The 123,263-nt window shown below is 33.0% G+C and overlaps 13 protein-coding genes across 19 annotated transcripts; 5 read left to right on the plus strand and 8 right to left on the minus strand.

The window, feature by feature from the left end:
* Positions 1–1,989: 1,989 nt before the first annotated feature.
* On the plus strand, positions 1,990–6,861 carry LOC126682680 (cyclin-dependent kinase C-2-like). The gene is made up of 12 exons (XM_050378429.1): positions 1,990–2,216; positions 2,643–2,724; positions 2,961–3,051; positions 3,175–3,204; positions 3,396–3,505; positions 3,599–3,671; positions 3,762–3,882; positions 4,045–4,166; positions 4,561–4,696; positions 4,833–4,890; positions 5,984–6,054; positions 6,130–6,861. Exons 1-12 carry the CDS (start codon positions 2,116–2,118, stop codon positions 6,632–6,634), a joined length of 1,500 nt encoding a protein of 499 aa, XP_050234386.1. The 5' UTR covers positions 1,990–2,115; the 3' UTR covers positions 6,635–6,861.
* Positions 6,862–7,478: 617 nt separating this feature from the next.
* LOC126680734 (zinc finger CCCH domain-containing protein 38) lies at positions 7,479–16,305 on the minus strand. 2 transcript variants are annotated; one of them, XM_050375916.2, is made up of 6 exons: positions 15,997–16,305; positions 15,343–15,479; positions 15,088–15,239; positions 10,429–10,854; positions 8,003–10,238; positions 7,479–7,773 (listed from the first exon to the last, which is right to left on the minus strand). In XM_050375916.2, the coding sequence occupies exons 4-6, from the start codon at positions 10,836–10,838 to the stop codon at positions 7,741–7,743; spliced, it is 2,679 nt and encodes an 892-aa protein (XP_050231873.1). In that variant the 5' UTR covers positions 10,839–10,854; positions 15,088–15,239; positions 15,343–15,479; positions 15,997–16,305; the 3' UTR covers positions 7,479–7,740. The 2 variants fall into 2 exon arrangements, with proteins under 2 accessions (XP_050231873.1, XP_050231872.1); XM_050375915.2 differs by having other exon boundaries at positions 15,343–15,484.
* A 4,217-nt stretch (positions 16,306–20,522) lies between these two features.
* Positions 20,523–25,304, minus strand: LOC126682529 (heat shock factor protein HSF8). The gene is made up of 2 exons (XM_050378250.2): positions 24,760–25,304; positions 20,523–21,968 (listed from the first exon to the last, which is right to left on the minus strand). Exons 1-2 carry the CDS (start codon positions 25,060–25,062, stop codon positions 20,784–20,786), a joined length of 1,488 nt encoding a protein of 495 aa, XP_050234207.1. The 5' UTR covers positions 25,063–25,304; the 3' UTR covers positions 20,523–20,783.
* Positions 25,305–26,571: 1,267 nt separating this feature from the next.
* On the minus strand, positions 26,572–32,194 carry LOC126680932 (zinc finger CCCH domain-containing protein 12). Of its 2 annotated transcripts, none has more exons than XM_050376234.2 (2): positions 30,841–32,194; positions 26,572–27,224 (listed from the first exon to the last, which is right to left on the minus strand). In XM_050376234.2, the coding sequence occupies exons 1-2, from the start codon at positions 31,643–31,645 to the stop codon at positions 26,944–26,946; spliced, it is 1,086 nt and encodes a 361-aa protein (XP_050232191.1). In that variant the 5' UTR covers positions 31,646–32,194; the 3' UTR covers positions 26,572–26,943. The 2 variants fall into 2 exon arrangements, with proteins under 2 accessions (XP_050232191.1, XP_050232192.1); XM_050376235.2 differs by having other exon boundaries at positions 26,638–27,158; positions 30,841–32,191.
* Positions 32,195–34,018: 1,824 nt separating this feature from the next.
* LOC126683265 (uncharacterized) lies at positions 34,019–38,589 on the plus strand. Its single transcript, XM_050379112.2, has 6 exons — positions 34,019–34,124; positions 34,504–34,586; positions 35,448–35,763; positions 36,109–36,247; positions 37,541–37,626; positions 38,169–38,589. Exons 3-6 carry the CDS (start codon positions 35,494–35,496, stop codon positions 38,292–38,294), a joined length of 621 nt encoding a protein of 206 aa, XP_050235069.1. The 5' UTR covers positions 34,019–34,124; positions 34,504–34,586; positions 35,448–35,493; the 3' UTR covers positions 38,295–38,589.
* Positions 38,590–46,078: 7,489 nt separating this feature from the next.
* Positions 46,079–47,998, plus strand: LOC126680165 (uncharacterized). The gene is made up of 3 exons (XM_050375221.2): positions 46,079–46,594; positions 47,359–47,531; positions 47,624–47,998. Exons 1-3 carry the CDS (start codon positions 46,109–46,111, stop codon positions 47,745–47,747), a joined length of 783 nt encoding a protein of 260 aa, XP_050231178.1. The 5' UTR covers positions 46,079–46,108; the 3' UTR covers positions 47,748–47,998.
* A 6,959-nt stretch (positions 47,999–54,957) lies between these two features.
* Positions 54,958–58,295, minus strand: LOC130014690 (ent-kaur-16-ene synthase, chloroplastic-like). 3 transcript variants are annotated; one of them, XM_056105676.1, is made up of 9 exons: positions 58,205–58,295; positions 57,573–57,670; positions 57,281–57,495; positions 57,018–57,127; positions 56,821–56,919; positions 56,098–56,313; positions 55,747–55,888; positions 55,420–55,665; positions 54,958–55,317 (listed from the first exon to the last, which is right to left on the minus strand). In XM_056105676.1, the coding sequence occupies exons 2-9, from the start codon at positions 57,661–57,663 to the stop codon at positions 55,012–55,014; spliced, it is 1,425 nt and encodes a 474-aa protein (XP_055961651.1). In that variant the 5' UTR covers positions 57,664–57,670; positions 58,205–58,295; the 3' UTR covers positions 54,958–55,011. The 3 variants fall into 3 exon arrangements, with proteins under 3 accessions (XP_055961651.1, XP_055961650.1, XP_055961652.1); XM_056105675.1 differs by lacking the exon at positions 58,205–58,295 and adding an exon at positions 57,749–57,939; XM_056105677.1 differs by lacking the exons at positions 57,281–57,495; positions 58,205–58,295.
* Positions 57,745–60,732, minus strand: LOC126680315 (cis-abienol synthase, chloroplastic-like). Its single transcript, XM_056105943.1, has 6 exons — positions 60,717–60,732; positions 60,528–60,580; positions 59,671–59,956; positions 58,992–59,172; positions 58,205–58,413; positions 57,745–57,872 (listed from the first exon to the last, which is right to left on the minus strand). The coding sequence occupies exons 1-6, from the start codon at positions 60,730–60,732 to the stop codon at positions 57,745–57,747; spliced, it is 873 nt and encodes a 290-aa protein (XP_055961918.1).
* An 11,170-nt stretch (positions 60,733–71,902) lies between these two features.
* On the plus strand, positions 71,903–75,028 carry LOC126682738 (nucleolar protein 12). Its single transcript, XM_050378488.2, has 6 exons — positions 71,903–72,781; positions 72,867–72,925; positions 73,092–73,161; positions 73,339–73,464; positions 73,584–73,712; positions 74,414–75,028. The coding sequence occupies exons 1-6, from the start codon at positions 72,224–72,226 to the stop codon at positions 74,882–74,884; spliced, it is 1,413 nt and encodes a 470-aa protein (XP_050234445.1). The 5' UTR covers positions 71,903–72,223; the 3' UTR covers positions 74,885–75,028.
* A 460-nt stretch (positions 75,029–75,488) lies between these two features.
* On the minus strand, positions 75,489–77,985 carry LOC126682984 (uncharacterized membrane protein At4g09580). The gene is made up of 4 exons (XM_050378792.2): positions 77,636–77,985; positions 76,622–76,892; positions 76,377–76,547; positions 75,489–76,008 (listed from the first exon to the last, which is right to left on the minus strand). The coding sequence occupies exons 1-4, from the start codon at positions 77,863–77,865 to the stop codon at positions 75,883–75,885; spliced, it is 798 nt and encodes a 265-aa protein (XP_050234749.1). The 5' UTR covers positions 77,866–77,985; the 3' UTR covers positions 75,489–75,882.
* A 6,692-nt stretch (positions 77,986–84,677) lies between these two features.
* On the plus strand, positions 84,678–86,088 carry LOC126681074 (putative F-box/FBD/LRR-repeat protein At5g22670). 2 transcript variants are annotated; one of them, XM_050376451.2, is made up of 3 exons: positions 84,678–85,043; positions 85,121–85,261; positions 85,724–86,088. In XM_050376451.2, exons 1-3 carry the CDS (start codon positions 84,750–84,752, stop codon positions 86,003–86,005), a joined length of 717 nt encoding a protein of 238 aa, XP_050232408.1. In that variant the 5' UTR covers positions 84,678–84,749; the 3' UTR covers positions 86,006–86,088. The 2 variants fall into 2 exon arrangements, with proteins under 2 accessions (XP_050232408.1, XP_050232409.1); XM_050376452.2 differs by having other exon boundaries at positions 85,727–86,088.
* Positions 86,089–86,183: 95 nt separating this feature from the next.
* On the minus strand, positions 86,184–93,759 carry LOC126681073 (ABC transporter B family member 2). Its single transcript, XM_050376450.2, has 12 exons — positions 93,402–93,759; positions 93,006–93,060; positions 92,721–92,896; positions 91,061–91,261; positions 90,467–90,726; positions 89,829–90,369; positions 89,046–89,425; positions 88,508–88,923; positions 88,043–88,284; positions 87,703–87,950; positions 87,180–87,592; positions 86,184–86,897 (listed from the first exon to the last, which is right to left on the minus strand). The coding sequence occupies exons 1-12, from the start codon at positions 93,675–93,677 to the stop codon at positions 86,350–86,352; spliced, it is 3,756 nt and encodes a 1,251-aa protein (XP_050232407.1). The 5' UTR covers positions 93,678–93,759; the 3' UTR covers positions 86,184–86,349.
* Positions 93,760–114,039: 20,280 nt separating this feature from the next.
* On the minus strand, positions 114,040–119,363 carry LOC126680221 (alpha,alpha-trehalose-phosphate synthase [UDP-forming] 5). Of its 2 annotated transcripts, none has more exons than XM_050375289.1 (4): positions 119,051–119,363; positions 116,248–118,316; positions 115,286–115,559; positions 114,040–114,595 (listed from the first exon to the last, which is right to left on the minus strand). In XM_050375289.1, exons 2-4 carry the CDS (start codon positions 118,236–118,238, stop codon positions 114,269–114,271), a joined length of 2,592 nt encoding a protein of 863 aa, XP_050231246.1. In that variant the 5' UTR covers positions 118,239–118,316; positions 119,051–119,363; the 3' UTR covers positions 114,040–114,268. The 2 variants fall into 2 exon arrangements, with proteins under 2 accessions (XP_050231246.1, XP_050231247.1); XM_050375290.2 differs by lacking the exon at positions 119,051–119,363 and adding an exon at positions 118,810–118,924.
* Positions 119,364–123,263: the final 3,900 nt, after the last annotated feature.

The following is a 123,263-nucleotide window of genomic DNA, read 5'->3' on the forward strand; positions in this document are numbered from 1 at the left end:
CAAGTATAGACTTTTGGTCATACCCGATGGTGTCAATAGCCCGTCGTCAAGTATAGATCTTTTGTCATACCCGACGGTGCCAATGGCCCATTGTCAAGTATAGACGTTTGTCATACCCAATGGTGCAAACTATCTTTAATTCATACAACGCAGCAAAGCAGACAGGAATCGGAATAAATAAAGGTGAAACGCCGAAAAACCAGAGTATAGATTTACTCTAAAATAAAGGCGAAACGCCCAAAAATCAGAGTATAGATTTACTCTAAAAATAAAAGGAAAACGCCAAAAACAGAGTTTAGATTAACTCTAAAAGCGAAATATCAAAGATGAAAATCAACTCGAAGCAAAATAAAGCGAAAGACGAAAATGTCAAGAAATAGAGGAATGCGAAAGAAAGAAAAACGCCGAAAAATAAGAGAAATGCGAAAGAAAGGCAAAATACCAATCAAAATGAATGCGAAAGATCTCAAAACAAAAGACCGAGTCTAAAATGATTCGGGTAAAAATAAGGCCAAGTGCCAAAATAAGGAGACTCACTCAAATCAAAAGAAATAAGGCTAAATGCCCAAATCAACGAATCACAAACAACTCGCCCAAATCAGAGGAACAAATCTTAGTAAGGAAGGCAGTCCACCCGAAAAGAATTAAAATCAAAGAAAGTCGACGAAATAGATTGAATGACCTGATCTCAAAACGGGCATAAATACCCTATGAGATCAGTGTATTTGTGGAGGAGATTGAAGGACTCATATCTGTCTAATGAAGAAAACAAAAGGAACAAAATGAAAAAGAATTGCAAACAAGAAAAGTTATCTCGAAGAAACAATTACTCATTAAAAGAGTAAACATCAGCTGGAATAAAAGACTTCGAGTAATGAAGATAAAGACAAGCACAAAGAACACAGAAATGTTGAAATCCGAAAACCAAAAGTAAAAGATGAAATACAACAGTTTAAAGATAAAGGAAGATAGAATGAATGGACACATGTCCTACCTTCAAAAAATAACGAATAGATGAACGACACATGGCGAAAAAGGAGAAAAACTGGAATCTTGCTCGAGAAGTAAAAAGGAACGCCAAAATACAAAACGACTCGCCTCAAATAGAGCTGAAATACTCCGAGGTATAAAATACCATGACTTCAGCTCACTTGCGGGGGGCTAATGATGGATACCGAATCCTATTCTACTTATAATGGAGCCGAGTCGCAGGAGATCTATTCTCAGACGACACCAGACTCCCGCCCAAAGGGCCGAATCCACCGGATCCGCCTTGACTGGAATACATCATTCGACATCATAAAGACCGAATCCCTGAGGACTCGGACAAAGCACGTCGACCCCGGGATTCGGATAAGACCAAGATCTACGCATATTCGGAGTATCCGTCCTATTTGGATACAAATTCCAACTTAGGAAGATAACCTCCAATTTAGGAAGACGAGACTGTTTAGGAATATCTTCCTAAATAGGACTCCTGTCTGAATAAGGAAGGACACTCCTAAACAGGGTCAAACCTTACTAAATAGGAATCACTTTCCTACTACAACTCTGCAAGGTATACATTCGACTACTATAAAAAGAGCTTGAGGTATGCCTAAACACACAACTTATAACAAATACAAATATTCTCTCTTAAACCTAAACTGACTTAAGCATCGGAGAGCTAATCGGACAAACCGTCCGATTAGCCATTTACACTGTTTTGCAGGATTAATGCCGTCGAGATGCCGGAATCCATCAGTAACAATACGAAATAGAGTTCCATTGGGAATTTTACAAGTTGAGGGTGTTATTGAAAAAATTTTGAAAGGTTGGTAGTTTTACAGGTGATTAGCCTATAATATATTAAATATTTTTAATTTATCTTATTCATTAAACTAAAATAATTATATAATTTACATTATTTTTTAGAAAAGTGATTAAAATTACTAAAGTAATTTAAAAAGTAAAAATAAGAAAAGTTTGTATATTAGATTGCAATTGCTTGGAACTAATAAACCCTGATTATGTAAAGCTGCAAACCCCGCCCTTCCCTTCTTCTGCTCCCCTTCGCTTGATCAGAAGCACCAATAAAAAAATTGGGGCTGATTTTTACACTTAATTTAAGCAAAAATGGCTACTCCGCAACTAAACGTTAACGAGTCCCCCTCCTGGGGATCAAGAAGTGTCGACTGTTTCGAGAAATTAGAGCAGATTGGTGAAGGCACTTATGGGTACCTTTCTAATTTTATTGTCAGCTTTTCTTTTCATTTGAATCCTACTGCATTATGTTCTGCATGATTCGCGTGTTATTGTTTTGTATAGTCAGGAGCGGAGCTAGGAAGAGCTTATGGTGGGCAGTTGAAAAAATACGAATATATAATCTAATGCTATAGTTTTTCTGCTGTATAATAATAAGCACTGCCCACCTTAAAATTTACGTTTTGTCAATTTTGCCTATCTTACGGAACTTTCATTACAATCTTGCCTGCCTTATCTGGGTCCGCCACTGTGTGTGTATAGTGATATGATAATAATTTGAGAGAGTTTCTTGAGCTTGTTATTATGGTCCGATTTTTGTTTTGGGAAGTCTTATGTGTGGAGTTGTTTTCTTTGATTGATATATTTTGATATGTGGTTTGCTTTTGTTTATCTTGCAGTCAAGTTTATATGGCTAGAGAAAAACTTACGGGCGAAATTGTTGCGTTGAAGAAAATTAGAATGGACAATGAAAGAGAGGGGGTAGTTACTTGTTGCTTTCATGCACTCTCTAATCGGTTTTTGCTATATGAATGACTATGTCGTTAGTAATCTTGTTTTTGAACTTCACGTCCTTCGTATTCTGCTTTTGTAATTATCTATTCTCTGGACTCTATTGTTTGGTTGCTCAAGTTAATAATGATTGTCGGGTTCTCTATTGATTTTGGAAGCAGGTTATATGTTTCAATATTGAAATAAGTTCGATTTTTTCTTTGCAGTTTCCTATAACAGCAATCCGTGAAATCAAAATTCTTAAAAAGCTACATCATGAGAATGTGATTAAGTTGAAAGAGATTGTGACGTCTTCGGGTAAGGCTCAAAACTTTCTCATTGTGTATGAGCGGTGCTGCACTTATGATGCATTTCTTGTTCGCACTGTCACTGTAGGTGCTCTTTCCTTCTGATATCTGAGTTTCTTGGGATTGTTTTTAGGATCTGAGAAGGATGAACAGGGGAAGCCAGGCAAGTGCTCTATGTTGCATGTTTGATATATTTGTTTTTAAATGTGTACATTGGTCCGTGCATATGCAGTTGCATTTGATCGTAATCTGCATATACCTGTGTGATGGTTTATTATGTGTTTGAGGTGTTTTTAGACTTGGTTGGCCTGTTTGACCGCAGTTGATTTCTGACAGCTACATGTGGGATTGCAGATGATAACAAGTATAATGGTGGAATATACATGGTTTTTGAGTACATGGACCATGATTTGACTGGCCTTGCAGACCGTCCTGGGATGAGATTTTCAGTTCCTCAGATTAAGGTACTAGAGTTGATGAATTGTATGATGCTTGACATTGGTGTTGTCCTTTTAGTTTATTATTTGTCAATGACTCTTTCCTTCCTTTCTTTGAAGTGCTATATGAGGCAGCTTTTAACTGGACTTCACTATTGTCATGTAAACCAAGTCCTTCATCGTGATATTAAAGGTTATTAGCAAGCTTTTTGCTATTGAATCATTTCTTACCCTTCTTTTAGATTGGGGCATTCAGCAGCTGATGTGTTTTTTTTTACTTCAGGCTCTAATCTTCTTATAGACAATGAGGGCAATCTAAAGCTGGCAGATTTTGGGCTTGCCCGATCATTTTCAAGTGAGCACAATGCAAATCTTACAAATCGTGTTATAACTTTATGGTACAGGTAACTTTTATACCTTGAATGGACGTTTTGAATTTCGATATGTAAAATTTCCATTATCCTTTAAGAGAGTTTCCCAATCATATTTCTCCTATGAAGTATTCAGGGTTAAAAAAAAAAGAATGTTAACATGAATTAACCTTTAAATTATTTTATTTTGAGCAGACCGCCTGAGTTGCTGCTTGGGGCGACAAAATATGGTCCAGCTGTTGACATGTGGTCTGTTGGCTGTATTTTTGCTGAACTTTTGTATGGCAAACCAATTTTTCCTGCAAAAGATGAGGCAAGTGTATTTGCTGGTTGATTGTTTTATTGCCAATTTCGGAAACAACATTGCTGCATGACATAAGTACAAAAAACACCTTTGACTCTGGCGTATTTGTGTCAGAATTTGATGATGCAATACTGATTGATGTGCGTTTTAGAGCATGGGGATTTAGGACATGTTCTTTTATATGGATTTGATTACCACCCCATATGGGAGGTATCCCATGGACAAATCACATGCGATAGAATGTGCTAAATTTTTTGAGATGTGTTTGATAAACTTGTATTCCTATTTCCTTATGATATAAGAGAAGCATACCCTTAGAAAACTATGTAATACAATTTTAAGAAAGTCCTTTTCTGCATCACTAGTTTTCACAACTGATATCATTTTAATGCTCTTACTGTAGCCAGAACAATTAAATAAGATTTTTGAGTTGTGTGGAGCACCAGATGAGGTTATCTGGCCAGGGGTTACTAAAATTCCCTGGTATAACAATTTTAAGCCAACTAGGCCAATGAAGAGACGTATCAGAGAGGTTTTCAGACAGTAAGCTATAAACTTATGCTTATCTATGCTTTAAATCTAATCTATCAAATGTTTGAATTTACATGAGGTATAATGAATTCTGTGTCCTTTCCTCACTGTTTCCTTCCCTACTTTGTTTTCTTTTATTTTTATATAGTTTTGACCGTCATGCTTTGGAGTTATTGGAGAAAATGCTAACTCTTGATCCAGCTCAGGTATTTTCTTCATTACATTATTTCTTCATTTTGTTTAATTTCATGCTTCAAGCACAATTTTGTGTATCTTTTGACACTGATAAGGTATCTGAATTCTTCTTAAAATAGTGAGATTATTTGTTGAATATAGTTGCAGGTTATATCATTTTGAAATGTTTTTTTGTTTTGAAAGCTATACCTTAAATATGTACTATGGTTGCATATTCTCAGTCTATTAAAATGTCTCACCAGGTGTAGGAAGTGAAATTATTTGCACTACTTTAACATAAATACATTTTCTTTATTATAATATTAAGGTTTATTAGGAGCATGCATTCAATTGACTTGTGTTCTCCTTAAGTACAATGCTGAAGGAAATATTGCTTGAATAAGTTTTTATTAAATAAACTGCTATTTCTATTTTGGGATGAATGACCTTGCTAGTGTCGTTCTAGATATTAATATTTTGAATTTTGACTGGAATCTTAATTTCACTTGCCCACACTAGGGCACACTTAAAAGAATTTGGACATTAAGAATTAAGCAAAATAACTTATACATGATACATTAGCTAAGATTAACCCTCCCGATCGCATTAAAAAAGAAAGATACTATTTCAGAACTTCTACTCTCTATAGGAGAAAATCACAATAATCATTAACTACAATTTCCGGCTCTATTTAGTCTCATTTTCCTCGTTCTGGCAAAATTGTAACACTATAATATTTGAATTGACTGCAAGAAGCAGTACATAGAGGCATTGAGGAAGGCACACCCTATGAATTCTTTTTAATCTTTCTTCCTCTTTTCTCTCTCTTTTGCTTTATCCTCTGATTAGGCGCTCTTAAACTTGCATGTGTTTGTTACAAATTGATTTCAGTTTTTGGATGTTAAAAATTGGCCTGATAAATAGGTTGCTTCTTGTGTTGTGAGGATTCTATTTGTAACTTCTGAATCAAATATACAAGTGATTAATGATGTTAGCTGTGTAAAATCCAGGGCTTCAAATGTAGGATTAGATTACTGCTGTATGATATATTACCATTTTTAAAAACTCTGCTGGAGAAATACATGCTGACATTTGATATCATGGATTTAAATCGCGTAAACACAGAGAATAGCTGCCAAGGATGCACTTGATGCTGAGTACTTCTGGACTGATCCATTGCCCTGTGACCCCAAGAGGTGTGGATTCCTGCTTTCTTCGCTGTATAATCATTGCGACCTAGTTTTCTAACCTGGTGTTCTTTTTTTATTCAGTATACCCAAATATGAATCATCGCATGAATTTCAAACAAAGAAAAAGAGGCAGCAGCAACGGCAGCTTGAAGAAAATGCAAAACGTCAGAAGTTGCAACATCCACAGCAGCATGGCCGTCTTCCACCGATTCAGCAGTCCGGACAGCCACATTTGCAAATGAGGTCTGGCCCTAATCAGCCCAATCATAATTCTCAGCCTCCAGTTGCTGTAGGGCCTAGTACTCACCATTATGGGAAACCTCGTGGACCTGCTGGTAGATACCCCGCAAGTGGAGGATACAACCAGCCGAATCGTGGAGGCCAAGGTGGAGGCTTTGGAAGTGGGCCTTATCCACCGCAGGGGCGAGTACCACCTTATGGTTCAACTGGCATGCCTGGTGCTCCTCGTGGTGGAGTTGGTGCTCCAATTCATCCTCAAGGTGCTCCGTATGGCAGTGCAGGCGCTGGTCGTGGCTCGAACATGATGGGTGGAAACCGCAACCAGCAGTACAGTTGGCAACAGTAGTGCCATTTCTTTACTAAAATGTAGTATAAGCAGTTCACAGTTGAAGGCCTTCAATGAGATTCTGAGATATGTAAACAAATTGGCTACATTTTTTCTGAATTGCTGTGCGCAATTGCTAGAGATGCACTGTTTCAATCAGAGCTGTGCATTGGTTCTGTTGTCAGTTTGGTTGATGAATGGTTGAAATTAAATTAATCAAAATTAGAACCAAATTCGTTTATTTTTAATCATTGAAGGGCTATTAATCTGGTTTCGAACATCTTCCAGATGTACATAATCTGATCCCATTCAGCTAATATCAGATTTGGTTAGTATGTATTGTAGAAACTTTTCTGCTTCTTTGTTGTTATTTTTTTCGTGTAAATTTTTATTTCAGTCAAGTTTAGAGTTGTTTTTGGACTTGCATTTTAGAAGTTCTTGGTCGATCATGAATTTTCTAATAATTAATTAAAGACCATGAATGCTAGTGTCGTTTATTTCAAACGATATTTGTAATTTCTAATGCTTTAAAAGCTTGAATAAGTTGATTTAAAAAGAAAAAATCAAACCGAATACGGTTCAGATTTGGAACATTATATATATATATATATATATATATATATATATATATATATATATATATATAGAGAGAGAGAGAGAGAGAGAGATATTGTGTTGATTTGAGTTGTTAATCAAGCAAATCTTGATTCTTTCCAACTTGTAGCCATTGATCTGTCTTCAAAGATACCCACAGTGCACATGTGGAACAGGAATGATACCTAAAATATGAATATGGAAAAAGCAAAGACCACAAGAAGACCATACCAGCAAAGAGAACACTGATGAATGAATCTAACCCGAAAAAGAAGAGTAAAAATAGTGCACAGCAGTAAAATATCAAAAAAAAATAAAGAAGTTTCGGTACATAAACTTTCAAACAAAAAGCTAAGGTTAATCTACAGGTTGGAGTCGAAAGGTTACCAAATCTTGATTCTAACTCAAACACGAACAAGAAAAACTGTTGCTCTAGAGTCTAGGTGATGCATCATCATAATAAATTCACAAGAAATAGTATGAGCTTTACTATTTAACATGGAAATATTACGAAAGACTAGAGGTTCCTTGTTTCATTTATCCTTCTGAAGTTTCTCCACATAAGCCTGCAACCCAACCAAAGGGAAAACATAAATACATGTAATATGAAAAAGTACAGAGACTGTAAGCACATGGTTTACCAGCATCTATCCTACAATAGGTTTCAGGGTGAAACAATATTATAGATCAGAAACAACATCAGAAATTGCATCAATATAATTAATTATTATTTATTAACGAAACTAGCACTACTTGGAAAAAAAAATAACATAAATCAAGTAAATTGCAGCCCACCTGTACAAGTTTGGTCAGCTTTGGCTTTGAAAATGAAAGATACTGCTGAATTTTCTCTTGCGTTTGAGGAATACTAGCTCCCTGCATTGTGCTCGTAACTTTGTCTACTACTTTCTTCACTATGTTTTTGTATACATCCTTGCCCATTTGACCTTCCTTCCATGCGGGTTTCAAAAGATCCTTCACAAACTCCACAAGTGCAAATTTAAACGTTCGAATCCCCTTAGCATCTTTGCCTTTTTTGCCCTCATCATTTTTTTCATCTCCATCAGTGTTCTCTGGATTATCATTCTCTTGTCCAGTCCTGTCCTCTACTTTCCCGCTCTCCTCAGTCACCACTCTATTGTTTTCCTTGGTTTCTTTGGATATTGCACCTGATTCCACCTCATTTAATTTGTTAGCAGTCTCGCTAGGTTCCTTCAAACTGCATAATAAATTGTGGTTTGGCGCAGCCGCAACAAATGGAGGCGATAAGCTTTTAGATGAAATTTTCAACTTCCCATCTGCAACATTGTTCTCTACAGTGAGGTTAGGCAACAGACCTGTGGGATTGTTATTGTTGACACCATGCTTCTCAAGTTCAACGCTGTCACATATAGGATCATACTGCTTCTGCTTCCCCACAGTTTCATTTGGTTGCATGTCAAATACAGAATCTGATTTCACCAGACCCTCAGAGTTTGCAAATGATGGCATTTCTGTACCATTATGGGGATGAGAAGTATGAGCAGCGTAAAGTTGTGGAAGCTGCTGTCCGGTTGCAAGTAACTGAGCTAAAGAGGCTGAGATGTTTGTAAGCTGTGTGAGTTGCTCATTGCTTACCATGGTCTGCGAAATCGGAACTCCAGAATTCACTTGGAATGCATTTGCTTCCCCAACATCCAGCTTATTGATCGTCTTTCCTTCCGGAAGCAGTGTTTGACATTGAGGATTTATAATACCTCTTTCTCCTGATGTCAGGATTGATACTTGAGTGTGTCCACCCATATTTACACCTGAATGAGGTAAAACACTTAAATTCAAGCTGCTCTGATTGAAGCTAGGTGCTGACATGGTATTGGAAAAGATACCACCATTAGAATTGACAGTTTTCCCAGTTGGACTCTTGTCATCATGTCGTGGAGCAACGGTATTGAAATCTCTTAAACTGTAGTCGGGTGGTTTGGCAAATATTTCATTTATCAGTGATGGTATAACTGCACTATTATTATGCACCTGACCTGAAGCTTCTCGAATTAAATCGGGATCAGAACTGATTAAAGAAGCACTCTCTTTTTTATCAATATGGTTGGCAGGTCGGACTTTGTAATTCCAATCAGGGGACATGTCCATATCAACGAGCAAATTCTCATCAGCTCTTTGCTGTGAACCAAGCATGCTATCAGTGGCATTCTCCGTCTTGCACCGTGAAGTCTCCTTTTTCTCAGACACAGCCATTTTATGATCAATTAATGATTCACCAAGTGTCTTATTTTCCACCAAACGATCCCATCTATCATCAGCAGACCATGACGTGCCCCTTTGATCAGGAGCACCCATAGTTCCAATTTTATCATTATCCAACTTCCCAGCATCTGAAGTACTTGTAGCATTCCATTTTGGAGCATTCCACTCTTTTCCCATCTCATCATTATGTGGAAATCTACTATCCCGAAATCTCTCAGGACTTGCATGAGCTTGAGACTGAGCCTGATGAGAAAACCTGCAAAATTTTCCATTCCTACAATTACCTGCAGCAAAAAATCTGCAGGGAATCTCAGCTGGTCGGCGAATTTCACGGTCACCATGTCTCTCTGGAGATGCATCTCTATGCCTTCTGTCATTATTTCTTTCTCTAGTTAACTCAATGGAAGACCCCCTACCGGTTGGCGTATGGGAGGCACTGTCATGGGGAAACCTGCAAGATGCACCTCTCCTACAGCTTCCTTTAAGAAAGTCACTGCAACAATCAGTAGGCCTTCCACTCCCGGCTGGGTACTCTCTAGAATCATGGGCGGCGGGATATTTTGAAGTTGCAGGTTTTCTATGTCTTTCCCATTCATCCTCATAAGCCTGTGTACCTTGGTGAAGAAATTGACAGTGATTACCCCTCCTACATCTCCCAGAAGCAAAATCTTTACATATTTGAGATGGTACACCTGATCTGCTTCTGCTTCTTTCATAAAGTCCTGGTTCTCGCCCAAACCCACGGTCTGGACTTCTACTCCTGCTCCGACTTTGGCTCGGGCTTCTGCTTCTGAAAATAAGTCAATGGCAGCATGAATATTTAATACCAACCAACCATATAGAGCAACATTCATTGTATTCAACTAAGAATTAAAAAAAGCAGCAAGTACATGATCAGTTGAGTTATAGGATTAAATGCGGTTATGCGACGAAGTATCTACTAGGTATAAACAGGACAGCTAAGATGCTAAGAGCTATACCTTCTAGATCTTTTCCATTCATTTCTAGGAGAGTTGTGATGTGTCTGCTGTCTCCAATCATCAAGACCAGGAGACATTCTTGTCCCATAACTTTCTTCTTCCTCCCACGAGGTCATTGCTTTTGAACTTCTTCTGTGGTCTTCATTAATGTAATCATCCCTATGAGAGCCTCTTCTTCCAGGTAAAGGTTCCAGGTCAGACCATTTGGCACGATTGCCGCCAGCTCCTTCGGGAGAGATCCAGTCACGTTGCAAATCTTTGTCACGGAAAGGTAGACCTGCTTTTCCAGACCGTCCCTTTTCATGCACACTATCAGGCGGACTACGAGATTCTTCTTGCAAATCCCACTTAGAACTGCGTCTTCGGCCACTTCCACTCATTGTGCCATAAGCAGGATCCCCCTTTCTCATTCAAGAGGAGTACAATCTGGAACAAGCAGAAGAAGTAAATAAAAGAGCTGAACATATATATAACATATGACTTTTTTATTTCTAAATTCTTAGAAAAATGCAACATTCTTTAACTGTATAAGTTCTTATCCTACTGAAGGCAATCATGACAATTAGCAGAAAAATTATAACCAAATATGGTCCAGTTAATAATTTTCAAAATTGTAGCATAATATAGAGTTAACGACACAGAATACAGACTATAAACATCCAAAGAATTGCCTTACTACTAGATAAAGCACAGTTTACATGCTAATGTGAAATTGATCTTCTCTTCCATGTTACGAATAGCCACAAACTAACCAAAAGAAGAAGAGGATGTCATTCCCATGCATTAAAGAAACAGAAGAAGAAGAAGAGAAAGAAATCTAATGCTCAGTAACTTCATAATCCAAAAGGTAAAGTTAAGCCAGATACCACTTAACAATTCAGTTTAAAACATGGTACAACGGATCTAAACTTTATATACCAGAATTATCCACTCTCAGTTTCTCATTTTGTTTCAGATTACAACCACCACTTAAACCAATATTTTTGTTATTGTCCAAGACCAAATTTTATTCATATTATATGAAAGCCTGATCATGTTTCAAATTGCATTCTATATGCAGCTGAATAACAGAACTAGTGCTTTGTCCACGCATTTAATCAAAGCTATATTGTTGAAACGTTATATATCTGACATTGCGGACGCACAAATGCAGAGGTTCTTTCAATTAAAATACAGAGTTTCTAAGAGTTTTGCTTATAGATAGATTTTACTCAATCGTTAACTTGGCAAGCTTCAAACTTTGAACCGAAAATAATGGTGACACCTAGCACTCTTAAGAGTCATGAAAGGTTCCTCAACATTATAATTGAAACACTATAACAATTTAGTGATGAAGAATGCAATGTACTCACAACTAAAATAGTTTAATTTTCACCAGAAATCAAATATGAAAGTTGAGGAATGATATGAAATTTAATAGTAAGATTTTACAAATACAAGTATGCTATCAACTTGAGTTTCCTACTAATACAATCCTTGAATGAAGAATAACAATTGTGACTCACAACTAAAATAGTTTAATTTTTACCAGAAATCAAATATGAAAGTTGAGGACCATAGAATGATATGAAATTTAATAGTAAGATTTTACAAATACAAGTATGCTATCAACTTGAGTTTCCTACTAATACAATCCTTGAATGAAGAATAACAATTGTGAATGAGTTCTCCTATAAACAAGATTGTCCCGGTCACTGCAGCCAAGGTTAGGCTCATAAAGGAAAAGAAACTGCATCATTCGTTCTCTCTTAAAGAGTTCACCCTCGGATACTAAAGTGCACACTTTCAAGAGGCTCACAAATCAACATGTAAAATATTATAGATCACATGCTTCTATCCATCATCTTCAACAAGCAGAATAATCAGCAAGCTTAACAATTTCCACATTATCACTGGCAACTTTCATGTCCATTTTCAGTTATTACGATGATAGTTTACTTATAGCACATTGCCAATAAGCATGCCCATGCTCTGATATTTTTAAGAAGCAAACATATGATCTTTCACTTCTCATATTGAGAATGTTTGAGAGTGCAACAGTTCATTGGAATATTATATTTCTCAGTGAAAGCTTGCAACTTCCTGGTCCATAGAAGACCGTTTTTATTTTTCAATACAATCCTTATGCCATAGCTAAGTTCACCAAGATATCTTGTGATGCGCTGTATTTCCTCATCAAATTTACACCCAGAAAACTAGCTTATGAAACTCTGTCATAAAAATAACATCCTTGTCGCCCTGGGAAAGAGCACACAACTTAGTACAACTCGCTTTCATATCACTAAGAGCACATTTTCCAATCATTAAATGTCTTAACAAAAACCAGATAGTGCTAGCGAATGTCAACAAAGTTATGCCACTGACCCATGACTTCTTCAAACAAGCAAGTGCCATTCTATAGTCTATACATTAAAATAGCCAAAAGATGTTACCAGGTTAAGCTAATCATCGAAGCTTTTAAGTTCAATCTCCCTATTAAATTCAGGCAAATCAATCTCTATACGACAGACAAGCAAGCTTAGGTTATGGAAGTGAAGCCTAAAGCAGCAGGCTCATATTATCAAAATCAGCTTACTGCAGATGGGCCATGAAACCTGTTCAATCTAATGTCCACGAAAATTTTGTAAGAAAACTACTCAACTACATTCATTTTTTTCACTGCAATATATTAGAAAGTTGACCTCCTTTTTTTATAGCTAGTTAGTAAAGTTGATTATTAATGATACAGACAAATCATCAATCGAATGTCGACCAATCTATTTTTTCTCATAATCAATTCTGTTTCGTAACTCTAGTCAACTCCTTGAATATCTCTTCATAGTGCATATTGCATTGTCTAAAAAACATATGTAGCAAGGGACTGTATTGGCCCAATCTTTATTTTAAGTGGCCATGGCTTTTATGGTTAAATTTGCAAATCACAAGTCCAAAATTTGAGGCTCTAGAAATCATAAGTTTCACCAAAATGCAATTATATTTGTTGATGTGAATGCCTCCAGTTTTTGTATCTTCTTTCCATTTTTAATCTTTCAATTTCAAAATTACATAATGAAATGGTATTTGCAAAAAAATCCTCAAGGGAGAACTAAAAAGGGATTATCAGAGTTATCAGCCTGACATTGTAACTTTGAAGATCTTTGAATGCATGGACATTAGAAAGGAAAATATATCAATGGAAAGATACCTAATGGATGTCCAATTAGCGCATGAAAGGGCATTACATATAACAAGAGGAAAAGAATTTCAAAAAAGAAAATTCCCATGCTAGAGACAAACTATGCGAGCATTTCTGAGCTAAAATCAATGTACTCCACAACTTTCTAGCATTCAAAAATCAAATTGGTCATTCAGATTTTATACAAGGACAAAACGGTTTAGCTTTTCATTAAACGATCTCAGTTTTTCCTAATATCGATAAAGATTAGCAAACTGTAGAACCTTTGAAAGCAGTAACAAAACATGGTGAACAGCTATTCTTCAACTTGTAGAAGCTAAAGACACTGATGAAATACGAATGCCCTTCTAACCTTTTAGAAAACTGATTCCATCAAAATTCTCTAACAATAGCTGCTAGATCACTCTATAGATTCTCTTATTTTCATGTAGGAAAGACAAATCATAGAATCGATACTTAAGCATAAAAAGAAGAGAAAATGATAAACTTAAAACCATAAATTGGACAAAGCTTGCGTGCCAAAAAAAATGAGAGAAGGGAAGAGAAGAATAAAAAGTTGAAAAGGGGAAAAAAGTTTATTGAGATGCAAGTTGGAAGAGTTTATGGCTTTGAAAATTTAGGCTTATCACCTTAACAGACATTCTGGCTGCAAGATCCTGATATTATATTTGACTACTTGGCAAGTACATTATGCATATGTAGACCTCTTTAACCAACAATTGACACAACCTAATCAACAGAATTTCAAAAAGTCAAATTGTTTTATTTCCTTTTACCCCCTTGGAAACTGATTTACACATAAATTCTAAGTTTGAGCAACATTTAATGTTATCAATTTCAGGTTTCAGTCACTGAGTTGAAAAAAATAACATTTTGCATCAACCTTCATGTAACATGTTTACCCTGTCGAAGCATATGACTACATAAGTTAGGTGCATTTCACCAGGAACCTACAAATGTACAATCAGTGTACATTTACCACGTTTCTCATATATACAGAATCTCAAACTAATATTTTCCGTCATCATCGCAACAAAAACTGATTTACATGTATAATTTTGCCTTCTTGAAGCAAGAAAACCAAGTTTGCTATGACTTTCAAATTTCAACTGCTCCTAACTCTATTAGAAATTTGCACCAACTTCACAGAACATCCTTTTATTCAGACAACTCTGTTAAGAATATAAAACTACAACCTTTCCGCAAAGCAGCACCAAGCTCATCTATTAAAATTGTAGTAATTGAGTACAATTTAGCCAAAGATCATATATCAGCATCGATTAAGGTCCTATTGGATTCATTTGTTTGAAGAAAGTATACAACTTCTATTAGCCAAAGACAAAAGTGTCACTTTGTTGATCTACAGATAATATCAAAAAAAAAATATCAGACAAATAAAGGCTCTAATGCAAAGGTCTCCAGTTCCAATTAAGTACCAAAGAAACAAACATTGGTATAAAGTTTAAGTTAATTATGAAACTAACCCTCTTTCTTTCTCCAAATTTCTTGAAAATGGATATCAGCTGCTTCAGTCGGATTCTGACAAAAGGAAAAGCAGAATACCAACTCCTCTTCGGCAAAGTTACAACTCAACAGTCCGTCTCTATTAAGTCCGTCGGGCAAGTTGAGAATCAATCTGCAGAAAACAGTTGTGCAAGAAAGTAAAATAAATGGTACAAATATCAAAGTGTTCATTGTGTATAATATAAACAAAACTAATTACAAAGGAAGGTAGTCACCTGCAAAGGGAGCTGTCCGATAACACCCTTATAAAGGTTACAAGATCCAAATGTAGTAGCAAATAGCAACAAATCTTCCGGGACAAGAAAAGATGCTGTCTGATTCTCCTAATTATAACTGGAAATCCACTTCAATTCTGCTCTGCAAGGAGCTCAAACAATTAGGACTACTCGATTATCTCAACCAACAAAATGAAAAATACCAATGACATACTATTATAAGTAGCGAAAACTCTTCGAGTTCTACATTTCATCATTCTGTAAAAAATATTGTTTCTCCATTTCATTTCAGCCTTTTCCATATCCATGTTACGCAACATAGCTCGTACGAATTCAAATTAAGCAAAAACTAATGCAAAAAATCCCATTTTTAAAAATGAGAATACTCTTACAGAAATCAAATGATAAAACAGCCAAAAAACAAACAATACCAACAACAAAAAAGACATTAACCCTCTAAACCTAACAGACATGCCAAATTCAATTAAACCCTAAAACCAAGCAAATATGAAAATTAACACACAAACCCCCAATGCCAAATTTGTCCCCTTTAAAACTGAATTAACTATAAAATCCACTAATTAGACGACCAATCAAACCAAAAGACTCCAAATTTTCCACTCAATAAAAACAGAAAACTAATAAAAATCTCACCTTGAATTCAGATTCTTGAACTTTCAAGAGCTCATAAACCCTAAAAATGGAGAATCATGAAAGCGAACCCAAAAAAGAAAATTAAAAAGTAATCTGATTTCAGTTGCAGACAGATAAATTAAAACAAAACAAAAAGGTGAAATCTTTGAGTTGAGTAAGTGGTAGTGAGAGTGGTCGGTTTTTGAGAGAGAAAAAAGTGAGAGCGGGAGATAAAAGAAAAGAAAAACAAAATTAATGTTAGGGCAAAAGACTTAAGCTTTCATCTTTATTTTGTTCAAAATCAAAAACATTTTGTGTCTAATTGGGGGAGTGAGGTTATTTCATATAGGCTTAATCATTAAAAAAAATCCCTTTGCCCCTTTTTCAAATACACTCTAACGTTGTAATTTTATTAGTTGCACCATAATTCGCACCTTTGATTTTCAATTGCATCCTCAAATACTAAATTGATCTCTTCTCCATTTAAAAAAAGTTAAAATAAGTCATCTTTTTTAACTTTTTGTGTGGAAAAGAGTTCAAACGAGTACTTTATAAGAATTTTTATGAATTTTCTCGAATGAAAAAGAGTCCAATTTGATTTTGAGGATGGAATTGAAACCTAAAGATGCGAATTAGAATGCAGCTGACAAAATTGTAACGTCAAAATGCAACTGAAAAGGGGCTAAAAGGTGGGACGTTTTTTTTGGTGATTAAGCCTTTCATATAGTAATAAAATAAATAGCTAAAATTTTCTTCATTTTTTTGTTTTAGTTGATTTAAAATTCATTGAAGAAGCACGTATCAATTTTAATTCATATGCAAATTAAGACTAAGAGTTAAAGTAAACCTGTTTTAAAATTAAAGATGAAATCACTTAGAAGGTATATCAATTTTATTTTTTTATATGTTGATTGTATGTTTATATAAAAAAATTTGTGTATTTTCTTTCGGAAAGATTTATTTGTTAGCTTTTAAATAAAAAAAATAGTTGATCTTCTATTAAAGAGAAAATAATTTAATTCTTACTATAATTGAGTAGTTATATAATTTTAATATTTTTTACTAGGCGCTATGTGAATAATATGTATGTTATTGTATATCATATTACTAAGAATGATTTATTTTCTAAATTTTTACACTTATAACTGCGTGAAGTTAATGGAAAATTATTTTTTTGCGAAGAAAAGTACAAATTAAAATGACTATTACATCATATTATATAACTATTTCAATTAAATTATAATGTCGAATATATATATATATATATACTACAATTGAATATTAAAAGAGTGGAAAATGTGATTGGCGAATCAGATGTTTTGGATGTTACATTGGAGTTGCGGAATCTGAATTTGGTGAACTCGGATTTCTTGATTGAAGACTATTTAGTTTTAGTGAAATAATGTATTAATTTAATTATTTTCATAAGATGATTTGCAAATCAGGTGCGTATGTTAGCACTATATATTCATTTTATATCGGGTTATCAGGAGTGATTTTCAAACTTTTCTGAATTCAAATATCATTGCTTTAGATACTTGATCAATAAAATCCTTCTATTCTCAGAGAAAATAAGTAAAGGATTAAACTAGAAATAGAAAATATGCTTATAAAAGGGTACAATATAAAGAACTTCATAATTATTATTTACAATTACATAATATGAGGATATACGTAATCATATTCAAAGATATTTTTAAATAATTTTGCAATAAACTTTAAAAGAATCAGGTTACTTTTCTGTTAAGTTCTTAATATATAAAATATTAGCTATATTTGAATAGTAATTCATAACTTGTAATTTCACCATGCACTAACATTATTATTAATATATAATACATTTAATTTTAGTATTTTTTTTTAACAAAGGCTAAAACTTTCATTGATGAAAATGAAAATTACATAGATGAATGGTTCTTCAACAAATTAAAAGAACTATTCTAAAATAATGATGAGAGCTGTTAATACGGTTATCGATTAGGGCTTTTTCAACCATCAAAAGGTTACCAAAAACATACATGGTTCAAATTGAAAATACGATCTTGAAACGCTTGATTCTTGAAACTTCAAACTTTCCAAATTCTATCTTCAATATAGATCCATTAGTGATCTTCCAATTTTTAGATCTATAAAAACATAGATCTAAAGCTCGAACGGATCAAGAGAAGTTAAAGACTTTATTCAATCAAAATAACATTCAAATAAACACTTTAGAAAAAAATTTATTGCAACAAAAAAAGTATATCTGCGATTAATAATACTATGGGCGGAGAGAAAATGATTTTCCGGTTAACCGGAAAAATCATCATCTCCCACCCTTTTTTTTTTGAAAAAGATTAATTTTTTTTTTGAAATTAAGAGAAAGATTAATGTACTTAGTAGTATATATTTGCAATTTCAATGCAAACCCCATAAGGTTTCTGTACATTGTCGTTTTTATTTGAGAAATTTTTGTGCTATTTTTTTTGTTTTTAATCTATTTAGGGAAAAGGATCAAGTTAGTCCATAACGTTTAGTCTATAGATCAAATAGACCCTCATCGTTCCAAAAGATGCAATGAGAACCCTAACATTTTTAAATTGTATCATTTAAGCCCTCTTTAGGGGTCCTCGTTGATACGATTTAACAAACGTTAGAGTCCTCGTTGACCCCTAAGGAGGGTTTAGATGATACAATTTAAAAATATTAGGAGTTTATTTGATCCTTTTAAAACTTTGAGAGCTTACTTGATCCATAAGTTAAATGTTAGGTTCTATTTTTTCTGATCCTTCTGCATATAATTTTTTTTCCTCCAATCACATAAAAATAAAAAATTAAATAATTAGAAAAACTATAAAAACAAAAAAATAATACAAAAACTTCCGCGATAAAAATGGTGTAGCACATGAACCTCCGCAAGCGTTTAGCGCAATTTCAAACTCAAAACGTTTGGTAAGCCTACATAATTATTAGCTTTTACTTATATTTCTTAGAGTCTCCGAGTTCGACCCTTTGCTCAAAGGAGTTAGCCTTGATATATTTTTACTACTATATAACCAAAAATACAAATACTACAAAATTACAGAGGAAAAAAAGAGACGCCAACAGATTCTTAAAGTTGGCCTTCAATATTATAATCTTGTGCTTCATTTCTTACCTTTAAAATCTTGCCAATTTGGTAATTAACTCTTAATTCATTTCCTCATAAATATATTTATCTATTGTTTCTCGAAAAATTCTTAGATAGACTCAGTCCATCACATCATCCGTAGACTAAATCTATCATATTATGACATGTCATTAAAATGATAGCAATCTTGTAATATTCATATCCAAAAAAAGTAAATAAGTAACAAACAAATTTATAAGATTGCCATCATTTTAATGACGTATCCTAATGTGGAGAAATTTTTAGGTATACTCAGTCCACCACGTCATCCGTGGACTAAGCCTATCACATAATGACATGTCATTAAAATGATGACAATTTTATAAATTCGTTTATTACTTATTTACACATTTAAATAGTATTTATTACAAGATTACCATCATTTTAATGATATATCATTATATGATAGGCTTAGTTCACGGATGACATTGTGAACTGAGTCTATCTAAAAATTTCTTCCTAATGTGATAGACTTAGTCCATGATGATGACTATTGTTTCTCCTTTTCAAAACACTATTATACTTTCTCATTCTATAACATCTAGAATCCCATTTCTGAAGAGTTAGAAAGCTTTTAATGTCATTTGGTGAATCACCATGCCTCTAAACAAGTAGTCATTTCAAGAACAATTTCTTCATTACCAACTAAAAAACATACTTCAATGTCTTTATCAACATTATAGCCGTTTAAGTTAGCTTTTCAAGTCGTTTGAACCATCTAAATTTGATGTGTATAGAGAAAATTATTCTAAAAATATATGCGACGGTTTGTAGGGGGCTGTGTCCATCAGAGTCGTTACGAGTCAACACCAAGTAACCAGGCGTGCCGACTCGTGATGGGCATTAGGAGTGCCTAGTGAAGGGACAAAAATCTCCATTTCAATCCTTACATTTTTAGAATGCAATCTATAACCCTTCAACGTCACAATACTCGAAATAACATCAAATATTATTGCAAAACATAAAAATACAAATATAATTTTGAAATACATATCAAAGAACTGCAAATTAAATTAATCTTAAGATAAAAATAACACTAAAATCTTAGATATACAAATTAAACTTAGATTAAAAAAAAGAAAAGAAAAACTAAAATCTTAAACATGTGTATTTTATTTAAACTAAATCACTATGCTAATAGTGTCAAATCAAAGTTCTAAATACAAAAATAAAAATAATAAGCCGCCGTCGCCACATAGTGGCTTGGTCATGTGTCGAGTTCGAGCGAATTCAAATTGCATCTAATCGGATCTGAGTTTGTTTATATATAAGAATAAATCTGGTCTCAATCAGTTTCGGACCTAATATATAACATTCAAATATGGACTTTTGAAATGAATTTATACGGAATCATACAACAAACATATCACATGGCAACCACATAAATAAAAAATACATATATCATCTCAATTTATGCAATTAAAATAAAAAATTTCAAATTAGATTTAAATTGACAAAATTAACACTTTGAAACCGCGCAAATAGAAAGATTGATTTGAGTCTACATATTTGCTAAAAACACAAAACCATAAGTACACAAGTAGAGAATGCATTTACTGTTTTTCTGAATAGCCAAAAGAAAATAACTATATGATTTCAAAGGGTTAATTAATTTACCTGAGCCACAGTGTAACAAATGTACATTCTGAGTAAACCAATATCAAAGCTTTTTAGTTTCTGAGGTTAGAAGTTCCATCTGTTCTGTAAGCTCATCCATGTGTTCTTTGTCCCATCCATTATTGTCCATTGGCTGCGCATCATTTTCATTTGCTTTACCGTCAATAGAGCTCGATTCAATATCCTCAGGGGCGGGACTTTGCACAAGTGTGTCCCAGAAGCTTGGATTTTCCAGCAATAAATCAATATCAGGATCGGAATTATCAATTCCTAGCGAACTCAGGTCCATAAATTCATCATTGCCAGTCTCGGGTTGCATAAAACCTTCACCGACAATACTTTCTGGTATAATGTCTGGTATTTGAGAGAGTGGAGGCATGACTACATCTGACTGAGGAATAGAGATGGAGGGTGCCTCATTCGACCCAACCAGTGCACTGAAATCTGGGAACTGAGAAGCTGTTAAGTTGTCAGATTTCATTTCTGATGACGATAAATAAGTTGACTGCCCTGAAGTTGGTGGCACCTCTAGAAGGGTGACTCCTGACACCTGGCTTGAAGAAGAGCTCCCGTTCTCCATTCCACTGGATATGGGTGAACCATCGCCAATCAGGAAACCTTCAAGACCATTGTTGTAAGATTCCGACGTCGAAGGTGCATCCATCTTCATGATCTGCCTCAACATTGCTTTTGCTGCATCATTCATCTGAGGTTGGTACTTCACAATCTGGCCATCCGGAGGAGCACTAGAACTCTCATTCTCAGAAACACCGTCTCGCTTGAGCCTCCTTTTTTTATTAGCTTCTGTTATACGTCTATTGCTTTCATTTTGCTGCTGTACAAACTGTGTCAAGAAGCCAGGGCTCTGCATAGCCTTTGCGAGGAAAGACATCATCTGTTGCTGCCGCTGCTCCATCCCTTGAAGCCGCTGCACCATTCCTTGCAATTGACCATCAGTAGCCTGTTGCTGCTGCCTCAGCCTAACAAGTTCTTGCATAAGCACATTTTTGTCCCTCTTAAGTCTCTCAACCTCTTCCTCCAGTCCAAATTTCCCAACCTCAACACATGCACCCACTGATGAACTCTGTCCAGGTGGTTGTTGGGTCTGTTGATGAGCATGTCCGTGCACAGGTTTTCGCCGGCTTATACTCTTAAGAAGGTGTTTTTGACCCCTTAAGAAACCTTCATTTGCAAATTCCCAGCGGTCTGGATCAACCTTCCGGAAACCCTGTTTGACAAATACAAACAGCAAACAAAGTTGAACAAATAGAAAATTGATAAAAGCAGAACCAAGTAACTTTGCAATGCTTAAATCACCCACTTCCCTAGACTGGAAATCTTAAAACATAGATAGAACAGCGCACAGCTGTTAAAACTCTATTCCTACAATATCAGCAATTCATGCAAAATGACCAAGTAAATAGGCCCTAATATCCAGGAAACAGAAAAGGCGTCTTTTACTATTTTTAAGGTTGAAAAATATGAGGAGATAGAAGCATTGCACTTTTTTGGAGTCGTGCAATATATTAATGATACACAGAGAGAGAATCTCTCTTCTTTAATTTTCAACTTCAATATTTTCTTATACTAATATCTTCCATTTTCAGTTTCAGTAGCTGCTCTTCTTTCCTTCATCCGCCACACTCGCACAATGCACAGAAAAAGATATAGTAATAAGAAAAAACAAAAACAAAATTCAGCACTAAACTGTGGGCTCAGCTTGAAATGCTAAACACATTTCTTCTCTCCAGATCAAGTGTTATCACATATTCTCTGAAATCAGTTGCTTCACACTAGAAGTAATCTAAACCCTAAAGTGTATATAATCATGCGATCTGAAGTTGTTAATTCCAAGCACGACACAATCACATAAGAAAATTTATGGCTACACTTTTTCCTGCTTCTGGAATCCGAACCAACAGATATGAAGAAAATGCATAAGGTCACACCACCCCTAGATCCCAACTTTAGTCCATTAAATCCACCACTATTCTACCAGATAATTGAATATACTGAGACAAAAACTAATCAAGAAATGAGCTGATGTTGGTTCCCCTTTCCATGAGAATAAGGTTCAAAGAAGCAAATATAAAGGTGAAACTAAACCTTACATGAAACTACAGCACCCTCTGTCAACCTCATACTATGCAATCAATCACCGTGTCTTGATCGTGATAAACCCACCCAATGTGGCTTACACATATTGTACAGTTACATAACTAAGGGTATTTATTCATTTGAGCATATTACAAAATGGAGAAGTGAATATATAGCAGCATTAGAAGAAAAATAAACTTGGAGTAAATACACTGCATACTCGGGCCTTTATTTTTAACATCTTATAAGTCATAGGGAAATAATACATGTCAATGTCACATCACAAGTAAATGAAATGTTCCTATTACAGCCAGAATTCACGTTAATCATTCTCATAGAAGGTACTATGGAGTATGATCCATATAAAATAACTGCCACCGTACATTAGAAAAAAAAATTCTTTCATGAAAAATTCTTTTAGTCATGTGCATGAACTCAAAATGCTTAAAATAGAAGATAGAAACACAAGATAATGTTTCCCTATTTTCTACATAATGCTTATGTCTCCTTTCATGAAAAATTCTTTTAGTCTATTGCCGGCATGAACTCAAAAAGCCAAAACTCATGCCAAGTAGACCTCATTCAATAACTTCTAATTCAGTTGCAGGTTGAAGCTTATGTCACCACAAACAGAGACTATACCATATGTGTCATGAACAAAACCACCATTAAAAGACCAAGATAACTTCTTTAACAGCATTTGGAAGATGAAACTAGAGCGTCTTACGTGTACACCACAGAGTGAACGATAAAGGTCAACCTATACTCTTTAAATAGCAGTCGTCAAACTTATTTAGCCTTCATCTAATGTAGGTTATAGGACCCATTAATTATAATAGGATTTAGGAACCAAAGGTATTAATAACCTTGGAATCAGGTCATGATCAACCTGAGATATGCTTTCTTTTCCTTTTTTCCATTTATGCTCCATTCGATTGCTGAGAAAAGGCAGGAAGAAGACAAATTAAAACTTTAAACTTCCAAAGCATCCATTGTTTTCAGGGGGTATAAACAATTAGATATCACTTCAGACATCTAATGTAGGTGAAGCAAGCTTCAAATTCCCAAAATTTTGGGGAAAAAAACATTCAATTAAAATAGGAAATCAAAACAACATCTATAATTGCCACCAGTTTCACATACATAAATAGCAAGTTATCATAAGTGCTCAAAATAACATCATCGCACAAGTGTGACCATCCCAAAACCCTAAAACCAAGCTATTCAGAATCTTTCCTCAAGAATGACAGCAACTATATTTGCATCTGTCAAGACTTGAACAGATCAAATATAAAAGACGGAAAATTGCTTCACATCCTTCCCCCAATTCTAACAACAAGAAGATGCTATTTTGACAGCAATTCATCCTCCTTTCCAACCATAAAACTGTATATCTAAAGTTTACAGCTAGAATCTTCACATAACCATGTCATTAAACAGTAGACATATAAATCGCAATAGTCTCATAATTTTTCCAAGGAATGCGAACCAACTTGAGCGCCTCAGTGAAAAATTCTAGCTCCTCTTCCTCTCCATAAATTTTCTAATAACCAAAACAATTGAATTTCTTTGATTCCTCCCTCTACATTTCAACGACCAAGTAAAATAATACCAAATTTTACCACAAATAACAAAGAAACCCACTAATCAAAGACCAAGCTTACCACAAACGAAAACTTAATCCACTAATCAAACCGTACTCTACACACTACAGAGGATTCTACAACTTTAAAAGTTCATACACACATTGTAATATCGGCAACTAAGCTACGAAAACCCTAAATTCTAAAGCAAGCATAACTCAAACCAAACCCTAACATCTACCAATACAAAAACTAGCCATAATTAAACCAAACTCATTCACACACTTATTTTAAACTGAAAACACAAGCACACATTAGCAAAAATAAAGATAAACATACATAGGTATTGAGCTGTCTAACAAAGCTGGAGAAGTTATTATGCTTGAAATACTTGGGTAACAGGTCACGAGCAAATTCCGGCGGGTTCCACACAACAAAGCTGTTATTCGTCGAGCTCCACGACACAATCGCATCAGATGAAGGATCATCCACCATGTCGTACGTTTTGCTAAGAAACGGCGGCGGTGCATTTCCTTGCATCGTCGATATCGGCATCGGAGTAGCAGGAACAGCAAGTTGTCCACCGCCGCTGCCGCCACTACTAGTAGAAGCATCTCCACCGTCGCTGATTGCACTATCCATTTCAATTACTACTAATAATAATATTATAATATTATAATATAATAAGCAATTAAAAAATTAGGGTTTTGTAAGAGACAATGGCATCATAAAAACCCTAGAAAAAAGGTGTAGAGAGAGAGTGAAAAGGAGATTTGAAAATATGATGAAATGAAAAGGAGAGGGAAATAAGTATGGCCGGAGATGTACTGTAATTGTATTGTCGGCTCCCTTCTTTTCCGGTATGGGAGAGAGATATGGGTTGGGCAAAATATACTGATACATCCTTCAACTTTTCATAAATGGATATTTCTGCTGGTAAATTCTAACTAGATTCAACTTGGTCCATAAAATTTATAAATGAAAATTTATTTTTTATTTTTAAAATATTTTAATGTGGCTGAAATAATATGCTATTCATAAGATAAGTAGATTTAAATGAAATACTAAAGTCAATGGTGTTATAATTTTGCTATTACCGGTGAGCTATAACTTAAATAGTATAAGCGTTACACAATAAACTTCTAGGTTGTGTATTCAAATCTTCCCACAAATGTCATTCCTTCTCCAATTATCAAAAAAAAAAAATTGTCATCAATTTCATAAAACTAAATTAATTATAATCAGTTAATGAATTATAAAAACTTTTTTTTTGGAAAATATATACTTTTGGATTATTATTGCCATATATCACCACATTTTGCGTTTTTTTTATTTAAAAACAATCTTCAAAATGTGTCACCATATATGCCAAGTTGCCAACCTTTTATTATGTGGCGCGTATAGTCTAAATGTCTTATATGACATCGTTTGTTCATACACGACCAAAAACGATATCTTTTTCACAAAGACCGGGCTATAAGATGAAAAGTTTGGAGAAGTTGGGATGTGAGCTGAGACGTTCTATAAGTTGTGTTTAAATGGATAAAAACGCTAAAAGTGTCAATATATGATAACAATAACCCTTTTGACATGAAAGTTTTTCATAATTTTAAGCATATCATCATCCACAGATCGTCTTGTAGAAAGGTGAAAAGGATACGAAATGGTATATTTGTAGATTTTTTGACGAATTTCTTGAAAATGCCATGCCACCGTGCCAAGTTAAGAGGGTGAAGTGAACCTTTCTTCAGATAAATATTAAAATTACATAACTGCTTTCGTATAATAAAATTAAAACTTTAACTTTATCATAAAAAAAGGACAAACAAGTTTTTAATAAAGAATAGATAGAGAGAGAAAAACAACCGATTATCTAAAAAAATATATATAAAATCAATATAACCTGTAAACGATTTTAATTCTTTACCTATATGTGATTCTTAATTTGCATAAAAATTGAAGTATCAGCTTTGCTGCTTAATAAATTTCAACTAATCAAAACAAAATAAAAATACAAATTGATTATTTATCTTATTTTATGATAATAAACTAAGTTAAAAAAATAGTGACTGTCAACTGCAAAAATAAATCATAAACGACAGTCGGAAAAATATACAAAAAAAAAATCTAGACAGCTACTCAGACAAAGGCTTCAATAAATATACCTTGTCTCAAATGCACAACAGAGTGCTGGATTTTTGTGGAACATAGGAGATCTAAATTAATGAAAATTCATTAAAGTGATACAACTACAATGATAACAGTTTCTCTTTGGATGAGACATCCTCACTGCCATCCATTACAAAGATCAACATTACAAAATGTACTGCAACACACTGGACACTACAACTCTACAACTTCACATCCACAAGATCACGTCGCCCAGACTCCTACCGCCTTTCCAAACTTGAAGCCGCCGACTCAGCAACCCAACAGCATATATAATCTTCTTGAATGATCCCCTCGACGCTTATAAGTTGATACTTGTTTCCTTGATCAATGGAAACTAATTCTGCCGTCTTTTCATTCAACGTCGTCGATCCAATCACCGTATATTCTACTGATTTTGTCTGGACCTTTCCATTTTTGATGAGTTCTTAGCCCGGGTCTCTGAATAAGGATTGAAGGCGGCCTTTGTGATGGAACTCCAAGGTGATATACATCGGAATGGGGAACTGATGTCGCTGATGCAACCACAACGTCCGCTGCGGTTTTTGATGGCACTCCTTGCTTTGTATCTGCAAGGACAGAAGAAGAATCTTTAGCGTCCGACTCCATGAGCCCTCCACCATATCGATGTAACTCTGCAGCAAACAGAGTTACGATATCTATTAGTATGACAACTTAAGTTTCACGCCAAGTCCTATTCGTTTGACATTAATCTGATACAGAGGAGACACTAAAGTCGAGTTATTTAGCTACACATGCCTAGTGCATCAAGAGATTGTGGGTTCGAACCACGCCTCGGTAACTAACAAACTAACAATTGAGACTCTAAAGAGTCGATTATCATCTTTGACAAAAAAAAATCACAAGATTAATTTATTTTAAGTTAAACCACGAAGAGAAGATGATGGCAAAATTGTTGCTAGCCTGAATACAAAATAGATCGAGAAACCACATCTAAAAATGAAATAGCCGCTACATAGTCATTTACAAATTAGTCGGGGTTTTATTTTCTCTTTTAGATGTTGCCAGCAAATGCACCTTCCACATATGAAGTGCATTCCTTCCGTAGCCCTCGATGCACATGCCAAAACTCCCATGAGAAACACGATAATTCCTTCAAATCAAGAATAGTAACACCTCTAGCTTACGGTTAATTTCCATATTCTGTGTTACTAAAGGTGTAAACAAGTCGAGCTACTTCATCAACATGCGTAAATCATGCACTTGTTAGCAGCTCAATTCAATTTGCAAAATATATGAATCAACAAAATGCAAGAAACCAAGTTAAAAAATGAGTTAGATTCGAATACTATAATACAATCACAAGCTTAATTGAGTTCTTAAATTTTTTGTACAATTATTACTCTCCTATTTATCATATGCATCAATCTTAACCTACACACTAAAATCGGCTTTGAGTTTGAGCTAAAGTTTATTCAAGATTTAGTTCAACACATCTTAAAAAACTTGAACTATTTATGATGATCAAGGCAAGTCAGTCTAAAGTTATATATGCTAAGCCAATGAAGCCTCAAAAAACTTGGTAGATATTTCCATTTGTGCGGCGCAGATGACGGCATCACAAATGATTGCTTTCTAATTGCACATTAGGTCATTCTGTGCATACATATTTGCACAACACTCATCCAAAGAAAGATTCCAACCTCTTTTTCCAACAAACATCGGTGAGGTTTATTGTGCTGCTACTCAAAGTGAAATGAGAATGGACACATCAACAAAGGACCTCCTCCTCAACAGTAGTTGAACGGCAAAATAAGTTTAAAAAATTGTAATTCACAGTCTTAAAAGTAAGAGAAAGAAGGACAAAGCAAAAGAAAAAGTTTATAAATGAGTAATTTCAGTCATTAAAGAAAGGTAAACATAAATAACATGGGTGCATATCCAAGGATCAGATTCAGCTAATATAGAGAACCTTTGTAGATTTTGCCAATATGATCCAGCAAAGTGTCATATGACTCATAAGTCTCATATCCATGTTTAGGCTTACTTGCTGGACAGGGTGCTTATTTAAACTGAGTCAAAATCAAAATACCAACAACACTCTGACTGTGCACATAACTTCTCAAATTACTTTTTCAACAGTGGTTTATTTCTTTCTCATTTTCACATCATATCTAGTTTAGCCTTTTCTTTTCCAACTTTTATTAGTGTTTGTACATATCCTAATACAAGCTTTAAGCCCTTCTAATGCTATACTGCCAGAAACAGAAATGCTAAAATGATAAATGTGGAAACAGAAAACTGCAAAATGATATGTTCAACAAGAATAGGTTATAGATATAGAGTTTCAGAAGCATTTCCACAAATGTTAACGAAATGCCAAAACTTAGGACTCGGGAAATTTATATGCAATATAGTTCTAATGTTTCAGTGCTATAACCACCAAAAAGTTCAAATCCATATCCCCCAAGAAGCTTGGGCAGTATAGTCCCAGGACAAGACACTCGTCCCTTTGCAAATGACCCAATGATGAAGTGCATGGGTTAGTTTATCCACAAAACAAGTTTCTATGCATAATGCCATAACCTCAAAATCAGCCATCTAAAACAAATTATTACGTATATCTCAAAATAGATTGGCAACTGTTCAATTATATCTGAAATTCAAGGACATAAGAGACAGACATAAGATACAATGTTCATGCAGCCCAAGTGAGTTCAGGGAAACAATCATGTTGTAGTATTTCCTATGTACCTTTGCAATAAAAGTCCCAAGCACCTCTTGCAATGAGTAGAGCTAGTTAATTAACTTTTTATTGCTAAAAGAAAAAAGTGAGCGTACCTTTAAAATTCCATGAAGCTATCGTCCCAATCAGATAATTTAAGCCCTTTATGTAAATATTGCCTCAAAAAACACATACATGGCATAGAATTTACATCATCTTCTGCTTGGTATCATTTTAAACAAATAAAGGTAAATCAAATTTGTTATGGAAATATATTTCACATGTTTCGGTAATAAAAGCTATAGAAGGGCTGAATTGCCATTTCAAACTTCTTTCCACAATATGGAGAAGGATGGGTTTCTAGATAAACCTCAATGAAAAATGTGCAGAAAGCAATTCGATGATAAAACCAAATACGAATAGTACTAACTAACATCTCAATGTATTGAAGCAGGTTTCGACTTCAAATGAAGCTGTTATTTGTTTTATTCAAAATACTGCAACAATATTTATAGAGACCATGAACCCTACCTACTTCTACGTATTACGCCCTTCAAGCTAATAGCTAAAGTCTAGCTAACCTCGTTCAACTCAAGAAAGATCCCCAATTGGATATGCGCTAGAGGCACCCATAATTTAAACAAAGAATACAAGAATGACACTAATAAGTACCCTTGAGCAGTCTATATTTCAACTCACCTCCATGACTACATCCCTCATCCAAGACTCCCAATATACCAAAGTTAGTTAAAAGCTCCTAAAGTATCCCGATCAACCTTCTAAATGAACAACTACAGTAGCACAAAAATTTCCTTTATTCCTCACAATCCAACACCACCACCACCACTACCACAGCGACACCTATGCTCTCAGCAAACCCCCCTCATACATTACTTTTCATATGTTTGAAAGAACATTCACCAGTGAACACTTTTCAGAAATAATTTTCTTTGCTTGTAGATGATAAATCTATAAAACATTTAGCCAGGAACGATATAATACACAAGGAACAATCTAATAAGTAAAGACTCCTTTTCTATAATTCTTCCCTAAGTTCATTCAGCTATAATACACCTAGCCAAAATCCTAGCACAGCTAGAAAGAAAATCCTAGCTTTGCTAGACACTTTCGTCTCAAACGTCATCCTGATTAATAATAGCAAGCTGAATTATTACGAGATAAAAAGTCACCCAGAGATTAAGCATACTACACCATCAGCAAAACAACTAAAGTCCTCAGATAAGAAATTCAAGTTAGTTAATATCCTGGAAGCCACTCAGATCCATATAATCGTGAAAAATAGCAATTTCATCTACCTAGTTGACAATGTGATATATTTTTTAAACAAAAAGCTATTAACTTTTAAATGAAGGCACATTTCTAAAATCAATACATGCAACCACGCATCTCTCTCTGTACCAGAGAATTCACAACTTTCAAACTGAGTCAGTACAATTTTTTCTCTGACGAAAAACCAGAAAAAATAAATGACTCGCAAGCACTGCAAAAATGTAAGTACGAAACAATAATTCCAACTCAACTTATCAAAAAATGGAAAGACATACCTGCAGCTCCATGAGCAAAATGACACTTATTTCCAAATGGGCAGTATCCAGTGAGTTCCCACTTATTACAGATCCTCGTTTTCCAATTCGACGGCTTCAGATTTCCAGCACTTGAACTCACACTCCCAACACCACCACCTCCACCTCCATTTCCACTTCCTCCTCCACCACCACCTCCTCCTCCTGCTGCAGCCCCTCCATACCCTCCTGGCCCCAAACTTATAGCCACACTCTCCCGATTCTTCGACTGCTCATCGTGCAAAAACGTGCAATTATCTCCATAGGGACAACCCTCCTCTGTATAAAATTTCTTGCAATGCCTCCCTTTATAAGATCGCTGACTCTCCCCTGAAAAGCCTCCAATTGATGGAATTTGAAACTCCTCTCTTATCTCCATCACACTCTCTTTATCCCCCTCATGTGCAGCCACAATTTCCTGCCAGTTCGGAGGCGGCCTACGGAGCTCCTCTATGCTATGTGCAAAGTTACAGTTTGTGATATAAGGACAAGTCCCTGCCCTAAACTTGCAACACAATTTGGTCTTGAAGAACATTTTACCTATAGTTTTCTTAGAAGTAGTTTCTTGAGAGTTACCTTTCGATTTCTTACTTGGCGGTTCGCTCCCGGAACGCGACTGGTAGCCGGAATTCGAGGGGGTTGTGTCATTAGCCCCATCAGAATTGTTCCACATTTGATAGTCATCTTCTGTGGCCCAAACAGCACTGGAATCAGCAAAATTTGGAAGCCAATTCTCAGGACCAGTTCCAGGTATTACATGGACAACATTGTCTCTACTGTAATCCATTATAGTTCAACAAAAAGATATGAACTTTAATGAAAAATTCAAGATAATACAAGTTCATAACACACCACCATGCCTAAAGTATGCATTTTTCAACACCCATCAACAGAATTCTGAAAACCCTAACAGAAAACACAGAGAAACAAACAGAAAAACCTAAATTACCAGAATTTAGACAAGAAATACAAAGAAAAAAATGGGCTTTAAGTTTTTTTCTTTTTACTTAATGAACAAATCTAGAGTAATAAATAAGAAATTAAACTACAATGATTGAACTAGAAGAAGAACAAACCAAACCCAGATAGGAAATGGTATTAATTACAAGTAAAGGATAAGGGTTAGATTAGATCCAGTAAGCAAATTATGTAAAATTTGGAAACTTTTTAGAGATGAAAAGGAAAGAGAAAATCAGAAAGGAAATGGGGATGATGGGATATGAAATCTAGAGAAAGATTTGGTTAGGACAAGAAATTATGGATATTGGAGAATTACAACTTAAAACATTTACACACATGCACATAGTTTTTTCTTTGTTCAAAATGGAAAGTAAAAAAAATGGAAAAACTATTAAATTTAAGGGGTATTTTATGGCTATATCTTAAATATATAACTGAAATGATTATTTTGATAAATAGAATAAAAATAATAGTATTCATTTCTTTCTGTAAGGGAAAATAGCACTTGATTCTCTATATTTATTTTTAAAAATTTGTAAATTGTTTTTAAAAATAGGCTGTTTAAGTTTTAAGTTGAACTACATTGGTATGTATTGTATGTTTATTGATGATGTAAAAATTAAGTGCAAATCACAATAAAATATCAAATACGACAAGATTAATTTATTTTAGCATATTCATTATTCTTTTAGCCATTTTTCGAACCAAATTTTTGCCTACTTGTCATTCACGTCACTGCCAAATCAACAAATTACTAATAAGACAACGCCTCCCCACCCACCAAACCCATGATAACCCCTCAACTAGCGCTAATATTTTTGACTAATGATCACCACGTCTGGAGAGAGGGCAGCAGTACATGACAACCACATGTCTATTTTGGTACATTTTCAAGATAATTCTAAAAATATTTGATTATTTATTTTAAAAATATATAAATTTAAATTTTTAAAATAGTTCAATATTAAATTAGAAAATTAATAAAATATTGTTTGTTTTAAATATCAAATTTTAAAAGTAAGTTCATCCATTTATTAAAAATTAATTTAATTGATAATCTTTCAATAAATTTGTTAATTTTAATTTTAATATTAATTTATATAATTTATATAATTTTTAGTTTATTGAATTATTAAAGAATTATAATTCACTAGTATAATTTTTATTTTAAATTAGACTAATGTTTACATAAAAATAATTAATTTTAATGCTATTAGTTAGTAGTTGATGGAGCATGCCTTCTCAACGGTGACAGACCTGCAAAACAAGTTAAATTGCTGACTGGATGGCGGTTGTCCGATGAGCACTCCGATACTTAAGTTATTATTGAGCTTAATGGAGTATTATTGCGTAATGTAATTATTCGTGCGTAAGCATACCTCAAGTTATCTTATAGTGAGTATGGAGGAATATCGTGTAGGGTTGGAATAAGAAAGAGATTCATATTCAGTGTATATTCAGTGTATGAATTCAAATAGAAAAAAGATTCATATTTAGCAAAATTCTATTTAGAAATAACTCCTAAATAAATTTGAATTCTTAAATAGAAATATGTTTTCAAATAGGAAAGTATTTCTGAGACTCATGAGATTCAGGTCTTTTAGAATCTTTATGTTAATTGAATCGTATACGTAATTAAATTTTTTGACAAGGCGCGTTAGCTGGTTGCTGAGATTTACCGAATCTTACTGAATTCCATCATTTTGTGAGATTGGGCGAGTCCTTTTAAATCGCCTTTGTCAGGCGAGTCCCCTGTAACTCGACTATAATTTGTTTGGTCGAGTCATTAGATTCACTCTGATGTGCGAATTCTATTTGAATACTCACAATTACCGTCCAATCAATCTATTTTTTTTTTGCAGATCTATTATCGTTGATAAAGTAGACTCCATTAATAAATATTTATAATTAAATGATAACTGAATTTTGTTATTGAGTATGCTATTACTAAAAAAAATTAATAAATAATTAAAAATGAATATTTTTTAGAATATTGTACTAATTTTAATAATTATTTATATACCAGAATTCTAAAAATAATTATTTTAAATAAATATCCTAATTTTTTTTTATCGTAAGTTGAATTTATCTTTTCTGATTGTTGATAAATTTAAAAATCTAAATATCCAATATTTATATCTTCTTTTAAAAGAAAATAAAGTAAAAAGTAAAAAATAAAAATTAAAATAAAAATTTCTATGGTTCATCATCACTACCATAAAATAATCAAACACTCCCACAAAATCGTGAATACAACACAAGATTCGGCTGTTCTCTATCTCCGAATTATATACATTCATCTACAGGTATAACCTTAATTCTTCTAATATTCCATCACCTATTACTCAAAAGTTTGGTTCTTTTCTTAACCCAGATGTTCAATTTTCCAAAATTATGATAATTTCTTGCTTATTTAGTGCAAAATAACAATTGGGTATTCATCATAGCTTGATTTACCAATGGCTGATTTTGAGTTTCCAGACCGTATTAGGTTTATTGTTAGAGCCTTTTATAGCACGGACACGGCAAAACGGTGTTATTTTAAGGTAAAAAAGAAAAAAAGTTTTGTGTCCAAAACGGAAAATATTGAATATAATTGTCTTGCATATGTTGAAGCAATTCTAAATATTTGTGAATAACATACGACAATCAGATTCCCCCTTTTCACATCCTATTATTTGGCAGTTTTCAACTGAGAGTGGATTTACAAGAAAACTCCAAATTATCAAACTTTATCCGTCGATCGGTTTCATTCTGCAGTTCTTCAGGTACCGCCGTTCTATCTATTACTTTTTCTCCACTATTCATACGTTTTTTCCTTGATATTGAACCTTGAATTTGGGGATCGTCTTAAATTGTTTATGACAGTCTTCCAAGTCTCTCTGGTGCATGAGGGTTTTAATTAGTCTATGTCATGGACATAATTCTAATGTCTATGCCATCTCTATTTTTTGAACTTCTGTGAATTTTATGAGCGGAAATTTCTTTGCTTGAACTGCATTTCTTTTTAGGGATTTTATGTTTTTAATATCGTTGTTGTTTAATTGATTAATTGCAAAAGTCTTTGGGATTGACTAGCATGCGAATTGCGACTTTTCATTACTAATAATTAGCTTTTGATACAAATAGGGTTTCAAATTGATAGTTTATATAATGAGCTATTGCTCAAATGGTATAAGCGCTATGTCGTGGGTTCTTCCCTTCCCCAATTATCAGAATAAACAAATTGATAGTTTAGATATCAGGATTTCTATGCATTTGTTGTGTTTGCAATTTGTTGAAGTGAACCATATATGTTACCATGAAGTATCTTCTGTTGTTTCATCTGTCATTAACATAAATTCTGCGTGGCTAGTCATGCTTGGTGTTATCACAAATATTGAATGTAATTGTCTTGGAAAATAGGTTGTTTTGCATATGTTTTCTGCTTAAGTATGGATTTTTCATGAGCATTACTTTCAACATTACAGCTTATAGGAGTATGACATTGCTTTTTCTCTGCTGCAATTCTTTGTGGGTAGAGATAATCAAGTAGTTCTAATTGTTTGAGCTTCTTCCATTTAATGGTGTGTTTTTGGTTGGCTTGAGAATATGTTGAGACCTAACTAATCGAGACTGGTTCTCTGCAGGTTTCTGTATCCTTGATTAATTCGAAGGAAACGGGATAGATGCAAAATGAGCAGTGCTACTGAGCTGCCAAACTCACCTGGATTAACTATATTAGTTACAGAACCGATTCGTTCTTTTCTGCTATCAGCTTCCAGAGAACCAAACCTGTCTCTGCAACTACGAGATCTTGCTTTGTTTCTTGTCACTCAAAATAATGTATCATACAAGTCTCTCCGCAGTATTTGGATTGCATCTCCGCAGTCGACCAGACTGGACTTGATGAGCCTCTTCTCAGGGTCTGAATTCGTCTTCGCTAGTCCTAAACCTAGAGTAAAGGTAATGCCAGTGATTAGTGTTACCTCAGCTTCTCTAATATATTCGTCATTGACCTGCTGATCTAACGTAAATAAAAGAAGAGGAAATCTATTTATTGAAATAAGTTATACTTGTCAAAGTTCAGGGGTTCTCTTTTTATGGCTAAATTATTGTTGTTACTATAGTTGCACCTCGGAATGTATATATAATCAATAAAGAATAGCACATAGATGCATGCTGAAAAGTTAGGAGTAATTTGTAGATAGAAAAACTTGATGTATTTTATTGAAAACTGATCAAGCAAAATGCCATTTTGTGTAGAACTTATTGAATATTAATTTTGAGTAATTTTTGCTTGTTTAACAGAGTGAAGAGCTAAAGGCGAGACTGAGGAAACTCGAGGAACTGGCTGAGAGAAAGGCATATCAAGAGCTTGTTAAGGATATTACACCGAGGAAGAATGAGAATGAGCCTTTCTCTACTTACAAGGATCAGCTTGGTTTTGGTAACAACACTTGGCTTTTAACTCTACATAGTAAAAATAAAATATCATTGTTCATTTCTTGGATTACTGCATTAGAGGTGAACTGCAGGGTGGATATTTGTAGGGAATGGGAGCATGGGTAATTATAGATTGAAAACAGTACTACTTTTAGACTTTTAGTTTGTCCCTAGAAAAACGACTTGATGAAAGAGTTTGTTGTTGAAAAATATGCTATAATTGTAGCATGACTGTTAGTAAGTTTAATGTTCAAGCTATTACTAGCTAATAGAGATGACATTTGACATGCGGTGTGCATACTGCATAGTATCATATATTGAAACTGAAAGTCGATAATTAAGATTGTTCTAATATTTTTCTGGAGGTTGAGTTGTTCCATTGCGAAATAAAATAGTCCGTGATATCTCTCTGTCATCATTGATGGAAAGCGCTAGCAAATGGTGGCTTCCACTGCATATTTGTCTCCTTTCGGATTATGGAGAATGGCTCTCATAGTGATTAACCTGTTTGACACCGGCCAATTCATGAGAGAAATGTCAATTTGTTTTTCCTTCTTTTACAATATTTTCTGTGATCAACATGCTTAGATTTAAACTAGGAGGAAATGTGAGCACTTCCAATGAATCATTTGAACTTTTTTTCATTTGCTATATTAAATATTATTCAGGTTTTTTGTTTGTTTGTTTGTTTCTTCAGTTCATTTTCCATATTTTCCATATTTTTATATTTGTTTTATTGTTTCTTGGTTCTTACTCTGCTTTTTTTTTTAGCATTATTTATTTTTTATTTCTGTTAAAACTAAAGATGCATGTGTGAAACGGGAAACACAAGTTACAAAATTAATGCAATAGTAGATTTGGCATTTTCAATGCTTAGCTTGAGATAGGTTCTGTAAGTTTCATCATCCTTAGATTAATTCAGTACCTTAATGCTGCGAGTTATTAGGATTCCTGGCATAGACTCTATTGCATGCTAATAGCCTTTACCTATATTTTATTGATGAATTTTTTGTTTATTTGAACGTTAATGTCATGTTATTTACATGTCACTCCGCCCCTCCCTCGGAAGAAACTTCATTCCATCGTAATCTTCTATTATTTTATACTCACTCTGCAATTTCGGTTTTCCATAGATTCGCAATTTATAGTTCTCGTTTCCATTTCCCCTTTTTATTTTATGGTCTTGCGCAGTTTTCTTAATACCCTTATGAACAATCAACTATTTCTTCGACCCCAATTAAGTTTATTATATCCTTATTTGTCTTTTCTGAAGATACTGGCTTGTGAATGTCTGCAGGTTTACATGTTGCCCTTATCATGTTTACCGGCTACTTAGTGGGATATGCAGCATTCAGGGCATTATTTGGCCACAGCCCTGCAATGGTTAGATATTACTTTATAATTATTTCTTGCACTTCTTTCTCATTGCAAACTGTTTCTCCATTTTCTTACGAAAGTTTTCGCTTGTCGTCCATTTGCGTGTTTGGGAGTGTATACGGTTTGGTAATCTAAAATCGAATTATTCTAAAAGGGATAAAAAATAAACCAAATCACACCAAACAATTGTATAAAATATGGTTAGGTTATGTAAAGTTATAATTATTTCGGTTTGATTTGGTTGATATATTCTTAGGCCAAAACTGCGTATGATGACTAAATCATTGCACACACACACCTATATATTCAAAACGTCATTTGGAATTTTGTTTTTAGGTAGGTTTGGTTAGTCAATGATAGAAAACCAAATCTAAACCGAAAATCAAACTTCCCTCATTGACATCAAAATTAATCTTTTAATCATTTCAACCGAATTGTTATACATTTTGATTGGTTTGATACTGAAAAATGGCATAGTTGGATTTTTGTGCAGCCCTAAGCATGTCAATGCACATATTTAAAATTGGACCATTTCTATTGTAATACAGAGTGCTGCCGGAGGCATTCTTGGGTTAGTTTGCGGAATGCTAGTCGAAACACTCCTTTTCATTATTACAACTTCACGTTCAGAATCATCAACTTCTACTTCCACTTCAAAGAAGAAGAACCAGTAAGGAGAGACTGTTTTAACCTGTTGGTTTTTCGAATCAGCTTGCTGTGGTGCACTCGACTTGAAAGACGGTTGACGTTTTTATGCAACGATTTCATCAGAATACATGCGGTCAGTGGGTGCAGAACATTCCAGCAAATGAGTTTTTGTTTCTTGTAATATTTAAGAACAATTTTCATATCTTATTTATAGGCATTTTATTGACAATGTATAGCTTTCATTTGAAAATGATACATATATATATGTACAAGTAGACGTGTGCGCTTGAATTCGAGTCTGCCCAAATGAGATTGAACCCATTTGAAGCTGGTGTCGGTTTTGGTTTTCTTAATAAAAAAATAATTTGAATAAATTAAAACTAGATATTTTTAAAATTAATTATTTCATATATATTATATTTAACATCAATAGAGAAATTAATAATTTGATAAGTTATAAAATACTTACTTAGTAATTTATCAAAATAATAAGATTTTGCAGTGAATATAATCGTCAATTTTTGAGAAATTAACAATTTGTAAGATGCAAAATAATAATTTATGAAAATAATAAATATATTTAACTAATTATGTTAAGTATAATTTTGCAGTGAATGTAATCGTTAATTTTTGAGATTGTTATTATTATCATTGGAGGTTTCCTTTTTGACAAAACAATAAGATTGTTAAAATAATGGCAATCTTGTAAATTTGTTTATTACTTATTTACACATTTGAATAGTAATATTACAAGATTGCCAATATTTTAATGACGTGTCGTTACGTGATAGCTTAGTCCATGGATGACGTGGTGGACTGAGTCTATCTAAAAATTTCTCTTCTTTATTAATATCAAACTATTACAAATGTAAAAATTTAAGAATGGTATAATTGTCTTTAATAACCAAACATTTGACAAAATGTAAGTCTTATTCATAGATTATCTTAAAAAAATAAAAATACAAAATACAAAACTGCTCTATAATTATAAAATTTAAATTCTCAAATTTTAAATAGAAAACTTACCAATTCTTCATACAAAAGGGACATACAAACCTTTAAAAAGACAAATAATTTTTATAAAGAAAAACGACAGCTGTAATAAATAAATTAAAAGTAATTTTTCTTTTTGATATTTAGGGGCTGGGGAGCGCTTGTAGGAGAAATCGATCCCACGATCTAGCAAATTGCTACCTAACGCTCATACCGTTCAAAAGAATATTCTCATTTTTAAAAGGTTTTAATTTATCTCTGACTCTTGATTCACATATATATATATATATATATATATATATATATATATATGAATTAAAATTGATCGATAAACTTTTAACCTGTAACAGATTATCACATTCATTTGGGAGTAAAGCATGGTGAATGCCAAGCACAAATATGGGTCGCACGTGATATAATATTAAAAAATAGAATGGATTTGTAGGTGTCCAAAATCTAAATGCAGTCACGTTGAATCACATGAAGTTAGTCTTCGAAGAAGTTAATGTAGTCTAAATACAGTTTCATGCATTTATTTAAGGCCAAACCCATCCTCAAGTCCCTCTATTCTTCACTTTTTTTTCAATAGATCCTTCTACTTCAATTTAACGTTTACAAGTCCTTTAAACTTCGATTTTGTTGTTATTGCACCCTTTTATGGATGGAATTTGGAGAGTGTGTCACACTCTCCGTTATTGAGAGTGTGGAAACAAATATATAACATTTTAATTTTAAAATAAAGTAAAAAAAATACATTAAAATTCTTATATTTGATATATACTACAATTAAACCCTTTGAATTAATTTACAAACAAAATCAAATCCAATTTTTATATTTACAAATAATTAATATTTTTTAGTCCGTAATTTTAATCTCGATGCCGTTTTTATCCTTCCCGCTCCAACCGCCCCCACATAAAAAGAATTAAATTTGAATTTAAATCGGAACTTAATTTTAATTTAAAAATAAAAATTACTTTTAAAATTTTAATTACCGCAGCCCACTCACACTCTGACCACCACCATAATTCTCGACCGCCGGCCATCACTGAAAAAGTGGTGGCCGTTCTTCTCCTCCATTAATGGAGGAGAGACCTTCTGGTTTCTCCTCCATTAATGGAGAAGACCTGGTTTATCTCCTCCATTAATGGAGGAGACCTGCTGTATGTCTCCTCCATTATGGAGGAGACATACCGTTTTCGTTTCCTCCATTAATGGAGGAAACGAGTTCGTCTCCTCAATTAATGGAGGAAACGAGTTCGTCTCCTCCATTAATGGAGGAAACGAGATCTCGTTTCCTCCAATAATGGAGGAGACGAACAGCTTCGTCTCCTCCATTAATGGAGGAGACGAAGCTCGTCTTCTCCATTAATGGAGGAGAGACCTGCTGGTCTCTCCTCTATTAATGGAGGAGAAGAATGCCACCACTTTTCAGTGGTGGCTAGCTGATTTTTTTTTTAACTCCGGCAATGGAGTGAAATGGAGGAAGACGAAGATTAATGGAAAAAAGTGCAAATTGATTCTTAAATTTTAGCCAAATTATTTTTTTTATTTTTTTTATATTGACAGGTCATCATTTAACGGAAGTTTATCATTTAACGGAGAGTTTGACACACTCTCCATATTCCATCCGTGTAAGGATACGATAACATCAAAATTAAAGTTTAAAGGACCTGTATACGTCAAATTAAAGTAGAAGGAGCTATTGAAAAAAAGGTGAAGAGTAGAGGGACCTGAGAATGGGTTTGGCCTTTATTTAATGAAACTAGTTTCGCATTACGTGCTACGCACGTGACTCGTAACGTAACTCGTCAATGAACATATTAGTAAATTTATTATAATTATATCAATTTTTTATTTGTAATTAATATTAAATTAGTTAAAAAATTTGTAAAAATAAATATAATATATTCGGTTATTAGTTTTTTTTCATACTGAATGTATTCTTCTTTTGATTTTATAATAACCATAATTAAATAATTAACTTAATTTTATTAATAATATTTTTAAAAAAAATAAAATAGAAATTTAAATAATGTTATATTGACCAAATATAATATTTTAATTTTATAGTTCAATCAAACTAAAAGATAGGTATTCCTACTAATTTGGAGACAATTTAGTTATTTTTTACATATTAAAAACTAAATTAGAGATAATTTAGCTACCTATTCTAATTAGGACTTTAATTACAATAGTGATTAATTACATAACTAATTAGTTAATGACTATAAAACCTTTATTTAATAGTAAACTGAAAAGGATTATTCAGTAAATTTGCTTGTCCCCCCCCATCCGTGCTTTTATATATACTAGTTTCGCATTACGTGCTATGTACGTGGCTCGTAACGTAACTCCTTAATGAATATATTAGTAAATTTATTATAGTTATATCAATTTTTTATTTATAATTAAATTAGTTAAGATTTTTTTTAAAAGTAAATACAAAATATTCGGTTTAAAATTTTTATTCCATACTGAATTTATTCTTTTTTTGGTTTTATAATAATCATAATTAAATAATATTATCTTTAAAAATAATAAGATAAAAATTTAAATAATAATATATTAACCAAATACAGTATTTTAATTTTGTAGTTCAATCAAACTAAAAGATAGGTATTCCTACTAATTTGGAGACAATTTAGTTTTGGAGATAATTTAGCTACCTATTTTAAGTAGGACTTTAATTACAATAGTGATTAATTAAATAACTAATTAGTTAATGACTATAAAACCTTTATTTAGTAGTAAACTGAAAAGGGTTATTCAGTAAATTTGCTTGTCCCCCCTCCATCCGTGCTTTTATATATAGTATAGATATAGATAGTATAGATAGATACACTGAATTTTGGTTTATAAGGAAGATGAGAGACATTAAAAATAAAACGATAGAATAGGAGCCAAAGGAGAAGAACCACTTAGCAAGGCAACATTCATATCTATCTATACTATATATAAAAGCACGGATGGGGGGGGGACAGACAAATTTACTGAATAATCCTTTACAGTTTACTAATAAATAAAAATTTTATAGTCATTAACTAATTAGTTATTTAATTAATTACTATTGTAATTAAAGTCCTAATTAGAATAGGTAGTTAAATTATCTCCAATTTAGCTTTTAGTATGTAAAAAATAACAAAATTGTCTCCAAATTAGTAGGAATATCTATCTTTTAGTTTAATTAAACTACAAAATTAAAATACTGTATTTGGTCAATATATTATTATCTAAATTTCTATCTTATTATTTTCAAAGATATTATTAATAAAATTAAGTTAATTATTTAATTATAGTTATTATAAAACCAAAAAAAGAATAAATTATGATGAAAAAAAATTAATAATCGAATATATTATATTTATTTTTACAAAAATTGTTAACTAATTTAATATTAATTAAAAATTAAAAATTGATATTATTATAATAAATTTACTAATATGTTTATTGACGAGTTATGTTACGAGCCACGTGCATAGCACGTAATGCGAAACTAGTTTATATAAACTACTACTTCCGATATATAATATTTGTCGCATCTAATTTTAATACAAAAATTATAAAAATAATTAATATGTTTTAATTTATAGACACTTTTATTAAATTATCCCGATCTTGAATATTAACATTTATTACTATTATTTTTATCTATGTTATTATATTCTTTCAATAAATTAATTAGGAATAAATTTTAAAAAATAACAATTAATATTCTCTTGATATGCTAAAGTGACATATATTATAGATCAAATCAATTAGGCTCGACGATCAGGAGAAGAAAAACAAAATCAGGGTTTAGCCGTAAAAGAAGCAACAATTTTTTTTTCAAATGTGACAAATATTATGGATCGAAAGGAGTAAATGTTTATGTGAGGTTCATATTTATTCGAGTTTTAAACGAAATATTTATATTGAATTTTTTACTCTAAAAAAAAGGCTCTAATAAACTAATTCGGATTTTTGAATCCAAAAACTATTGAACTATATTTTTTTAATTATTATTTAATTACTAGTCATTATCTTATTTATTTAAACAAAAAAATTGAATTTTATTATGTTAGAATTTTTATTAGAGTTTGTCTACTATATATAACTAGTTTTAATATTTTATTTTCTACAACTTAATCGATCAACAATACCTAATTTAAAATTAAGACTTTTCTATTCTCAGTCTCTGCGATTGATTAATTTAAGAGTAGTTTCATATTAATTTTATGTGTTTCTTAATTTTAAGATTAATTTATATAGTTTAGACATAGTTTAATTAATTTTATAATTTTCTCACTGAATTTTGATTTAAAGCATTTTTCTTACAATATCTATTACTGATTCAAAGATTCAAGCGTGTGAATATTTTCCATACAAATTATTTAGGTGAAATCTAACACGTATTTAAATTGTGGATCTAATATTGATTTAAGTGAACTTTTGTGGATATTATATTTTTGTAATCATGTGAATCAAGAATTTAAAATTTATATGGAATTGACGTGTACTTTATGTTAATCTTATTTTATTTTAATATATTGATATTTTATTTAAATAAATTTCACATTAACTTTAGATGAATGTTAATGAATCTTATATCGTTGTATTGACATTATTAAAAAATAAGGCGAATCTTATGGGAATTTATGACATTTTAGGTGGATTTTTAATGAAATTATGGTAAGTTGAAACAAGTTGATTTTTAAGTTGAATGTAATAATATAAAATAGGCTTAAATGCACTAAAAATCACAAACTTTCGCGTGTTTTGATATTTAACATAATTTTTTAATTTTGGAATATTTAACATGAACTTTCAATTTTTTGCAATTTAGACCACATGTGTTTTCCTTTGAAAAATATTGTTATTTTACATCCAAAACGGCGTCGTTTTAATATAAAACGGTGCCGTTTTACATTCAAAACGGTGTCGGTGTCTTTAATTGCAAAATTTTAAAAGTTCATATATTTTTTGTCAAAATTAAAAAATTATGCTAAATATTAAAAATAGGCGAAAGTTGGTGATTTTTGGTGCATTTAAGCCTATAAAATATATCAAAATTCATATAAAATCTACAAAAAAACTACATGTATTCAGTAAATGTTAAATATTAGGTCAACAAATTAATATTAAATAGATCAATAATCAACTGATCATCAGCCAAATAATCAACAGTTAACAAATACTACAATATTTACACGTGAAGGATTGACCCAGTTGGCCAAATTTTAATGATACAATTTTAATGATATATGTATGAGTTTGAGGGTTCGACCCTTAACACTCACGGGTAGTGTGCCTATTTAAAAAAATGTCTAACATTAACTCCTGCTAACCCCCACTAATAATTACAGTAGACTATCTTTGACAAAAAAAATATACAATATTACAGGTGTACCACCAGCAGACTGCTGCCAGACTTTCACATGCTGCCATCAGACCATCGTTCTTCTTATTTTCGATAAAAATATAAATAAAAAGTACATTAGAAATATTTAGAAGATACAATATTGAATATAAGAATATATAAAAAGTCACTATATTTTATAAATATTTTTTTTCATATTATTTTTAATAACATATAAGTAAATTATAAATAATGTTGAAAAGACATAAATTTATTAATTTAATGTAAAAAATCCAAGGACGACAATATAGTATGAAAATGAGGGATAAAACTATTTTAAATTTAGAATAGGCTCTAGTTACCATTTGAAAAAAAAATTAATAGGTTGATTTGAAATAAATTCAAAATTAGATAGAGATAAAATCGAGCTTTCAAAAATTTATAACTGAATAAAAAATAAATTCGGATTAAAAAATATCACAATTTTGCCACTAATAATAACCAGGTTACAATTGGGTTATATTTTTTCAATTGAAATAAAATTAATGGGATTGAGTATAGCAGTGGAAGAGGTGCACCCAGAGAGAGAAAGTCATTTTTTCGATTTCGAGCGCAGGGGACGGTGATCTTCGCTTTTAGTCGGATATCATCGTCTTTTAACTTGTTTACTGCTTTATTTTCCTTGATTTTGAATAAATTGCTCATTTCTTTGGAGTTTTATGTGATTTTTGTCTGTTTTGTTTGATATATTTTGTGCTATCAAGATTTTTAGATCGTTCAAAAAATTTTAGCGTTTGTTTAAATTTCAGATTCAAATTCTTGAAGATTCAAGCTTTTTCTATCGTTTGAAGTATATTAACAATGGAACAAGAAATGAATAGAAATTTTAAGGTGCAATTGGTGTCAGAAAATTCTTTCTGGACATTTCACACCTATAAATTTTGTAGTTTTCACTTTCTATTTTTGTTTCGTGGATCGATTATAGTGTTTCAGTTTGTTTTAACTTTTTGGAATTTGATCTACGATGTACTTTGACAATTTAGGTTGTAATTTTTTTACCTTAATATATTATTCTTGGATAAAAAAAAATATATACTATTTTATATAAAATAAAAAATGAAGACTAAAATAATTGAATTTTAACTAAAAATTTATTTTATAAGAAATTTGTTAATTAATATTACCTTTTTTTTGGGTACTATTAGTCTATTGTGCATTATGCTCCATCAGCGGTAATACTTTCCACGTGGCATTTCCATGTCATCACTAGTCACGCTATTCCTCTGACGAGTGTACTTCACTCATCTTAAAAAGGAAAGTTCCCGATCGCCGCCGACCCCCTCGCTCGTGCCTACACCTTAGCATCACCCTCACGTGCAAACTTTACACGTGTTATCATCTCCTCCCCTCCTTAAGTCAACTAAAGTCACCAAATCTAACGGCCATCGAACTCCTATATATATACCATCACAAATCAAAAACCAGTTGTAAAAAAATATTAGTGTTAGTATGAAATCTCTCCTCTTAAGAACCGGATCTGTTCAGCCCCACGCGCCGCTTACTCCCGGCGGTTCATCGAAACTCTCTCTCTCTCGATCCAGTTCAGTCACTAGTTTTCTCTCCGGCGAGAAAAACAGCTCGAGCTCCCCGAATATCTCGCTGCATTTGGACATCAACCGCCGCAGTAGCAGAGACGCGCCAATTCGGCGCGCTTTTTCAGAAGCGGACATCGTCAGATCGGAGACGGAGATTTTCGGTAGCTTTCCGGCTAGTATAGTGGAGGAGGAGTCCTTGGATTTGAATTTTGATGGATTGTTATGGAGTGAGAGTGGCGGTGATGGATTTGGGAAAGGAAAGAACTCAGGCGGTGGTGGCGGTGCTGGAAGCGGCGGCGCAGATGACTTAAGGAAAATCGGTGATAATTACAAAAAAATGTTGAAGTCTAATCCTAGTGACTCATTGCTGCTTAGAAACTACGGCAAATTTTTGCAGGAGGTAATTAAATTATTAATTATGAAATTTTAACTAATTAGTTAGTTTAGATATGGTAATTAATTTTAACTAATTAATTTTAGTCCCACACCACTATAATAGTACATGAGATCTTTTGGCTTTCTGATATTAATTTCGAAAATATTTTAGAATTAGGGTTAATTGTCAAAAGATCATGCATGAATTTTAAAATTTGGCAAAATCAATTGTTAACTTTTATTGCTTATTAAGTCGGAATACTCGTTTTTTTTTTCATTAAAAAAAATATTGATGTGACTATCGGAACAATGTATATTTTGATGTCCGAATCAACATATTTTTAATAAAATTAGGTTTGTTTTTCGATCTTGGTGAATGTTGGTGACTAATTTTATTATATTTGCAAATCACGGATAATTGATTCCGAAGGTATCTAGTCTATCGTTTTATTTTATTTCGGTGACCAAATTTTGATTCATTTTATTTTGATTGCTAAATTTTAATTTTATCTAACAGAGATCTTTCGGCCACAATGCTGACGTTGGAAAGAAATTAAAATTTGGTCACCAAAGTGTAAAAATGTGATAGTTTAGATATCTCTAGAATCAATTATCATGCAAACTACGTTAAAATTCGTAATTTAATTTATTTTTAACTCTCAAAATTGTGAAACTTCATATGTATATATAATATTAATCTGTTTCAACATTTCATTTTTTTCTATTTCCGTGCAATATAATTGAGGTTTATTAATTAATTTAAATACGTTTAATTACGTGTCGATGAAGGTGGAGGGAGACATGGAAAAAGCAGAAGAATATTATGGGAGAGCAATATTAGCAAATCCTGGAGACGGGGAAGTGTTATGTTTGTATGGGAAATTGATTTGGGATCATCAGAAAGATGGTGAGAGAGCTAAATCTTATTTTGATCAAGCTCTTTCTGCCTCTCCTCACGATAGGTACTATTTTATTATTTGATTAGTTAATTAATTATTTTTAAAATTCAAACTTTTACGTCGTTTAAAAAAATCTTATACGATTTGTTGTTCAGCATGGTGATGGGATCATATGCACATTTTATGTGGGAAGCCGAGGAAGACGAAGAAGACGATGACGTGAATAGCAAGGTTCTAGGAGGACCCTTTGCCAAGAAACATAAAGTTGAATGGCTTTAGCCCTTTTAAAGAGGCAAAATATTGTTAACTTCAATAACAAAAATAAATAATCAAAATGCACTTTACTTGAAATAGGCTCTACTAATAGAAATTACTAAGACATGGAGAGAAATATTGATATTAATATAAATATAAATATATATAATGTATCTGTTTGGATCTAAGGTTACAACTGTGTACTCAATAATGTTGTTGACAATGTTATCATAAGTTGAGAAATATAAAATTTTATAAAATGAGTTGTTTCCTCTCGTCGAGTCTTGGTCGCTTGATTCGGTTTGTACACATAACGTTTAGCTAGTCATCTATTTTTAATGTGGTAATTAGAGTGTATACTTTGTAACTCTAATTACAATCCTATTAAAGCCAGCTTGTTCTGACTCTTTATAATTTTAAGTTTAAGAATGCAGGACTTCGTGAAATTGGGTGCACCAAAATTGTTAACAGAGTTGGAACCTTTTAAGAAAGAGTTAGCTTGTAAAATTTTAAATAAACAGAGTGTGATAAAACTTAAGGCATGATATGGATGTCACTATCCTAAAAATTATTTTAGGATACAGTAGCTCTTCTACTTAATTCGAGAGTAGGAGTAGGAATAGCAGTATTTGAATATATGATACGATTTTCATATCACATTTAATCCAGCAAATTTGATTTTTAAATTTTAAATAAATTTAATAATCAAGTTAATGAATGTGGACATTACTAAGGAAAAATACAAGGTAACAGAAAATAATAGTAGTTCAGATAGTGGAGGAGCAAAACGTGTTAAGTAAAATAGGTTTAGTTAAGGTTGTTCCGAATGTTAAGGGTTCAACCAAAACTATAATTTACATGCTAAAATATGGGCTTCTCAGATAAGTTTTTAAAAATTAATTAAATAAATAAAAATTAATTACGGGCTCTAAAAAAATTAATCGAGCCTCGGACTAATTTCACTCGATTTCATCATCCACCCTACACCCAGACCCAAATCTGAGGGGATGGGGGATGGGTGGGGCGAGTCCATTCTCTTCCCTTCAACACACTCATAAGCGCATAACACAAAATTATATATAAATTCAAGTGAAGTCTTTTAAACTTTCAATGTGGGACTTTTGCCTTTTGAAATAACTCTTTTAAAACAAAACACACAACAATCTCCCATTTATTTCAAAAACGCTTGCTGGACTAGATTCTCTATTTTAATATAAATGCATCAGTTTCGGTGTCTTTTGGAATATGAACCAAAACCTGAAAAGAAGAGTTATAACCCACGGTAAGCCTGGTGAAGTTTTGAACGTCTATGAACCAAAAATTCCATTTACAAGTTATAATTCTCAACAATCACATTATACTTTCACAAACTGCTACTCAACGCGGTTATGCGCTAATAGGCCGTGCACGTGCCTGGATATTCATGAGTGCTCTAATGACTTAGCCACAAATCATATAAGAGCGGCCCCACTCCACACTCATATAAGTGATTTCATCAAGTTTATATAGCAACTATATATAAACTATCTTTATGGAATATGAAATCATTAAGAGTTATAAACTCACTCTCACAATAATTGCTTCTAGTACAACCTACACCATAGGAATGAACTAAATTAAAATTCAGTACTAGTAGGATTAACACGTGACTTGTTATTACCCGTATGAACCAGATTCATGGGATCTCCAATCACAGAGGTCGGGGTACCACCACGGTTAATACTCAAATTGGCACAAGCCCCATTCCCCTTGATGTTTCAAGGATCATTTTCCTTCCCAAAGGTTTAGTTAGAGGATCGGTCAAATTCGCTTCTGACTTTCACATAGTTAATGGACATAATTCCATCCTTTTGCAATTGCTTTACCACATCATGTCGCAGACGTAAATGTCTATTCTTACCATTGTAAGTCTTATTCTTTGCAATGGCTATTGCTGCTTGGAAATCACTATGCATAGACACTGAAGGAGTTGGTTTTATTCCCAAAAGAATACTCACTAAGAAGTTTTTCAACCACTCAGCCTCATTGCCAGCTAATTCCAGAGCTATAAACTCGGACTCCATAGTAGACTTGGCAATTATCGTTTGCTTAGATGATCTTCAAGCAATCGCACCTCCTCCAAGTGTAAATACATAACCACTAGTGGATTTTGTCTCATCTGAATCAGAGATCCAGTTAGCATCACTGTACCCTTCTAGTACAACGGGAAATCCACTATATAGGATACCATAACTCATGGTTCCTCTCAAATATTTCATTAGTCTGACAATGTCATTCCAACGATCACAGTTGGGATTATGAGTTTATCTACTCAATCTGTACACAACATAAGCTATGTTAGCTCGAGAGAAATTCATCAGATGAATCAGACTCCCAATAACCTGAGCATACTCAGTTTGAGCCACATGATCTCCTCCATTCTTCATTAATTGAGTGTTAGCATCATAAGGAGTACTCACAGATGTGACATCAAAATGTCCAAACTTCTTACGAAGTTTCTCAATATAATGCTCTTGCAATAGCATAATACTATCACCATTCCTTATGATTTTAACACCTAAAATTACATTTGCTTCACCAATATCTTTCATATCAAATTGAGAAGCAAGGATAGACTTTTTCTCATGTATTATACCAAGGCATGTACCAAAGATAAGCATATCATCCATATACCAACAAATGATGACAGACTCGCTTTCAATCACTATAGTATAAACACATTTATCGACATCAGTAGAGGAAAACTCATCACTAATCAGAACTTGGTCAAATTTCTCATGTCATTGTTTAGGAGCTTGTTTCAAATCATATAGTGATTTCAAAAGTTTACAAACTTTATTCTTTTGTTTTGAAACAACACAACCCTCAGATTGAGTCATATAAATTTCTTCTTCTAACTCGCCATTTAAAATTGCAGTTTTAACATCCATTTGATGAATAAAAAGTTTATGAATTGAAGTTAAGGCAATTAAAACTCTAATTTAAGCAATTCTAGTTACAGGGAAAAAAGTGTCAAAATAGTCAATGTTTGGTTTTTGAGAAAAGCCTTTTGCAATCAATCTAGCTTTATATTTTTCAATCGAATCAGGATTCATTTTTCTTTTGAAAATTCATTAACAGCCAATGGGTTTTGCGCCATGAGGCAAATTAACTAAAATCCAAGTTTTATTTGAATCAATTTCAGTTTTAATTGCTTCTTTCCAAAAACAGACTCAGAAGAAGAAATAACGTCATTATAAGTTAAAGGTTCATTATCAAAAAAATATGTATAAAAATCATTATCAAAAGAATTTTCAATTCTTTGTCTCTTGCTCCGTCTCAACTCCTCAGTAGAGTTCACTGTTATATTTTCAGTTTCATTTTCATTACAGTGGACATATGAGAAATTGACTCAGTTTTTAGTGGATACGCATTTTCAAAAAATTCAGCATTCTTAGTTTCAACAATTGTATTGCAATCAAATACATCACTTTTCAATACAAGGAATCTATATGCAACACTATGTTCAGCATACCCAATAAACATAAAATCAGAGGTTTTAGAACCTAATTTTCTTTTCTTAGGGTCAGGCAACATTACTTTATCTAGACACCTCCACACTTTAAATATTTCAGGTTAGGTCTATAACCTTTTCATAGTTCATAAAGTGTTTTATCAGTTTTCTTATAGGGTATTCTATTTTGTATATGACTGCTAGATAATATTGCTTCACCCCACAAGTTATCACTAGTAGAAGAACTAACAAGTAGTGCGTTCATCATTTCTTTTAGGGTTCTATTTTTTCTTTCTGCTGCACCATTAGATTCAGGGGAATATAGAGGGGTTACTACATGTATTATTCCTTCTTTTTCACAGTATTCATTAAATGCTATGTATTCACCTCCTCTATCAGATCTAATTCTTTTTATCTTTTTATTAAATTGGTTTTCAACTTCAGCCTTATAAATTTAAAACATATTAAATGCTTCATCTTTATTTCTTAGCAAATAAACTCTAGCATACCTAGAACAATCATATATAAAGGCCACATAATATTTTTTACCACCTCTAGTCATGGTTTGTTTTTAGATCTCTTAAATCAGTATGAATCAAACTAAGTAATTCAGATTCTCTAACAACAGAAGACAGGTTTTCTAAGTTGATTTTGTTTCAACACATATTTGACATTTATCCAGATTAGTTTTATTTATTCCATTAATTATACCAATAGATTACATTTTCTTAATATAACTAGCATTCACATGTCCTAATCTAGCATGTCATAAATTAATAGATTCAATTAAGTAAGCAGAAGAAGATGCATTCACTTTTATTACTTCAGCAACATTTAGAACAAATAATCCCTGATTACAATAACCCTTTCCCACAAAACATTATTTTTAGTCATTGCAATCTGGTTAGACTCAAATGACATCTTAACTCCACCTTTCCCCATAATTTCAACAGACACTAAATTAGTTTGAATTTTTGGTACATGAAGCACTTCATTCAAGGCCAATGTCTTTTCTGATCAAGCACCCTTCCTTTTTCAAGAACAGGGGCTGTTCAAGCATATCTGTTTGCACATATATGCCTGGTAGCACTAGAGTCTACCACCCAGTTTTTTACATCAACAACCAGATTCACTTTCGAAATGCCAGTAGCAACAATATCATCTCCTTCGACCAAATTTGCATTTGGCTTAAGAGGATTTCCATTTTTGATTCTATTCCTGCATTGAGATGTAAAGTGACCTGGTATTCCACACACAAAACAACTACTCTTTTTCTTAAAATCAGTGGAGTTAGTTACTTTGGGCTTGTAATCAGAATTAGCTACAACAGTGGGTTTTTGGTCATACCTCTTAAAGTTTCCCTTGTTTTGCATCAGATTCGCCCTTGCTTCTAGTGCCTTGTTTTGGGCAGTTTTGATCTCCTTTCGGTTCGTCTCATTAATAATGATATGTATGATCAACTCCTTGAGTGTAAGCAATTTATGCTTATGTTTAAGATTCTGCTTGTAGTCATTCCATGATTGAGGCAGTTTCTCAATCAAAATTCCAGCAACAAATTCTTGTAGAGAGTTAAACACTTTATAGGTTTTTCTTCTAAGGGCATATTTACTATAAATGTTCTCTATTTGGTGATTCTCCACCAATTTTGTACTCCTTTTGATGATTAGTGGATGACTCTATTTTTTCGCCCGTGGATGTACGCTTAATGCCGAACCACGTAAATTTCTTGTGTTATTTATTTATTTTACTATATTATTATTTGTTAATTAAATCTATAATTAAATACATACCGAGTGGTTTTAATTTCGCTGCGCATACTAATCCGGTCATGAACCGGTCACGACAATTGGTACAAAAGATTCAACAATCGGTATCAATGTTACAACATGTCCCTACACTAAAAAAGTGTAAAATTCTTCCCTACACTATCGGCAACCTTCAATGTAAGTCCCTTTGTTATTATCCGTAAGAGCGTGAGATGCACACAATTGTCTCCGAGACTGGTTGTATTTAATTGCTTCATAAATTGTTAAATACTGACACCTCAGCAATAGTTAGGAAAAAATATAAACTAATTTTGAGGACCTTTTCATATAGTTTCCCATTAATTCTACCTTCCTCCCATAAATCCAACTTCTCGTCTTCCTTCTGCTACCCCTTCTGCAATTTAAAATTATGCGAAAGATTAAACTTTTAGTTGACAAATGTAATTATCTGAGATGAGCATCTTTATCTTTTTTCATGCATTTAATTTTATGGTGTTTAGCACTTTTAATGATTATTAATGAATCAATTTGGTGTGTTCAATTTAGTTTAAATCTAGATTTTTATTGATTACAATGACTAAAAAAAGTGCTTGTGATTTGTTATTATGTTTGATTTAGTTATAGGGTGCTTAATTTTGTTATTGTTTTACTGGAAAATCAATTGCAATATTTTAAAACTGGATTTTTGAGAAGCAGCGGTGGCGGAGTTAAGCTGGTTGGTGTGGTTTTTAGGGGGGGGGGGGGGGAATAATTTGGAGAGGAGATGATGTGTAATAAAATTGGGCCCGCTTAATTGAATTATTGTTCCATAATTATATATATTATTGTCACGTAAGCCATTATATGGTTGTATTTTGAATTGTTTTGACGGAGTTTGATGTTGCTGTGACAAAGGGTCTTATATTGATGGTTCCTGATAGTGTATGAAGAATTTTACACTTTTTAATGTAGGAACTTATTCTGCAAAAAAATTATAGTGCATGAACCTAAATATGTCTTTGGCCAATCTTTAGGTATGTTGTATATATATATGTACATATATAGGTATATGTATCTATGTATACACACACACATAAATATACATATATATACACACACAACATACATAGACATACACATATATACACATACATATACATATTATTTTTTACGAGGAATAAAAAGATATATTATTATTTGTTATTTAGTAAAACAAATTAAAAGTTGAATAAAAAATTTGAACAAAGGGTCAACACAACCCTCAATCTTGTATCTCGAGGTCAAATAAGTTCATTCTAATTTTTTTCGATCAATTATATCTTCAAATTTGTGTTTTTAGGTCAAACAAGTCATTTTCATTTTATCAATCAATTAGGTCCTCAAACTCTTTTAATTTAAGTTAAGTAATTCATGATGTGTGACTTACTTGACCCCGAGACGCAAGTTTGAGGATTTAATTGACTAAAAGAGTTTGAAGTAACTTATTTGACCCAAAACATAAGTTTGAATATTTAATTTACTAAATAAGTTAAAAGTGATTTATTTGACCTAATGACACAAATTCGACGGCCGCGTTGACTTTTTCTTTAAATATTTTAGAGTTAATTGCAAAAAAAAAACATGAATTTTGGCATGGTTTGTAGTTACAACACGAATTTTAAAACTTGACAAAATTAGTCACCAACATTTATATTTTGAAATATCAAAATACCAAGTATTTTTCAGTTGAAAAACGCTGATGTAACTACCGGAACAATGTATAATTCACACGCGCGTGCATGTCTGTTTGTGTTATCTACATGTTAACATATAATTGTTTCTAATTTTTGATAATGATATCAGAAATAACATTTTTTTCTCTATACACATAAAGCTTATACTTTAAATAAATATTTCAAAATCCAAAATAAATTTTTTTATTAGACCACTTTATTGGATTCATCATAATTGGTAGTATTTGAGTCTGAATAGATAAAAGATTCAAATAGATCTAATGTAACTCTTAAAAATGGAAAGACAATATTATTTAAAAAACCTAACCGTCAATAGATTAAGGAAGGGAAATTGGTTCCCATAATATAAGTTTTGCATCATTAGACATTTTAATTTTAGGATTTGAGTAGCCATCATTGTCCATGTAAAAATAATGTAATACATTGCTCTTGTTCCAAAAAAAATCCCTGACAGGTTTTGGAAGCAAGTTTTCTTCCTTTTGCGTAGAAAGCCGTAACAATTCTCTTCTATACCTCTCAATGTCTCCTTTTGTTCTTTCAATAGCTTCTTCTTCTGTTATGGTCTCTTGACTATGAAATACACGTAGTGATACACTATTGTATTTACCTTGTTCGCGTTCTCTCTACAAAATTTTAGCAGTGAATTGTATATGAATTAGACTATAAATGTAATATAAAGACCAAATGCATTCATAAGTAATTAAAATAAAGTGAACTCTTAGTACCTTGAAAGATTTGAGATCATTTAGAAGTCGTCCAACTAGGCTAACATGCTTAAATAAATCATTTATTTGTTGTCCTGTCATTATTTCTTCGGGTAAGGTTACCCCAAGAAAATAAGTTGTTATGTGACAAATTGGCCCTAAGGCTAAAGATATGTAAGCATTTTCCATGTACTCATCTAGCGACGGTGTTGCGTTCACTCTAGCCCATGCAGCTTCATTCATCATAGATTTGAGCAAGTCATGCCACTGTAACATCAACAATGTCAGCATTGTAATATATATACTGAAAGTTTTACAAATAAAAAATGTTGTATGTGTATCTCTTACTATTTTGACCAAGTGATGCTCAATACTTCTTCCGTGATGCTTGAACGCAATATCGTCAAGCTCTTTAATCATGCCTTCAAGTGCTAAAAAGATAATCTCAACTTGCTTCGAGCAGTATCCAATAGTTGAAGTTTCTCCCCATCTGTTAAGGGTCGATTAGAGAATGGTTAAGTATAATACTCTAAATCCATCTTTAATCATCCATACTTCTTAGCGAGTGAGCCATTTTAATCAGTGAATGAGTTTGTTTATTAGTTAGTCTCAAAGAAAAAATTTGGACAAGAATTTTTACATTTCATATATTGATTTCTGCAACCAGAAACTCAAGGGAAAAATAAATAAAAAGTGTACCTCTGGACTAATTGAACTAAATTTTCCAATTCTTCATTAGAGCCAACAACATCAAAAAAGTCGTCAACAACAGTAGCTAGAACACAATTTTTGGTAATGGAGAGTCGAGCATCTGCCAATTCAGGAGCACAAAGAATTGCAGAGTTGGTGTAGTAGCAATTAAGTAGCATAACCCTTGCAAAATTGAGTTCCTCGAATCTGCAAATCTTAACCCATCTGCACTTATATATGTAGGTGTATCAATAAAAAAAACAAATTACTATGTCTTTTTATAGAGTTAAATATTTTTGTAGTTACCAAACTATAATTTTTTTACACAATGGTAACAAAATTATTAAAAATTATAAATTAGTTACTGAACTATAATTTTTTTACAAAATAATTATTAAATTATAAAAAGTTACAAAAAATTATCAAAATTATAGCCTTTTTATAAAACGGTTACCGAATTACATATATGGACAAGGTAAATATGTACAATCACGCAATAAGTTGGTAACAGTTTGGTAAAAAAAATTATAATTCAGTAAATATTTTATAAAAAAGTTATAGTTCAATAACTATTTTATAACTTTTATAGTTTGATAACTGTTTTGTAAAAAAATAATTGTTGGATGACTGCTTTACAAATTTTTATAATTTCGTAATCATTTTACAAAAAGAAAATCTAATCCGGTGATCGTAAAAATATTTAATTCTATTTTTTAATGAATCTCACAGTACCTCTCAAGATCTTGGTATTCTTTTTGATATAATGATTGGCACATGTTATATTGTTGGATTGCGAGCGCCAATAACTCGATATTATGGTCATCAAGAATGCTGCAGATGTTAAAAGAAGTACTGATTTGTTAGATTAATTTTTTTTAATATGGCATATGTAAGTTTTAATTAATTAATAATTAGCCAATCTTACTTACCCATAACATGTTTTCAGAAGTTGAACACTACAAGTTTTCTGGTGCTCCATTTCCCACCTCATCTCAAGAAACTTTAAACTGTCATAACCATATCTCAAAGCATGACCAACCTGTGCAATTTTATATATTAATTAGGCAAACAAAAAAATTTAATTACAACATATTGTGTTAGTTGCTCTATTGTTTATTTTCATAACTTTAAAATTGAATCGCAGTAGAAGCATTATAACATAATTAAATTCTGTAACATTTATTTTACATACTTCAACACGTAGCGTAGAATCTTTAATGGCGCCCGTCAGTAGTTGTTTCTTTAAAAATGAACTTGTCCAAACTTCTAACTTCTCAAGAATTGGTTCATTTTCGTATATCATTATCTTTGAGGCCTTATATAATTCCAAAATTGTGTTTATATTTTTGAATTGTGGACTCACTGAATTGAAAAAATATTCTTCTTCAGAGAATTGTTTTAGTGCATCTACAAGAAAGAGAATATTTTTAATAATTAATCTTAAGTTTATATGAAAAATAAAATACAAAATATTAAGTACATACCAGAAGAGACATTGTATCCTTTCAATCGTAGTAGACGAAATCCCAAAGCACAACAATTCACATCTAAATATATCTCTTCATCTCTTTGCATCCATAATCTACGAAAATAAAAAAATAATGTTGAAAATACTTCATATTATTTATGTAAGAGCTTTAAGATGTTATCAGTTAATTACCCATATATATTATCCAAAATAGTATCTATTTCTGTTTTGAAATATCTATCATCAATTCCTAACTTTTGAAGATTGTCTACTGCACGGAGTTGGCTATATATTTCCAGTGGATAAATTGTGGGAGCTGAAAAATCACAATAAGAGAGTTAGTTATTAAAGATAAAAGAGTTACTATTTTTTTTAAAGATTTATATCTTTCTGACTTAATTACTTTAAATCACAATTTTAATTATTATTTTTGGCAATGTTCCGTTGAAAAACATGTTGATGTGGACGCTAGAATATACACTGTTTCGGCGTCTAGATCCAACATATTAGCGCAAATTTTTTCGATGTTTCAAATTGTAAAAATTTAAAAATTGATATCTCATGTTGGAAAAATTAAAAATTCATGTTAAATTTTGCAAAGACGGTAAAGTTTATAATTTTTTTAAAAATTATTTTTAAATTGTTTACCTGCACGATTGAAATTCTTGAAGAGGGATGTTAAATAATCATAACATTGTTGATTATGATTGTGAAACAAAGCAGCTGCTGTTGCTGACGGTGAATTAAAAAATGACCCGTTACTTCTTTGATGTATGCTTATCTCTTTCCACTTACATTTTTTTCCAAGTCCTTCTATTAAATATGCAAGATGTGACGTGTCTCCTTCTAATTCACACCTGTATAATTAAATACTATGATTATATACTATACTAAAATTTTAAATAAATTTGGATATAATATCCTTAAAATGTCAAGAAATTTCATGCATTTTTCAAAGACAATATGATTTCAGATATTCATATTTTTCACCAAAATTATAAATAAATTTTTAAAATAAATTGTGACAATTTGATCCGTTAATTTTATAATTTATAATAAATATATCCAACCCTCAATTAGATCATATTTTTAAGTACATAAACATTATCAAACTAAAATAAACAATGAATATTTAATCATGGTTCTAAGAAGTTGTAAGTATATTTAGTATGTGTCCAATAAATGATAAATTAAAATGACAGAATTTTAAAATTGTGATATATGTAACAAATTCGCGATACTTGTGATTATATAAGAACATTTTATCTATAAAAAAACCATTTTACTTTTTTTTGAAATGTAGTATCAACTGATATAATAATTACATTTTAAGAGATCAATTTGGTTTAAGCATTAGATCAATTTAGACTCTAATTCATATTCATGCTACATGATCAAAAGACAATTATGGTTCATGAATTTTGTTAAACAATACCTTGCGATTTCATTTTCTCTCTTCTCCAACAATACATTAAGTATTTCATGATGAAAAGGAAGCTCTAATCCATATTCTATTGCAAGTTCGATCATGGCAGGAAATATAATGTCAAATCCAATTGGTGTTAATTGTCTTTCATCAACGGCAGCCCAATAATTAGCCTCAATGAATTCTAAACCTACAAAATGGATAAAAAATTATAAAATTATAATTCATTGATACCATTCTTGTTAGGTTTAATATCACTTGATGGTAGCTAGTTTATAAAATTAAGGAAAAATAAATTAATTAACATATCTACGACTATAATTGAATTGATTAAAATATTTTTTATAGGGATAAAATTAACAGACAGGTCCATCAATTTAAAAATAATAGTATACATAGTGCATTGTGCAATTTTTAAGTGATACTTGAACTCATGACTACGGTTCAATATTTACATTTGAAGGTATACAAAAGTCGACCGAAATCAAAAATTAAATCGAACCACAAATTCAATTTGGTTTGATTTATATTGCAATAAAAAATGTCAGTTCGGTTTTTGATCATCAATGTTTTGAACCGCATAATTGAACCAACATAACTGAACCGACCAGTTCGGTACAGTCAATTTGAAAATTACATTTTATAAATATTTCAGTTCGGTTTGATTCGATTAATAATATTGTTTTACCTCTCTTGATGAGTGATGGGCCAAGTTTCCACTTGTGAAGAGCTAGAATAGAAGCCAAAGTAGAAGAAAGATAATCCTTAACAAGCAATGGATGGTATGGATGATGGCACCATGATCCATCACATTGCTGATTATCCATAATCCATTCCAAGCATTTTGGAAACATTGGCTTCTGTTTTGATTCCTTAGAAGGAACCATAGCCACCCATGTTGTATCATATGATGAAACTGATAATTTAGCTTTCTCAATTATTTTGCTTCTTCTTTTCCTCTTCTCTCCTTCATCCTGATTAATTAAACATCATGCCAATTAGATGCTAATACAAATTTTATTAATATTAATTATTTTAATATTTTGATGACATGTAACTATAACTGATTTAATCGATTTTGGGAGTTGATGTACTTTTTTATTTTTGCAGTTTGGTTACTGAATACTTTTAATGACTTCGGCAATGTGTTTAATAGATTCGACCATAAGGGTCATATATATACGCCTAATGTTTAGCTCAGAATAATCGATTATCTTAAGATTGGGAAAGGTGCGAATATGCCCCTTTCCCGTCAATTTATCCTACATAATAGTCGATTTGTGGTTCAATTTCCTTCCACCTCTTCATCAACCATGCAAATCGGAGATTCCTCACTCTTTTATCATCTCACTTTCTCAATTCTCTGAAATTTGAAATTTCAAAATAAAATATAGCTGCCTCATAGGCATAAATTTGCCAGATATTTCACTAAGAAATGATAGTCACGAAAACTATGTTGTTACATATTGAAGTTTGATAAATAGATTGCTAAAATGAGAAAATATGATAACCCCCAAAATCAATAATAATGATTTCAACACTTACCATAGAATTTTTTGAATTAACTATCCGTAATCGTGTAAGCTTATAAGATGTTTCTGCATATAATAAGAAAATTTTCATGAAAAAAGAGTTACTTACAATTAATAACTTATTCAGAAACAAAAAAGATTGCAATTGAAAAAATTGTAATGAACTATTAACTGTCCTTATTGAGTTGGATATATTACTTACGTGATGTTGAAGACATTTTTGGTTGACTTGCAAGTGTGAGAACATTTCTAGGGTAAAGAGACATGATAGCAAGTTTCTTTGGTTGCAAGGAAGAAAGATATAGTGAGAATTGTGTGAGTATAGTGTTTAGATGTTGAACTTATATACTTATAGAAATTAACAATGGCATTTTTATTATATGTTAGTGAGAAAAGACAAGAAATGGAACCTACGGGATTTGGTCTAAATGGTAAGCGGCTTGATATCGCGGGTTCGAATTTTGTCAATACAGAAAATTTCTGCTAGCAGACTTATCTACCATACCAGGTGAACGATGCAGATCGGATCTAAATTAGTCAGAGTGAAACTCTGTAAATTGGATGGGCAACAAAAAAAAAAAAACAGACAAAGTAAATATTAAATGGAATTGATGACTCAATTTGATGACTGCTGGAATAATTTTATTGGATTTAGAGAGGAAAATACAAAGATAACTAAGTAATAGAAATTATAAAATCCAAACAAAGTAGCCTACAAATAAAGACTAAAAGATAGCAACATAAAGAGACATTATAAATCGACTTAATTAGCAATTTGCCCCCCTCAACTTGTAAGTAATGGCAATTAATACGGAAATTAATTTTGTGGATAAATTAGTCATGAATTTGCATATTACGGGCAATTAGCCTCATTTTGACAATTTGCCCCTAAACTTGTAAGTTATTTGTTCCTCAATTGACAATTTGCCCCATCATATTTTAAGTTAATTTTTCAAAATGAAGCTAATTGCCCATAATCAGCAAGTTCATGACTAATTTGCCCACAAAATTAATTTATGTGTTAATTATCCATTGCTTACAAGTTGAGGGGGCAAATTGCTACTTAAGTCATTATAAATCTAAATAGACTTAGTCAATTTAATCTTGGCTAGACTTATTTTCTTTCACAAAGATAATAACATTTTGCATAATCATCTCAAACACCATACTTTTCAACTTTTTTTTTATATTTTGAAAATTTAAAATTGTCGATGTTATTCTATTTTTTAAATTATCAATTTTTCAAAAATATTTATAATTAAGACTATATCAAATGTGGAGGTTTTATTTAAACACTTTTTAAAATAAAAAAAATTCAAGTTAAAAAAATAAATACAATTGAAATTAAAATTAAAAAAATCATTGATTTTTAAATTATATTAGAAAATTAAAAAATGAAATATTTTTAATTTATCATAGTTATGAGCACACAATTTTTAATGGTATTTCAAAAATCAAAACCACGTCGTTGTTAAGACCAAGGCTGAATCAGCAATCAATTATAAAAATCATAGGGAAATAATATTAAACTAATTAAACTAGTCTTATATAAATTTTTTAGGTGAATTGAGTTTGCTGAATATTTAAAATAGGAAAGTAATTTATAATCCACTAATTTATATCACCTTTCATTTCTCCTTTTATATGTTAATTTTTTTTTGCTAATTTTTTTCAGAAAAATATACACCTCTACAAAAATTAATCTCTTTATTCATTTATTACTACGTCAGACGGTAATAAAATACGCTAAAAATGGGTTAAGTAATACTAGTTTTTAAAATATTAGATAACATTATAACACAAAAACAAGATAATCTAGACAAACGACATTGTCCTAACTCAAAGAATGCAAACATTGACTATAGTATTATGCTAGACCAAAAAGGATTCATTTTCAGAAATTCTAATCATGGTTAGAAATTTTTTAGGAAAAGAAAATTCAAGATGTTCTTTAGTTCAAAGTTTGACCATATAATTGTGTATTATTTTCCTGAAAGATATTTTAAATTAGACCTAGATTCAAAGTTTGACTAAATTTTTAGATTAAACTTCACTCGAAGTTTGATCAAATTTTTAGATTAGACTTAATTCAAAGTTTAGCCATATGATTGCGGAAAAATTCTGCCTCTAGTATACTACGTCCTATGTAAAATAGCCAATCACGTTATAACATCTCATTAAAATGATGACAAAATTTTAATAAATGTGTTTAAATTTTAATATTATTATATTACAATTAAACCATCATTTTAATGAGATGTTAATTATAATGTTATAAGGAAATCCTTCTCAAGTCGGTTGTGCAGGCTATACCGACTTATACAATGGGTGTCTTTAGACTCCCGAATTCTGTTTGCTGCAAAACTCAGAGTCTCATGTCCAATTTTTCGTGGCAAAATAAAAGTGAACCACTCAGTTACGGGTTTGAAATCCTTCAAATAAAAGTGAGTTATACAATGGGTATTTTAAGCCTACCCAAGTCTAAACGTGGTTCCGCCCCTGCGTGTATCCAAAAGACACATTTGTTGCAACGGAATTGAGAGTTAGAGATTTGGTTAGGGGTGATGGATTAGCGTGGAATGAGAAAATGTTAAGCAGTATATGTTCTGAACAAGACGCTATAGTAATTAAAGGAATGCCTTAGTGAAATTTTAAATTTAGACTAACTTTAATTATCGCAAAAAGTTAAGCATATAGATAGATTTTAAGTTACAATAACAAACTTTTGTTGATGTACTTCAATTGAATGTCTTGCTCGTTTCCATACTTCGATTATACTCCTTCCGTCTCAAATTGATAGGTAGTTTAGGACAAATACGGATATTAAAAAATTTAAGTTATTTAAATAAAGTGAGTTAATATATGAAGAAATAACATACTTATCCTCATTTAATACATTGGTTAAACACTCGGGAAAATTGAAAAACCAATCCCGATGACCTAACATAAAACAAACACTTTGTGGTTATACATAAGCTGTCTGATTTGCAGATCTCCTAATAAAAATAAATGATAAATTAATTACATGTTTCGATAAACCCAAGCAATCTTCGTTCAACACTTCGCCTTCGAACTCGGATTCCTCATCTCTATGACAACCTCCATAGCGTCTAATTCCAGAATAATGTTCGACCAGCCCTTAGTCAAGCTCAAGGCCTCTAACCAAGCTTTCTCCCAACCTGACGCATAAAAACATTCACTAAATATATGAATATTTGTTTATTTGTCTAGTTGAACACAAAGGGCATTCAAGGGAAACAAAGACATGCCTATAGGCCTGTGCATCGGTCAGTTTCGGTCGGTTCGGTGAACCGAACCGAAAAAACCAAAACCGAAAATAGGCCAAAATCCAACACCGAATCGGTTCCGAAATAGACCAAAAACTGAATAAAAACCGATTTCTTTAATTATTTTTTTCCAGTTTTTTAATATAAAAAATTAAAAAACGATTAATTAATAATAATTTTACATATGTTATTTGTATATTTTATCTATTATAATAAATTTTTTAACTTATATATTACATATTATTAAAGAATAAATACTAAAAAAGTATAAATAAATATATAAATTTTAATTTTTTCAAAAAAAAATAAAAAATAATTTGTTATTCGGTTTTTCGGTCGGTTCGGTTTACAAAAACTTAAAACTAAATTGAAAACCGAATATCAAATTTTTAGATTGACAAAAACCAAATTAAACTGTTTTAACCAAAAAACCGAACCAATATTAAAATTTTGGTTTGATTCGATTCGGTTTTTCGGTTCAATTCGGTTTTTACACACCCCTACATGCCTATGAGATAAAGCCACTGCCATAAGAATAAATCCACAACAAACCCTCCGTAAAATGTTCCTAATATTCACCTCCCTAATTAAAAGCTCTATAGGTACTCTTTGTTGAAAAAATTTGTAAGGACAGAGTGTATAAAAGCTCGAGGCGTGAGAAAAATGTCATCGCTCTATATTTTTGTATATCCCAAGATACAACTAGCTCTTCTACTTAATTGAAGTAGGAGCAGGAAAAGCAGTTTCTAATATCTGATATATATCGAGTATCTCCGCTAATCCAGCAAACCATATTTTAAAGTTTAAAATTAAACTTATATCACCAAATAAATGAACATAAACATAAAATAGGGATAGTTCAAAGTAACCGAAAATCAGATAGTGCAAGGTTAAAATAAAACGTGTTAAAATTGTGGATTAAAACCAAGTCAAAAGTTTGTTCCGAAAATAATGGCTCGAATTAAAATTCATTTACACTAGCTAAAATATGGGTTCTCAGATAAGCCTTTCAAATTAATTATATAAATAAAAAAATAATTACGGGCTACAAAAAAATTAATCTTATTTCGGAATAAATCCACTCAATATTCATCCACACCCAACACCCAAGCCCAACTCTTTAGGAGGGGGAAGCCCATTTTTCACCCTTCAATACATTTATAAACCTATAATACTTTTCTATTTATAAGCACTATTTTGTCTCTTTAAACCCTGCATGTAGGAATTTGGATTTTGAAAGAACCTTTACAAAATATAAAAAAACACAACACTCTTAACATAAAAAAAATTCACCATCGAAATCCACAACCAGCCATCTTGAAACTCCATCAAGCTTCAAGAAACTCTAGCAATTTTATCATGGTCGCCAGGCACGAAAAATGTCCCGTATCACATCCATATCCCACTGCCTGGCATTAGGAGAAAATACTTGGCACCTTGTTCTTTTTACAAATTTTATGGAGATTTTAGTAGCAACTAGCCCTGAATATGAATCGACAAGCCAAGGATCGTACCAAATATAAACACGTATTAACCCCGTTCATGATCTTCACTCTAGTAACTTTTCTTATAGTATCATGAGTCGTAAGTATATTCCGCCAAACCAAAACTAGAATTTGCTCCAAACTTAACATCCAAGAAAGAGAATTTAGCGAAATAACGAGCTTTTAAAATTTTGTATAAAAGTGAATTATGCTTAGTCACGAGTCTCCAAATTTATTTAGAAAGCATCGCCAAATTAAATTTGTAAAGTTTTCTAAAATCTAACCCATCAAATTTCTTATTGATGCAAATCTTTTTCCATCTAACCCAATTGATATCCCCTATATTCTTAGTTATTCCGACTCCACAAGAAAAAATTCATCATCCTCCTCAACTCAACATAAAAGACTATAGTTTGATATGGATTAGACAACAATTTTTAAACAAAATTTTCTTCCCCTCTCTAAATAAAAATTTGAAATCCTAACTTATGATTTTCTTCCAAATTCTTTCTTTAATAAACTTTAAAAATGTGTGTTTGATTCCTACCAATTAGAGAAGGTGACCTGATGTAATTACCCTGATCTAGGGTGTAAACGACCCGAGCTGAATTGGAGGACTAGTTCAAGCTCAAGCTCGAGTGTACTAAACAGTCTCGAGATTGAGCTCGACTGGGCTTAAAATTTTAATCACGAAGTCGAACAATATTCGAGCCACTATCTCTTGAGCTTGCTTGAATTTAATAAAAATAATATGAAAAAATAAATCTATTTTATGTATTTTAATTTTTTTCACTATATAATATATAATTTAATCAATTTATATGATGGCCACTCGAAAGTATAGATATAAAAAATTAATATAAATAAAAAAAATTATATAAAAAATTTATTTAGACTTGCGAGCTTCCCAAGTCTCAGTAATTGATATCGAACTCGGCTCGAGATGAAAATTGCATAGTTAATTTTTTCTAGCTGATCTTGAGTTTTTCTCGAGTCAATTAAGAAGAGAAAATGTCATCATAAAACTCAAAATCTGAAAACTTTACTTTAGTAACCCACAAAAATACTTTTTGCAAAAATCTCTCTTTTTTAAAAAGTCGTTTGCTAGCTGTACCTCATTTTAATTTTAGACCTATTTTACCCTTGACTTGGAAATTAGAGTTTATGGTACTGAAAGTGTCGGTTCAACAGGTGATGATATTTGCTCCGATCATGGTGGTTTGTGGTTCGATAAAAAATGGTCGGCGGTGGCTTGTCGGTCGGCCCGTGGTGGTTCCGCCATTGATTTCTACTTTGAATTTAATTTTGCTGTTTTCAATGTGATAACAGGTTTCAATTGATTTTAATTTTGCTTGTGATTTGCTGATGTTTTTTAATTATATTGGAGTTTTTGTTTATTGGTAGAGAGAGATTTGGAGTTCAAAAGATTTATAGAAACTGGCGGACTATTTTTTCCTTCCGGCTGCCGCTGCTCCATCCCTGCCGTCTCTACACCTAGGCAATTCATTAAAAAAATCTAAATTTTAGTGCCTTCTTTTAAAATAAAAAACCTAAATCTTGTGGGTTGCAACACTGGTTTATGAGTTTTTGATGATTTGGAAATTCTTTAGCCATCTTTTTATTTTGTTAAAAAATCTGTTTGAAACATGTTCTGTCTGTTCTAATGTGTTATTGTTCTGGTTTATATTTATAAGTGTTTGCGTGGAAAATTTCCAGACACGCGAATCTTTGAATTTATAATGGGTTCTTTATGGAAATATGCTTTAAACCGAAATTTAGTCAGAAAAGTGTGTTTTATGGTTAAAGACACTTAACCACGTGATCTAACAGTAATAATCTGGGAGCTATGAACTCAGGCGAGATTAATACTGAAAACTACTCCTAAATTAACCAACCGTGGAGGTTGGGGATAGAAAAGCACATGGCTTTGAAATTGTATTTGTTTGATTGATTTGAGTTGTAGTTAATACAAACCTAGAGCTAGCTATTTATAGGGGACAAACCCTAAAATAGAAAACCTAATCTAGTGAGACACAATCTCTTATTTAGATAATACTAAACTAAATAATTAAGATAATGGCTAAAAATAAGATAATGACTAAAAAAGATAACTATTAAGTTAAGATAGGAACAAAAGGATAGTTGATGGCTTTTGGGCTCAAAAAACCTGAATTAGCCCATATGAGCTCTTTTTGGGCCAGTGCAAACAATGCCCCCCACGTCTTTTTAGCTGAATGTCAAGTAAGGTGAGAAGACGTATTTTTATCGCGTGTCTTTGATCACCGAAGCAACCCTTACTTTTGAACTCTGAATCTCTTTTTAATCGCCATGTCACCATATTATCTTTTCCCATTCAACAAATAATTTACTTGGCCGATTCTCAATGTCACTGAACCACTTTCTTAACCCATTGAATCGACAATACTTGGACTCTTAAAATGCATTGATCGTCACTTGACCGATCAATTTAATTTTTAAAAATAACGTCATTGTTGATCGGCCACCTTCGCTTATTTAAAACGTTTTTAACTGATCACTTAACACAACATGAACCAATTTGTAATATTGTGATCGGCTTACTTTCAATTTTAAACGATCAACCTTTTCTTTTCCTTCGTGGTTGTTTTAAATAGATCGTCCAAAATTTAAAGCGAAACTTTTTATTATAAATCGGCTTAATCTGTTCTTTCATATATTGAATTTTTGACCGAAAATATAGTAAAAAATAAGTTGTACCTTGACTGAAAATTTCATTCCATTTTCCATGAATCATTGACCGCGACACATACCTTGGTAGATTCTTAACAATCAATTCGGCATGACTTATCAAGGCGAATGGTGATCGGCCTTGCCTCTCGGTGTTTTCATCATCAGCAATATCGGTTTGTACAAAATCCGATGGGATTTGACCCCTTAAAAGGAATGGAGATCGCCCATGCCCCCCAGTATCGTTGACTTGCCTAGAAATATCATCCTAGATATCATCAAGGTTAATACTAATATTAGGATCATCATTGATGCAAGCTTCTTCGGTCTCAGTATCACTAACGTCAAGATCGGCGTCGATGTCATCATCGGTGTGGATTTCATCAACAATATCAATCTCTTCAGTATAGATTAAAGAAAACTCGGTGATCTCGTAGTCATAGGCTGGCTCTTTGATCTGTTCGCCTCCTAACACCTTAGCAAGATTATTTATAGCCGAATTTAATTTATTAAAATCGGCCATGATCTCCCTTTGGATAGCAGCACGTTCGGCTCTCATATTCTCTATGATCGCCGATAGTTGACTCGAATAATAAGACATGATTTGATCAAAACTATGATCGCACCACAGCTTGCAAAGAGTCTGAATTTGACACATTCCTTCTTAAATGCAGTCCTTGTGTCGACCATAACACGTCCCCAGTGGAGTCGCCAAAAGATGTTTGCGTGGAAAATTTCCAGACACGCGAATCTTTGAATTTATAATGGGTTCTGTATGGAAGTATGCTTTAAACCGAAATTTAGTCAGAAAAGTGTGTTGTTTGGTTAAAGACACTTAACCACGTGATCTAACAGTAATAATCTGGGAGCTATGAACTCAGGCGAGATTAATACTGAAAACTACTCCTAAATTAACCAACCGTGGAGGTTGGGGATAGAAAAGCACAGGGCTTTAAAGTTGTATTTGTTTGATTGATTTGAGTTGTAGTTAATACAAACCTAAAGCTAGCTATTTATAGGGGACAAACCCTAACATAAAAAACATAATCTAGTGAGATACAATCTCTTATTTAGATAATACTAAACTAAATAATTAAGATAATGGCTAAAAATAAGATAATGACTAAAAAAGATAACTATTAAGCTAAGATAGGAACAAAAGGATAGTTGATGGCTTTTGTGCTCAAAAAACCTGAATTAGCCCATATGAGCTCTTTTTGGGCCAGTGCAAACAATAAGCATAGCATGTTTTCACATTATTTGTATTTGGACTAGGAATAAGGCATGGTAGAAGTCAGATGTTTGCTAAATTGATCTTCATTGATAGTTTGTGCTATTCTTTAGTCAAGCACTAATATACTGAATCTAGTTAAAGCTTCAGTTATAGCAATATATGTTTTTTATGTTCACAAGTCCTCCATTGTCTCATTGAAAAGAGTTGTGTTATTATTGTTTTTCTGAATGTTTAATGGTTATCAATTTCTTTTCAAATTCACCTTTTAGTTGCTTAATCAGCTATCATTAGTTAATTCCATATTTAGCTTTTAGTTTAAAAGACTTCTACTCAGGCTTGTTCTTTTATATTGAAATTGTTACTAGTTACACATAATCTGAATTAAATCTGTTGTTTTATTTGATTGAACTGACAAAGAATAAACTTGTATGCTTTTGTTAGCCGTGGGACTTGTTTTAAAAATCACAATCAAAAGTACCTCATCTATATTTGTCCATTTGGTTCAAATAATATTATCAAAAGGTTGCGTTGAAAAGAAGGCAATAATATTTAGATTTTTTCTGGGTATTATACTCTAGCAGACACAAGAAGAGACTGCTTGTATCTGGAAATCAAAAGGTGTTTATCTAATAAAATGAACTGAAAATTAGTGATTTATGTAAATAACATTTTATAGAAAGAGAATTTTGAGATTTGGTGTGATATACAAATTGAATATCTATTTTAAGTGAAATGTATTTGACAGTTTATAAAACAAAAAATCAACCAAATATGAACCTGATATAACCTTAATTTAAATTTAAATTAAATTTGTCTTACTGCTCTTTATAATCTTATCTGACATTTTATATAGAGATTTTTGAGATATACTATATTATAAGAATTGAATAACTCTTTTAATTGAAAGGTATTTGAGAGTTTATAAAATTAAAAATGAACATGATGTGAACCTAATATAAACCTATATCAAATGAACTATCTTAATTCAATTTTTAATAAAAACTTTCTTACTGCTCTTTACAATCTTAAATGACATTTTATATGAAGAGAATTTTGAGATTTAGTTATATACAAATTGAATATATTTTTTAAGTGAAATTTATTGGACAGTCTATATACCAAAAATCAACCTGATGTGAACCTATATTAACTGAACTATTTTGATTCGATTTTTAATCAAATTATCTTACTGCTCTTTATACTTTTAAAGAATTTTGAGATTTAGTATAATATACTAATTGAATATCTCTTTTAAATGAAATATATTTGACAAACTATAAAACCCAAAATCAACCTTATTTGAACCTATATCAATTGAACTAATTTAATCAAATTTTTCTTGGTGCTCTTTACAATTTTAAATGACATTTTATATATAGAGAATTTTGAGGTTTTATACGAATTGAATATCTTTTTTAAATAAAATGTATATGATAGTTTATAAAACCAAAAAGCAACCTGATATAAACTAGATATAAACCTATATCAACTAAACTACCTTAATCCATTTTTTTATAAAAAATTTCTTACTGCTCTTCACAATCTTATTTGATATTTTATATAGAGATAATTTTGAGATATAGTCTATTATCAGAATTGAATAAATGTTTTTAAGTGAAATGTATTGACAGTTTATAAAACTGAAAAACAACTTGATGTGAATCGTATGTGAACTTGAAATAATACTACATACTGAACTTTTTGGTCAACCTGACGTGAACCTGAAATAATATTACATATTAAATTTAAAGTAAAACAATTTAAACTAAATTTTAGTAAATTAATTATAAATTATAAATTAATTTTTTTCCGACAATTTTATTTTTGTATTATTAGAATATAATGTCTTTTAAAGATATGTGTAAATATAGATACAAACTTAAAGTAGCTCTTATATTGACAATTAGTATGTTATGATGAGATGTGAAAAAATTTGATTATTACAAATTTATAAAGGTGTCTACAAAACTTGAGAAAAAAAATACTTCTTTTATTTTCAGGAGAAATCATCGAGATAAATAGCTGATCAATAATATCAGTTTTAAACAAATAATAATCTTGTATTTTTTGACTTGTTTGCTTCCATTCACATTTTCAGGTAGGTGGATTTGACATCACTATCCTTGGATTGAAAGGTAAAACTAAATACAATCAAAAGATCAAAAAACAAATAAAAACACAACAAGTATCACATCTCTGCCATTAACTATTTTTCTCGTTTTCGGTTGATGCTACTCTTTGTTTTCAACAAAGTTACTCATCTTAACCCAATATTAATTGAAGAACAGTAGAGTCACTAAAATTCTTCACCGTCGCATTAGATTCTCAGTGATGCGAGATCTAAAACAACGGAACAGTATAGCCTCTTTACTCCCATTCAAAACCGGAAGATCAAAACGTCAGCAACTCGGAAAAGTGCAGATTATATTATATCAGTTTCACAGGCCGTCGTTGTGGATGATGCCGAAGTTGATTTTTCAAGAAGATGAGTATTGTCGTTGATGATGACAAAGAGTACAGTTAATTAGAAATTGAAGGTTAAAATTGTAATATTTAATTATAGAAACAGCAAAAATTGGGTTATGAGAGATTTGTGCAAACTTTTTTTTTTTTTTGGAGATTAGTGCTTATTAGTATTATTTTTTGAGATAAAAACAATAGAAGAGACATGTTTTAAGGAATTTATGTATAAAACCCAATTAAGAATAACTTACGAGTGACCCAACTCGTTTACACCCGTCCCCGGATTATCCATTTTACCAAAAATAGACAAAATAATTTGGGCCCTGTCCTTCTAAATCACCCGACCCGATCCATCTTTCCTTAATAGATCCGCGTCGTCTTCACCTGGAAATACAGATAAACTATTATTATTAGGGTTTGCAAACCTTATTACAGAACAAACTTATTCAGGCTATTCGAGATAAGCTATTATTATTAGGGTTTGCCAACATTATAATTATAGAATAAACTACTCAGGCAATTCAATTCGAGAGAGATGGCAAGCAATAACACCATCTTCAATACTCTATTCGGCGACGCCGATCAAAACTCAGCCGCCATTTCCTCAGCACTGTTCTCCGATAACAACCCTTTCAAAAGAAAATCTGAAGAACCCCATGATTCAATACCTCAAGAACCAGAAGTAAAAGTTACAAAATCCAATCAGAAACCCAAGAAATTAAAACCCCAGAAAGCTGACCCAATTGAGGAATTAAGCAATGGCAAGAAAAAGAAGAAGAAGAGGAAAAGAGACGATGTTGAGGGCGATTACGAGGCGAAAAAATACGGTTCTGTACCAGAATTAGCAGATGGGAATAATAATGTTGTTCACCCTCCTCCTGTTGTTGGGGAGAAGAGGAAAAAGGCGGAAAATGTCGAAGAAGATTTGTTGGTTTCGAAAGACGCGGAGGGTTTTGATGATGAAAGTAAGCTGTTGAGAACGGTGTTTGTTGGTAATTTGCCTCTGAAATTGAAGAAGAAGGCTTTAATGAAAGAGTTCACCCAATTTGGGGAGATTGAGTCTGTCAGGATTCGCTCCGTGCCCATTATGGATGTCGGTATTTTAGTTTGATTTTGTATTATTTGTTGATGTATGTGGGTTGTGATGTTTATCTTGACGTGTTTTTGTGCTTGTGCAGACTAAGATACCGCGAAAAGGGGCTGTTATACTGAAGAAAATCAATGATTCTGCTGATAGGTATTGACATTGTTGCGGTTTTTATGTACTTGACTTTCTGTATACTTTATGCTGTTTAGCCAATGGTATTTAGCTATAAGAGCTATAAATTTGTTATTTATGGTTGATGTTGTGTAGGATCTCTTCGTTTTTTTCCCGTTAATAATGCTACTTTCTTGTATTGCAGTGTACATGCTTACATCGTTTTCAATACAGAGCAATCCGCTGAAGCTGCTCTAGTCCATAATATGTCTGTGGTATGTTTTTGTTTTAAATTTGGCCAAGATTTTGAGTAAATTACAATTATTTATATTGTCCACACGTATTGACATGCAAACATTCACAAACAAACATTTGACTTAATTGTGCTTTAATGATTAGTGTAGAATTAATGAATGTGACCTATTATGCTTGTTTGCATCTATGAATATTAGGTCGGAGGAAATCACATTCGCGTTGACAGGGCCTGTCCACCTCGCAAGAAGTTGAAGGGTGATTCTATTCCACTCTACGACAGCAAAAGAACCATTTTTGTTGGTAACCTCCCATTCGATGTCAAGGTAATCACTAATCAGCATCCGTATATCTTTTCTTTGTCCATGTTACCTGTTTAAACGTCTTATTTTTCTATCCTCCTAGTTCTAATTTGGACTTGCCGCCTTTAATTTTATTTCTGCAGGATGAAGAAATTTATCAGCTTTTCTGTAGTATCAAAGATCTCAATGGTAGCATTGAAGCTGTTCGAGTTATTAGAGATACTCATCTAGGACTTGGAAAGGGTATTGCCTATGTATTACTTAAAACAAGGGTATGGTAACCTGTTCTCTAGCTCTTATTTATCACTTGCAATAAATTCTATGGGGATGCTCAGTTTTATCATATGTGATTATTGGAATGTTTCCTCTTTTCTACAATGTCATTTTTTTTCCTGTTGCAATTAGTTCAGCTGTTTCGATGCTTCACATTTTTGCATGTAAGCTTAGAACAAATTTGCCCTTTCAGAATATCGTTAAATTCAGTGCTTAGCAACTTTGGCAGATCTATTGATCTAACGACACTCTTTCCTTAATCGTCCTTTTTGTAGCTATTTACTAATACAAATTCTATTGAAGCTTGAAGCTGTAACCTTGAGCAATGAACAATTGCAATTTTTTGGTTGGAAAACAGTCTATTTGATGCATTTGATTGAAGAAGTCCTTGCTTCAGAACCATTTTATATGACCATCTTGGATCTAACAGTAGTGTATGAGGCAGCAGCAGAACAGCTTTTTCGAAATGACTGTTTTTTTTGTGTGGAGTCTATTCTGTTTTCTTGTATTATTTACTAAGTAATCCATGCAGGCAGAGCGAACTAGTTAATACAGTGTAGGCACAGGATTGAACTTGAGAATTCTTAGATGTATTTTTTTCGGCTGCAACTTCTCTAAAGTTGTATTATCTTCTTATACAGCATCGTTGTTTTATAATAACCCCTTCATTGTGTTGACTGTTGATTGTAATGATTTGCAGGAAGCTGCAAATTTGGTTTTGAGAAAGAAAAACTTGAAGATTAGAGAGCGAGAGCTGAGGTTATCTTATGCCAAGAAAGATTCTACTTCTACACCATTGAAAAGAAAACACGCTTTTTCTGCGGAGAAAGCTGGAATGCCAAACAAGAAATCGTCAATGGAATCTAGGACTCCTGACCGTAAAAATTGGTCAAATTCAAAGGCTTCTCTTTCCTACCAGGGTTTACGCGCTAGCAAATCTGGTTCAGAGAAGAAACTCTATCCAAAGAACAGCGGGGCTGGCAAGAGAAAATTGAACGGTCAGACAGGAGAAAAGCAGCGTCAGGAAAAGAGACCAGCTGTTGCTGCAAGAAATGCAAAAGCTAAAGCAAGAGATGGAAGTGCCGTAAAACATGGGCATAAGCGCAAGATGGATGGTCGGACTCCAGGGAGTTCCAACATGGAGAAGAAGACCAAAAGATTTAGAAAGTAAAACACCCAAATGAGACTTTGTACTATGTTATTTACGCAATTTTCAAGTCATCAGCTCATGAAATCTAGCTTTGATAAATCTTTGTACAACTATTATTTATTGGCTAATTTATTGATTTATAGAAGAGGGTAGTCTTAAAGGTAAGATCTCGACAATTTCATGCAATAACATTCAATCTTTGTTCAATTATACAGCTGTTGTTTGAGATGAAATTAAGTGCAGGCTTGAGACGATTTGTGCATGTTTTAACCATTGAAAAGAATTAAGGGAACTGATAAGGTTATATTTGGTTCATGAAATGAAATAAATACGTAATGGAATAGTTATTTTGAGTTATTAGAAGGAATGTTAATTTAACAATTATAGAATAAAAATGTCATAAAATAAGTATTCCACAAACTAAATTAAACATTTTATATAGAATAACTATTATATTCTTTACATACTTTATGAATTAAACATAACCTAAGTACCAAATTAAACATTTTATATGGGATGACTATCATCATCACAGTTGTTCAAAAACCGAATCAAATTGATATATCATATAACTCATTTGATAAATTTAGTTATAATATAAAGTAATAGAATAAAACTATTCTGGTTTCATTGCTAAAGTTGTTTTTCATTCATAAGATTAAAAACTGGTTATCATACACCATGTATGGTTAACAGAACACTGAAACCATAAGGTTTGCCATTACTACACTGATACAGAAAACTGAAGACGTAGCTACTCTAACTAGAAAATATACATTTTTCGACCACCCTCCATCCGAACAACTCCTAACAGCTCGCATAAGCCACGAAGAGAACTTGTCGATAGTTGAACCTTCTCGAGAAAAGCATCATTGACGTCTGCAGCATCAGCTATCAAGTCCGTAAACAGGAAGAGCTGCATATTGCATTTCTTTGAAGCTGATTTGCAAGAGATGAAGTTGCGCTTACACAGCTGCTCAAACACTGTGGATCATAAACAACTTCTTCTTTCTGTCCCATTATGGTTTACTCTTGGTCAACAATGTAGGGGTGATAGAGACAATTCCAATAAGGAATAGAGTGGCAACCGACTTGAAGTCGTATAAATCCCCCATCGTTTTCAATTCACCAAGAGCTATACCAGCCTGCACAACAATCAGCTTTGTCACACAAATTTTAATTAATACATATGAAAATCTACATCAGCATCTCCCTGAAACTAACTTTACAATTAGACTGACCAAAAGTTAGTCAATTATTCTTAATTTGATCAGAAATGTCTTCTGATTCACCGGTGGACCAGAGATGCGCGCACAGGATTTAGGGGGTCAATTGATAGTAATTAATATATTTCTAACTAATTTGATAATAAAGTTAATTTCCGTACTAATCGGACATCACGTACAAATTCAGGTGGAAAATTGATATTTAAGTCATTAGGTTAATAACAAAAACCTTGCTTATATTCAGCACTATAATAAGGTAAGCACTGCAGTAAGAATATTAAACTTACCTTGACAGTGACATAAGCTGCAGGAATGAGTCCGATAAAGGTTGCCAGGAAGAAAATATGATACGGAATATCAACTATTGGTGAAGCAACATTAATGAATGTATTTGGCAAAGTTGGTGTTAGTCTTAAGAAAAGCATGTAGTTTAACAAGCCATGTTTTCTTCTGGCTACCTGAAAAGAAAACGTATAAATTATCCCAATTAATTTGTCGATTCAACCTAGGAAAAAACAAAGCTGAGAATCACCTGCTCTTGGAAGAAATTCAGCTTGTCAGGCCACAAAGAGAATACAAGAGGCCGGCCTATAACTTTCGAAAGGAAATAGCAAGAAGAAGCACCAGCTGTAGCGGTGAACACAACCAAGGCCACACCTTTAAAAACCCCAAAAAGCGCACCAGCAAGCAATGACATAAAAACAGTCCCCGGAATCATAAAAGTTTGCATGAAGATGTAAACCACACAGTATCCCACAAGGACCTGTGCCGTGTAGTCACTTGTGTAGCTCTCAAGGTGATCTCTGCAAAAACAATAAAACATAAATATAAATAATGCATCACAGATTATAACTCAATCTATACATAACATAGAAAAAGAATCAGTTTTGTTTTTGTTTCTGAACGCTTCAAAAACTCCAAAAATAATATGTTTCGACTGTTAACAGTTGTGGCACTTAAAGAATCAGTTATGTCGCAATTTATGCCTACAAGTAATTATAATGGATTTACGGTTTATGCCATACAACGAGGCATTGCGTTCTACTGCAATAAGTAAGTATCTCTAAGCTAAAAGACTAATCTTCTGGCAAAGATAATAAAAATGAAAAAAATGGGTAACCAATTATCTGAAACCAATTTCACTTTAAGCTATTGATACCTGCATTGGAGGAATCCCAATGACAATCATACAATATATGGAGTACAGAAACTATATAAAACAATTATATCAAGCTTCAGCATGAACAATGTACAATCAAATACTCGAAATTCAACCACCACACACCACCAAAACCCAATTTTAAGCTATATAATAACAATACACAGATACAAATTTCTAATCCAAATCTAAACTTGCATGCAACCAAAAAATAAATTTTCTAATCCACATCTAAACTTGCATGTAACCCAAATCAATACCAATGAGCTACAGTTCAAATGGTATAAGCGTCGGACAACATTCTGCAAAAGTCGCGGGTTCAATTCCTCCCCGAAACGCTCGGTTTTTTCAATTATCAAAAGAAAAAGATTGGAAAAGCAACAAAACCTGAGGATTTGAAGATCTTGAAGGGTACGAGGGAGCTTAAGGAAGCTATAATCGGAAGGAGGCAGGGTTAAATAAACACCCAAGAGACCAAAAATGAAACCCAGAACGACAATTACAGCCACCGTCATCTCCCAAAAGCTCAAAGGAAACTTAGATGCTATTACATTAATCCGTTTGTTTTGACTGGTAATTGGGTCTGCTTGGGCGGTTCTAGGGTTTGCTGTCTCCATCTCCTTCTCTCAGATAATTTCTCTGGTTTTAATTTTGATGAGAGGAGATGAAAGAGAGGCCAAAGTTTTGAGCTTTCTTTGCTTTTTGGCAACTTCTCCTCCACTTCTCCTGCTCCTCTCTTCTTCTTATATTATTTTATTTATTTTTTTGTATATTTTAGAGAAATTAAAAAGAAAAAAAATAAAACAAGAGTATATTCTCTTGTGACTTGGGAGAGACTTTTTTATATCCATTAATTGATTAATCCATATAAAAAATTAAACTCCAAATTATTTTTAATTTTATATTATAATCAGAGACGGAACTAGAATAAGGTGTGGTGAGGCGATCGCTCCATCCCGGTTTTGAAATTTTAGAAATTCATAATTACCAAATAATTGTTTTAGAATCTAGTAATATTTTTTTAAAAGTTTGATCCAATTGACATGTCGTCTGAAAAAAAAAAAAAAAAAATAAATAAATAACGTATCGCTCGGTCTAAAAATTAACTGAAAAAAACAATCAATCATCATATTATTAGGTTTAAAAAATAGCCAAATGACATATCGAGTGATACTAACTTTTTTAATTCTGCCACTAATCATAATAAATTTATAGATCAATTATTATTAGTTTATAAAAATAATGGTTAATTGCAAATTAAATTAAAAATTTCAGCGTGATTTGCAATTAAACACGAATTTTAAGATTTGACAATGTCATTTATTAATTTTCATTTTTTAGCAAACCGAAACACTGACCAATCATATAATAGTAAAGATGTTGACGTGATTGTTTATTATAATGTCTATGTCAGCGTTTTTTTTAACTCAATGTTTTGACTTGTAAAATAAAAGTTGGTGACTAATATTGTCAAGTGTTAAAATTCACGTTATAATTGTAAATCTCGCTAGTTCGTAATTTAATTTGCAATTAACACTAAATATAATATTTGATTTTAACCATAATAATAAATAAAAACTAAAAAAACTATTTATGATCGTAACAAAATAAAGAGAATCAACTTTTATTATTATTATTATTATTAATTTATTTATTTATGTATTAATTAATGGACGAAAATGATCTCCGTCGAGAAATTTGGTGGTATGATTTGCTTAGAAGATGTGTTTGGTAGATTAACGTCACTAGTTGCCCCATTTGATACGCTTTTTCAGAAAGTAATAAGGGGATTAAAATCATCCTCTTCATTTATTTATTATTATAAATAGTTTAATTTTATAAGTCATTATAAATACATTTTATAAAGTTATACTTATAACCTTTTCATTTTTTTGTTATAATAAATAGTATAATTTATAAACTGGTCAAATGGATTTGTGAGTTAACTCATGATATAATTTATTTATTTTATGTTATAAATGGATTGACATATTTTCAGCATAAATCCATTAAAATTAAATTCGAATTTATTAATTTTATATTTGACACATCAAATTATGTGTCTATTTTAACAGTTCAAAATGCCTAGAGGTCAAAAATTGAATAAAAATTTAGTTTGACTTGAAATGAAATTCTGATTCTGCCAATGCCTATAAAATATTTACTACTAAATCCCAAATAATTAAGGTACGAAAAGCTATAGTATTACATAATTTATATTTAATTAAGATAATTTTTTATTTATATAAGAACAAAAAGAGACTTGAGTACATTTTATTTACTTTTCTCAATCAATCAACCTCTATGATTGCTATTTTTAAATGATTATTTGATAATTGCAATTTAGCTACTAATTAAATTAGTGTTACGAAAGCAATCAATCTCAATGATTAAGGATCTCATCTTTTGTAAATTATATTTAAATAGTAACTTAAAATGTTTAAAAATAATATTTAAATGAAATAATTAAAAAAAGTACTACTTAATTTTATTTTATTTCCAAAGAAGTAGTACTATTTAATTATAAGAATAAAAAAATGAAAAAAAGTGATGGAAATGTGTAAAAGGAACAAAAAGAGGATATGCTATATAAATGACACATAATAAAACCATGAGTAGCACGTGTGTGGTGCAAATATGTCACAGTTTTTCATGTTCTAAACAGAATAAACAATAACTCACTTGCCACGTTGAAGAATCGATATATTGCAAAAACTGAAGGCAAAACGTCAAAAACTACCCATACTTATTTTGGTTTTCAATTCAACTCCAACATTATAATTTTATCAATTTTATTCTAATTTTTTAATTTTTAATTTTAAATAGCACCTTAAATAAAATAAAAAATTAGATAATTTTATTACTATAGGATGAAAATACATAAAACAACTAAATTTAAGGATAATTTCATCTTTTTTTCTATTTGGACAAACTAAAACAAATTCTTTAAATTATTTTTTGATTTTATTGAGAAATAACTTTTTTTGTGTAATTTATAACATTAAATAATATATAGATTATTTTGATAAATATGAAGAATCTATTTTGAATATTATTCAAATGAAAAGAGTTCAATTTAATGCTTAAAGGTGGAATTGAAAATTTAAAATTCAAAATAAAATAAAATTAACAAAATTACAACCTCATGGTGGAATTGAAAACCAAAATAAAGATCAGTCAGCCTTTTAATCAAAACTAAAATAATAATAAACTCAGGTCAAATATTATTAAATTTTAAATTAATTATAACTATAAAAATTTAATTTTTAAAAAAAAATACAATTTTACTTAATTTCACTCCAATACTTATATAAATAATAAATTTAAGAGAAAACTATAAATTTGTGTGTTCAAATGGTGCATATAATTCTGTATGATTTAATACAAGTTCAAATTTTAAAATCCATATTAAAGAAGTGACATGAAATTGAATTGAAATTCTGTAATATCTTGTTCATGTTTTAAGTCGTGCGTAGACTCGAGTTATGGTGCTTTGTTCGTTTGTGGTTCGTTGGTAGGTTCAAGTGGTTTAACTATGGCTTAAAGCCTGTGTTCGTGAGGGTGCACGAACGTGCACTTGTGTGCACGATCGTGCACTTTCTCTGACAGAGATGTTTCAATCAGTTCACTATAAATACGTAAGTTACGTGTTTTATTTTGCTTTCACTTGTTTTTTAAAACCCTAGCCGACTTTCCTCACCCTCAAACACTCTGAAACATTCAACCTTCATCCCTCATCATTAGTTTTTGGATCCGGTAAGTTTTCACGTCTCTTTTCAACGTAATTCTTTTGATATCGTCACCATCGTTCTTGACTTATATCTCTATTGTTCTAGCATCGATTTGAGATATTCATCTCTTTTACATCAGTTCATATCGTCCTCGATAATCCGATGGAATCGATTTTGGTACGTTCAATCTTTCCGTTTAAGCGTTGTTACGGTTCATCGCTTTTGAATGAGGTTGCTGCCGATCTTTCCTTATTCTTGCTGCCATTGTTTTAAGTTCGGAGATCTCATGTGTTTATAGTTGTTAACTGAATCACCTATGGGTTGTGTTTGTTTCCGTTGTTCGTTTTTATTACGATTTGGATTCGCCGTTCTGAATTGAGATTTTATGCTGCCATTAATTCATGCTATTTCTGTTCTCTCTTTCATGTGTCTTTAGAATGATGATTACATGAGTTGTTGTGCTTGATTGTATGGTTAGGGTGTTGAGATTTGTTCGGTCAGTGGGAGTTTATAAGCTTTGTTCTTATTTGTTCGATAATGGGTTGATTTTTTTTAACAGTATTACTTGAGTTTCCTTATTGTTTTTGTTTGATTATTATCTAAGTGTTGGCTGCATGAACAATCTTGTGACTGCTCATATTCTTAACAACAATACAACCTTTATGTTACTACCAACGTTATCAATTTTAAATGATAGAATTATAGTGTTTAAACATATCAAATATAATTTCTTGAAATTAATTAAATTCCAATTTGAAACCAAACTTTCAATTACCGTTTTGATCTCTAATCTATTTATTGTTAATATTATTTTAAATCTGAAAATAATGTTTATTTGGATTATAATTTAAATTGATTTGTTAATTATAATCGGAAAGCGAATATTATTTTATGACCTAAATCCATATAATTACTTGGGCAATTATTGTTTATTTTAAATATTGGCTTGGCGTACCAATTTGGCTAAATGTACAAATTAGCTTTTAATTTATTTTCTTAACTTATTTTAGTTAAATATTTTGATTGTGACTTTTGGTTACTTGTATTTAAAGCTATTGAGTTCCGTTTTAAGTAATACTTATTATTTTATCAAAAATTGTTATTTTGAGATTCATAAATTATGGTTTATATTTTTGATAAAATGTTTGGGTCGGGTTAGATTTGGATCGCCGAACATGTGAGGTTAGCTTGATAGTTATCGGTAACTCAGCAAACCCACTATTTGGAAATTGATTTGATTTATTATTTAATGATTATTAAATAACATTTTCTGAAATGGATTTTAAAGCGGAAACTTAATAAGCTTGACTTGTTTATGATTTTATTATTATCTGAGTACCGTGATTACTCTGATTGTCTTACCTTGACCGTTGTTTGTGCTAGTCATATGTGGTGTCTAATACTCTCTATAGTTAGGGTCCGTTTTAATAATTATTTATATTTGTTTAAACTCGTTGACTGTTCGTGCTTCTGAGGCGAATCAGGATTAAATTGCTTGCCAGGTTATCACGTGGAATAGTAAGTGGTGAGTTTATATCTCTATTAACCGTTTTATTAAGTAAACTGTATATTTTGTACGTATATTGTATAAACAGGTTTCGAACTATTTTTTCGACATTATGGATCTGATTTAGAACGAACTAGTCGATGGGCATCATCAAAACTGCGTGCGCACCGGTATGATCATATATTGAGGTAGGTTAGAGATACGTCTTGCCTTAGTGAGGGCGCCAGTAGAAGATACGTCTTCTGGGACTCTCATGTTTATTAAGTGGAAGTCGGGGATTGGTAAAAAAAAAAAAAGATTATCCATAATGAATAAATATTTTATAAATGACTTTAAAGGTTTTCTAACTTAATAAATGTAAATGGTTATATGAACTCATCTCAGTATATCTGCTCCCGTTGTTTTTCCAATTTTCCAGGTTTATAATTTGAGCGTATGGTTAATCTCCGTTTTCTTCATTTTTCGGAGGTTCTTTTATTTTTGAAATAAATGGTCAAACTGTTTTAAACTCTTAAACCGCAGTAGTACTAGATGTCTTATGTTTTAAACTTATGTTATTGGCTTAGACTTAAACTTTGTTGGAATCGTCCAATTGTTTATTTATCGCTATTGGCATGTTTACATTGTTTATGGTTTTTATACATATTGCCATACTATTTAAGTTATAATTTGAGACGATTATATTTTAGATATATACTGCTTCTATATTCAGCTAGACTCGGTTACCCCCGAGCATGTGATTTTTTCCAGGTATATTGTTTATATAATTATTGTTTGTTATCCGCAAGACTTGCTATGGGTTTCGGTATAACCATGCCCATACTCTAGCGCCGGTAGCGATCTATAAAAATGGGTCGTGACAAATTGAATTGAAAATGACCAATCATATCCAATATTTTTACACTATTACTATAAAATAAATAGCGTAGATTAATTTATTTTTAATTTAAATTACATTCAATCTAATATTTTCTAAAAAAAAACAGTAAGGGATAAAGCACTTTAGACTTTCTTCTGTTCTAGCTTATTTGATTCCCTTTTCGAGTATTTGCTGACAGGGTCCTACCGGAAATGGGTATGTATTAAGAATGAAACTACATATCTTACATGAAGCCTCGCCATTTTTTTTAAAAGTAATATAGATTATTTAAACATGATAGTTCATGTTCAATTTGAAATAATACAATTCTAAAAAAATTTCATTACAAGCAATACCTCAATTTTTATGCGAGTCGAGATGAAGATAGAAACATCTTTCACGTTTCATTAAGGGCGTGTCGCGAGAAACGGGACACTTTAAAGCTACCACCGCCATGACCACGACTACCGATATACCAAAGACAACTCATAAATATTATGCAATATATAATGACATGTGAGAATGATTATTTTAAGGCTCAAAGACTCAAAAACCACCGGCTTTTTTCCAACAGCACTCCAACTTTATAAAATAGTCGGTATTACCTTATTTGTGTTTTTGAATTTCAAAAGCACACAGTAACATCAAATTAAACTCTTTTAACTTGGATATTATTTAAAAACATATCTTTCATATTTCTCAAATATTCTAAATATTTTTTGGTGTTATTTATATAAAAAATTATTGGGATCAGTTTTTGAACTATCCTAAATATCTTACGTCTATAGATGCTTTTAATTTGAGCTAATAATATTATTCTATCTTTTCATAAAAAAAATTAAGTTAAATTGATGGCAAAAGGTATAAAAAATCCTCGCGGTTTTTACAAATGTACAAATTAACCCTTTTACTTTTTTTTTGGATATAATTAAGCTTTCTTTATTTTCAAATAGAACAAATACCCTTTTGTCCAACACCATTAGAAACACTCGTTAATGGCCGACATATCTCTCATAATCATATTGGAAAAAATCAAAAATAATTTTAATGTTTAAAATATTTAACAAAAAAATTGAAGAGGTGACTGTTTCAAAAGTAAACTAAAAAAGTTTATTAAAACAACGAGGTTTAATTGTTCAATTATAAAGACACGAGAGCTTAATTGTGTCCAGAAAATAAAAGAGTTGGTCTCTACTTTTAAAAAAGAGTTCAGAATTTTTTCATACCTTCTGCCTTAATTAATCGAAGAGTTAAACAAAATAACACTACTACTATATTAAAAAAAAAGACAATTAAAGGATAAGAATATAGAACTAAAAAAAGAGTGTATTTATTAATAGTGGAATTTATGAACCATAAACCCTACTTTTGTAACGTGAAAACACTAACATATCAAAGGGAGTAATGGGAGACCATATTACATCAAACCGAAAGAAGACTGAAGATAATTACAGTAGTTTGCCGGATGATATCATCTCCCACATATTATCATTCACCAACGGCGACGCCTCCTTCGCCGTCAGAACCAGTATTTTGTCAAAACAATGGAGATATTTTTGGCTCACACTCGACATTTTCCAGATTTATTATTCTCACAGCGGAACCAAACCAGAAATATATATGAAATCGTTCGTAAATTTCGCGAACCGCGTTTCGATTAATGTTCGTGAGTTGACTGTGTCTTGTCATGTCGTCAAGGTAATTAATTCTCGCAATTTTCATTTTTGTGTGGTTATTTGAATTCATCAAATTGCTTTTACTTGTTCCGTTTGCAGGCTCTTTGTGACTCGTTATCCGTCCCGAGTTTTCCTAATTTGACTCGGTTGACGGTTCTCCATTACGGCGGTGCTGCAGCGTCGTATTTGCCTGCATTCCTGTCTCTGACACCGAATCTGAAATTTATCAAAATCAGCAAGGTTCGTTCTTTTACTATGTTTTTTTTTATAACTAAGGGGGCGGTTATGGGAGAAATTGAACACCACCTGGCATTGCTATGTAACGCTTATATTATTTAAGTTATATACTATTTTTTTTAGGGTCAATGTTATAAAAATTCATCAACTTTATACGTTTTCTCATTTTAATCACACAGTTTAAATTTTCTCATTTTCATACACGAACTACCATTTTTTCTCAAATTCATGCACGGTGCTGAGGTGTCACGACTCCATCGGTGTAATTAGATGAAGTGGAGTTCATTTTACATCAATGAATGAGTGTCACCTCAGCACCGTGGATGAATTTGAGAAAAAGTGGTAGTTCGTGCATGAAAATGAGAAAATTTAAACTACGTGATTAAAATGAGAAAACATGTAAAGTTCTTAATTTTTTTTTGACATTAACCCTTCTTTTTAATGTGGAATTTCTTTTTTCGACAGCAGGGAAGTAGGAAACGTATGATTTCTAAACTCGAGTTGAAGCATGGAAAAAACATTGCTCGTTGTTTAGAATCGTCGCTCGCAGTAGCGGAAATTGAAGGATTAGATGTTGCAGGAGGTATGATGGAGATGGTAGAGTATTTCCTCAAATATGGTAAGTTTTTGAATAGCGTTGCTGTAATTGGTTATGATTTTGGAGTTGCAAAAGAACTATTAAGGTTTTCAAGAGCTTCACCCACCTGTGAGGTTGTAGTGACGGGTCCTGAACGATTCTACCTATGAAACACCACCCTTAGTATAAAACAATTTTTTTAATGTAAAAGAACTTTTATTTTTTTAATATAAATAGCATCCGACTATTAGAGTTTCAGCCGTTAAATATTAGTTACGGAAATGAAATTTGAACCAACAGCCTCCAAATACATTTAAACACGCCTTAACCAACTAGGTTAGGCTAAACTGACATGTAAACGAAATTGATAATTATTATCTCAGAATCTTTACAGAGAATAATTTTCTTTTGTCACATATATCCAAATATGTATATGGTGAAATTTGACATAAATAAATAAATTAATAATTAGGTATATAGTTACAACAATGAAGAATAATGATTCTGATAAATGCTATTGCTGTCCTTGTTGCTGCTGAAGCCTTATTAACTTATAATATGACCCTTCTTTGTTCTCCACAAGACTAGAATGAGTCCCTTGCTCTATAATTTTCCCTCCTTGAATCACTGATATTTGATCCGCATTCTTTATAGTCGATAATCTATGCGCCACCATCACCGTTGTCCGGTTCTTCATCAATCTGTCGAGCGCTTGCTGCACCACACGCTCCGACTCTACGTCTAGAGCACTAGTAGCTTCATCTAGTAACAAAATTTCTGGGTTCTTTAGAATTGCTCGTGCAATAGCCACTCGTTGTTTCTGACCACCGGATAGTTGGACCCCTCGCTCGCCAACTTTGGTTGCGTAACCCTCTGGAAGAGAAGTAATGAAACTGTGAGCATTTGCTAGTTTAGCTGCTTCGGTCACTTCTGCTTCAGTCGCCCCTTCTTTGCCGTATAAAATGTTTTCGTAGATTGTTGTTGCGAAAAGTGCTGGCTCTTGTTGAACTAGTCCAATGTGCATTCTGAGAGATTTTAGCTTCAGCTTCTTGATGTCTACCCCTGTTGGAATTTTTATAATCAAGATTATAAGTAGTTAGTAACTAGCAATTACGCATAAGCTATACGGAAACGTAAATGCTGAAACGAAAAACATTAAAATGGAAACAGCGAAACAATCTTTTGTTAACAAGCATAAGTTATGAAATATGCAGCGGTTTAGGGAAACATGGAAGCATAGAACTCATACAAGTTTCCATGCAACCTAGCTCATAAGTTAACATAAAAGAAATTTAGTTACATAATCAATGCAATTTCACAACTTAAGTTGAAAAGAAAACTCACCATCAATCATCACTCTTCCTGCTGTTGGATCATAGAAACGAAGTATAAGAGAAATAACAGAGCTTTTACCGGAACCACTCTGTCCGACTAAAGCAATACTCTTCCCTGCACGTACTCTTAGATTAAAGTCTTTGAAAATTACTACATCTGGCCTCGATGGGTAGTTGAACTCTATGCCTCTTAGCTCAATATTACCCTCAACATTTTTCAACTCTTCTCCAGCATCTCCTACTATGTTTGTCTTGCGGTCTATCAACTCAAAGACAGAGGCCACCATTTGGTTACCTTTTAGAAGATCTGGAGCCATTGCCAGAGTTTCTCCCATGGCTAATGCAGTTACAATCAAAACCATAAATGACTTCATCACGGATTTAAAGCCCGAAATCTCTTTCCCCATTAAAACAGAACCATACCTACATGACACCAAACATGGAGATCATCTTGATAACTTCTTTACAACACAATATTCATTTAGAATGCAGTCATAAAGAGTCAGACAAGTTGAAGTCGAAAAGCTTCGTACCATAAAGCAAGGCCGTAAGATGAGAAGATGAAGAACTGGGAGATACCATAGAATATTCCAGCAATTTGACCGCGAGTAAATGAGCGCTTTGCCGGTTCTACAAGCTCACGGGAGTAGAGTTCAATGACCTTTTCTTCTGCACAAAAAGCTGCAATAGTGCGCATATTGCTCACCGCCTCACCAGCAAGCATGTTAGCCCTTAAATAAGCTTTGCTCAAGTTTCCACCATAGCCTTTCATGAAGAGTTTCTGAAATCGCAAAGTGGAATTATCATTACTACATTCCAAAACGGACGTTCTGCTACTAATTTTACAAGTTAGACTCAGGAAAGAATGGGAACCTCGCTGAAGTGACCGCTGATGATAAGCGGGTAAGTGGCAATAACAACAAGTGCGATCCTCCAATTCAACATGAAGGCAATGATAAATGAGGTCGCAACTAGGCCAACATTCTGTAGGAGAATTGTTGTACGATCAACAACTAAACTTCGTAAAAAGGTTGCATCACTCTCTAAACGTGATGCCAGCATAGAACTTGTATTGTTCAAGTCATCAAACCATCCGATCTCATTCCTCAAAATGGCTGTAATGAAATATAAAACAAAAACAAAATGGAGGAGATTGAGACAATAGAGTAAGAGATTAAAGCTGCCATTTAAGTCCCTGTAAATGAACATTTCCCTTGTTGCATTACAAGTCAGTTCTGAAGTCTTGTGCAATCTGAATAGCATTTCAAAACAAATGCATAAACTAGAATAACGTTAAATAAGTGCTCAAGAATATTAAGGACGGCTAGTGAGGCTTACCAGAAAATATATTTTCTCTCACACGAAAAGTGAGGCGCTCCCCCATGATTCCGAAGCAAAGATGCTCGACTGAAAATACTATAATGGATACTATTGCCCCACAGATGAACAAGATTGAAATCTTTTTTATTTCATGGCGAGTAGTGTCCCAGTCCATGTAATACGCAACGAGAGCATGTGAGACTCCAAGTGCAAAAAGTGGCATCTGTGATCCAGCCATGAATGCCGAGATGGTTCCCACAACCCCATAAATCCAATCTGGGCCAACCATTGAATATAGTCTTTTTGTTGAAACCTTCATCGCCCTAACACCCTCCATTCCATCAGCACCAGCACGGCTAACTGAATCCTTTTCAGAACGGAAACTGGCACCAAAGCTTGATCTTCTATGGGACAGCTCTCGAGAATATCTTAAACTGTGAATACAGAAGTTCAAAGTGAACATACAATATTGCATATCGCTGAATGTGAAAGTTAACAAACATTAACAAATTCATCATAATGTTCAATAACAACAAGAATTCCCAGAATGTAGTACCTCAATGGCCGTCCCATTGTAGGACCGATAGATGATTGGCGTTGCAATGATGCAGTCTCCTGCAGATGAACAAGTGATGAATAAGCACTATTTGGGTTTGATATGAGCTCATCATGGCTACCGATTTCCACTATTTTTCCTTCATGAACAACACCAATCATATCAGCATTCCTAATGGTGGAAAGCCGATGAGCAACAACTACAGTTGTTCTTCCCACCATGGCACGATCAAGTGCCTCTTGAACACTCTTCTCGGACTCGGCATCAAGTGCACTTGTAGCTTCATCTAGCAAAAGGATTGACGGATTCTTCACTATTGCTCGCGATATTGCAATTCTTTGCTTTTGTCCACCCGATAGTTGTATTCCTCTTTCACCAACCTGCACATTTACTTGCATTACATATAGTCCTTGACATGTGATCCTTCATCGAGAATCATTATATTATATTTTTCAATGATAAAGATCGATACTGTTTCCTCATCTCATAATCAGACCATTTTTTTTCCTGTCGAGCAACATTTATAGTCTATCAATATCCAATGGTTTTGAAATAACTAATTTGCTTTAGCAGGGGGAAACTAAGCTTAATGTTTTCTCTATATCCCTCCTATCTATCAGGAACATGAACCTTAAATTGACCCATTATTTTTAACATTAATAAATATGATTAGTTAGTGCAAGTTATAAACCGAATGTTGATTCAGAAAATGATGACTGCATAAGCGCACACACAAACACACGTAATGCACATATAAATTTTTTCACAATGAATAAGTAGTACCTGAGTTTCAAATCTTTCCGGGAGGTTGTTAATAAAAGACATAGCTTCCGAGAGTTTCGCAGCATTAGTTATCTCATCAAGTGTCGCATCATCTTTTCCGTAAAGAATGTTCTCTCTTATGCTTGTCGCGAAAAGGGCAGGCTCCTGATTAACTAATCCAATCTGCTGCCTGAGCCACTTGAGGTCAAGCTCCTTAATCTCATTTCCATCTAAAAGTATCTGTCCTGACAAAGGCTCATAGAAGCGTTCAATCAAAGAAATAACCGTGCTCTTTCCGGACCCACTGCCACCAACAAGAGCTACAATCTTTCCAGAAGGGATGTTAAGGCATAGCTTATCGCAGATGGTGACGTCAGGACGAGAAGGGTAGCTAAAACACACATCCTTGAACTCAATGTGGCCTTCCAACTTTTGTAGCTTGTGTCCAGTTTTGGAGTTGGATTTGATTACTGTGTTCCTTTCTATCATCTCAAAAATTGGGTAGGCTGCTGCCTTGGCTCTAACGAATGAAGAAATATCCGGGGCTGCCTGTCCGAGTGACCTGAAAGGCAACATAATATATTCATGTTCAGTTTTATGAAGGAAAGTTCTTGGAAATGTGGAAACTTGCGGAACAAGTAAGAGCAAAGATGCCTTACAGGCCAGCGATAACGACATTGAGCATGGTGGTGAAAGATTCACCACCATTGGCAATGTTCTTGTGAACAATAATGCTAGTAAACCAGACAAGCAATGCCCACGACAAGAACAGAACACAATGCAAGGTCCCTAACCCAAGACCCTTAGCTAAACCTGCTTTTCTTCCATACTCATAAGTATTCTTCAGAGCTTCTTTATATGATCTCACCGCCCTTTCTTCCGCCGCAAATGCTTGCACTGTTCTAACATTTCCGATCACCTGAATTGTATAGTAAAAAAGTTCATAATTAGTTAAAGAGAATGAACAAAGGACAACCAGGCCCTCAAACTTATGTCTCAGGATTAAACAAGTAAATTTTAACTTTACTGGGTCAATTAGATCTATAACCTTGTGTTTTGGGTCAAATAAATCACTTTAGTCGATTAGGTCCCCAATTTTGTTTTGCGATCTTATTTACTTATAATATTAAAAAGAACTTATTTGACACCGAAAATATAAGTTTGGGATCTAATTGACACAAAAAAAATTAAAATGTATGTATTTGACTCCGAAAGAAAATTATAATTTCGTAAGAACTTAATATTGATTTTACCTCCTCAGCAATTTCACCAGCCTTGACATAAGATTTGCGAACTCGAGCAATGAGGCCAATGGTAACAAATGCGTAGATACCGCCAGCAAGAGCAATTAAAGGTACTATAGAGAGTGTCACCAAACTGATTTGCCAAACTCTAATGAAACCAATTGTGAAGCCAGCAAGAAATCTGCTTATGTAATGCATGAAGTTCCCGACCTGCATCATCGTTGTCATCGTCAACAACCGCCATTATTCGCAAATAACAAGTGGAATTAAAATTCAGACTTCAATTATTTTTATTTAATTTGAAATTTAGTATCATTTTTGAAATAAGTTAAAAGTTGAATGACCTCAAAAATATTTAACCTATAACATAATACTCCCCAAGTTCCACCAAAATAGGCTCTTTACATAAAGATAAAAAAAATACTCCATTTGTCCCTTTCTATTTATCTTTTATTTATTTTACAATTAAAAATACTATTATGTTCTCATTTAAATTTAAAAATACTATTATTTAAATAAAAATTAGCATTTAAACTGAGATAATATTAGCACTTTAATTTTATATTGAAATGAAAATAGCAATTTATTTATATATCAGGACAGCAAAAATATTAATTTGGTTGTATAAATAAAAATACATTATTTTATTGCCACATAAATAAGAAAACTGATCATATTCTATAATTACACTATAACTAACATCTTTAAAATTACATTAAAATTAATTAAATTAAATATTTTCAATTAGAATGGATAAAAGTAGTAACAAATTTATTTACTTTTCTTTTATGAGACATTTTTTTTTTAAATGTTGCAATTTTTTACATGCTTAAAAAATTTCAATTTTCATTACTATCAAGCTTGCCTGTTTTTTTACTTTAACATTACTAGACAACACAGAATAGGAAAGACAACAAACTTCTTTCAGAATTGGAATTCAATAATTATCAAATTGGGGAAGGGATCATCAAGCTGGCACTACCAAATGCACCCTCAAATCAAATACACCTACCAACCCAACCGTCTAATAAATGCTTCTTCAATGTATTATTACAAGTTTTTGAAATTAATATTTTTAAAAAAATTATTAGTAGTTCATTACTCTTATCTTTGAGTTTTAGGCTAGGTGTAGCACAAAAAGGAAATGAAACCGACACAGAAAAACAACATTCTATAATTATAATCAAAATAATTGTTTTAAAATTTTACAAATATTATAAAAGTATAAAATAATTTAAAAATAGGAAGATTTGATGTGTTGTAGGTCATGTGAATAATTAAATTTGTGGGCATTGATTAGATTATTTTTATTTGTGGGTATTAATTTTTTTATAACTATAGAATTTTATTATTTGCTGAAATTACACGAAATTTTCGTTTGAGTTTCCGAGAGTTTCGGAAACGTTTTTGAAATGGAAAATTCAACTTTGAAGAAGTTTCTGTGCTTCATTAAGGCATTTAAAATGAAACTTTCTAGAACAAAAATTTCAGTTAAATAAAAAAATCAAGAGAAAATAGTATTAAATTTTATTTTATTTTTAAAATAATGACAGTAATTATTTCTATAAATGATAATTATGATATGTTTTTAGTCAAATTATGAAATACTAAATTTAGAAACAATATAAATTTGCATAATTCAATTAGGGTTTGAAAAAAAAAAGATTACCTTTTCAGAAATGGCATCTTGAACCACAAGAATATCACTAGTAATTGCAGAAATAACCTCTCCAGTGGAAGCTTCAGTGTCAAATAAACTTATGTCTTGATTTAGCATTGATCTTAAATATGCCATTCTCATTTTTGTCGCCTGCCGTTCTCCGGTGTGCATCCAGCATGCCACCTCTACAATATTTTCATATAAATTATCCATTAATTTATTCATAATTAAACTTAAACATATTAAAAAAATACATAATCTTTAATTTTTTTAAATATCCATTTAATTACTTACCTATCCATGATGAGAACAATATGGCCACACTGAGATACACAAAATCCAAAGAATACTGCAAATTACACCAAAATCATATAATTAACAAAGTTTTTTTTTTTTATTTTCACAATTTTGACAATTTTATTAAATATATATCTCTAAAAACTATTTAAACATATTATGTCAATTTTATAAATTTAAATAAATCTATTAAAATTTTAATTTAAATCTATTTTCAGACATATAATCTTTACTATAAACCCAAATCATTCTTTAAAATTAAAAAGAAACATCAATTGTGTCCATAATCATTTACAAACTTCAAAATTTTAAAAATAAATTTAAATTAAATGTTAGATATAATTAGTGAGTTTTGAGATGCATGCAAAAATAAAAATAAAAATAAAAAAATACCTTGGCAACTCGATGAGAAGCTTCTTTAGGAAAAAGATAAGCCAACCCAATAATATTAATCATTTTGCCAAAGAAAATAAAGAAAATAGGAACAGAAGCTCCATGAGCACATGCAGCAACTGACCCTAATCCCATCAGCACATAATCATACAAATCTGCAAATGCAAAAAGCTTAAATATTCCAATCTTTTTATTCTGCTGCTTTTTTCCACCACCTTCTTCATCGTTATTCTTCTTCAAACCACCGCCGGGTTCTTCACCGGAAAAAGAACTCATGCCTGAGTTGATAACAAAGAAGAAGAGAGAGAGAGTTATAATAATAATAATAATATTAATATTATGTGGATGTGGTACTGAGGAAGAATTTAAAAAAGAGTATTTAATGAAAAAATGTGTAGGAGAAGAAAAAAGAGGTGAGAATTAATGGAAAATGAAATGGGTAGAAGTTAGATGGAACATTAAGTGCAAATATTAATAAATAATAATAATAATATTATTATGTTCAAAAGAGAATTTGTCTTGTGAGTGACAGTTGTAAGTGAAAATGTAAGTTTGATGAGATCAGTGTTTTGAGTTTTGAGTTTCTTCGCATTAAGTTTCGGCTTCCACTTTTACTGCCTATCCATTTTCCCATATCATAGATCTTAGGGGGAAAAAAGGCAAAAATGACCCCATATGTATCCCATGTCTCTTGTTGGTACTTCATGTGTCTCGGATCTCAAATATAACTCTAATGTTGAAAAAAAATATTGAAAAATACAAAAAATGAACGGTGTTAAACAGAAATGAGTACGGCGTTAAACGGAAATATTAACGGGAAGGTCATCTTTAATACTTTTTCAAGATGTTAGGGTCATTTTTGAAATTCGAAATACACGAGGTGTTAAAATGAGATGCAAGCTATATATTAAGGTTATATTGGCACCTTTTCCCTAGATCCTATACAAACACTATCAACACTATTTTTCTCATTAAATACAAAACTTATTTAATAACAATAATTATAATAAGGGTTCATGTTAGTATAAAAATTTACAAATTAGACAATATAATCATGACGTCTCAAATATTATACACCAATTTTCATTTTATATATCAAATTGATATACCAACTCATAATTAAATATTTGTTGAGGTGACACTCATTTTTCGGTATAATTTGTTGAGGTAGAAGTCATTTTTTGGCTACCGTCTCAGCAAATTACACTGGATTATGGATAGGTGTATCGATTTGACATAAAATGGAAGTTAGTGTATATGTTTGAGACGTTTTGTAAAACATGATTAAATTGGAAAAATATGTATAGTTAGTGAATTTAGAATTACATTAATATTGAGGCTTTACATTCTAAGTCACATGCAAAACAAGTAATATTAAAAAATGAATCTAATATATATAATATATAAAATTTCACTTTACACTAAAACATACTAATTTTTAAAATACAAATATAGCGTAACTTCGAGAATAAAAAACACTTCATCCGTCCTATTTATTAGGAATGATTTAGTTGTTTTTACACATATATTGAAAATACAAAATACTTGTTTTTTTATTTTGTCTTTATAAATTATATTTTAAAATTATATGATCAATAATGGTAAACAAAAAGTTATGCCAAAATAGTACAATAAAACTTTTTAAACGAAATAAAAAAAACGATAAAGGACTAATGAACTATAGCTGAAATGATATAAGCATTAGGCAGCAAACTGTTAAGTCATGAATTTTTTTCACAAAACGCTCTTTACTTCCCAATTAAAAAAAATGATAAAGATACTTTTTATATGTTAACAATTAATTTTTAATATTTTCTACAGTCCATAGTATGGTCCTTAAAATCTTATCCTCTTAATTTTGAATTTTAATTCCACCATTGACCGAGTGATATGGACATTGAAAATAATCGATTTGAGAATTTTAGATTTAATTTCTTTTTTGTACATTATAATAAAAAAACTCAATACGTATAATATATTTGTGAAGTCTTATCAAATTTGATATAAATGTGTGAGGCTTACTACAAGTTTTATCATCCATTAAGGAACTTTCACATCACTTGGCTTGGCCAACTCTCTTCTGCCTTCAGAATTACTAAAACAACTTCAAACCAAAATAGATTTGTCGATTCATGCATGTATTGTAAAAAAGGCTATTTTGGTACTTATCTCTTTGTGCCAACATTTAGAACAAATATGTAGCTCAAGATTGCCATTTTCTGTGAAAAACACACCCCTCTTTTGTCGTTTTGACCTATTAGGATAACAATTTTCAAAGTTAATTATGTAAATACTTGGTTCTTTTTGTCAATTACATCCCCTTGCTATATTTGTAGCTATACAATTGATTCCAGTTAGGATTTTTCATTGCCATATCTTATAGGTTAAGGCTCCTATGCTTCTACACGTTTGTTTGATTGTTCATTCAAATTATAGTATCTTTCATCGTCATACTATTTTTATATTAATTAGCGCAGAATCCCGTTCCATTTCAGGTCATCAGGAGTGGTTCTGTCACTTTTCTGAGTTTCTCACATGTATAACTGTTTTGGAGATTTAATAAAGTTTTTCTTACTCCTAAAAAAAAAGATACCTCATTTTTAATTTTTTTAATAAATATTAAGGATTTTTGTTAGTTCCGTTAATAATTTAATATTTACTTTCAAACGATTTGATATTTTATTTTCCATTATATAAAGGATTTGTTAACTCATTTTCAAACGATTTTGTATCTCACTTTTAATTCCGTTCACGATTTGGTATCTAGATTTAATAGAAGGTTATAATTATTTATAAAATTAAAATTGAGATATCAAACCAATGAGATGTAGCTCAAATGGTATAAGCGCTGAGCAGCAAAATGTTAGGTCGTGGGTTTGATTCCTCCCACAAGCGCTTCCCCCTCCCCCAATTATAAAAAAAATAAAAAAATTGAGATATCAAATTATTAAATTTTTAAATAAAAGATACCAAACTGTTAATTATAATCTATGTGGAGGGTTTTACAGTAATTTTTTTTAGTTTTATTATAAAAATGTCAAAATATTATATTTAGTATATAATTCCTATTTTATCTACAATGCAAAATAATAAAAGGAAGTGGTATGATTAATAAATATAATAAATATCTTATTAATTTCACATATGTTCCTCTTAATTACTAAGAGGAAATATAAAATCTAATAAAGGAAGAAAAAAGTTCAAAAAGATAACAACATATAAAAAAATTATGAACAATTTGAGAATAAATAGTAGTGGATCGAAGTTATATTTTAAGATTAAATTGTAAATTATAGCATTGACATTTTATTTTAACATTACAATAGAGACTTGGACTATTTTCACCCCAAACTTACGTCAAAATATTAAAAAAGTTCAAAACTGAAAAATCAACCTTGAATTTGTATAAACCGGATCAAAAAAGTATCTTTGCTGATGTGGTGCTCTAATTGGAAAGTGAGATTAAATCAATCATAATCAACACTAATTAATCTCTAATTAATCATAATAAAGACTAATTAATACAATCTAACACTAATTAAATGAATGATTTTTTTAAATTTTGACCTAAAAAATATTTTTTTAATTATTTTTTTGGAGCTGCTGCTCCTCGTTTTTCCGAGCAGCAGCAACTCCTCATGTTTTCCGACGAGGAGCTCTGCTCCTCCATCTGAGGATCAGAAGCTCCTCGGAAAATCGAGGAGCATTTGCTCTTCGGAAAACGAATTTAAAAAAAATATCAATAAAATAAATTAAGTTTTAAAATTAATCATTAATTTAAAAGTTTTATATGTTAATTTGAAAAAATGAAAATTCTAAGCCCCATTTTAATCTTTTTTTTTGGTTAAAACTGTTGCGGAAGCTCAATCGATTACGCTAGCGAATCACGTATTGTGCTAAATAATTATACCGGAAAATTCCCAGGAAAGAATGGTGGGTCACAGGCGGACCACTTAAGTACCAAACTCCTTAGACAGAATTTCACACGATATAAATAACTTCACAATATATAACTCCAACTAGCCTGAGCGTTAGCTAATAAATAAACAATAAAGAGAACACCAACCTTTTAACGAGGTTCAGCCAGAAATGACCGGCTTACATCCTCGGGCACTGCCCAAAATACTCCACTAATTGTTTGTAACAAAATACAAACTCGAGAGAGAACCAACTAAGCCTTAGGAGTTAATAAGGCTTGTTGTGGGATGAGTTTCAATGGGTAGAGGAGACTCCCTTTTATAGGCTAAGGAAGTCCTCACCCTTCCACTCCTAAGCAATGTGGGATTTCTACACTATATGTATATAGCTCAACAATTACAAGTCCCTTTTCTAAACAATGTGGGACAAGTCTAAAATGAGCCATATCCAACAAATCTCCACCTTGGCGAATTTTCTCTCTACCATCTCGGACTATCTTCAATAGTACCTTCAATTACGCTTCAAAAGCGCCAACTCTCAACTGTAGCAGTCAAGTACCAATGTGGGATGATCCCACTTCAACACTCTCCCTCACGCATAGCATGACCGAGCAGAGCAACCAATCCCCCCTCACGCATCGCGTGGGCCGGGCCACATTCAAATCTCAAATATTGAGAACACTAATCAAATTCAAACAATGTTTGAACTTGACTGCTTTCACAATCTTTGTCATCATATGAGCAGGAGTTTCCATGGTCAAAATCTTCCGAAGTAGGACTCCACCTTCTTCAATAACCTCTGGCACCAAATGATATCGAACATCAATGTGCTTCGTCCTTGCATGATGAACTTGGTCCTTCTCTTCAATTTCCAATTCACCAAACAACCCATGAAGCCAAATTGCTTCCTTAACAGCTTCTGCACTTGCCATGTACTCTACCTCTATGGTAGACAAAGCAACTATTGGCTGCAAGGTAGACTTCCAACTAAACGACGCCTTTGCTAGTGTAAACACATAGCCCATAGTCGATCGCCGTTTATCAACGTAGTCCGAATCATTGTACCCAACTACATATTGACCATCTTTCTTGTCCTGCCCAAATATTAGACCAATATCCACAGTATTCAAAGTATACTGTAGAATCCAATTTTCATCTCCAGCCTCCTTGAGTCCATCTGGCTGAGTCGAATTGATTTCCCATCCAAGAATCCATGTAAAAACACTGTTTTTACGTCCAACTGAACTAGTTCCATATTCAAATGTGCTACTAAGGCCAACAAAATTCTAATGGAAGAATGTTTAACAACTCGAGAGATAGCCTCAATTCCTTCCGTCCAAACATAGCTTTTAGCTACCAACTTTGCCTTATAGCCAATATCATTCTTGTTCGGAAATCCTTCTTCATATATCCAATTACAGGGACGTAGTCCCTCCAATAATCCTTGAGTTGCAAGAACCGTCAAGAATTTTCCACCATCATGCCCCAAACGCCAATGCCAAAGACTGATTTCTTCTAGTTCATTATCATTACTAGAAGCAACTATAGCTGACCCAATAATTGCATTACCCTGATAGTAATACAAGTTATTGTTCTTCCGAATTCCTTTCATGACGACCTGTGCACCCGAGAATACCTTCATAACTCCATTTACTGCAGTCACAACAAAGCCCTTTGATTCTAGGACTCCTACAGAAATGAGCTTCTTCGTCAAACTCGGTACATAGCGAACATCTTCTAGAATCCTTATTGACCCATCATGGTTCCTCAAGTGAATTGAACCGATTCCATTTGTCAAACAAGGATTGCCACTTGCTGTGTAAACAACTCCACCTTCTAGCTCTTTGAAGTCAACAAACAATTCCCGATTGGGACACATATGATGACAACAACCCGAATCTAGAAGCCATGCAGTAGGAGTATTTACCGATGACACAACAACCAATGAAAGATCTGAATCTTCGTCGTCACACTCAGCTACATTCGAAGCAAACTCAGCTTTTTCTTTATCAGTCTTGCCTTTATTCTTCAATTTGGGACAATCCCTTTTCCAATGCCCTTTCTCTCGACAAAAGGCACATTCATCTTTTTCTAGTCGGGATTTTGATCTCCCTTCCTTCCCAATTGTTTGGCTTTTCAAACGGCCTCTAACAATCAAAGCTTCTGTTGCACTACTAGTGTTTTCTTTCTTATCTTTTCTTCTCAATTCATAACTATATAATGCAGCGCAAACTTCGCTAAGAGACACACCAACCTTCCCATGAAGGAGAGTAGTTTCAAGAAACTCAAACTCTTCAGGAAGTGATCCCAACAACATCAAAGCCAAATCTTCATCATCAAACGTCACATCCAAATTCAACAAATCGGCTACTAATTGGTTGAAATTTGTGATGTGCTCATTCATAGTAGTACCTGGGAGATACGTGAACCGAAACAGCCTTTTCTTCATGTGAAGCTTATTCTGACTGTTCTTTTTCAAGAATTTCTCCTCCAATGCTTTCCACAAACTACTTGCAGATGTTTCCTTTGAAAAAGGATATCTCTGCTCTCTGGAAAGACATGACCGAATGGTACCACATGCTAAACGATTGATGCTACTCCATTCTCTCTCATCAACATCCGCTGGTTTCTCTTTTTCAATAGCGACATCTAGACCTTGCTGAAATAAAGCGTCTAGAAGCTCACTTTGCCACATGCTGAAATGTCCTGTACCATCAAAAATCTCCACCGCAATTCTTGCATTTGACATTGCCATTCTTCCCGAAGAAGAAGCTATCAACGTGGATAGACTTTTGCTTCCAGACATTTCTGCTCCAACTTTTATTTAATAGCTAACCGATATTGCCAAGGATAGAACCTTAGCTCCGATACCAATTGTTGCGGAAGCTCAATCGATTACGCTAGCGAATCACGTATTGTGCTAAATAATTATACCGGAAAATTCCCAGGAAAGAATGGTGGGTCACAGGCGGACCACTTAAATACCAAACTCCTTAGACAGAATTTCACACGATATAAATAACTTCACAATATATAACTCCAACTAGCCTGAGCGTTAGCTAATAAATAAACAATAAAGAGAACACCAACCTTTTAACGAGGTTCAGCCAGAAATGACCGGCTTACATCCTCGGGCACTGCCCAAAATACTCCACTAATTGTTTGTAACAAAATACAAACTCGAGAGAGAACCAACTAAGCCTTAGGAGTTAATAAGGCTTGTTGTGGGATGAGTTTCAATGGGTAGAGGAGACTCCCTTTTATAGGCTAAGGAAGTCCTCACCCTTCCACTCCTAAGCAATGTGGGATTTCTACACTATATGTATATAGCTCAACAATTACAAGTCCCTTTTCTAAACAATGTGGGACAAGTCTAAAATGAGCCATATCCAACAAAAACCTACTTTAAAAGAAAACCACTATATAAAACTAGAGAGTGTACTTCGCTATCTGAGATAAGAGTGGGGAGGGGTGTTTTTGAACCGGAATACGTAAGTTTAGGATATAAGTGATTTATTTTCCAGTTTTGGATTTTTTTTATATTTTAACACGGGGTAAAAGTGATCCTTTATTCATTCTTTTTTTTATATGAAAAAGGGTTAATTGCAAATTTATACACGAATTTTACCCTAATTTGCAATTATAACATAAACTTTAAAACTTGGCAATGTTAGTAACGAACTTTACACTTTTGGCAAATTGATACGCCAAAAACGAAAAACACTAACGTGGATATTGTAATATACCGCCATATGTCGTTGCGTGATTGGTCGGTGTACCAATTTGTCAAAAAATAAAAGTTGGTTACTAACATTGCCAATATTCAAAAATTATGTTGTAATTATAAATTAGGGTAAAGTTCGTATATGCATTTGCAATTAACCCTATGAAAAAAGAGGCAAAGTCTAAAAACACTTAACACAAACACATTCCTATCATAACAAATGCTTTGAACATCATGCAACAACCACGTACATAAGAAAAATTATTGCACGCAATCGTTGCGCCATGTCATTTGAACAACAAAATAATAATGTGTTAATTATATAGAAAATTTATAATAAAATAATTAAAAAATTTCCTATCGCAAATGCACATTAATTTGTTGTAAATATGACACGGTACAAATAATGTATGAAATAAACACCTCGTACAGAGACTATGCGGAGTCGAGTATGCCAAGAGATCCCAAACACATCATCATTCGTAAGAAAAGCTAAGTGATCAGTAGCATTGGTAGCTTCCCTATACACATGAGAAACTATAACCTCCAAATCTATATATATGAGAAACTATAACTTGGAATGTTTCTAATATCAATAAATTATGATTAGCATTAGTTAGAATTTATTCATAACAAAAAACATTAGTTAAAATTTTAAAATAGAATTACTATTAAATAATAGAAGCAATTGGACTAATAGTTACCAATGAATTATATCCCAAATAGTTTAAGCATTTAGTAGTAATCTGTTAGGTTGTAGGCTCAATTCCACCCACAAATGCTCTCTTTCTTAAATTATAAAAAAATATAAAATCGGACTAATAGTTATTTGAATTTTTTAAATATATCAATTAAGTTTATGAATTATTTTTTTCTTTAACCCAATCAACTGTTGAGTTAATTGTAAATTAAATCACGAATTTTACCCTAATTTGCAATTACAACACGAACTTTAAAATTTGACAATGTCAGTAACCAACTTTCATTTTTTGGCAAATTGGTACACCAATCTAAAAAACACTGACGTGGATATTGCAATGTGCCCAACTTGTCGTTGTATGATTGATCGGTGTATCAATTTGCCAAAAAAATGAAAGTTTGTTACTGACATTGCCAAGTTTTAAAGTTCGTGTTGTAATTGCAAATTAAAGCACAATTCGCGATTTAATTTGGAATCAATCCATCTTAAAATTACGATCAATTTAGTTTCATAAAAATGTCGATGGTATAAAAGTTGAATTCTAAATTGCTTGAGTTAATTTGTTACTACGTAAAATCGAGTTTCATAATAGTTTGAAAGACTTGATGTTGCGAAATAAAATTAAAAATTGGGTTATTGATTAAAATTGTACTTTTATTTGGTGTGTGCCAAACCCGTTGATTAGTTGGGGGCACTCAAATATATCGAGGACTATCAGAAGGCGAGAAAAGAAAGTATCCTACACACACAGAGGGTGCTGCAAAGTTAGTCTCTACCAACCTCCTATAATCGAGAAATATCATTGATGTAACTATATGTCGATAAATATGACTTTTTTAATAGGAAATATGATGTTAAAGCGCTCAACATCATTCTGTTACAATCGTGAGTATAATAAATATTCCCCGTCTCCATTAATATAAAAAATCGATGTTAATCTCTATCACGTCCTTCGAAGTTGGTGCTTAGATGTCATATATATCCGACTTGTCTAATAATTTTAAAAGTACTTGATTTAAGATCGTTCTGGTGAGAGTGTCTGTTAATTGATCCTATGAGCATATATTGGGCAATTTTTATAATTTTGTCTTCTAATTTGTCATTTATGAAGCATATATCTATCTCGACATGCTTAAATGCTTTATACGATCATTTTAACCTGGATTATAAGTTATATCACGTGATGCATTATTATGCCAATACAATCAAATTGTTATATAATTTTTTTGATGGGATTTGATTTTTATTTTATTTTTTAAAAATATGAGCCAATTCTATATTTTACTGAACTAAATTCAACCATATTTATTCCTATACATTGCAACATTTTGAAAACTATACTAGATTGGCGAGTCGAATTAGTTTGACCCACTAAATGTCAGTCTAGTTTTGTGCCAATACAATCAAATTGTATATAAATTTTTTTAGGCTTTGCAATCGGTTTGGACTAAATAAACTGCTTGTTTTTTTAGTGAAATATTAAATATTAAACCTCGGACATGATTTAACTATATTTCAATTACTTTTCATAAATTATAAAAGCTCATATATAAGTTTAGTTATATTTTCTTATTATAAATATAAATTTGAATCAAACACTACGAATCGATTGATCTATAAACCGATGATCGTTTTGATTTGATTATCGGTTCGGTTTATAAAATACGGCTCCATCATGAGAAAATGTTAACAAGACAAAAAGTATTTAATGTGGGGAAAAACAGTTTAGAAGTGGGAAGGTTGGCAACGCAGTTAAAAAGCTGACACAGGCAAAAACAGTTTAGTTATTAGTAACTCTAATCATCACTTTGACTTGGCCTTTAAAATTAGGTCAAAAGCTTTAAATTTTTTTGACGTTGTTGGATCATACAGAATAATTCCTTTGCATATGGGTCCAAAACGGTTGGAAAAATTAAATTTATACAATAATTTTGTCTGAATATTTTAATAAAATTCAAAAGAAAATCTTCTCAACTAGATTAGTATGAAAACAGTGTATATATAATAAAAAAATGATTTTAATGAAGTTTATATAAATTTATGCAAACTACTAAATTATACACGTCTAACACAAATTTAATTAGATTTAATTAGCTTTCTAAGTGTTAAAGTATAATTATTTACTCAAAAGCTTTTGACATGCATATTGATTTGATTTTTTTTATTGAAACTGGATCCAAACATGCTCATAATCAATATACAACATAAATATCAAAACTCTAAACAATATCAACATGCAAATTAATAAAAATAAAATTTAAGATAGACATATTATAAATTTTAAGTTAATAAAACTATACTATTCAAATTTTATGTTAACATTTCTTTAAAACATTCAAAATTGGAAAATAGACAATTATCCACCATAAATTCTTCTTAGATCTGCCCCTTGATGTAAGGCTAAACATGACGTTCATTCTCAATTCGAGGCGAGCGTTGGTTGATTTGGTTTGGTTAGATTTTGAATCGACCGAAAGTGATCGTGCTGAAATTCTCTAGCTAAATCTTCGACTGAACTGTAGTTTTTTTAACCAAACATTCAATTTCGCCTATTCTTGAGGAATTTAAAGTCGTGAGCGATGGTTCTGATGATATTGAGACCCTACATCTGAATTCATACTCCATTCAGCGCTTTACATATCTTGAAAGCTTTTTTTCAAGAAGAAAAACTCCATATTCAGTTGTCATTAAATGCCCCAAAACTTAGCTATCTTAACCTCAATTTTTTCAGAAGGTTAGATATTGAGGTGATTGTAAACATTGGGGCTAATCTGGACATTGGGTCTAATGCAGACATTAAGTCTAATCCACACATTGCGGCTAATCAGGACATTGCGGCTAATCCGGACATTGAGTCTAATCCAAACACTGCGGCTAATCAGGACATTGCGGCTAATCTGAACATTGCGGCTAATCCGCAACATTGCAGCTAATCCGGACATTGGGGCTAATCTGGACATTGAGGCTAATCCAAGTTCTATTGTTGAAGCTTGCTTTGTCATTTTTGATGCATATTTGGATTCGATAGTTGAGCTTCTGGGGAAATCAGCCGTATAAGTGATTTAACTCTTAGTTAACAGAATGATTCAACTTGTCTTCTCAAGTGAGAAGTCTTTTCATTATATAGACACTAAAGTCAATGTCAAATATACAAGGAAACATGAGCTATAAATGATAATTACATAGAGTGATTCTAGGAAGCTAAATATGGTTATCTAATATACATGGAGTAATTTAAGGGAGCAGCATATGGTAAGCTAAATCTCCTACCTATTTATGAGAATATACATATAGCACTAATTAAGGAATCAACAGCAGATATTCTATTGACATCCCCCCTCAAATTGATGCGGGTTGTCCACAAGCATCAATTTGCTGGTAAGAAAATTATGTCGTTGTCTTGTTAGAGCCTTGGTGAAAATATCAGCTACTTGAAGATTGCTAGGCACATGTGGAAGTGAAATAGTCTGATCCGCAAACGCCTCACGGATGAAGTGGCAATCAACCTCGATATGTTTAGTGCGTTCATGGAAGATAGGGTTTGCAGAAATGTGAATAGCACTTGTATTATCCCCATGAAGAGATGTAGGACCATATGGAGGAAAACCCAGCTCACTCAATAGCCCACGAAGCCAATGTATCTCAGCACAAGCTTGCGACATAGCCCTATATTCAGATTCAGTAGATGACTTAGAAACACGGTCTTGTTTCTTACTTTTCCAGGATACAAGAGCATGTCCAAGAAACATACACCAACCCGTAGTGGAACGTCTAGTGTCACTACATCCGGCATAATCGGCATCACTATATGCTACTAGATTAAGTGAATTACTAGAACCATAGAAGAGTCCACGCAAAGAGGTACCCTTAATGTAGCGTATAATTCGTCGAACTGCAGCCATATGTAGGTGTCTAGGAGAAGCCATGAACTGACTTACCTGCTGAACTGCATAAGATATATCAGGTCTAGTGATTGTAAGATAAACCAAGCTACCAACAAGAGTACGATAAACAGTAGGGTCTGGTAAGAGGTCACCCTCTTCCTTGCGCAACTTAAGATTAAGTTCCATGGGAGTATCAAGAGGAGTAGAGTCTTGGAGACCAGCAGTAGCTACCAAGTCCTGAGCATACTTCTTTTGTGACAAAAAAATACCATGTGAATCAGTAGTAATTTCAAGGCCCAGAAAATATGTGAGAGCGCCTAAATCTTTCATGTGAAAAGAATCTTGTAAATGATGTTTTACTTGAGAGATCAAAACTGAATCAGTACCTGTGATAACTATATCATCAACATATACTAAGAGAATAACAATACCCAGCTCAGTTTTGCGAAGAAATAAAGATGCATCATACTTGCTTTTGACAAAAGCAAACTTGAGTAGAGTAGACGTAAATTTCTCATACCAGGCACGAGGGGCTTGCTTAAGACCATACAAGGAACGACGCAATTTGCAAACTGCAGAAGTAGGAGTAGAGAATAAACCTGCAGGAGGGCGCATATAGACATCTTCCTTGAGATCACCGTGAAGAAAGGCATTCTTCACATCCATTTGGTGTAAACTCCAACATTGAGAAGCAGCGATTGCCAAAATTGTGCGTATAGTAGTCATTTTGGCCACCGGAGCAAAAGTCTCTTCATAATTAACTCCATATTCTTGATTATTGTCAAGTGCTACTAATCGGGCCTTATATCTGTCCAAACTACCATCAGACTTGACCTTGATAGAGTAGACCCATTTACATCCAAGTGGAGTCACTCCGATAGGACAATCCACCACTTCCCAAGTCTTATTAGTTTCAAGAGCCCGGAATTCCTCTTGCATAGCATGCTGCCAGCATTGCTCTTTTACTGCCTGTGAGTATCCAGCAGGAATAGAAATAGCAGATATAGTGGCAGAGAGGGCAGAAGTAGAGTTACCTGTCGAAAACCCATAACGTTCAGGAGGAATAGTAACTCTCGAGGACCGACGTAAGGGAGCAGATGGCGGGGCAGAAGCGGAAGAGGGCAACACCAAAGTTCTCCGCTGATACACTATGCCTGGCTTAAATCGTGCAACCTGGATGCTAGAAGCCCTAGAAGTTTCATCAAAAGAAGGTAGAAAAGTAATGGCAGACTTAGGAGAAGAAGACAAAGGGAAGAACCATTGATTTTCAAAAAAAATCACATTCCGTGAAACACGAACCCGATTTGAGTTTATATCATAGCATAAATAACCTTTCTGTGTTGCACTATACCCTAAGAAGGCACAACGGATGGATTGGGCAGAAAGTTTATTTTTATCTGGAGGTGGAAGATGCATAAAACAGACACAACCAAACGTATGAAGATTTGTATACGTAGGATTGTGATGATATAACCTGAAATATGGGGATTCAAAATCCAATACCTGGGATGGAAGTCTATTTATCAGAAAGGTTGCTGTAGTGAGTGCTTCTACCCAAAATTTAGGAGGAACAGATGATTCAATAAGTAAGGTCCTCACAACATCTAAAAGATGGCGATTCTTTCGCTCAGCTACTCCATTTTGTTGCGGAGTATATGGACAAGACCGTTGAGAGATGATCCCTTTAAATTGTAGAAAAGACTGAAATTCATGAGACATGTATTCCCCGCCCGAGTCAGAGCGAAGAATTTTCACATTAGCTGAAAATTGAGTGTTCACAAGAGCTAAAAACAGTTTGAACATTGAAAAAACTTCTGATTTTTGTCGCAAGAAATACACCCATGTAAATCTGCTATAATCGTCAATAAAGGTCACAAAATATTTGTATTGGGCATGAGAAATGGTAGGACTAATGCCCCATACATCACTATGAATAATTTCAAAGCTGTGTGTTGCTCTACGTCCTTCAGAAGGAAAGGGTAAAGTTTTACTTTTGCCAAGTTTACAAGTTGCACAATCAGAAAACACAGTTGAAGAATACTTTTTATTATTCAATAGACCAGATTTTAACAAATAAGATAGAATCCTAGAATTAGGATGACCCAAACGCTTATGCCAGACTTCATTGGACACTTTAGACTCATTACAAAACAAAGATAGGATAGAGGTAGAAGATAAGCTTCCTGGAATAGGTAGTTTCAAAGAAAACAGACGTCCATGCTTAGGCCCCTTCGCTATCACCTGCCCCGACATCTGATCCTGCACAACACAACCAGTACGAGTAAAGTGGACATCACAATTTTGTTCCACAAGTTGTCCAACTGATACTAAATTTACAGCAAGATTAGGTGATACAAAAACATCACTAAAGGAAGAAGATACATCACCAACTGCCACAATTGGTAGATCACTACCATTGGCTGTTTGAATATGCGAGGAGCCACAATAATCTCTGATATTACTTAACCCATCAAGAGAATTAGTCATATGATTGGATGCACCCGAGTCTAAAAGCCAAGGAGTAGATAAAGAACGAGTACCTTGAAGACCAAGTGCAGAAAATGCACTCACAATCATTTCTTGCACCGACTCTCGAGTTAGAGTAGGTACTAGGGCAGGAGTTGCAGCAGTAGAAGCAGAAATAATAGGCTGAGAAGAACCAGAAAGAACATCAACATGATAGGCCTTGTTGGAGCGTGAAGGACGTGTAGGACATTCCTTAATAATGTGCCCAGACTGCTTGCAATAGTTACAAAATTTTTGTTGGCAGTGAGGGGCAATATGACCATATTTCTTACAGCTATAGCATTGTGTAGTACTCATGTCACGACCCCTCCCCTTAATATGGGCAGCATAGGCAACTGAGACACTATTAGAAGCAAGACGAGCCTGCTCCATAAAATTTTGAGTATTGATACGCTGTTCCTCACGCAAGAGTTCTCCAAAACAGATTTCCAAAGTTGGAACAGGATTTCTGTTTATTAGAGAGGCACGAGCAGATTCAAATTCAGGCCTCAACTTCATTAAAAATTGATCTCTTTGGCTGGTTTTGTGTACATCTTGCACAGCCATCAATCCTTCTCCGGAGACCTTGGCTGTAACAAGGTCTGAATAATCATTCCACAAAGTCAGAAAACCAGAATAATAGTCTTGAACCGATAGATCTCCTTGAGTGTAGTTAGCGATGGTTAACTCGAGCTGAAATCGCCTAGCATTGTTGTCCTGGTTATAGACTTGCTTGAGAAAGTCCCACATAGCCTTTGCAGTCCTATGAGGACGCAAAGAAAGAATCAGATGTGGTTCCATAGAACCAATAATCCAAGACATTATTTGATTATCTTTGGCAGCCCAAGAAGAACCCTCTTTGCTGCTGCCATCTATATGCTCCCACAGCTCCTTGCCTTTGATAAACGTCTCCAATTGAAACTCCCAAGCAGCGTAATTTTTTCCAGTGAATTTGACACAAAAATTATCTATTTTCTCCATGATTACTACGGCTATGATTGAAAAGACTATGGCTGAATTTTTTTTTTTTTTTTTAGTGACTGGCTCTGATACCATAACAGAATGATTCAACTTGTCTTCTCAAGTGAGAAGTCTTTTCATTATATAGACACTAAAGTCAATGTCAAATATACAAGGAAACATGAGCTATAAATGATAATTACATAGAGTGATTCTAGGAAGCTAAATATGGTTATCTAATATACATGGAGTAATTTAAGGGAGCAGCATATGGTAAGCTAAATCTCCTACCTATTTATGAGAATATACATATAGCACTAATTAAGGAATCAACAGCAGATATTCTATTGACATTAGTTGTCATGTTCTTAGGCTAATTCTCATAATTTTCGTTGTTTATGGTTATTTAACTTGATTTAATTACTTAAATCGCTTATAACTTTTACATTCTCAAGGTTTATATGACTCGTCATCTGTCCACACTTTCCTCAGTTTGACTCGGTTGAGGATCTGCCATTGTGGTGCAGAAACGTCTTTCTTGCCAGTGCTGTTTTCTATGCACCACAACTGAGATTTATAAAATTGTAATACCCCAAAATATTTAATTATCTAATTGGGCCACGTGTCCAGTTTTGAGTCGCCAAAGTGGCAATATCGGAAAGTCTTCCGATAAAAGTAAGATAAATAAGTTTTGGTAGATTGGTTTGAGAGAGATTATAACAAAGAATTTAACGTTATATTCCAATTCTAAAGTTGGAATTGGAATTAAAAAAGGAAGAATGTTAAGAAAGTTGCAAAATAAAGTATAGGGACTAAAGTGGTAATTTAGCCATATAAATTCCGAAGGGAAATTATTTTGCCTAGATCCGCGAAATGTTGCATAGTATATGTGGTAAAAGTTTCGGGTCAATCGGAGACCTTTTAAAATTTGGACGCGGATGCGTTTTGGGCTAAATTGCAACTTTTGAGAAGTTTAAAGGCTAAAGTGTAAATTAGCCAATTAAGCTTCGAGATTAGTAATCAAAAGATTTTGACGGAAAATAATAATATTGAATTAGTATTATTTATACAAATATAAATAATACGTAAGTAATCGAGTTAAAAGAATAATTTAACCGTTTGGTTAAATTAGAAAGTTTAAAAGAGAATTTGTTTAAGTTAAAGAAATGAAGGACGAAAGCGGCTAATTAGCCAAGATATATATATATATATATATATATATATATATGTTTCTTAAGAAGAAGGAAAGAAGGAATGATCAGGAGCAGACGAAGAAAGAAAACGGCGATCACTTCGATCCGTCGCGGTTTCGCCGTTTCTCGTCCAAATCGAGTGATTCTCGCGCCGATGGATTAAGAATTCAATTCTCTATCTCTTTAAGCTTCAAATCGAGGTAAGCTTGACGTTTTGATTTAGGATTTTGAGCGGTTTTACCGTTTTAATGATTTTGAGTTTGAATTCGACGTTTTAAGCTTAAATCTTGAGTTTTGATGTTATTAAACGTTGCGGGATCGAGTTAGGACGTTTAAGCACGTCGAAAATGGCCCGGGGAGTAAACCCCGGGGCTGCACGTCGGCAGCCGTCTGCTGCACGAACGTGCAGCACACGATCGTGTATCGTACTGCACGAACGTGCAGCACACGATCGTGTATCGTACTGCACGAACGTGCAGTACACGATCGTGTATCGTACTGCACGAACGTGCAGTACACGATCGTGCAGCGTACTGCACGTTCACGAACGTGCAGTACACTGCTGCACGAACGTGCAGTCCTTCGCCAAAGGGGGATCTTCAATTCGGGCTTTCTGGGCCCTGACGCGACGCGGAAACTTGATTTCAGACAATTTTAAGTCGCGTAATCAATCGTGATTCGATTGAATATCAAAACGTAAACTAGGACGTTTAAAAGAAAAGTATGATTAAGAGATTATCAAAGTTAAGAGTCGTATTTGAAATACGATTATGTTAACCTAAGTTTATAACTTAGGAGTTTGAATACTAAGCCCACGTTTATGGATTAAACGTATAGGTAACTCGATTAAGTAGCTGACGTACCGACAAGCTACCAGGTCATTTAGCTGGAGCGGGCACGTGATTGGACAACGCATGGAGCTTACGCTTGCGGGATTATAATAATGCAGTTTTGGATAGCGGTCACTGTGAGTGGAAAATTTACTTTCGCGTATTATTAGTATAAAAGTTATTTTCTTATATTACGAGTATTGTTATTAAATATCTCGTATCCATATGATCTGCTCATATAAGCTGTTTTATTTGATAGATTTGATTATATGAATGTTGTTGTATTCGTTGTTTTGGAGATAAGTGTCTAATGTGCGGTCCGAAGAGACCAACTACCTATTGGGTGTCAATAGGCTACATGATCATTAGTGAGTCAGTCTAGAGTACCTGACTTTATGATTAAGAGTTAATATATGTTTATGCATAATATGTTATGAATTCGATACGAGAGTGAACTCGACTACGGTGTAGTCTGGAAGTCCCCGTATCTAGTGGGCTGGGGCCACCAGTGGCTGGGCCACCAGTGAGTTGGACTCACATTTTATGATTTCGATACGAGAGTGAACTCGACTACGGTGTAGTCTGGAAGTCCCCGTATCTAGTGAGTTGGACTCACACTTTTGAAATTAATAATGTTTGCTTATGTCATAAATTTATATATGTAATAAGCGTGTGACGCTATATTTTGATAATACTATAAGTAACTTGCAAACTCACTCAGTATTTTCCCAAATACTGACCCCTCACTCTGATGTTTGCAGGTAGACAGAGTTGGATCAGACAAACCATCTCCAGTGTGCCAGAAGTCATTGGACTTGCACAAGTTTGGATTCCTAGAGCTGCAGTAGTCAGTAGATGTCAGTATTAGATAGACATTTGGATTTCAAATAGTTAGTTTGAATGTAAACTCTATTATGATATTTTAATATCTACAATTATATTATTTAAAAGAGTTTTCTGAAAATGTTTATATATGATATTATACTTTTAAATGCGAAAAATTATTAGTGGTTTTAGGCTTGCTACGGGTTTCGGAGCTACCACTCTCATTCCCTAGCGCCGGTCTCGGCTCAATAATTTGGGTCGTGACAAAAATTCCACAAGGTTTACTTTTTTTACCACATTTGTCTATATTTTTAGTATTTATATATAACTAGGGCGGAGACTGTGGGTAGTGACTCCGGTCTGAAGGATTTTGCCGGAGGAGTGGGGCGGCCGCCGCAGTTCGCCCACCCAGCGGAGTGCTGTCAAGCTCCCTCTCGGCTGCTTCAAAATCCAACTTTGCTTGAGGCTCTTTTGGTGCCGACAATTCCACCGTGGCCGTCAATGAATTAGCCTCTAAGGCGAGTTCATCGAATCTTCTCCGGATATAAGTCCTATCATGCGGTATAGCTGCAAGCCGCTGTTGGTTGGCCACACTTTATTTTTGTAGATAACAGTAAGTAAAGGTTAAAACTGCAGTTTTTTCACATTTGCAGTAAGAGTTTCCATGACTTGTTCGGGCTGAAATTCGAGGTTCATGGTTTCTGTGTCGGCACAAATTTAGTTCAAATGTTGTTATTCGCTAGGATTATGGTTTACTCTGTTTATGTATCCAGAAATGAGACATGTGTTATTTGTTAGTGGGCTTTGATTTGATTAAAGCTCCAAATGACATCAAACCAAAGATAAAAAAAAATAACGATTGACCTAAAAACTCAAATATCAATATCTAATCGACCCACGATCATATTTATTCTTTTAATCATAATCGATAGTATTGATGATGCTTTTAATTGTATAATTATGCTAAGTATAATCATTTACAAAACTTAATTATTGCAAATCACATTATTATTTGACCTTTTTATGTCATGTATTAATCCTACTATGCTCTTTATCAAAACGGTAGTATATTGGGTCAAAATTTGTCAAGCCTTAGATTTTGGTGTTTAATTTTAGGTTCAGAAAATAAGTATGAACTTTAAACGTATTCATATAAAAGTAAATAGACAAAATGAACTCATACATCCACAAATACAATGACATTGATAAATGAATTTTAAATAAAAATAAAAAAAAATTACATTTTGATCTAATGATTATATTTTTAAACCAATTATATTCAAACAATATATAAAGAAAAATAAATGATCTAATTGATAAATAAATTATAAATAGTATCTTAAATTTTTTAATACAAATTAGTCAAAAAAAAATTAAAAAAAATAGATAAATCCATACACAAATTAATGATATTATAATTCTTTTGATAAAAGTTAATTGATAATCTTATAAATTTTATGAAAAATTTCAAATTATATAATTAAGTTTAGGGACTAAAATATATCTTGTTTATCACTTTTTTTTAAGAATATCTTTATCACTTAGAATGCTCATCTTTTCTATTTGTTACTTGGATACAATTGACACCGGTCACAAAATAACTAGACCAAATTAATAAAAAAAAATTATTCAGAATACACTTGTCAAATATGTTGAAATTTTGATTATAGCAATTCATTTTATCTCAAAATTATCGTTGACAGAAACAAAATGAGGGACCATATCGTTTGATTTTCAAACAAAAGGGACTAAACTGTGAATTATATCATGTGTAGGGTGTCATAATAATTTGTTCTAAAAATTATGGGTATAATTGAATCTCAAAAGTTCACATATGGATAAACTTGGTGATTTTAAGATGTACAAATGTAATTGGAAAAAAAGGTGAGCGTTTTTAAATCATTAGACCTTTTTTTTAAGAAAAAACAAACTGAATCAAATTTATAAAATTAAATCATTTCACATATGATTAGTTTATGATTTATATTAACTTTTGTAGTTCAATTTTTAATAAATTGAATTAAATTTTATTAACTTTCAAAATCAAACCGAACCAATTTGGTTTAGTTTTTGCACAATCTTACAAAGAAATAAAGAAGATTGGAAGCAAAGAGCATAGCATATATCAACCTGAACTACAAGTACACTTATTATTGCAGAATTTGGACAAACCTGTCCCTAATACATCAATGCAAATGCTAATACCTATAATCTTCTAAGCATGAATCTGATCCCAATCAGAAAAAGCACACAAAGCTCCATGGAATTCTCAACCAAATAACATTTTAGTAAAAAAATGAGAAGAACCGATGCAAAGAGACGGATTTTATTACTCTCTGTCAATAATAACTCCCGGCGAGGATTGGGGCAAACTTCTGGTGGCATACTCGGAAGCATTAGCCAGACCTTGCAACATTCTCAAGATTTCAGATGTGTCTTCCAAATAGTACTTGGCCTTACTCGGTTTTTGGCCGACAGTACATGCGAATACTTCGGCAACTGGAGAAAGAGAAGGGCCTTCCCTTGCACTCATTATCACTTCAAACATGTCTTCGTCGGATCGATCATCCCCAATGCACAGGACAAAATCAGGTAGCTTTCCTTTTTGTTGCATTGTTTCGAGGAGGCGTTCGGCCACAAGACCTTTGTTGACACCCTGTGAAGTAGTAATTGAGCATGGGAACTAGTAAGTAATACAATTTTTGAAACACAAGCTGCACTGTAAATGTAAATGAACCTTTCTGAGCAGAAGAGAAAATTTAATTTTTAGTAGTTCTAGCTGGTGTGTGGTGTTGGCCAGTTAAAACTTCAGATATCTAAAATTGTCACAAGAATTCAATCTGCAGCAACCCTCTTGAGCAACAAACTGTAATTGTCAATGTAAAAAGTCATGAACATTCGAATTTTACACGGAATAAATTCTCATTTGTTATGCCTGCAACCTCACGGACCAGAGAAACAAAATAATTTTCCAATCTCATCTAACTTAACCAGTTGTTTTTGACTTGTAAAAACTAAAAATTGAAGTTGGTTCATACTTCATACTGGTATTAAAAAATTCTGCTTTAGTCTTGTAGTTGATATCTTCCTCATTTTCAGCATCTCTTTCCCTAAATGATTCCGTGCGCATAAAGTTTAAACTTTATAGAAGCTCTATAGAATTTATTTTTTCTCATTGCCATTTTCCATTGCCACAAATGTAGTTAGTACAGCTTAAATCCCTACAATTTAAGTTGATTTTGCCTTCTTTATGTGATTGATAAGAATTGATAAGAGACGATCATCGGCGGAATCTACCGACCGAATGACTAAATCCGGAAAGAAGTAATTAACATTTAACACTAACCTGGGGTTTAACTTCCACAATGTGTTGGCCACTCTTGACAGACACCGGCTCATTTGCGAGAACGCTTTCTAAATGATCTAGAAGCTCCTTAGCCTGGCATGAGCCAAAATCTGGATCTGCATACTGATAATTCCATACTAAAGCACTCTCTTTGGTCTCAATGGCTGAACCATCAGTTGTCTCAGTGTACAGTTTCATTACTGGTTCAGCAATCTGTTTCCAATCAAAATCTGGAACAGAAACGCATGTTTCCCACTCTGCATCATAGTTTGACCTGTACATGAAGAGTAAACTCAATTTGCTGAAAAAAGTAATAACATGAAGTGACAAGTTCGGACTTTTTAGCACTGTTTTTAAACCAAGGGTCGACGGGGGAATTAATGTCCAGTTTGGTTCAATTTTAATCGAAAACTAGAATTTGACCGTTCTAACTTTTGACCAAATAAATCATACTAGCTGGTTGACCTATCTCAGTTGTATAATTTTAAGAAAAGAAAAGATGAAAAATTATCAAACTGGTAGGAAGTTCAGTTCAACTGGTTGGAATGGTTGAATCGCGGGGCCAGGTTAGCTCATTCGGTTCAGTTTTTAGAACAATGCAGTCTACGGTGAAATAACACAGCCGCGGTTGAACAACTGACTGGTTTGAACACTGGTTCAGTTTTTAAAATACTACACTCGAGCAACACAGCATACACTTGGATTAATTGAATCATGACTGAGAATGAACTGTTTACCTAGGAGTGTTACGAGACTGGATATTACGGATATTATTATGTAACACTATATGGTATTTAATTCTAAGTTCTAACCGTCAACTAAAGTATTGATTCTTCCTGTTTGCTTTCTATCCATAACTGCATTTGAAGCAGTAAAACAGAAACTGAGAATCTACAATTCAACTTTACAAATCCAAGTGCTAAGAAAAAGATAGAATGCTAGATAAAGATAACGATATCTACCTCACAAAATAGCCATGCTCTGCTGCAATCCCAAGCTTTTCACAAGAAGGGAACCATTCAGTTAGAGTTTCTCTGTCCTTGCCACTCACAATATAAACCACATTCTTAGGGTCTCTACATAAATTGTTTAGAATTCCAACAGCCTCTGCATTAGGAATAGCACTTACTGAACCTCGAAGCATCATAGTACTATCATAGTCCAAAAGAAATGCCCGATAATTGGTCCTCCTATAAGCTGAAACAATATGTTCAACTGAAAGTTTCCTGAAATTAGGATCCAGCGCAATCACCCGAAAACTTAAACCAAATCCTATACCCCAGCACCTCCTCCTCACGTGATCCCTGCATGCCCTTTCAAGATCCTGCACAAAACTACGGGCCCAATATGCAACATCATGTGTACTTACATATCTGTAATGCTTCTCATGTCGCATCTGTTTTTCAGCTTCTGGGACTATTAAAGCAGAATCCATAGCTTCAGCCACAGCATCAATATTCCAAGGATTTACTCGAATAGCCCCACTCAATGACGGCGAGCATCCAATAAACTCTGAAACAACCAGCATGCTCTTTTTTGGAGTCAATGAGTTCAGCCCGAGTGTCTCATTCAGCTTTTCATTTCCTTGCCGACATATAACATACTCATAGGGTATTAAGTTCATTCCATCCCTTACTGCTGTAACTAGACAACACTCTGCAATAACATAATAAGCAATGCGCTCATAAAATTGGAGTGGGGCTTCCATTAAAACTACAGGATCATATCCCGGCTGTCCAAAAGTCTCATTAATCCTCCTCATTGAAGCCTTTGTTTCAGCTTGGACCTCTTGGACATCTCTTCCGCGGCCTCTAGCAGGGTTTGCTATTTGAACCAAAACGACTCTTCCTCTCTTGTCAGGATGTTGTTTGAGCAATTGTTCCATGGCCAAAAGTTTCAAGCTGATTCCCTTAAAGATGTCCATGTCATCGACACCCAGAATAACAGTTCGACCTCTAAACCGATCACGTAGCTCGGCAACCTTGGAGTGTGTCTCAGAAAGATTCAGCACAGACTGAAGCTGGCCTATATGAATTCCAACAGGCAGAATCTTTATGCTGACAGTGCGACCATAATACTCCAGCCCCACGTAGCCTCTCTTAGATTGATAAGTGAGACCGAGCATCCTACTACAGCAAGAAAGGAAGTGCCTTGCATAATCAAAGGTATGGAAGCCAACAAGGTCAGCATTGAGAAGCGCTCTGAGAAGTTCGTCTCTGACTGGAAGTGTTCGATATATTTCAGATGATGGAAATGGGCTGTGAAGGAAGAACCCAAGCTTCACCCGATTGAACCTCTTCCTCAAAAATGTTGGCAAAACCATCAAATGGTAGTCATGAACCCAGACATAATCATCCTCAGGGCTTATCACTTCCATTACTTTGTCTGCAAATATCTTGTTCACGGAAACATAAGCCCGCCACAGGGATCTGTCAAATCGGCCACCGAGATCTGGTGATAGAGGGAGCATATAATGAAATAAAGGCCACAAGTGCTGTTTACAGAATCCATGATAGAATTTGCTGAAAAGTTCAGGCGGAATAAAAGCCGGCACACATTTGAAAGTTTCAAGCAGTGTTTGGGCTACATCATCTTGCTCACTTGGGTCAATCTGTTCTTTAAGACAACCAATATAGATAACTTCTAAATCTTCTCCAAGGCCATCTTTAAGTTGTAATAGAAGTGAATCCTCGTCCCAGCTAAAACACCACCCTCCACTACCATCTGGACTCCGATGAGCGCGAAGAGGAAGCTGGTTACCCACAATGATCATCCGTTCTTGCGAGACTGATGAGGGAGCATCAGAGCTAACACTGTTACTGTTATCATCGTCTAGCTCAGACAAAACTCCTGCAACAGTTGCCACTCGAGGGAGTCTCTTCTTTTCACGACCAAAAGACGGAGTGTCACCCGAAGCAAGATCTAAGAGGTTGGAATATGACCTTGAAACCATTTTAAGAGCATACAAAGTGCTTCATCAACAATCAAAGCTATACTCGTAATCTTGAATCCAAATTTCCAAAATCAAGTTCTACAATAAAGAAAGAAAAATCTCCATCACAATATAAAAACGGCGGAATCAACACAATAAATTCTCCGAATATAATGCAGGGAGATCATAAAAGCTGATTACTCCTCAAAACTCAAAATTTTACTTTCTATAGAAATTAGCTGAAGTGCAACACATACATCACAAATCAAGAAGCTAATTAAAACATCATAAACATCATAAGCCAACTAATCATAAACATCATAAGCCAACTAATCATAAACATCATAAACCTTCAAATCTAACAGAAGTTTCAAGAATCCACAATTTCTTAGCCTAAATCTTTCCTCTACAACAGATCTTGAATTGTACAAAAATCAAAAAATTAAAAAAAAAAATTAACATAAACATGCAAAACACATATAAACATATTCAAAATACAATAACCGACAATCATTTAAGCAAACTCCAAAGGTGGCTCGAAAAATAATTTAGTAGTAATCATACTATAAATCATACAGAATAACAAACTTACCTCCAGCCTTCAATCAAAGCATAAGAGTTCAAATTAATCCTCTTTATACTAATCCAAACACACAACTAAAAAAGACCAACTAAGAGATTTTTCTTATACTATATATAAACCTCTAAGAAACAAAAAAAAAACTCAGCAAAGAAAAAGAAAATGCAAATGGGTGAGTGACCATAGAAAGTGGCATGCAAACTCTAAAAAAAATGAATCAAAGAAATTTAAAAAAAATTAAAAAAGATGTTACCTTTGAAGTTCATAGAGGCCAAAAAAAATGAAAGAATCTTTTGTGTAGAAAAAAGAGAGTATGGTGTTAAAGGAAAAGAAAAAAAGAAGACAACTTTAGTTTGCTCTTTTAGATATGAGACACCAAATGGGATTTCTTGGCAAAAAGCATTTGATTCTTTTATGTCCAAAACTCAACTCAACTCAGCTCAGCTCAACTCAACTCACTCACTTAACTCGGTCACTCACTCACTGTAGTGAGTGATGGTAATGGGTGTGATGATGACATAGTAGAAAGAGAGAAGAACAGTAAAGTCCAATATCAACTTACATTTAATTTAAACAATGGGTTTGTGTTATAAAGTTAATGAATTAGTGATTATTACATTTAGTTTAATTTATTGCCGGAAAAGTAAGGCTCAATCATATAAAAACTGTCCTGCATTTTTAACTTTTTTTACTTTATTTTTTAAATTCGTCAATTTTATCCTTATTTTAATTATATTTATTTTTATAAATTATATTTTTTTATTTTAAAAAATTTAAATATGAATTCCGTAGTTAAGATATAGTCATCAATTTTTTTTAAAAGCAAAAGATGTAAAAAAAAAACTCTTTAATTTATTCAAAAAAAATTATAAGTTTTTTTAGCTATTTAAGCCCTTAATATTTTTAAAGAGTGCAAATAAACCCTCACGTTTGATAAAAATGTTGAAATAACTAAAAATTTGAAGAGCTAATTGTCTAAAAAATAGACTAAAGGGACCGGATTGCTTTTATAAAAAAAATTAAAAAAATACATCATTTTAAAATATTGAAGGCTCAAGTAAAATTGAAAAGCTTATTTACTCTTTTTATATAATTTGAAGGGTATTTTGTACCTTTAGCCTTTTTAAAAATATTAGATTTATTTAAACTATGTGTTAAATATGAAAAATATTTTTAATTTTTGCAGAGTGAAGAAATTTTAATTAAAAAAATATATACAATTGAAACTAAAACTCTAAAAATAAAATAAAATCGAAAATTTTAGACGTTTAGGATACAAAAATAGTTGGGATAAAATGATTAATCTTTTTTTAAAAAAATGGGTTAGTATTAAAGTTAATTAATCAATGATTATTTAGATACTTAAAAACTCCTGAAACTTGTTCACCTAACCCTCCTATCATTTTCATTGTAAGGTACGGTGCAATGGCAGAGCGTGTAATACACCTGCCATGGTTTCTGCTATAAGGACACTTTTTGTTTTTAGCACCCAAAAAATGTCCAATGATTGGTGCAATATTGTAGACAGGAAATAAAAAATATTTTTTCTTTAATTACATATATTATGATGAAATTTGAGCAGTATTTTTGTTGTTTGTTTCTTTATTCATCCACTTATTCAATCAATAATAGCTTTTACTACGTTTCATTCTATAACCTCTCCTATACAAAAATTGATAAATAAAACTAGATATGAGTAAGGGTTATATATATATATATTTGATCTAAGAAATTAAAGTTTATTAAACAAAACCAAACTAGTAGGTTCGACTTAATTTAACTAGCCTGTCCTGGTAACTGTTTTTTTGATAACTTTTATGGCGATTGTATTGTCTATATGACAATTTGATTGTCTTGTCTCTAGTGACAAGTGGCTGGTTCTCTGTGGCTGATGCTCTGTGGCTGTTTCTAGTTTTTTTAATTTTTTTAGTTGGTGTTAGTGGGGGACAGTTCTGCCTTCATTTTTCTGATTGGTGTTTTTGTGCTTAGTTGGTCCAGTACATGGGAAGTTTGCTCATGCAGCTATATTTTATTTTTTGAAGTCTGTTTCTTGCGTTTTCTTCAGTGTGTGATTTGCCTCTGTAGTCTGTCTGATTCTGGTATCCTATATTTGTCCGATGGCCTCGTCTAGACTGTCGGAGTTCTATTCTCGTTGTTCGGTGGAGGAGGAGGAAGAAGGAGGGTTAGAGTTGGCTGTGGAGGAGGAGGGAATTGTTGAGAAAGGTTTTAGCTGGTGTCTAGTGGGGAGATTGCTGGTGGAAAAGTCTGTGAATTTTAAGATCATGCAACAAATCTTGGCAGGGGTGTGGAAGCCGGTTATGGGAGTTACGATGGAGATGCTTGAGACCAACTTATTTATGTTTAGATTCTATCATGAAATGGATATGAAAAGGGTGGTGGATGATGGTCCATGGACGTATGAGAAGATTTTGCTGATTCTTAAGAGGTTAAACGTAGGGGAAGTCCCGGCGAGTGTTCCTTTGTGGAATGTGGATTTGTGGATTCATGTTCTTGATGTGCCGGCTGGCTATGCTACGGAGAGAGTAGGGGAAAATGTCGGTAACTACCTAGGCACATTTGTTGATTGTGACCTAGAACCGGTTAGAGGTACTGGTATGAAATCGTTTCGCATTCGAGTGAGTTTGGATGTCCGCTGTCCGTTGAAACGTCGCATGAAGTTGAGGAGAGGGGGAGGGAACTGGAGCTGGATTAATTTCCAATATGAAAGGCTGCCTATGTTTTGCTTATGTTGTGGTATTATTGGTCATTCCGAGAAGTTCTGTGCTGAGTACTTCAAGAATCCAATTCCGAAAGAATTTTTGCCTTACGGTGCCTGTATGCGTGCAGATCTAAGGAAGCAGGTGGTGAATACCGGAGATCAGTGGTTGAAACCGGCGAGCCCTAATAGGGTTTGTAACGAGGAAGAAGATGCTGAGGTGGATGGATTGAAAGGGAAACTAGAGGAAAATCTAGTTATTTCCTATCCTAACAAAGTTTTAAATTTGAATCAGGAAGGTGGAGGGGGAAAGGGAAGTATGTTTGGTAATTCAAATCCCTTGATTATGGGAAAATCTGTTACGCTAAATTACCAAAGTGGTAAGGATTCGGGTGATAGCAGTTATAGTAAGGAGGATGAGTTGACCTTGGACTCTAAGAGGAAGAGGCTAGAGGCTGGGTTATCTAATGGGTCAGTTATTAATGGGCCGGATTTTCATGATAATGATATGATTATCGACCCAAATCAATTCTGTCCGGCGGGCTCTGGTATCCAGACCCGCCAAGCGAAATGAATGTTTTAGCCTGGAATTGTCGTGGATTGGCCAGTCCACGAGCTATTCGATTCCTAAAAAACATGGTCAAGGCTAGGAAACCTGATGTTATTTTCCTTAGTGAGACGTTGATAAATGCTGCTCGTATTGAAGCTATTAAAGTTGCCATTGAGTTCGATGGTATGCTGTGTGTGGATAAAGTGGGGCATGGAGGTGGAGTTGCTCTTTTGTGGAGAGGGTCGTTCGAAGTTGTTCTGAACAGCAAGTGCTCTAGTTTTATTGATGTTACAGTTTGTAGTCCCAATGTCAATAAGTGGAGGCTAACGGGTTTTTATGGTTTCCCGGAGAGATTTCGCAGGAGAGATTCTTGGCGGTTGTTGAAAGAGCTTAGTCAGCAGTTCTCGATGCCGTGGTGCATTATTGGGGACTTCAATGATCTCTTAGAGAGAAAGGAGAAGAAAGGCGGGCAGAATCAGCCAAGGTGGATGATTAACGGGTTTCGTAATGCGGTTTTCGAGAGTGGTTTGTCAGATATTGGGTCGAAAGGCTGTGAGTTTACGTGGGAGAGGGGCAGAGGCTCGACAGGATGGGTTCAGGAGAGGCTGGATCGAGCTCTATGCAATAACGAATGGAGGGATTTGTTTTGTGATGCTTTTGTGACTAACTTGAGTGTCACTACGTCAGATCATAAACCGATCTTGCTGTCTTTGGTTGGTGAGACTCATCTGCGTGTGAAACGTCGGTTTAGGTTTGAAAACTGTTGGGTTACAAGGAAAGAGTGTAGTTCTGTTGTCAAGGATGGGTGGAATTTAGAGGTGGGCGCGCCAATTTTGAACAGGATAAAGTCTACTTCGGCAGCTTTGGAGGGTTGGGGAAAATCGATTATGCCAAAATTCTCTAAAAGAATAGAGGCCAAGAAGGTTCAGATTGAGGCTTTGCAGAATAGAGTTGATGGGGAAGGAGCCCGAGACCTCATCAGGTGTACATCTGAACTCCATACGCTTTTAGAGGAAGAGGAAGTGTTCTGGAAGCAGCGGGCAAAGAATTTTTGGCTCAAGGCAGGAGATTCAAATTCTAAGTTTTTCCATAACGCGGCGTCGGTTAGGAAACGTCGAAATCGTATCTCCAAACTTCGAGATGATCAGGGAGAGTGGAAGTCAGATGAGAAGGACATAACTAACATTATCCGTAAGTATT

This window comes from Mercurialis annua, linkage group LG5 (assembly GCF_937616625.2).
Source record: "Mercurialis annua linkage group LG5, ddMerAnnu1.2, whole genome shotgun sequence".
Taxonomy (NCBI): domain Eukaryota; kingdom Viridiplantae; phylum Streptophyta; class Magnoliopsida; order Malpighiales; family Euphorbiaceae; genus Mercurialis; species Mercurialis annua.

What these genes read in the sequence shown, in the direction of transcription:
- LOC126682680 (XM_050378429.1), top strand. Translation starts at nt 2,116, where the DNA reads ATGGCTACTCCGCAACTAAACGTTAACGAGTCCCCCTCCTGGGGATCA. An exon ending in AGAGATTGTGACGTCTTCGG is followed by an intron (nt 3,052 to 3,174) that starts GTAAGGCTCAAA and finishes GATTGTTTTTAG; the next exon opens with GATCTGAGAAGGATGAACAG. An exon ending in ATCAGAGAGGTTTTCAGACA is followed by an intron (nt 4,697 to 4,832) that starts GTAAGCTATAAA and finishes ATTTTTATATAG; the next exon opens with TTTTGACCGTCATGCTTTGG.
- LOC126680734 (XM_050375916.2), bottom strand. Translation starts at nt 10,838, where the DNA reads ATGAGAAAGGGGGATCCTGCTTATGGCACAATGAGTGGAAGTGGCCGA. An exon ending in GAATGGAAAAGATCTAGAAG is followed by an intron (nt 10,239 to 10,428) that starts GTATAGCTCTTA and finishes ACTTATTTTCAG; the next exon opens with AAGCAGAAGCCCGAGCCAAA. An exon ending in AGCTGACCAAACTTGTACAG is followed by an intron (nt 7,774 to 8,002) that starts GTGGGCTGCAAT and finishes GTTGGGTTGCAG; the next exon opens with GCTTATGTGGAGAAACTTCA.
- LOC126682529 (XM_050378250.2), bottom strand. Translation starts at nt 25,062, where the DNA reads ATGGATAGTGCAATCAGCGACGGTGGAGATGCTTCTACTAGTAGTGGC. An exon ending in TTAGACAGCTCAATACCTAT is followed by an intron (nt 21,969 to 24,759) that starts GTATGTTTATCT and finishes TTTGTCAAACAG; the next exon opens with GGTTTCCGGAAGGTTGATCC.
- LOC126680932 (XM_050376234.2), bottom strand. Translation starts at nt 31,645, where the DNA reads ATGGATTACAGTAGAGACAATGTTGTCCATGTAATACCTGGAACTGGT. An exon ending in TTTTGCTCATGGAGCTGCAG is followed by an intron (nt 27,225 to 30,840) that starts GTATGTCTTTCC and finishes TGTTTGCTGCAG; the next exon opens with AGTTACATCGATATGGTGGA.
- LOC126683265 (XM_050379112.2), top strand. Translation starts at nt 35,494, where the DNA reads ATGAGCAGTGCTACTGAGCTGCCAAACTCACCTGGATTAACTATATTA. An exon ending in GTCCTAAACCTAGAGTAAAG is followed by an intron (nt 35,764 to 36,108) that starts GTAATGCCAGTG and finishes CTTGTTTAACAG; the next exon opens with AGTGAAGAGCTAAAGGCGAG. An exon ending in CAAGGATCAGCTTGGTTTTG is followed by an intron (nt 36,248 to 37,540) that starts GTAACAACACTT and finishes GAATGTCTGCAG; the next exon opens with GTTTACATGTTGCCCTTATC.
- LOC126680165 (XM_050375221.2), top strand. Translation starts at nt 46,109, where the DNA reads ATGAAATCTCTCCTCTTAAGAACCGGATCTGTTCAGCCCCACGCGCCG. An exon ending in ACGGCAAATTTTTGCAGGAG is followed by an intron (nt 46,595 to 47,358) that starts GTAATTAAATTA and finishes GTGTCGATGAAG; the next exon opens with GTGGAGGGAGACATGGAAAA. An exon ending in TCTGCCTCTCCTCACGATAG is followed by an intron (nt 47,532 to 47,623) that starts GTACTATTTTAT and finishes TTTGTTGTTCAG; the next exon opens with CATGGTGATGGGATCATATG.
- LOC130014690 (XM_056105676.1), bottom strand. Translation starts at nt 57,663, where the DNA reads ATGCAAAGAGATGAAGAGATATATTTAGATGTGAATTGTTGTGCTTTG. An exon ending in ATTCTACGCTACGTGTTGAA is followed by an intron (nt 57,128 to 57,280) that starts GTATGTAAAATA and finishes AAAATTGCACAG; the next exon opens with GTTGGTCATGCTTTGAGATA. An exon ending in ATGATCTCAAATCTTTCAAG is followed by an intron (nt 55,318 to 55,419) that starts GTACTAAGAGTT and finishes AAAATTTTGTAG; the next exon opens with AGAGAACGCGAACAAGGTAA.
- LOC126680315 (XM_056105943.1), bottom strand. An exon ending in CCCATCACTCATCAAGAGAG is followed by an intron (nt 59,173 to 59,670) that starts GTAAAACAATAT and finishes TCCATTTTGTAG; the next exon opens with GTTTAGAATTCATTGAGGCT. An exon ending in CAAGAATTTCAATCGTGCAG is followed by an intron (nt 57,873 to 58,204) that starts GTAAACAATTTA and finishes GTGATTTTTCAG; the next exon opens with CTCCCACAATTTATCCACTG.
- LOC126682738 (XM_050378488.2), top strand. Translation starts at nt 72,224, where the DNA reads ATGGCAAGCAATAACACCATCTTCAATACTCTATTCGGCGACGCCGAT. An exon ending in ATCAATGATTCTGCTGATAG is followed by an intron (nt 72,926 to 73,091) that starts GTATTGACATTG and finishes CTTGTATTGCAG; the next exon opens with TGTACATGCTTACATCGTTT. An exon ending in TAGTCCATAATATGTCTGTG is followed by an intron (nt 73,162 to 73,338) that starts GTATGTTTTTGT and finishes TATGAATATTAG; the next exon opens with GTCGGAGGAAATCACATTCG.
- LOC126682984 (XM_050378792.2), bottom strand. Translation starts at nt 77,865, where the DNA reads ATGGAGACAGCAAACCCTAGAACCGCCCAAGCAGACCCAATTACCAGT. An exon ending in CAAGATCTTCAAATCCTCAG is followed by an intron (nt 76,893 to 77,635) that starts GTTTTGTTGCTT and finishes TTGTTTTTGCAG; the next exon opens with AGATCACCTTGAGAGCTACA. An exon ending in CAGCTTATGTCACTGTCAAG is followed by an intron (nt 76,009 to 76,376) that starts GTAAGTTTAATA and finishes ATTGTTGTGCAG; the next exon opens with GCTGGTATAGCTCTTGGTGA.
- LOC126681074 (XM_050376451.2), top strand. Translation starts at nt 84,750, where the DNA reads ATGGGAGACCATATTACATCAAACCGAAAGAAGACTGAAGATAATTAC. An exon ending in TGTCTTGTCATGTCGTCAAG is followed by an intron (nt 85,044 to 85,120) that starts GTAATTAATTCT and finishes TTCCGTTTGCAG; the next exon opens with GCTCTTTGTGACTCGTTATC. An exon ending in AATTTATCAAAATCAGCAAG is followed by an intron (nt 85,262 to 85,723) that starts GTTCGTTCTTTT and finishes TTTTTTCGACAG; the next exon opens with CAGGGAAGTAGGAAACGTAT.
- LOC126681073 (XM_050376450.2), bottom strand. Translation starts at nt 93,677, where the DNA reads ATGAGTTCTTTTTCCGGTGAAGAACCCGGCGGTGGTTTGAAGAAGAAT. An exon ending in CTGGTGAAATTGCTGAGGAG is followed by an intron (nt 90,727 to 91,060) that starts GTAAAATCAATA and finishes TATACAATTCAG; the next exon opens with GTGATCGGAAATGTTAGAAC. An exon ending in AATGTCGTTATCGCTGGCCT is followed by an intron (nt 90,370 to 90,466) that starts GTAAGGCATCTT and finishes GTTGCCTTTCAG; the next exon opens with GTCACTCGGACAGGCAGCCC.
- LOC126680221 (XM_050375289.1), bottom strand. Translation starts at nt 118,238, where the DNA reads ATGGTTTCAAGGTCATATTCCAACCTCTTAGATCTTGCTTCGGGTGAC. An exon ending in GAGCATGGCTATTTTGTGAG is followed by an intron (nt 115,560 to 116,247) that starts GTAGATATCGTT and finishes CTTCATGTACAG; the next exon opens with GTCAAACTATGATGCAGAGT. An exon ending in TTGTGGAAGTTAAACCCCAG is followed by an intron (nt 114,596 to 115,285) that starts GTTAGTGTTAAA and finishes ACTACTTCACAG; the next exon opens with GGTGTCAACAAAGGTCTTGT.